At 36.7% G+C, this 144,179-nt stretch overlaps 1 protein-coding gene and 1 pseudogene across 2 annotated transcripts; one reads left to right on the top strand and one right to left on the bottom strand.

Annotated features, from left to right (window-relative positions):
* Positions 1-33,994: 33,994 nt before the first annotated feature.
* Positions 33,995-37,633, top strand: LOC149532168 (UDP-glycosyltransferase 86A1 pseudogene; annotated as a pseudogene).
* An 8,591-nt stretch (positions 37,634-46,224) lies between these two features.
* LOC149532167 (uncharacterized) lies at positions 46,225-143,918 on the bottom strand. Of its 2 annotated transcripts, none has more exons than XM_089808983.1 (16): positions 143,554-143,918; positions 143,368-143,459; positions 142,892-142,997; positions 142,648-142,743; positions 129,384-129,434; positions 86,712-86,749; positions 76,955-77,035; positions 76,782-76,852; positions 47,875-47,978; positions 47,671-47,735; positions 47,547-47,592; positions 47,386-47,451; positions 47,234-47,276; positions 47,069-47,124; positions 46,855-46,912; positions 46,225-46,752 (listed from the first exon to the last, which is right to left on the bottom strand). In XM_089808983.1, the coding sequence occupies exons 1-16, from the start codon at positions 143,827-143,829 to the stop codon at positions 46,682-46,684; spliced, it is 1,320 nt and encodes a 439-aa protein (XP_089665109.1). In that variant the 5' UTR covers positions 143,830-143,918; the 3' UTR covers positions 46,225-46,681. The 2 variants fall into 2 exon arrangements, with proteins under 2 accessions (XP_089665109.1, XP_089665108.1); XM_089808982.1 differs by having other exon boundaries at positions 86,712-86,833; positions 143,554-143,917.
* Between the last annotated feature and the right edge of the window lie 261 nt (positions 143,919-144,179).

Here is a 144,179-nt window from a genome sequence, read left to right as displayed (position 1 = left end):
GATAGGATGTTATATCTAATAGTGGGTACTCTATTAATCTTATAGACAAAATGCCTCTCAATTTTGTTAAGTGACATATGAAAAGTCACCCTTGACCTTCATGGAATCTATACCATTGAAGGATTTGAACTAGTTTTAGGGTCTTCCTTAGCTTTAAATGGAAGCCTCAATCTAGTATCAATGGGCGATATCACTATGAACATGATCATAAAACTCAAGGGACCTCCTTCCTAGGTTTCCTTTGATGAGCCCATTTATGGTAAACATCTTAGGGATGTCCTTAACGCCCATTTCTTAGTTGTTAGATCAATGTTTAGAATTCTAGGGAAGAAGTTCACCAACATAGATTGGTTTTGAGTGAATAGCTACATCACTTCAATGTAGTGGCTATGACCTTCTTGGTGGAACTAGAGAAGGATAGTGTTAATACATTATAAAACTCAAACTATTCAAACCAGAGTATTTAGGGAACTTGGAGAAGGTATTGGCCAATATCAAAGAAGGCCTTTTGATTTGCAAACCTTGTCACTATGATTTATCTCAGCATGGAAGATAACTAGTGTAGTTATACCCTATCATCTCAACCTTTGACCTAGCTCATATTTTGGAATGTCTCCATGTTATCCATAGAAATCCTAGTTTCCTCTTGTTTTAATGCATGTTCGACTATCTTGGGATAGAAATTGGTTAGATTGATATTTACCTGAGGACAAAAAGATGCATGGGAGAATGAGGTTGAGGTTATCCTAGAATGCCTCAACATCACGAAGGTGGATAATGAGGGGATTTCAAAGGAGAGGCAACGTCAATCCCCCTCCTTCATGTATGTAGATTGGCATGCTCATCTTGGCTATGCACTTTGTGTTGATGGATTTATATTTGCATATCTCTTCACCATGTATTTTGTGATGAAGGATTAATATACACTTGTCTCCTTTCACCTGCTTCAAAGAAACTCTCTAATTCTTTTGATCTTCATTTGAAATGTGTGTTATTACAAATGGACCACTAATCAGTTAGAATATTAATGTTTAGCATCTATGATCTCTTCATTTCCTTAAATTCTACTAAAGGATACATGTTAGCAAGATGTGAATGTCGATTTTTTATCTCTTACTAACTCCCTTTCTAGTAGCACAAAGTCTTTTGGTAGCATTGACTATGTTGTTTCAAGTTGGATTGGAAGTAGGGTAGCTAGGAGACCAGTAGCTCAGTGGATGAGAACTAAAGGATGGACTCTAAAATTCTAATTGTGAAATTTTGATTATGGGTTGTATTTTTTTGTGGCAACACTAAAGGAATTCCACCCAACTTTGTCCTCTTAGTGCCCCTTGAGTTGGGTTGTATATTTTCTCATTTGGTATTATCTATGGCTTTGGCCTCTTGCTTATCAAAAACTAAAATTATATCTATATGTTTTTTTAAAAATTAAAGAACCTAGATTTTACTAAAATGAATAATTAAGGTATAAAATAATTTAACTTTACAAGTTGAAAACAATTATCAACTAAAAAACATACATTATATTATCTTTATGCAAATTCTATTTGAATGGACATTAAAATATAAAAGACATAGGACTTGTTACATACCACTATTTTCAATCTTCCATAACATTTTATTAGATCTTTAATACTCATCAAATCATGCTATTGTTCCAAGATACTCTACTATTGAAACTATTAAAATAAATTTAAAATTCAATCCAACCAAAAATACAAGAAAGAAGTGTTCCAAACAAGAAATTTGTTATGGGTGCCAATTTGGGTTGATTATTTTCTTTTTATGCAAAGTGGCTAACAAACAAAAAGAAACAAAACAAAATATAATGGCTCTAAGATGAAAGGAACAATCAATATTGACATCACACAAAAATTTTCAAAAATATAAATTGTTAGGCAGGAAAGAATCACAACAAAACTATTGGTTCATAGAAAGTTAAAAAATGAATTTTTACACTTAAGCATTTGATCATTCAAAATAGAAAAGTAATTGTTGTTTTTGCCCTACACACAATTCCTTTTGTCACCACTCAGATTATAGTTAATCGCTTTTTCACATTTGTTGACAATGTTTCATTCTCTCCAACATCTAACAATCCTACAATTCAACATTTAAATTTCAATGTTTGATGCTTATTCCAGCAACAATCCTACCAGGAATAAACCTATCAGCTAAAAAATCATAAGACTTGTTTTGAAATTTATGTTCTAAATATTAAAAAATAACTCTTAACTTTTACAATCCCCTCACCATAAAATGCCAACTATTTACTATGCAACACAAATCACAAATGATTTCACTAACTGTATTGGATAACTACAAACTAATGGTTCAAATTTTTTTGAGAGCTATAAACTAGCACTTGCACCAAAAGTAGGTGCAATGGTTATGCCGATAGTGAGATATACTTTGTGTTGGAGGCTAAAAGAATTTGAACAAATGAAATTGTCGTTGTTTTGAGCTTTTTTCACACCATGAGTTAGGTGATTTTAACTTAAAAAATTAATGGAGATGAATGTGTATATTTTAATCATAATATTTTTGTATCCTGGAATATTTTTATACAATAAGAAAATCATTGATAAGTAGGAGACATTTTCGACAACAAGTCAATTTGTGATATTGCTATCAAGATTTAACTATGTAGTTTTTTGAGTCAAAGATAACAATTATTGTGAGAGATCTAATATATTGGATACTTACACCACTATTTATTAGGGTATATTTCCTATAATTGTCATAGTTTAAAAAGACAAATATTTTCACTATAACAAAATATTTTAAATGTCCAAATAGATTTTGAACTCATTTCAAAGTTTACATGTTTCTAGTAAAGGAAGAAAATAAGGACATAACATTATGTAGTGCGATAATTTTGTATATGAAACAACCAACGATAAAACAATAGAATACTAACACTTATTTAATAAATAACATAATAGAAGAAAATGGAAATGACTCAACGATGCATAGATTCACAAAAATTGTTAGAAAAGCCAAAAAAAATTATTAACAACTTTAAAATTCTAGTGATTGTGACAACAAACTTTTATCATATTTAACTTTTTACAAATTCTTACACTACAAATATTTTTATAATATTCACATCTTGATCTCAAAGAATTATATATTTAAAAAAGTGATGTAGGAGCATCCTAGGTGTAAGAGCAATCTTGCATCACCCAAAAATATTTCATTTTCAGTCTTTTCTATTTTAATAAGAACCAGTAGGCAGGGTGGTTGCTATTTTTGCGAACTTTCTATTTTTAGTAAGTTTGTCATATAAGCTCAAAATGTTCTCATTTTCTATAAGATGGTTCATTTTAGAGTTAGAAGTCTACCATAAAAATCCCATTGCTCTAGCTTAAGTATCAGAGAAGTTATTACATATTTTTGATGGAAAAATTTGCAGAAAAATCTTCGGGCTCACCCTTGGAGGCCTTAGAGTGCCTGGATGAGGTTCAAAAACTTGGCAAATGGGCACTTGCTAATGTTTCTAAAAAGTGGTTATAATAGCCAATCGAAGCAATGGTTCAAGAGTTATGGCTTTTCAAAGTTGGGCTACCCAAAATATCCAAAATAATTGTCAAAGATGTATTTGGCCAACTCTATATGTATTGTTAGGGTATGTCGACTGTAGATATTAAGTTTCATTGTCTAGAACCTTCCCGGATGGCATAAAATTGCCTATTTAAGAAAGGCCCAAACATTGTCTAGGATAGCTTTGGGTGATAGTTTATAACTTGTTTTGCAGAAAACTACGATGAAGGCACCCATGTGGGTTAGCATATTGTACTTGTGAATTATGTAATTCTGCATTTGCAGCGCAAATAAGAATCCATATTGTGTTCTCACATTTGTTTTTATTTCTTTTTTTTTTATGAGTTTATGGTTTTAAGGGGAGCACCCTTCATTAAGTGATATCAAAGCCAAGTTTCTTGAGTGTGTGGATAGATCGCTAACTATGAGGTAGTTTGCACTAGAACTGGTTTGGGTTGAGTGTGTAGACAAATCTTCGATTATGCAGTAGTTTGCACTAGGTTTTCAGCAAAAGCGTGAAAATGCCTCTATGAAGAGAGCATGGAAAAAAAGTTGTAGGTGTTACACCTGAGGGTTTCTTAGCCCTCTAATGACAAATGCAAGCATTGGATGAACAAATGAATAAAGAAATAAATCTTCCTATCAGAGATGAAAGTGAGGATGAGGATGAAGTAGAAGAAAATGTCACAGCAGAGGCAATTCTAAACCCAAAAGGAGAGAAGCTTTTTAGGGCCATCTCCAAGATTGGAAAAAGACCTAAGTTTGAGGTTCCCACATTTTTAGGAAATCTTAACCCAAAGGAGCTAATTAATTATACTAATGAACTAGAGGAGTGATGATCCTGATAGGGTCAAGTTTGTGAAGGCAAAACTAAAGGGACATACAAAGATCTAGTGGTAGGAGATTTCGTTGGAGCAAAATAGAAATGGAAAGGATAAAATCACCAGATGGGAATGGATGGTAGCTAAACTCAAGCAAAAATTCATTCTTGTGGATTATGAGTTTGATCTGTTGAAGAAAATGCAAGGGTTGAAGAAAGTGAGAAAATCTGTTCAAGAGTATATCGAAGAGTTCTACCAAGTTCTCATTAGAATTGGCCATGCAAAAGCTGATAAGGAGAAAGTGGCTCGTTATCTTTATGGGTTAAGGCCAAGCATTCAAGATGAGTTGAGTCTGGTTCGAATGAATAGTATTGAGGAGGCATACCAATTTGCCCTAAAAGTTAAGGAGAAATTGAGCAAGAAGTTTGACAACAAGAATCATGGAAGAGGTCACAGTTGAAGATCTGGTGGATAATCTTATGGAGGTTGTGATGATGATGAGAAGAACAAGGATGAGGTTGGAAGTAGCAATTAGAACCTAAGGGGAAAAAATTCCAATTTTTTCTATGATCAGAACAATAGAGATCAAAGAGGAAGAGGCAGAGGACAAGGATTTGGAAGAGGAGGCTTCCATGGAAAATGTTTTCACTGCGAAGAAGAAGGGCATAGAGCATTTGAATGTACCCAGCACCAAGGAAGGATAGATCAAAGAATAGAAGGTCAAGCCAGAGTTGCACATGTTGATGGAGATGCCAGATCCTCACATTCTGAAGATGTTGAAAGAGGAGAAGTCCTAGTTAGCAGAAGAGTATTGCTGAGTGGTGAGAATGAACCTACATAAAGCAAGAGTTTGTTTCACACAAGGTGCAAACGTGAAGATAAGTGTTGTGATGTGATCATTGATGGTGGAAGTACTAAAAATCTAGTGTCAAAAACAATGGTCACCAAGTTAAAGTTGAAGAGATAGAAACACCCGCGTCCATACTGTATTGCTTGGGTGCAAGATGACCACAAGGTCATGGTCAATGAGTAGTGCTCTGTGAAGTTCAAGATTGAAAGCTACCAGGATGAGGTACTATGTCATACCATACCTATGGACATATGTCATATGTTGCTAGGTAGGTTGTGGCAATTTCACAGGCATGTTGTACATGATGGGCGAGAAAATACCTACACTCTAACTAAGGATGGAGTGAAACATAAGTTGAAGCCATTGAAAGAGATAGAAGAAAAGGTATGTAGTTTTGTCAAATAAGTTTTGTTGATGGAAAAGAGTTTCTCAAAGGTATGAAGTGTGAGCATATGTGTTTTCCTATAATTCCAAAAGATAGTAAAGAAGAAGTAGAGGAGGTGCCTGCCAAAGTTGCAAATATGTTGGGAGAGTTTTCTAATATTGTATCAGATAATGTAATTGATGGATTTCCTCCAATGAGGAAGATCAATCACCAGATGGATTTGGTTCTAAAAGCCAGTTTACCAAACAAGGTAGGGCACAAAATGACACTAGCAGAAAGTGAAGAGTTGAACCAACAAATTCATGAGTTGTTGCAGAAGGAGTTGATTCAAGAGAGTCTAAGTCAATCATACCAGTAGTATTAGCACTAAAGAAGAATGGAGAATGGAGGATGTGGACAAATTCTCGTGCTATCAACAAGATCACAATCAAGTACACATTTCCATTTTCAGGGATGGACGATATTATGGATTGTTTGAGTGGAGCTGAGTATTTCACAAAGATAATTTTGAAGAGTGGGTACCATCATATTTGTATTAGAGAAGGTGATGAGTGGAAGATTGCTTTCAATATGAGGGAAGGATCGTATGAGTAGTTAGTCATGCCTTTTGGGCTAACCAATGCACTAAGAACTTTCATGAGGCTCATGAATGAGGTACTGAAAGAGTTTCTAGGTAAGTTTTTCATTGTTTACCTAGATGATATATTGATCTTTAGTAAGACATTAAAGATGCACTTGATTCATATTTGCAAGGTTTTTGATAGGTTGAGGGAAGAAAAGTTGGTGATAAACCTAAAGAAGTGTAGTTTTGTAAAGGAGTTGGTGTACCTGAGATTTGTAGTCTCAATAGAAGGTCTAAAAATGGACCCAAAGAAAGTGAAGGCTACCCTTGAATGGCCTACTCCAAGGAGTGTGACAGAGGTAAGATCTTTTCATGGACTAGCTAGTTTTTACAAAAAGTTCATAAGAGGTTTTAGTAGTATTTTTGGACCCTTGGCTAAAACAACGAGAGGGGATAGGAAAGAATTTAAGTGGACTATAGGAGCAGATAAGATTTTTAATCTATTGAAATAGAAAGTTACTGAGCAGCCTGTTTTAGCACTTCCTGATTTTAACAAGGTGTTTCGAGTAGATTGTGATGCTAGTGGTACTGCAATAGGAGATGTTATGAGCTGAAAAGGTAGACCTATTTCTTATTTTAGTGAGAAGTTGAATGATGCAAAAAGAAAATATTTTGTTTATGATCAGGAATTTTATGCTATAGTTTAAGCATTGAAGAAGCAGAGACATTATCTTCTTCCTAAGGAATTTGTTTTGTATACTGATCATCAAGATTTATAATATTTGAATAGTCAAGGAAAAATGAACCAAAGGCATTTGAAGTGGGTTGATTTTTTGCAGAGTTATACATTTGTTTTGAAACATAGGAGTGGGAAGTCTAACAAAGTTACAGATGCTCTTAGTAGAAGACAACTTTTGAAGACAAAAATGCAGATAGAGGTGGTTGGGTTCAAGGAACTCAATACTTTGTATCTAGATGATCCTGATTTTGGTGAAGCATGGAAGGCATGTACAGAACCTATTACACTTCATCGGAAAAAGTGGTTGGATTTCATGATCCAAGATAATATGTTGTTCAAAGGGAAGCTAGTTGTACATTCCTAGAAGTTTGATGAGAGAGAATCTCATCAAGGAAAAGCATAGTGGAGGATTGGCTGGACATTTTGGTAGAGATAAAACCATAGCTTTGGTTGCTAAGAATTATTATTGGCCATAGTTGTAGCAAGGTGTGAATAAGTTTGTACAAAGTTGCAGAGTATGTTAGATGGTGAAAGGAGTGAAGAAGAATACAGGGTTATATTAGCCATCACCTATACCAGAGAAGCTGTGGGAGGATGTCAACATGGATTTTGTTCTTGGATTACTGAGGACATAGTGCATGCATGATTTTATTTTTGTGGTGGTTGACAAGTTTTCAAATATGGCACATTTCATTCCTTGCAAGAAGACTAGTGATGTTGTTCATGTGGCAGAGTTGTTTCTTAGAGAAGTGGTGAGACTACATGGTCTGCCAAAGAGTATAGTTTCAGATCGAGATACCAAATTTATTGGGTATTTATGGTGTACATTGTGGAAGAATATGAAGATAGATTTGAAGTTCAGTTCATCACATCATCCATAGATTGATGGATAGATAGAAGCTGTGAATCGTAGTTTGGGGAACTTGCTGAGATGTTTGTTTGGAGATAAACCAAAAGGATGGGGTATGATTTTACCATAGGTAGAATTTTTATATAATAATTCTATCAACAAGAGTATTATTAAATCACCATTCTAGATTATATGTGGGAGTAGTCACAGAAATGCTTCTGAATTGAAGCAGTTGGATAAAGGAGAGATAAGTAGTGTTGAAGTAGAAGATTTTGTTGAACTTTTGAAGAACATCCATGAGGAGGTGAGGAAGCATGTCATAAAGATGAATGCATAGTAGGCTAAGGAAGATGTGAAAAGGAGGTGTATTGCATAAAAATGTAATAAAGGAATAACACTAAGCAACTACTGCATACTCCTACATGATTATGCAAACCTCAACATAATGCAAGATAAACATGTAAAAAGCATAACATGAAATCAAACTAGCACTATGAAAACCTCACAAATCACCATGTGGTTGATGATTTCATTGCTAATGGGATGTGGTTGCTCACAAATCTAGCAGCATAACAATGGGGTAGATAGTGCTTGTGGAAAATGAGGAGAGGGCTCTCCTTTTATAGGAAAAGAGATGAAACAAACGGCTAAGATTGAATGTAAGATGAAGGGCTAGGATCTCTCAGGATCAATGAGGTGTCCATGAGGCAGAGGCCAAATAGACTCCAAGTGGATTAGGGTTTTGAACATTCAAAGGGGGCCATATGCTCACACATGTGTGAGCAACCTTTGATGGTGACATAATCAATGAGGTGTGAGAAGCATGGCTTCTCACACATGTGTGAGACAACTTGATTCTCAATGCAAGAGGACAAGTGTGCAAGAGGTGTGAAAGCATGGCTTCTCACACATGTGTGAGACACCTTGACTCTCATGCAAGAGGACAAGTGTGCAAGAGGCATGCAAGACATGAGGGATGATGAAAGTGTGAACATCTCTCACACATGTGTGAGGATTCCTCACACGTGTGTGAGAACACACTTAGGATTAAGAGGTGATTAGCTAGGATGATTAGGAAAAGAAAGCATGATTAGGAAGTGGGTAGGTTTAGAAAGGTGGGTTAGTTAAGATAGTGAGGTTAGGTGAGGCTTAAAAGTAGGAGCCATGTGCTAAAATAGGATTAAATGCAATATTTAATTCCAAGGGGGATTTAGCAAAGGATTAACTAAGTAAAAAAAGTACTTAATTAAAGTGAATGGGTTAGGATTTAAATAAACCTTAGTTTATTTAAATCAAGGAATGGCTAGGATTTAAGTAAACCTTAGTTTATTTAAATCAAGGTAAGGAAAATGTAATTAAATAAATGAAAATTTATTTAATTAAAGGTAGGGTAATTAAATAAACAATAAATATTTATTTAATTGGTCATGAAATGGGTTTTGGACAATTTTAGGTGTATACATTTTGCCCCTCTTTGATATAGCATTAGTAATGTTATATCAAAGAAGAATAAAATATAGTAGTTAGGATGATAAGACTAGTAGCATGATGCCCGAGTCATGGAAGGATGAGGAAGGATGACGAGGGTGGAAGGGTATGCCCCCTCGAGAGGACATGCAGGTTAGGAGAACACAGATGTTCTCTCGAAATAGATAGGAAGATGGAAGGGAGTGGAAAAGTTATGCTGCAATGGTGTGAACAACTTAAGTTTGATATTGTACTTAACACTATGCACTAAGGTATGAGGAACCAAGATGACAATGTGTCTAGTACGTGATAAAAAGGGTCTAATACAACCATATGCCTTATGAAACCATGATATGGAAGACCATGATTCCTGGGGTCAATAAGATGCAAAGACCATGATAAATGCAAAAAATACTAATGCATACAATTAATAAGCAATCATGCACAAAAAACTAAAAGCAAACCAACATTTTGCCCCTAGTCAAGCTGAAAACCCATTAATGGATTGATTGATAATGATTTATTAAGGATGGCAAAGCTAATGCTAAGTGTAATGCACATCCAAGGATTGGGAAGGATTCATCCCATGATAATGATGTTTGAATATGGTTAATGGATTATCAGCTGATTGCATCAAAGTGATGAATTGATTAAAGATTGATGTACAAGATTGCAAGACTAGATTGATTGAATTAGTATTGATTGCATAGTTGATATGTTTTTTGATTTTTTGATTTTATGGTGGAGTTGGAGGAATAGATGAAATTGAAATGAACATGGATGAGATTGGAAGAATGATGTTGATAGGATGAAGAATGATTAGAGTAAAATTGATTTGATGTGAAAAAATTAGAAGAAGGGAAAATTGATTGAATGAGAGGATGAATGAAGTTGATTGAAGTGAGTTGGAAGAATTTGATTGAATGTGATATGAATAAATAGAATGGATAGAAATGAATTGATTAGATGAATGTGTGAGAGAATGGATAAAATGAATGGATTGAATGAATGTGAGATAGAATGAATAGAATGGAACCAATGACAAGGGAGGGTCAAGGTATGGTAAATGGAGGAAAAGCAACATGATGTTGGTGGATGCAAGGAATAGTGAAAGGATATGAGGGGCCAAATGATATGGTAGCAAAAAAATGCGGGGCCAAGGATCATGTTTCGAAGGAGTCCAAATGCCCCATACCAAGGATAGGAAAATGGAAGACAATATGGTTGGAAAGGATGCATGAAAATGGAAAGAGGGTGTGAAGGCTAGCATATAGAGGAAGAGAAGGCATGTCTTCTTCCAAAGCATGTATGAACATTTATGGTATTTTGCCTCTAATAGTGATCACGAGCATGGGGATGAAAGCGAATGAATAAGGGATATGGGAGGGAGAGTGTTAAAAAGGGATAATGATATGAAGGGTATGGAGGAAATGTGTGATATGAAGTGGATGAAATGGAAGGAATAACCAAGATCAAGGACATATGAAATGGGGATGTAAGCATGTAGGAGTATGGATGGAAAATGGATGAACATGACAAGGACTATGGGATGCAAGAGAGGGATAGTGTGTCAAGATCAAATATATGAAAGAAGTGTAGAAGTACATAGGAAATGTGTGGATAATGCACAAGGGATATGAAAAGCGTATATGGATGGATGAAAGGAAAGTGAAAGTCAAGATCAAAGATGGTATGACTGGAGCTTGCCCCCAGTGTAGAGTGCAAGTGAAAGAAGGAAAAGTAAATGGATGGATAAGTGGAATTGGAAGACAATGGATACATGATAGGAAAATGAAGGGAGGACTCAAGAATCTATTTTCATGGATGGTATCCCTTGATATTTTTTTCCTTTCTTTTATATTTTCAAGGAACGTTTACTATTTTCTCATAAATGTTGATAGGGTAGTGAATGGAGGAAAATGGCTTATGAAAAAGTTTGGCTTAAGGGGGTGGAGGGAGAGGGAGGAAGACATGGTTGATGGATGCTAGGTCGGAAGACTTTGTGAGTGAGTGGATGAAGGATGCAAAAATACAATCATTGGCACACACCTTGAAGGGTGATGGAAAGGAGGAAATTGTGGAGGATATGTGGGAGAAATTTTGAATTTGGGGATATAGGGACCCAAAATGGATGAAGGAGACGATGGATTTAGGATGGTGGATTTTGGGGCATAAGGACCCAAAATTGATTTAGAAAATGGAAGCGTGGATGATTTATGCATGAGGGAAGCCGTTGGATTAGCAAAATTGGATGTTATTTGGAATCTTTCTTTGAGATTCATTGCTACATTAAGTAGCTTTGGTATCCACAAAATTTTTGCATTTTTTATTTTCAGCCTTTGTGGCCTTTTGAGTTTTCTTTGGATCAGATTTTTCTTTTCTTGAACATGTCTTTTAGAAGGGACATGTTGATCCTTTGGATTTTGTGGATTTTTGGCTTTCTTCTCTTTTTCTTTGGCATCCAAATTGCTTCCATTGGCCATGGTATGGGTGCATGAAGGTAAATGGGATGGAGAGCGAATAGATGGTGAAAATTTTAAGGAATTCAAGGATGTGTGCCTTTGTTGATCTTTACTAGGACCATGAGGGGATGAAGGGGAAAACATGGATATGGTGGATGGGTGTATGTAAGGACCCAAAATGGAAGGAATGGATGAAGGGTTTGGATGTGGAACATAGGGACCTAGAATGAATGGAAGTGAGGAAGGAATGGGAATATGGATATAAGGTCCTAAAATGGATTTGGAAGAGGAATGATGAGAAGCTTTAGGTTTGGAAGGAGGAATTGTGGATTTGGAAGAAGTGGAAGGCATACCAACATCTTGAGACATTATCTTATCATTTTCAACACAAGATGTGAGTCCAGGTAGATGGGGTTCATGAGTGAATGGGATGGGTGTGATAGGGTCATGTGGAGGATTAGGATCGCATGAGGGATTATGAGGGATAATAGGATTGTTAGATGGAGTGGGATCATGAAAGGAAAAGGAAAGGGTGCTTTGATCTTGACTTAGAAGAGGATCATGGAGTAGAATGAGTGGATCATTAGATGGAATAGGATCATGAGATGGAGTGGAGAGGATGGAATCATGAGATGGCATGATTTGATCTTGACATGGAGGAATATTAGTGGATGGAGTGGAAGGTATTTCTTCATGAAGTAGAGGATCTATGGAGGCTAACTCTTGAGATGGAATGGAAGTGGTAAGGTGTGTGGTACATGGAATGTCTTGATCTTGATTAGGAAGGGGATCGTGAGCTGGACTAAGAGGGATAAATGGATGTTGAGGGATAAGGGAATGATGGGATGGAGAAATGCTCAGATCTAGAGGAAAAGAGGCATCTATAATGTCATGCTTTAGAGGAGGGTCTTGAGATGTAACTAGGGGTATGACTTTGGATGATTGGCTCACTTCATTTTGTATTTTACACTTAGCCAAGAATGATGAAAAATACCCCTTACGAGGTGGGGAGGATGTGGATTTTGGAGGATTAGGATCGTGTGAAGGTGAAACTATGGGTAGGGGATTGCATGGAGGGTTGGGGTTGGATGGGACATGAGGACTAGGATCTTCGAAACATGGAGCGAGAGGACACATGGCATGGAAGGTGGACTCTTTTTGTTGACTTGCTAAGAGATAATTCTTTAATTGTTCCATTTCCATGGAAAGGGCATTTGTGTTTGAGGAAGTGTGTGGGCTAGGAATGGAATCATATATAGTAGAAGGGTAATGAGGTGGATTTCCGTTGTCAAAGGTAGAAGAATAATGTACATGAGATGGATTAGATTTGGATATGAAGTGTTGGGGATGGATTTGATATGTAGTTTGAACAGGAGGTATAACTCCATATTGTCTTTGAAGATTGTCAACCATTTGATTAAGCAAATTCAAATCCATAGATGTTAGAAGAAGAAAGATGGATGATGAAGGAAATATGAACTTAGGACTAGGAGCAAGTTTGGACTTTGTGTTGACTTGATTTGAATTGGATAGGACTTGATATTGATTGGATTTGATTTGATTTGATATGATATGATATTGATTGGATGAGGGTTTGATTTGATTTGATAAAAACCATATAAGATTGCAAATGAGTGAATGTGAAATTTGAATGAAAGTCCAATGTTTATGAAAATGCTCCTATGACCAAAGTAGAATATTTGATGAAAATTTGAATTAGAGGAAGATGAATGAAATTAGGAAGATGTATTATGGAGGAATATGTAAATAGATCAAATTAGAAATTGATTAGAAATGAATGAATTTGACAAGGGGTTGAATTAGAAGAATGATGATGTGGAGGATTGAATTAAGAATGCATTATGAGATTGGTAGAGGAAATTGGATCTAGATGATGATGAAGCATGACTAGGATGAAGATTACGAAGTAGATTGATTGATTAGGAGGACAAAGAAATGATGTGGAAAAAGAGTGATGATCAAGGAATGGTTTGAATGATGAAGACAAGAGATGTGTGAGTGTGATGAATGTGATGGAAAGAAGAAGTGATGTGGACAACTTGACTAAGAGGTCTTAAACCAAGACTTGTTTTTGTTGTTTTTGAAATTTTTTTTGAAATTTTTTTGGATTTTTGAAGTTTTATGATTCTTTTTGGTTTTTTATGTTTTACAATATTTTTGGGTTTTTCAAATTTGAGATGCAAAATATACAATGAAATATGTACAAGGCAAGTGTGTTTCAAACACTCAAGAACATCAAATACACCAACAATTCTATAAGGTTTTGACTAAGATAGATAAGGATCAACTAGAGGGCATCCTCGATATATGCAAGGTACGTGAGGCCCATATCTGTAAATGAAAAAAAATACTGCCACACAGCCGAGGGGAGACGGTAACCCAAATCTCCTCCTTCACTTCCCAAAGGTATAAATTTCTTTGGGGCTTAGCCAAGAGTGACAATATCTTACTTCCAAGAGAGGTGTCTTTCGATTCACCTCCTGATTTTTATACTCCGCCAAAACACTGGAGTTGAGGTCGTCCCAAGGAGTGATGAAATCTCCAAGCAAGCCTCCTAAAAAAGAAAAACAAGACCACTTATTTCTTGTGCACCCAAGATCACCCGAAGGCGCGAGGGGAGAAAATACGTAAGTTGCCTTGGGGTTCAAAAAGACACGCGTTCGTTCCCAATGAAACTTTAGGTTATGTAATCTACGTTGAAGACACACATGATTAAAACATGCAATGTTCTTTCCAACTTGAAATCGTGTTCAACGTAAATGAAAAGCGCGGATTCATCAACAAGAAAGTAAATCGAGCATGTGCATAAACAAAATACTGAAAATGAGATTAATTTTTCTTAAGGCATTCAAGATTGTGTGAGTTTGTTTTACGCACCAATTTGAAATGTTTGCTAGCCTAAGCATACATGTCCATTCCCTTAAGGCATTCAAGATTGAATTTGATTATTTTAGCATTTAACCATACATTCAAAGACGAGTGTTTAAGCATACAAGTTCATTCCCAAAAAAAAAAATTTAAAGCAAAAATCTACAAGAAATATAGCTAGTGACAAAATATTCCTGCAAAAACACAAGTTAGTGCCTTGAAAACCCTGCAATGAAAGCGTTAGCACAAAGTTTCATCTTTGACAAAAATATTAGAGATATAAATTGCATCAAAATCTAATGAAACTAGTACCCTGATGACGGCCTCGGAATCAGCTTTTCGACAATATTTTGTTTTGCAAAAACGGAGTTTGTATGCTCAAGTTATGAGCAAAAAACCAAAGGCTGCTCCTTATGGCCTAAAAGGGCATGTGGACTACTGATGCAGTGCTTACATTAGTGACTTGCGAGCAAAAATTTGATAGTTAGGTGCATGTCAAGAAAAAAAAAATTGTTTTTGAACATTTTTGCATTAAAAAAAAAAAAGTAAAAAAAAAAGATTAAAGCTAGATGGTTCATTGAAAAAAAAAGTTAATTCACTTTTTTTTTTTTTAAAGCTAAAAAAGCAATCAGTTTAGTTATGATTATAATGGAAATATCAAAAAAGGAATTTAAAAAATGGGTGGGTGGAGGTAATAGGTAGCGGAGGGGAGGTGGAGTTGCACATGAGTGGTGGAGCCGGGTTTTAGGGTGTGGCGGGTTTGAGCAGAGAAGAGGTGGGGCATTCAGCCAAGATGGAGGGCGTGGTGTTGGTTAAGCAGTCGGTGGCCGCGCGAAGGAGTGTGGGATGCGAAGTTACAGAGTGAACAGGGAGCTGCAGGCTGCGAGGTGGCATTGGAGAGTTAGCCGCAGAGTAGGGGAATGGTGGACGGGGTATTTTTCATGGGTGAGATAGTGGCAGGAGGAACGTGTGGCCTGCGCAGAGAGGTTGAAGTGTAGAGGGTGAAATAATGATAGTGGCGTCAGGGAAGACTGTGGGCAGCGGTGAGCGACGAGTGGGAGAGTTGGGAAGGGGAGTGATGCTAGAGCATGGTCGTGGGAGGATCACGCTGGGGAGAAGTGGGAGCCACAACCGCGAGGGCGGGTGGAGGGTTTGGTGGAAGTTGGGTGCAAAGGCGGAGGATCACGCGAGTAGCCGTTGCAAAGGGGGAGCCGCTGAGAGAGAGGAGGTGGTAGCGGTGGGAGACACGGCTACGGTGAAGCGGGAGGTGCTAAGGGTTTTCAAACGGTGGCGACGCCTAGCCGTGGGCAACAGAGTTATAGTGGGAGCCACGGGGAGACAGGCGATGATGCCAAGGGAGAAGAGGGAGCCGTTGGGGAGTGGCCGCGGGGGCAGCGCTCGCGAGCGCTGCTAGCCTGCAAAAAATGATTTTAATTAAATTTTATTTATTTATTTTGATTTTTTAAACTCTTTATCATATACAAAAGCATAAATGAAAGAATTTATAAAGAAAACAACCACTTTTTTTTCTTTTTTTAAATAAAAATAGAAATGATTTTTTAAAAAAATATGCATAAATAAGATAAAACAAAATAAAGCCCCCCTTCTTTTTTTCTTTTTTTGTTTTTTTTTCTAAACAATTTATCTATCAACAAAAGAGGAGTATTTTTTTTTTCTTTTAAAATTTTTTCTAATAACGAATATTTAATGCATATGTACCCTAGAACTTGAAAATAAATCCATAAGAAAAATATAAAGTGTTTTATGTCAAAAAATTTCCCTTAGGTCCTCCAAATGCAATGATGGGCTTTATGGCTTGATTAGACACTCCTCATGAAACTTGACCTCCAAATGCAAGTCTTCAACCTACAAGCTTGAACACTCACAAAACACTCAAAAACACATTAGATGGTTAGTTTGAACCTGTGAAGTGGGTCCCACCAGGTGTGCCAAAATGTATTGCATAAAAATGTAATAAAAGAATAACACTAAGCAACTAATGCATACTCCTACATGATTATGCAAACCTAAACATAATGCAAGATAAACATGTAAAAAGCATAACATGAAATCAAAATAGCACTATGCAAACCTCACAAATCACCATGTGGTTGATGATTTCATTGCTAATGGGATGTGGATGCTCACAAATCTAGCAGCATAACAATGGGGTAGATAGTGCTTGTGAAAAATGAGGAGAGGGCTCTCCTTTTATAGGAAAAGAGATGAAACAAACGGCTAAAATTGAATGTAAGATGAAGGGCTGGGATCTCTCAGGATTGATGAGGTGTCCATGAGGTGGAGGCCAAGTAGACTCCAAGTGGATTAGGGTTTTAACCATTCAAAAGGGGCCATATGCTCACACATGTGTGAGCAACCTTTGATGGTGACATGATCAATGAGGTGTGAGAATCATGGCTTCTCAAACATGTTTGAGACAACTTGATTCTCAATGCAAGAGGACAAGTGTGCAAGAGGTGTGAAAGCATGGCTTCTCACACATGTGTGAGACACCTTGACTCTCATGCAAGAGGACAAGTGTGCAAGAGGCATGCAAGACATGAGGGATGAGGAAAGTGTGAACGTCTCTCACACATGTGTGAGGATTCCTCACACGTGTGAGAACACACTTAGGATTAAGAGGTGATTAGCTAGAATGATTAGGAAAAAAAAGCATGATTAGGAAGTGGGTAGGTTTAGAAGGGTGGGTTACTTAAGATAGTGAGGTTAGGTGAGGGTTAAAATTAGGAGTTGTTGGATACAATTGTTAATTGTGTATTGTCTTTGATGTTACACAAATGTCATATTAGCCATCAGACAGAGTCTACCGAGCTCAAACGGTCAGCAAAGCAATTTATAGTGACTACCAAGCATTCTTGAACATTACATAGAAAGTTAGCTCTTACCAAGCTCACTCGGGCATCAAAAGATTTTGTAGTAGAAAGTTAATGTTAACTAAGCTCCCAAGGTTAACAAAGGGAAAGTCAATAACTACTGAGTTCACTCGGTCATCGAAGATAAAGTTAGCTTTTACCGAGCTCACTCAGTAAGTGAAGGAAGGTCGGTGTTTACCGAGTTAACTCGGTCTCCGAAGGAAGTTGCAAGGTTTGCAATGTTTACCGAGCCTCACTTGGTTAACACTGGGGAAACTATTTTGGAGCAGTGGTCACCGAGCTGGGTCGGGCAGCAAAGAACTTTATGGTTCTAAAGAATCAAGTTTAATTGCTTTATGCAATGTTTGCAGCCGACTGATTTAATCTTTTTCAGTTGTTGTAACTTTTAATTGAGCTGACTTGACAATCTGTAAGGTATATATGAAAGCTCAAGTTGTGAATTCATAAGAAGGAAGAGTTTAGATGCATAAGAGTGCGAATATATGGATATGGAATGAGTGAATATTGAATATATGAACAAATGTTGAAGAAAGATTAGATATGCTTATGGAGCTGCAAAGTTATATTCGATCAGTGAGGATCTAGTGAAGTAGAACATAGATCTGTATTCAGCAAAGATAAGTTGCATATATTTCAGATCACTTCATTTTTTCTTTCTAATCATTGTAACAGTGATTCAAAATCTCTTAACAGAGTTGGTTTAACAGCCATTTTATAAATCCTCTAACAAAGTGACAATTCAGTTGAATTGTTCTAAAGACCTCTGACAAGGCCACTTCTAATAGGGTGATTAAATCCTCTAACAGGGTCACACCTAACAGTGTGTTTTATAACCTTTAACAAGCTTGGCTCCTAACAGTGCTCACTTCAGAAGAGTGAAAATTGGTAACTAGTTACTTGGTGGTGTTTCCCAAATTGGGTTTCCACATTAAATCCGGTGTCTCTTGTGTTCATGTTATTTCTTTATGCATGCATGTTAATCACTTTAAATGCTTAACAAGTTAAATAGAACATCTATCAAGTTTTAGCATTTATTTGTGTGGTTACCGAGTATCAACAGCAACTATATTTTAAGACATCTAAGGACCTGTGGATTTTTTTTGTGGCAACTAATTTACCCCTCCCCTCTCAGTTACTCCATCTCTATTTCCAACAATTGGTATCAGAGCTCTTGGTGATTGTAGGATAAGATTTCAAGGATCTAAGCTAAAGATCAGGATGTCTTATAAGAGGAAAATTCCAAGACTTAACAGGGACAACTTCTCAGCATGGCAAGGGTTGATGAGACTTCATCTTGCTTCTATTGGAGATACAGGACTAAAATACCTTGATGAAAAATATACAGAACTAGCTGGTACACTATCTGTCAATTATATTGCTGAAAAGAAGACCCACAACATTATGATGATAGATATAGCATTTGCTCTGAGTTATGAAGAATTTGATGATATCAAGGACTACAAATCAGCTTTTGAAATGTGGGAAAAGCTGAAAGAGATCTATGGAGGAGATAATAATGTTAGAAGAGCCAAAGCAGAAAGTCTGAGAGGACAATTTGATCAAATGAGGATGAGAGAGGATAAAAACATTGCAAAATATGTTGAAAGAGTCAAAGCATGTGTCAGTGCAATCAAAGCATCTGGAGGAGATATCAAGGAAGAGACAGTTATAAGTAAAGTTCTTAGAACTCTACTTCCATTTATGCAATCAGAGTTTCTGCAATTCAAGAAAGAAGATGTGAAGCAAATCATAAGATAAATCTAGAGGCTATAGTTGAAAGATTGACTGCATTTGAACTAGACAACTTTGATAACTATGTTCCAACTTCCAAGAACATTGAATCAACATTTGAAGCCAAACTTTCACTCAAGGAGAAAGTCAATAAGAAATCTTAGTCAGAAAGTGAAGATGAATCAAACCAAAGTTTAGGCAGTGATCTTGAAGTAATTGAAGCCCTTCTAGCAAAGAAATATTCTAGAGGCAGAGGAAAATACAAAGGTAAAGTACCCCTAATCTGTTTTTCACGTGAAGAAGTTGGTCATATTGCTGCTAGGTGTCCAAACAAGTAGAATAAAGATGAGAAGAAAGATCACAAATGGAATGGCAAGAAAATTTTCAAATCATTCAAGGATAAAGGTAAAAAAACATGTTTTATGGCTAAAAATTTTAATGATTCTAATGATGAAGAAGAAGATGAAATCGTCTACATTGTTGTGAAAGATGAATTTGATAATGATGAAGAAATGGCACTCATTTCTTATATGAGCAAAAATGATACATGGATCATAGATAGTGGTTGTTCTCATCACATGACTGGCGACAAAACTAAGTTTGAATACTTTGAAGACTACGATGGTGGCAGTGTAAGATTTGGTAACAATGAACCTTGTTGTATAAAAGGAAGAGGAAGAATCTCTCTAACCAAGGAACTTATATGTGATAATACCTATTGGGTAGAAGGACAAAAGCATAATTTGTTAAGTGTGGCACAGCTACTCAATAATGGATTCAAAGTAGAATTCATGCATGGTAAAGCAAGACTACTGGATGGCAAAGGAAAGCTGATTGGATCAGGTACTCAAACTAAAGGTAACTTATTCTATCTTGAACTAGGCGAATGTTCATGTTTCATTGCTCAAGTAGAAGAAAGTTGGTTATGGCATAAAAGGTTGTGTCATGTGAACTTTGATAATCTAGTAAAGATAAGAAAATTCAAAAAAGTAAGAGGTATTCCTAACATAAAGAAACCTGAGGTCGGTCTATGCAAAAATTGTCAGATTGAAAAAATGGGAAAGACTAGTTTTAAAAGTAAAAACTATCAGTCTCAAGATATATTAGAAATTGTGCATACTTATTTATGTGGACCCATTGAAATTGAAAGCTATACTGGAGAAAAGTTCTTCATTTTTTTTGTTGATGATTACTCAAGAATGATGACAGTCATGTATCTAAGAAAAAAATTAGAAGCATTTGAAAAGTTCAAATGGTATTTGGCCAGAGTAGAAAATGAAACAGGGAAAAGATTAAAATGCTTGAGGTCAGACAGAGGTGGAGAATTCATTTCACGTGAGTTTAATAACTTTTGTATTGAAAGAGGAATCAAAAGACAGGTATCAGCCCCTGGAACACCCCAACAAAATGGAATAGTTGAAAGAAGGAATAGATCCATCATGGATTGTGCAAGAACTTTAATGATTGAAAAGAGCATTGCTATCAAATACTGGAAGGAAACTATCAGCACTGTAGTTTATACCCTAAACTGAGTACAGCTGAAGAAAGACTCATTCAAAACCCCCTATGAGTTATGGTATGGCTATAAACCTAATGTAAGTTACCTTAAAGTATTTGGAAGTAAATGTTACATTTTGAAAGAATCTAGAAAAGGAAATTTTGATGTGAAAGGTGATGAAGGTATATTCTTTGGATACTCATGCAAAAGTAAGGCATATGGATGTTTGAACTTGTCTACTCACAAAGTCATAGAAAATGCACATGTGAAACTTGATGAGTTTGCAGAAAGGACTGAAGAAGAAAGCAAAAGGGAATCAGAAGATTATAGAAGGTTTGTCTTCATTGAACCTGATACAGTACCAGTTACATCAGAGAATCAAGAATCTTCTACTCCCGAGTCATCTGTAACCGAGTTACAGGAAGTTCAAACCGAGCCACAGCAAACCGATTTAAATTCAGTGTCTACCGAGCAAGTGTCTGTCGAGTCTGAAGGACCCAAGCTAGCATCTACCAAGAAAATATCTACTGAGCTAGAATAGACAGAACCTAAAGTTGAAATGCAAGAGGATAATAATGAAATCCATTCAAAAGGAAAAGAACCTGTATTAGCTAAATATGTCAGGAGACATCATTCAGCAGATCAAATCATTGGAGACAAATCTGAAGGAACCATGACAAGAAGCAAGTTGAAAGGTACTTGTTTACTTGTTGATTTTGAACCTAGAAATATCAAAGATGCTTTAAAAAATGATAGTTGGATTGAGGCTATGAATGAAGAAATAGAACAAATAAAGAAAAACAAGACATGGACTCTTGTACCTAGGCCTAAAGATAAAAATGTGATTGGAATCAATTGGGTATTTAGAAACAAGTTGGATGAAGATGGTAAGGTATCAAGAAACAAAGCTAGACTAGTATGCAAAGGATATGCTCAAGAAGAAGGAATAGACTATGATGAAACTTTTGCTCCTGTTGCAAGATTGGAAGGAGTTAGAACCTTACTAGCATATGCTGCTCACAAAGGATTCAAAGTTTATCAGATGGATGTCAAGTCAACATTCCTCAATGGTATCCTAGATGAAGAGGTTTACATTGAACAACCTGAAGGTTTTGTTGATCCAAATAAGAAGAACATGGTCTGCAAATTACACAAGGCATTGTACGGTCTGAAATAAGCTCCTAGAGCATGGTATGAAAGATTGCATAACTATCTTATTCAGATTGGTTTTCAAAAAACTAATGATAATAGTAGCTTGTATATTAAGGAAGGACCAGATAATAAGATTGTCTTGGCAGAAATATTTGTAGATGATATTGTTTTCACAGGGAATGATGATCTGTGCAAAGAATTCTCAAAATAAATGAATAAGGAATTTGAAATGTCTATGTTTGGTGAGATCAAATTCTTTGTTGGTCTTCAAATTCAACAGAATAAAAATGGTATCTACATCACTCAATCAAAATACATTAAGGAGATATTGAAAAAGTTTGGAATGAAAGATTGTAAACAAGTTGGGATTCCTATGTGTACCGGATTAAAACTTACCAAGGAAGATGAATCAAAAAAAGTAGATCATACATTGTATAGATCTATGATTGGAAAATTGCAGTATGTAGTTCATACTAGGCCAGATATTGCCCTTGCAGTTGGTATTGTAGCAAGATTTTCAGCAAAACCAAGAGAAAATCACATTATGGCAATCAAAAGAATAATAAGATATTTGAAAGGAACTGAATAGTATGGTTTATGGTATAAGTTTGGAGGTAATTTGGATTTGAAAGTGTTTACTGATGTTGATTGGGCAGGAAACCTTGATGACAGAAAAAGTACAAGTGGAGGTGCATTCTTTCTTGGAAAGAGATTGGTTTCTTGGGCAAGCAAAAAGCAAAATTGTACATCTCAATCTACAGTAGAGGCAGAGTATGTTGCTGCAGCAGTAAACTATTCTAATATTGTTTGGTTTAAACAGTTGTTGGAAGGCATGAAGATGGAAATCAAAGAACCATTTGCTATGTTCTGTGATAATACAAGTGCAATCAACATATCTAAGAATCCAGTGATGCATTCCAAAACCAAGCACATTGCAATAAAATATCATTTTGTCAGAGAATTGGTGCAAGCTAAGGAGATCATATTGGAATATGTTCATACAAAGGAACAAATTGCTGACATATTCACAAAATCATTACCTAAGGATGCATTCCTGTATCTAAGAGGATAATTAGGGATCACTCCCCTATCTGAAGTTCACTAAAATAAAGTTTTAGTGATGCATCAACTCATACCAGGTTGAAGATCTATTAGTTGATACAACATAACCAGAAAATATTGCATATGAATCAGTACTAAAGGTACACTGAAATTCATTTGAGTTGAGTTGTCTTTGGCATGTGTTGTCAAAGAGGGAGAGTTGTACTGTCATATCTCTCTGAAATTTGTTTAAAATAAAGAGTTTGCCATGTAATTCCTTCACAGAAGGAGATTACTATAAGAGGGAGATTTTTCTATCTTAGAGGGAGAATTTTTTTAGATTAAGGTAAAAGAAGGTTTTGAAGGGGCCCCGAAACCCATTACATCAAAGAGAAAGATAAACCATTAAGCACAACCAAGTTTTAAAAGGACCTGAAACTAGCCAAACAACTAAACCAAGTTTTGCAGGGACCTGAAACCAGCAGACATGACCAGTAAAATTAACCAAAAACTCTGAATCTGAAAGGACAAATAGACTGGAGCAAAGCAGCCAGGAAGGCTATCCAAACCATATACCAGAAAACCAGAGATAAGACCATAACACCAACCCAGACGAACTAGTCAGCATAAGGGAACAAAAGATTATCCTTTTAAAATGAGGTTACCCTTACGCGACCGAAGGGTCATATCTAAAGGGGGAGCAGAAGGCTTAGCCTTCTTCCCTTTAACTGCAATCCAACCGTCCTCAAACTTTGCTGCCTCGATCACCCAATTCTCAGAGGACAAAGACCTGTGGAACCCAGGGGACGCAGAGGCCTCAGCAACCCTATGAGAGACAAACAACAACTGACCCTTAGGAGGGTCAATCGAAGCAGGGGGAGAGACCAAATCTTTTACCACTAGCATGGACACGCTGCCCACGGCCACTGAATCCACAGGATGAGATGCCAAAGCAACCTTCGCAACCACCAGCATGAAAGGAACACTAGCCTCAACCTCTGAAACCGCAGGAGCAACTGAGGATTGTTTCACCGTATAATGCTCAGAGGAGGCCCCAGTCCACTAAGAGGGGGAACACCTAGGTTTGGATTTCCCAGCTACACAATGAGCAGCAACGTGACCCGTCAAGTGGCATTTCCTGCAACGAAAAGGGATTCCCTCGAAATCCAACATTTGAGACCAAGACCCCCTCGGGGAATCCAAACAAACCGCCTCAAAAAGACCTTTAGAAACATCCAAGTCGACAAGGAAGCGAGCACAGGTCGAGTGGAAAATATCCGAAGTGTCAGCATCCACATATAAGAAATCCCCAATAGCATTCCCAATAGATTCAAAAACTGAACCCTGCCAAAGATGAATCAGAAGATTAGGGAACCAAACCCAGATAGGGTACTTATTAAAGGATTCTGAGAGAGGATCAAAATCCATATGCCACGGTTTGGCCATAAGTGGAAATCTTCCCTGCCAAGAGAAATTATTGTGACATAAAATAATCTTCCTATCATTAGAATCTTGAAACTTAGCTATAAAAAAACCTTTAGCACACGGAAATATGTGAACATTATAATCAATTAGTGGCAACCAGTTCTTGGAGATCCAGCCATGTAGATCAGCAAGGGAGGGCCAATAGCCATGGAAGCAAAAAATTGCAGCAAAAGAAGAAAGGTCATCTACTGTTTGGAAAATGTCTTCAACTGAATCTGGATCTAAAGGGACCCTAATAGGCTTTAAAGCACTTACAGGCAAAACCAGAGAGGGGCCAAATGAGTTAACATGAGGGAAAGCACCGTGAAGCCCAACCTCAAAGGCGGCAACATCAGCGAAAGTTCTTCCCCCGAAACCAAAAGAGCCTGAACCAGGAGCAGGAGAACCAGAAGCCGACAGAGGGGCAAACGGGACCCTACCCCCATCCGCAGAAGAGGCCAGGCGAGATGCAAAAAGAACCTTAGCCCCACCCGCAGAAGAAGCCCCACCCGCAGAGGAGCGGGAGTGACTCCAGCAGCCACACTGGAATAGGACGGAGACAGGGGAGTCGCAGGAAATCATCCAGTTTGAAAAAGCGCCTGGGCGGGAGAGCGGGGAGAGAGGGGAGAGCAGCCCATTGAAACATGAAACTCTTATGAGAAATTGTTATGAGAAAGACTTGTTTTCAAATTTCATTCTGCTATGACATGTTGTGTTGCCATCAATGCCAAAGAGGGAGATTGTTGGATATAATTGTTAATTGTGTATTGTCTTTGATGTTACACAAATTTCATATTAGCCATCAGACAGAGTTTACCGAGCTCAAACGGTCAGCAAAGCAATTTATAGTGACTACCGAGCGTTCTTGAACATTACATAGAAAGTTAGCTCTTACCGAGCTCACTTGGGCATCAAAGGATTTTGTAGCAGAAAGTTAATGTTAACCGAGCTCCCAAGGTTAACAAAGGGAAAGTCAATAACTACCGAGTTCACTCGGTCATCAAAGAGAAAGTTAGCTTTTACCGAGCTCACTCGGTAAGTGAAGGAAGGTCAGTGTTTACCGAGTTAACTCGGTCTCCAAAGGAAGTTGCAAGGTTTGCAGTGTTTACCGAGCCTCACTTGGTTAACACTGGGGAAACTATTCTGGAGCAGTGGTCACCGAGCTGGGTCGGGCAACGAAGAACTTTATGGTTCTAAAGAATCAAGTTAAATTGTTTTATGCAATGTTTGCAGCTGACTGATTTAATGTTTTTCAGTTGTTGTAACTTGTAATTGATCCAACTTGACAATCTATAAGGTATATATGAAAGCTCAAGTTGTGAATTCATAAGAAGGAAGAGTTTGGATGCATAAGAGTGAGAATATATGGATATGGAATGAGCGAATATTGAATATATGGGCGAATGTTGAAGAAGGATTAGATATGCTTATGGAGCTGCAAAGTTGTATTCGATCAATGAGGATCTAATGAAGCAGAACAAAGATCTATATTCAGCAAAGATAAGTTGCATATATTTCATATCACTTCATTTCTGCTTTCTAATCATTGTAATAGTGATTCAAAATCTCTTAACAGAGTTGGTTTAACAGCCATTTTGTAAATCCTCTAACAAGGTGACAATTCAGTTGAATTGTTTTAAAGACCTCTGACAAGGCCACTTCTAATAGGGTGATTAAATCCTCTAATAGGGTCACACCTAACAGTGTGTTTTGTAACCTTTAACAGGGTTGGCTCCTAACAGGGCACACTTCAGAAGAGTGAAAATTGGTAACTAGTTACTTGGTGATTTTTCCCAAATTGGGTTTCCACTTTAAATCTAGTGTCTCTTGTGTTCATGTTATTTCTTTATGCATGCATGTTAATCACTTTAAATGCTTAATAAGTTAAATAGAACATCTATCAAGTTTTAGCATTTATTTGTGTGGTTACCGAATATCAGCAGCAACTATATTTTAAGACATCTAAGGACCTGTGGATTTTTTTTGTGGTAATTGATTCACCCCTCCCCTCTTAGTTACTCCATCTCTATTTCTAACAGGAGCCATGTGCTCAAATAGGATTAAATGCAATATTTAATTCCAAGGGGGATTTAGCAAAGGATTAATTAAGTAAACAAATTACTTAATTAAAGTGAATGGGTTAGGATTTAAATGAACCTTAGTTTATTTAAATCAAGGAATGGCTAGGATTTAAGTAAACCTTAGATTATTTAAATCAAGGTAAGGAAAATGTAATTAAATAAATAAAAATTTATTTAATTAAAGGTAGGGGAATTAAATAAACAATAAATATTTATTTAATTGGTCATGAAATGGGTTTTGGACAATTTTAGGTGTCTACAGGAGGTATAAGGAATTTCAGATTGGAGATGAAGTCATGGTTCATTTGAGAAAGGAACATTTTTCAGTGGGTACAAATCATAAGCTGAAGATGAAGAAGTTTGGACCTTGCAAGATAGTGAAAAGGCATGATTTTGAAAATGTGTATGAAGTGGAGTTGCCTGTTGAATTGAATATTTCACCAGTATTTAACATTTCAGATTTGATAGAGTATTATGAAGGAGGTGATGGAGATGAAGTTGCAAAATCACAATAGAGTATTCCAACAGCTAGTTCAACTACAAAGGAGATTGAGGAGACACTGGACAGTCATGTTGGTAAAAGTACCAAGAACAAAATTTATGAGGAATATCTGGTCAATGGAAAGGGAGGCCAGTAGAGGATTCATCATGGCTAGCAATGGAGGAGGTTAACCATCTTGGTTTTCCTCTAAACACCTGAGACATGAGAGGTTCACTTCTCAAATTACCCTGGGTGCTTGATGTAGGAGCATCTTGGGTGTAAGAGCAATCTTGCATCACCCAAAAATATGTTATTTTCAGTCTTTTCTATTTTAATAAGGACTAGAAGACAAGATGGTTACTATTTATGAGAACTTGCTATTTTTAGTAAGTTTTTCATATGAGCTCGAAATGTTCTCTTTTTCTACAGGAAGGTTCATTTTGGAGTTATAAGCCTGCCATAAAAATCTCATTGCTCCAGCTTAAGTATCGGAGAAGTTATTGTGGATTTTCGGTGGAAAATTTTGTAGAAAAAATCTTTAGGCTCACCATTGGAGGCCTTAGAGTGCCTAGATGAGGTCTGAAAACATGATGGAAGGGTGCTTGCATTGTTACAAACCTGTAGATCAGGAGCTAGCATTTTCAAAAAAGTGGTTATAATAGCTAATCGGAGCAACGGTTCAAGAGTTATGCCCTTCCGGAGTTGGGCTACCCGAAATATCTAAAATAATTGTTAGGGTTTGTTGGCCCTAGGTATTAAGTTGCATTGTCTAAAACCTTCTTGGGCGGCATAAAATTGCCCATTTAAGAAAGGCCCGAGCATTCTCTAAGATAGCTCTGGGTGATAGTTCGCAACTTGTCTTGCAAATTACTGTGATGAAGGTGCCCATTTGGGTTAGCATATTGTACTTGTGAATTCTGTAATTCTGTATTTGCAGCACAAATAAGAAGTCCATATTGTGTCGTTGCATTTTTTGTTGTTTCTTTGTTTATGTTATGAGTTTATGGTTTTAAGGGGAGCACCCTTCATCAAAAAGAGACAACATTCGCAAATACAAAAGGTTAAAGGTAAAAAAATACAAACGTTCCCAACAGTTCTCTAATCATCTTCTTAGATCTCATTCTTTTGGGAGTAGGGGGTCTTAATTGGTTTTTTTTGAGTTTTATTCAATGGCAGATGTGTAATGGTAGATGTGTACTATGCTATCTGTGAGGCCACCCTGGTCACCTTTTTTTGGTTGGTGACCTATTTCACTCTTGGTCTGTTGTATCTTTTGTTCGGGCTCCATTGAAAATCTTTTGTTGTGAAAAGGGTTTCAGGCACCCTTCAAAGCCTATTTTCCTTGATCAAAAACATTCGCAAATGTTACTTAACCAATCTTATACTAATCACATCATAATTTTTCAGAAAATGGTCGACTCTACAGTTGGAAAAGTGGGGCTAAGTGGATAATGTCTTTGCCCCAAAAGAATTAAAATATGTCAACCACTATTACTATTTGAATATATACATATGTATTATATATTACCAAGAAGACAATGCTTTTAGCTAGCCTAAGGTCGAGAACATGTCAATTAATAAAGAAAAGCAGATAAATAAAATAAAATTGGTGTGAAGTAGGCAAGAGCCTACAACACAACGGTAAATTGTGAGCATCTTATCTAGGAGGTCTTGGGTTTAATAATAATTCATTAATCACAACAAATAGTGATAATTAACCTTAGCTTCCACCTCTTACCCATCCAAAAAAAAGTTGTTGTAAAGTAATATTAATAAGTAAAAGCTAATGGGAAGAAGTTATTGTAAACATATATTAATTATTCATTGGTACTTTATATTAAATTTGTGCAATTGAATAGCTAAATCAAAACTAAAGCTTTTGAACTTTATTAGTTTCTGTCATATTCAGTGCATAATATATTACAAAATAATTTATTTTGTTTTTTATTAAGTAAAATGGGTTTTTTACAAAGGTTCCTGAAACCCACCAGTTAACAACATAATACTACTAATAGACCAGAGCTAACAACAATGTAGCAAAAAACAACAGGCCATACCTGGCCACCAGCGCAAGACAATAAAAACAGCCAAAAGCTAGGGAACAAACAAAAAACCAGGAGCAACAATGAAGGCACCATTTCTTTGACCAGCTTCGCATTCTTGAGCTCTAGCTCTCCTGTGGTAGCTGGCTTGTCAGTCTTCAAAGGACTATCATCCTTAGAAAACTCCTCTTCCCTCTTCCTCTTATCTGATCTCCTTCTTTTGCTCGGGCTCTCAACGTATAAGAAGTCATCTTCATCAACGGCCCCAGTTTCCTCTTTGTCTTTTTCCTCTTTCCCCATATTATTTTCCTCCATCATCGAGTGCAATTAAATGATATTGTCATTTAATCCTTTGATTATGTTGAGGCTCTGATTAGCCGAGCTATGGAGTGAGCTCTCCATCCTTTCGACTCTTTTTTCAATCTCAATAACCCTTGCATCCAGCTTGCTAATTCTGACATTCCCATCCCCCCCTTCTGTCCTTTCCTGCCCCTGCATCCTGAACTTAATCTCTTCTATTCCATGGAAAATCCATTTAATGGACCAGAAAGTGTCCACCATACTGTTGCAGGAATTGTTAATTGACCGAAAATAATTTATTTTGTTAATTATCTCGTATTATTTATTTAATAGTATTATTTAGACTACATGTGAAACAATAACACTTCAAGTCTATTTGAAATTTTCAAATAAGATTGTTCAAAGATGGTATAGAATTACTAACATTTTTTAACTTAGAATTTGTAATTCTATGATGAATTTCAAATTGGATTGAAAATAACTCAAAAAATAACAAATTGAAGAAAAAATTGGAATCAACTTTTTTACTTAAAATTATTTATTTTTTCCTTTTACAAAATATAATTTGGAATTCTACTATATTGATACATACATTGAAATATTAATTTTTGAATACTAAGTCAATATTTCCTCATTGAACTAAGTGATAAAAAAAATCTTTACCAACGATAATTTTTTTAATTCTTGTAAAAAATATTATATTTATTTTCAAGATAAATATGTATTTTTATGGAGTTGAGTGTATAAATATTAATTATTGTAACTAATCACAAAACATGAAGGAAAGATGCAACCAACTAATCATAACACAAAAAAGATGGCCTCTATACAATTAACTACTATAGTCCACAAGTATAATATTCTTTAATATTTTTAACAATATGAATAAATGTTACCATTAACATTTTAAATTTCAAACATATTTTTAGTGATAAATTTAATAAATTGACAAGATTAAAAATATGTTACTATTGTAATAATTATATATTAATTTTTATTATTATTTTTTTTTATCATTTATAATGTAATATATATGTAATTTTAGATAAATTAAAAATTAAGGAAATTCTCTTTGTACATATATAGAGATAATTATTATGAATAATTTGACTATTGTAGAATCTAAGGAAGAAATTCATGTTATTTTATAATAATAAATAAATTGTTTTGAAAGTGTTATGGGATCAAATTACAAAGCTAAGAATGAAGTTAACATGGGAAGTTATGTTTTATTCTTGTGCTAGCCTGAGTACACAACAACCTAGACTCGAAGAATAGACTATAATAAGAAAAATCAACATAACAATATTAAATGCAACTACCTACTCCTTAAAGCACAACCTAAAGTCAATGTAGTAGTTGGAGAGCTTGAAACCCAATCCCACTAAGTTGCATAATAGGAGCTTGGCAATTTGCAATAGCTAGCCTGAAATAACCAAGGTTTAAAACCTTCTCTTGGAAAAGTTCCATCAACAAAATATGCTACAATATTTTTCATATACTAAAATATGCCACAATATTTTTCATATACTGCATAGTTAACATTGGACAAACAATTTTCCAAGCAATTCAACTAAAACCAATGTATTGGTCAAGACTTTGAGAAACTCCCAAGAAACTTCACCATCATGGTCAATATTATTATATGTTTAATTGAAATGATGTAAAAGAATACAAATAAAGAGTCAACAAAAAGCTACTACTAAATAGGGCAATCTAACCAATAGCCTTCAAAGTCGTTATACTACAACTAACCAAATACATGACAATTACATGTCTTTATAGGATAACTTACAAAATAGCAAAACATAAAGCTATAAAGTGCAAGATAACAAGAGTTATAAAATAAGACGACAATGTTTTTACATAAATTACATCTCAAGTAAACATGAAGTTGAACTAGCATCCTTGATCGTGCCATCCACCCCATTCCAAGTAGTAGTAATTGGTATAAGAAGTGCATATCATCATGAATATTGAAGTAAAGGGTTTAAACCATGTGCCATGACCTCTTTCATTTCCTTTTATTGAGTAGAAGCCTAACCTCTAGATTGACATGTTGAATCTAGAAATCAATCTGTAAATATTCTCAACCTCAACCTAAAGTTGAAAAAAAATGAAGCAAAGACAATAAAAATGATTGAGGAAAGCCTGAGAAATGTAAATTCCTAGTGAGCATCATTAAAATTATTAAAAGTAGTTTAACACTTATATCTCCATATGCAAGACAAAATGACATCTCTCACTCCAACCATGATATTAGCATGTATCCACACTCCAAGAAAAGCTTCTTTCCAATTTAGATTATGTTGAAAAATAGTTGATAATTAGTTAAAAATTAAAAACCATTGTTTCTTGACAAATTAGAATCCCCGAAAAATATATCTTATGTTTTTTAACCTTTACCAATATGGCCAATTAAGTGGTTGGCCTATCATACATCTCAGCCTAACCACTATAGGCAATTTGCAATATAAAATCTTCTAAACCAATAACTTTCATTTGTGTTGGCTTTCAATTTCTATATTTGAGCATATAGATTTGACCAAAGATACAAAAAAGGTGCCTTATGTTAACCTTGAACAAAATGCTCAATTAAGTGGTTGGACTATCATACATTTCAGCCTAATTGCTATATGCAATTCACAATATAAAATCTTCTAAGCCATTTTTTTTTTTAAAGAGGGGTAAACGCTTTGACCTGGAGCTATGAACCAATGAGGCCACAAACGAGGGACCTCATCCCCATTAGAGTTGAACCCTGATGGCAAGGATAACAACACAACAACTTAACCATCACAACGTGCCACTATTGGCACAAAAGGGTTTGTGGTAAACCTAGTGTGACTCGAACATGTAGCTTTGACCAAAGATTAGTTTTAACCAAACCAAAAGCCATTTATAAACAGGTGGTCAACAAAAAGTTTAAGACAAACAATTTTGTCAAGTATGCTAAGAGGTTTTATAATTTTTAACAGATTTTGTCAATTATTTTTACTATCAGAAAATCTAATTCATATTCTTAACATTTAAATTGATTCTTCAACATCTCTAATGTTATAAATATTAAAACTATTTTTTAACAAATTTATTTTTGCAACACTCTTGATTAATAAAACTTCTATTATTTCTAGAGTTATATATGAAGATGAATGTCGTTAACTCTTAGAAAATAATAAAATAGTGTTATATGTATTTTCTTTTGCATTTTCATTAGAAATGTATGCTATTATCCTAATAAAATAGCCTCATCCATGTGTTTTCCCCCTTCCGTTACAATTTTGAATTTGATTAAAATTGGTTGGTAATGTTTTATAAGTTACTCATGCATGTACTACTTAGATGAAAGTCATTAAAGTTAAAGGGGAATAATATATTTGATCATGGTGAACAAGATCATATATTATCTTAGTATGTAGATTCATTTCATTGCGCCTACTAGATATAGAAGTTGACCTTTTCTCGCTAAAAAATATTAGAAAAAAAATTATACTTTCTAAATGTTTGTAGATAAGAGCAAATGATTTATACATGTTTTAAATCTCTCTTTAAAAGTGTTTTGATAGTTTTCTTAGTCATTTATTATTTCAAATTCAATAATAGTAATCATGGTGATGTTACTGTTGGATTACCATTTTTTCCTTTTATATTAGTTGCGTATTTTTAAAAACGTATTTCACATAAAAATTTTAAAATATTTCTTAGTTATTTAAAATTTTAAAATCGATTATAGTTAGGACTAATTTCTTTGAAAATGATATCTCTCAACGTATTTTACATTGAGTTTCCAAAAAAGAAATGTACTAGTTATGAAATTGATTCTTCGCCATTTCTAATATTATAAGTATTATTTAACAAATTTAATATTAGAACTACTAGATTTTCACAATCCATCAATAATATTGAATTTTTTTAACTTGTTTTCTAAATCCAATTTTGTAAACATTTTTATCAACTTAATATTACAACATTCTTGACTAATATAGCTTCTGTTATTTCTAATATATGAAAAAGAATATCTTATAATTACATATATAAATGAATCCCATTAACTCTTGAAACATAAATTTATTTGTCCATGACCATCTTTATATTGTCAATCCATATCTTTGGTGGCTGAAGTGAAAATTAACTCCTAATATGATACTAATATGACTTAAATGGGAGAGCATGTTAGAGTGCCACATGAGTTTCGATATGTTTTTCCCCACTCCCTTTAAAATCCCACATAAACAATTTGGGAGCAATATTGTTAAGACGTTGGCTAATCTCCAAACAAATTCTACTAAAGATTAAAAAAAGTCAAAACATATTAATAGCAAAGGTAAATGTTTATTAAATCGCAGCCCTCATTTTTATATGGTTTGAACAAATATTAAATAATATTGTGTGCCTCATGCATAGCATAGTTGATATAGTTTAAGTAAATATCGGCACAGCCTTGTGCAGAGTGTGTTGTTAACAAAAAAGAAAAAAAGATGGATGACCTCCCGGAAGACCTAGGAGCATCACCTAGATCCAATGAGTGCTAAGTGTTCCATTTATTCTCATGAGAGATGGATTCATGTTGAATCACTACTCGGTTAATGATTTTGACTCAAAAATCACACAGTTAAATCATGATAGCAATATCACAATTTGACTTGTTGTAGAAATTATCTCCTACTTATCAGAAGAAGGGATGTTTAAAAAATGTGAAGATGGTAAAGAAGAAATGTGTGAACCAATGGTGAGAAGTGAAGATGAGTAGTGGGCATGCAGCCGTGTTTATGTATCCATTATAGGGCCACATCATCCCAACCTATAAGCTTGCCAAGAGTCTGGCAGCCAAGGGTCTCCTTGTGACGTTGGTCTACACTCATGATTATCACTCGTATCATCAAAGCCAACAATGGCCGAGACCCTTTCGCCAACGCGAACATCCGTTCAGCACTTGTTTCCGACGGATTGCCTCAACATTTTTACAAATCTCTCAATTTCCATGAATTCAACAATGCCCTCTTGAATAAAATGGAGTCCCACGTCGAGGAATTGATGGAGGATCTTTGACAAAAAGGCCCTCCAATCTCCTGCATCATCACTGATACAATTTTCGTCTGGGCAGACCGCATTGCCAAGAAATTTGGGATTCCACACGTTTCCTTCTGGACGAAACTGGTCATGGTGTTCTCCATTTATTATCACTGGGAACTCCTTGTCAAAAATAGTCATCATCTCTTTACAACCAATAGTAACATTGTTTCGTTTTTCTTTTATATATAAAGAATTTGCATACAAATCACAGCGCCATAACAAATCTTGAAGGATTTACCATTTTAGAAAAACAACGAAATAATGGTGGATTTTGTGTTGCAGAGGATGAGCTGATAAACCACATTCCTGGGGCTCCAGCTTTGAAATTAACAGATCTTCCTTCATATCTGCAAGAGCAGGATGTATCACACTCAAGCACAAAAGTTTATACCAAGCTTTTCAGTTTGCCCGTGGCGCAAATTGGATTATTTCCAACAGTGGATGAGCTTGAGAGGCAAACAGTCGAAGAGCTGCAAGTGTAGTCAGGAATCCCATTTTGCTTAGTTGGTCCCTTGTTTCCAAAACACCATGTGGGGACAAGCATGTGAGTTGAATCAGACTGCGGGGACTAGCTTGACAGCAAGCCCAAACATTATGTTCTGTACGTCTCCTTTGGAAGCTACACCCATGTTTCTAAGGAACAAGTTCATGAAATGGCCATGGGTTTGCTGCACAGCAAGCAACCTTTCCTTTGGGTTCTCTGTCCTGACATTGTTTCCTCTGACGTGCAAGACGTACTTGTTGGTCATTTTTGCCTTCCCGCCAAAATCACCACATTTGAATTCAACATAGTAATGTTCACAGGTTTTAAATATCCAAATATTCAAAAGGGACACAAAATACTTTATGATAACCTTACGATATTTCTTCCTTGTGCATTTTAATGTTTTTGCAGGCTCGCAAGCCCCATCGTTGGATTGAGGAAAATCAACGGTTGGCACTATCTCGCTATAGGAAGTTGCGCGTTGTTTTACCATAGTGACATAGCACCTTTTGGCCACGTGGCCGGTGGGTCCTCCTTTTCCCTGATTGTTTTTTCGATGCCGGGTTTTGCTAGATCCACGGTGGGCGCTATGGCGTTATCGAAAAATTCGTGTTCCTCGTCGTTAGCGACATACCGGCCAGATGGAAAGTGATACTGCGGCAACATCAGAAGGAAGGTGGGTCCCAAGTATGCCCCGTCGAATATCAGTATGAAATTTGGCACACATTGGCAGTTGATCAATCTTTTCATTGGCTAAGGTATGACTGTGTAGAATGTGGGTTCTGCTTCACTTGGCGGACCACAAACGAGGACTTGTCAGACAGGTTGGCACGTGGCCAGTTCTTATTGGTTGGTATACTAATAGGTCGAATCCGTCTTATTCACCACCAGATCTCGAAAAATCAACGGTGGGCGCTATCTCGCTATAGAAAATTGCTCAGAGGTTACCCATAGCGACATAGCGCCTCGGCGGCACGTGGATCAGTGGGGCCAAATCTCGGCAAGATGAGGATGCCAGGTTGTGCCAGGTGGTTAACAAGTGTTTCGCGGGCCCAGAGGTTTTAAGGAGAGAGCGCAATAATACAACGAGTCTTCACGATCGTCAGATCAATCTGGATCCACGGTGGGCACTATCGCACTATGGAAAATTGCTCAAAAGATACGTATAGCGACATAGCGCCTAGGTGACACGTGTCCCAGTGGGTCTGGTGGAGGTAGTAATGATTAGATGCGCTGGTAGTTAATGTGACCGTCGCAGTTGGAGTTTGAGGAATTGATGCAGTTAGTAAAGAAAGATTGGTCAACCTTGGGAAGACCTTGTGGGGTGGCAAAGTGAAAAGAGGTTGTTGGTCCACGTGGCTCATTCTGGTGCCAGGGTTATGTTGACTTGTTGACCCTGCTGATTCAGGTGCTCAAGAATGAAGAAATCGAGGTTTTACACGCATCTGATCTTATGATCAATTCCAACCACCAGAAGTGAATGTGAAGCATGCAGAGACACTCTACCACCCCAATCTAATCTATCTATTTGGTCAGAGCACAGTTATAGCACTGCCTCTGTCTTTTCGAGGCCCTATTTTAGTTAAAAATCAAATTTCATGGTACCAAAAAGCTATATTTAGATCAGATTTTCTCCATGATTGTTCTCTGCAGGACTTAATGGCAGGTTGTTGCGAAGTGATTACAGTTGGAGGACACCCCAATTATGCCTGAGCTATAAAGGCAAAATTTTATAAATTTTGTAGGGTCAACCTTTATCTGTTTTCTCTGTTACTGCTCTGTAGATTCTCAGTGTAAATCCCCCTGTGCCTCTGAACTACATGATTTTTCTATCTTATCTCTTTTAGCCATTGGTATGAAAGTGTAAGAACTCTTTGCCTCTTATTAGTGTTTTGTAGAGATCTATGATCTACATGACTGTATCTCCTTGGCCTATGAATGATAATATAAGCGAATCTCTCTTTCCTTGTGTCATTCATCTTGGTCTTGTGATCTGCATATGATTATTAGATTAAAGCAAGTCTGAATGTGTATATCCTTAGTTTCATTCTGGTTCAATAGTGCATATATGGGCAGAGATTGGTCTGAACAGTCTATTTTGGTGCATCACCTCTTTAGATTAGATTAGGTAGATTTGCTTGCATCTCCTTCTCCCTTTTCCTCTCCAAGAGTAGTTAGGTGCACCCTGATAGTAAGAGGAAGTCGGCTTTCTCCAGAGACTCAACCTCACAGTTCAAGTCCCACAGCTTGGAGGTTGTTTCCCTGTTTCACTAAGTTGTCCTCATGCATAGGCTTTGGACAAGGGTGCAAACCTAAGTGACAACAGTACTTCCAGAAGGGTTTATGGAAAATAGCAAAGAGCAGGGTTTGGTTTTTGAGTGGGTTTCTCAGGTGGATGTCTTGTCTCATTCTTCTGTGGGTGGGTTTCTGACCCACTGTGGGTGGAATTCTATCATGGAGAGCCTCTGGTTGGGAGTTCCCATGCTCACTTGTCCTCTGGTCATAGACCAATATATGAACCGCAGGCTCATTGTTGATGAATGGTGGGTGGCCATGAATCTGGGTCAAATTTTTAGAAGTTGTAAGAACATGCGATCTACACTGGTGACCTGCCAGGAAACTGCAGTGACTGTAGCAGAATTTATGGACATATAAGGGCAAGAAGGGCAAGAAACTGAGGCATAATGTTGGAAGTATTAGAGAAATTATGAAGAAAGCAGTGATGAATGAAGGTTCGTCTCAAAAAAAATTGGGAGGCTTCATAGACTATTTGAAAGGGAGGGAGCAGAGTCGCACTCCTTCACAGCTTGAGTCCCACACATGACATCAATTGACAGGGGAAGCAGAGTGAAAGTTTGGAGAAGAAGATCTAATATCATTTTAGGTGTGAAACGGGTTGATGATATTTAATGATATTTAAGGAAGACTGAGAGGAGAGAATATTGTGCAACATGAAAGTGATAGAGACAGAGAGACATTTTATCATTAAGTGCCAGCATACAATGACAATTTGTTCTCTCTATAAGAATATTTTAGAAGTGGCAATTTCAGTCCTTTTTTTAAGAAACAAAGACAAGATAGCAAATGGAGTTATCAAAATTCATTGTCCAAGAGCAGATTTTAAAAATAAGCTCCAAATTACCTACAGTTTTCGCACCCTTTTCTGGAGTGTGTGTTGGTAAAGGGTCTTCTAGACCCGACCTTATTAAACTCTTTCATTTCATTTCATTATATGTTGAGTGAATCTAGTTATCACTACTTATATTTGAATGTTGACTTCCTTTTTATATATATTTTGAATAAAAAAAAGTCATTATGTGAAGTATTTTCTTTCAAAAACTTTATTTATGCTATTTACATGCAAAATGTTTTCACATTGAGTATGAATATTTTGATATGTTCATATTTTCTCATGAAATATAATTCAGTAAATTTACTGCAAATTTATTCTTTCAAAATCTACTAAGGACCATCCATCTGTCTCACATTATGAGACCCAATAAACCCAGTCCTCAACTAAACAAATCAAACTTTGACCTTAGTTTTGTAATGTCCCCTTTTTGGGACATTAGAAGTATTAAAGGCATATTATGCATAATATTGAAATTGACTTGGGGAGTGTGGACTCGAAATATAAAAAGTCAATTTAATGTTATAAGTGGGCAAAAAGACAAGGAGAGATGAGAGGAAAGGACAGGAGGGAAGTCGAAGAGTCACTATTGTGAGGTTAAAAGGAGATGGGACTCTTTCATTTGGGCATGCTTCATTTATTATTTCAGAATTTCAGTTCTCTCTTGCAAGAGTATTTGAAAGCTTCAAGCTTTCAGCTAGTATGAGGACATAGCCCCTCGTGCTGGCAGACAATGGATGCAAACCCATTTTGTCCAGGGAGACATCAATTCAAGTGTTTCATATGCACTTACAGGTTTGCATTCTAGTATTCTAATCTGACTGTTAATCTATATTTAAGATTGGACTTTTTAGTGTTGGTTATTGTATTGTTGTTGTATAATGCAATAACATGTTTAAGAAGTTATTAAGAGTTTGTTGGTTTTTATCTTACTGGTTTGTATCGCATTGTTATATGCTCGAATCTCAAATGTTATTTTAAAAAAGAACGGGTTTATATTTATTGGAGAATCTGTTGGTTTCTATTATTGTTCATAATACATCTACAAATGTTTAGTTATGAATATATATCAAAAGGGAAAAACGAGTAAATATCCGGTTAGGGATATTTCAGTGATATCAGAGCTATGCATCTTGCCAGCCTGTGAAACTTTTTATCAGGGAAGTTTAATGAGTGCCAAACCTACCACCCTGTTGGGTTTGTTTTGCATTTGTGAACAAGTCAGAAATCGCATAGTTTCTAGGAGTATATTATTGTTGTTATTGTAAAGGTTTTTTGGCAAAGTTATGGACGGCATTCAAGTGAGTCATTCATAATAGCTAGTGATTTTGTAGTTAATGGTGGTAGCAAGGACACTCGATTGGATTCAGTTGGCAGCCAATCTATCATTCAGCAGAGCAGCTGTTAGTACTGAAAGTTACAGATAATACTGACCTCCTAATATGGTTTGTGGAAGGAGGTAGCACTGGAATATCTTTACCACAGAAAGGCAGTAGTGAAGAGGCCGACTAGCTCATAGGGAAAGCCATGGGTGGACTACAAATAACTAAAAAGGTATGACAGGCTCGTGTGAATACTAGCACGCATCGGGGTATTGGGAGTGTTAATACAAGCCACAGAAAGTCTTAAGTAAGCTGAAGACAACGACTCCATCCAGGTCATGATTCGAGTGAGGAAATAGACCATTCATGGTAACCAAACCTGACTGCACTATTTACCATCATAGGGGCAATCGATAGTCTAAATCTCAGGCTGCCAAGAGCACGAGCTGGCTGGACAGAATCACGAGGAGGCCAATATCAACGACACCAAACTTAGTTATGAGGAGATTTTATTTCCTTGGCTCTCGGGACAATCCCAAACATCTCCATTTAGGCTTCAACGCATTCTCTTTTGAAGAAATTGGGGAAACTACATACAGGTTCGACACCCAAAAGACTGTAACTGACAAACTGCAAAGAAAAAATAATAATAATAATAATACATCAGGTGGGATAAATTCCAAATTAGCAAGATTTATCGATGTAAGTGTGTGAAGAAGAAATTTTGAGTGAAACTTTTGAAGTTGTTGATTTGCTGAAAGGAGTTGATTATGTCATGGGCAGGTGAGATGTCACTGATATGCATGTTGAGCATGAGAGACCAGAACTAAATAAACTTTTCTTTGGCAAGCACAACAGGCAACTAAACTAATTTGGACCAGGCTTGTAAGTTTCGTATTCCTGTCAACAACAGAACAATCAAAACTGCCTTGACTAGTGTAGATTGATGCCTTCTAGAGTGGGTGTCTCTGGGAGGGGTCATCCGCAGATATATAATGGCGAAGTTGGAGTGTAACTGATATAGTAGACTCTTCCTCTGGCAGCGACAAGTGATAAAATTATAATAGACTTGTTGAGCAGAATCTGGGTAACGATGAGAAGCCTGGCGAACACAAAATTCTATATTATTATGTGTGCTAAGGAAGTCATGACATAATTGGATATAGACAAGAATCCAGTAACCACCGCCTGGGGCCTCAATGCATTCGAGCTGATCACCTCGAGGTTGCAGAGAATTTTTCCTCTAGTACCAACATTCCCGTTGGGATAATTTCGGCCAAGGCACTTCGGAATATAATGACAACAATAGATATTGAATTGAGGTCGGGAATAGTAGTATTAAATCAATTTCCGCCAAGTTTATCGGCATCATATGCTTCATGTAATTTGTTGATATTTGGAGGATTTGTCAGAAATCACGAACTGGGAAATAATTTGGAAGTTTTTCTATTCATTAACACCTGTCGAGTTTTGGTGTACATGAAGGTATAATGTAACGTCCTTGGCAGAAGTAACGCATTCGCAAGGTACCAGTAGCAGTCACGCAATTGTTATTGGAAAGGCAAGAATCTAGTCAAGGTGAGACGCCAAGTGGGAGGCTGCCCAAACAGAATTGTTGTGTCATATTTGCATCCACGTGGAATCACAAGGGTGTAAGGAATCAGCTGAGTAACGGCATCCAATTAATTGAAATTATTCCACTGTCAAAGTCTGGCATCGCCAAGTAATTAATTGGGGGTTATAGACAAGTTTGGCATTGTATATTACTAAGCAAGGAGGTTGCTTGAAGCGATCAAATCTTATTGAGTCCCATGCTTTCGAAAGGAAGGCATATTCATTTTTCATTACAACGAAGTTACAAAGATTATGTAGCTTTCAAAGCTAAGCGTTGAGGTTATCAAGTCAAACATATAGTCGGGGCATTTTAGTGATATATACCATAGTCGGATTTTTTCAAACTGCTTGTGTAAAATGTGGATGACAACAGCACTAGGCAATGTAGTGCTCTGAATACTTCGGTGCCCAATTCAAAAGTGATACATTTCATTGATAGAAATCAAAGCCTCAGCTAATGCAATTTCCAAAATATAGGGTATATACTCCTTGCGTGAAGTTGAGTTAATGAGTACTAAGTTCGGTTGGTGTTTTCCGAGGAATTGGAGTAGCTTTGAATTGTAGAATTTGAGCAGAATATCTCCAATTGAAGATTCTACAAGATATTGGATATCTTTGTTTCGTTATTAATTAAAATTGTGAATTCTCCTTCCAAATGTACTGTTCCAAAACAAGGTTGCATAATCACCAGTTGAAGTAGTTTTAAATTTGTGAGCAACTTATTTCTGAGAAGGTTTTCCGTCAATTCCAAAAAAGGGACCCAGTGGAATTGGAACTATAGCATTTTGAACTGTTATCATCAAAAAAAAATTGTGAGGGAATTTGGCAAATAGTATTTCAGGGCAATAAATAAACATGTTTTGGCAGTTAACTAAATTTATCACCAAGGCCAAGGAACAAATTCTTGAGGGAAACCTTTACGATACAGAAAGGAAACTTGCAAGTTTGCCTCAATCAAAGCATAGAGTACTCTTTGATTTGGACGCAATTGAGAACTGTTTATCCACTATAGAATAGCTAGGCCCTAAAAGCAAATTGGCAAACATCCTTATAGTTGTGATTCCTTTGGTCAAACCAACATTATTGAGACATTCTGATAGAGAGGTAAAGCTTGTTCATGTTATTAGGATAACAATGCCACATGATCCATATAATAGGAAGGTGATGAAAGAGGTTTTTCAATGGATTGTAGAAAGCTTTCAAGGATCAGGTGATATCCATAATTCATCATTTGGCAAGGTAGCCCAAATCTTAGAATCTACTGCAGAAATTAGAGCTTGTTTCATTACGAAAGATCTTGGTTGTGCTGTGAGGACTTAATTCTTGATATGTTCCATCAATTTTTGATTGCCATCAAAAGGAACCACAAGCAAAATATTTTTATCTTCCATGTTGTCCATTATGTCTGTGATCATTGAAGAGAGTGATGATGATTCCCAAAACTTATTATCTACCATATTGGCTGATTTAAAACAAACATGTGTTACCTCTTTTGATGCTTGTAGTTTGGTTAACAACCTCATCAAGCAATATGAACAAAAACTGAAATCATTCTTAGCAAAGGGCAAGATTGTAGAAGGAAGGAAAGCAGATTTGTTCCAGCCAATAGAGAGGGATGAAAAGAAAGATAAAACTCAGTCAAATGGGCAGCTCAACAGGGATGAAACTGAGGGAATTGTGGATCAGCTACTAGGAAATTCAATGGAGTCTTTTCCCAATATGACAACATGCTCTTTGGGTGATGACTATAGGATTGATGAGGTATCTTTTGGATCAACCTTTTGAGTAGTAGCAACTAAGGATAGTTATTCTTATAATGACAATACTTTCAGCTCATATAATATTGAGTGGATCAAGCATAGCAACTCACTCTTTGAGGCGGATAGTGATTGGATTTTAGAAAATCCACTATTTGAGCTTGATGATGAAACATCTCTTGATATTGAACAAGAGTCACAGATTGATAATGATTACAGCCATGAGGTGACTGATTTATCACATCTGACAAGAGGGCAAAATGCTGATTGTAAATCACCGTTGGATAGTAAGTTGGCTAACAACATGACCGAGGAGCATATAAGGAGAAAGGACGGTATTGAGGGGTATTCATTGGTTGATTATTTTCCTTATTTGTCTAGTGCCTACGATTACTGTGTTGTCACAAATGTCAAGCATAATGTTGACACTAGGTTTGCTACACTCCCCTTCAAGAAGGATGCCTTATCTTGCTTGTCCCTTCAAAACAGTTACAGTTCCAGCATAACTATTAGAGGAATTGTGTTGTGGCAGTTTGATATTTTTGGTATTCTAATATTTCCTAATACGGAAGAACATGATATTTTAGACAACTGGGAAGGTGGAGGGACTTCTTGTTTGTGGGATTCAGGAGGATCAACAACATGGCCAATGTTGTTTCAAGTAGCAAGTTGGCATGATGTCAAGTTCCCATCTCTATTTAACTCTAGCAGTGCTTGTGATCTTAGTTGAGGTGGGGTTCTCAATTGGATTAAGAATTTTCTCACGTACGATAGCACATGGATTGTAACTATATTTTCAATTTTGGCTCAACTTTTGGAAGATGGGGAGTTGTAGTATGACTTCCTCTTGAGGCACATACCCCATGAGATGGTTTGTAGCAATAGTGTGTGGGGGTCTTATGAGTTGGACTTCCTACATATGGGGGATGTTTTTGGTTTTGGTTGGGTAATCTATTTGTTCAGTTGGTCAATCAAGGATAATAGGTTGATGGACATCGATTACGCTTTCTAGAATCGTGTTGATAGGAGGGTTTGGGATCTAGGTGTTGATCACATGTACCTATGGCTTGTTGAGGATTTGGTTATAGTTCTCAGTTTGAGATTGGATACGGAGATAATCAGAGTTGTACAAACTACAGGTGTAATGATATCTCATACATTCATATGGGACCCAAGAATCCGATTGATGGATGAGTTGCAGAGTGACACCTTGCTTCGCAATATGGCGGGATTTGTTTTCAATTTGGGCTACAGAGCTATTTGCAGATTCGTATGGGATCCTACTACTGATTGCTTGAGGACAAGCAATTTTAAGGAGGGGAGATTTGTAATGTCCCCTTTTTGGGACATTAGAAATATTAAAGGCATATTATGCATAATAGGGAAATTGACTTGGAGAGTGTAGACTCGAAATATAAAAAGTCAATTTAATGTTATAAGTGGGCAAAAGGACAAGGAGAGATAAGATGAAAGGATAGGAGGGAAGTCGAAGAGTCACTACTATGAGGTTAAAAAAAGATTAGACTCTTTCATTTGGGCATGCTTGATTTATTATTTCAGCTTTTTAGTTCTCTCTTGCGAGAGTACTTGGAAAGTTTCAGCTTTCAGCTAGTATGAGGATGTAGCCCCTCATGCCAGCAGACTGTGGACAAAAACCCATTGTCTAGGGAGACATCAATTCAGGTGTTTCATATGCACTTACAGGTTTTTATTCTAGTATTCCAATCTGACTATTAATCTATATTTAAGATTAGATTTTTTAATGTTGGTTATTGTATTGTTATTGTATAATGCAATAACGTGTTTAAGAAATTATAAGAGTTTGCTGGTTTTTATCTTACTAGTTTGTATCGCATTGTTATATGCCTGAATCTTGAATGTTATTTTGGAAAAGAACAGGTTTATATTTATTGGAGAATCTACTAGTTTCTATTGTTGTTCGTAATACATCTGCAAATGTTTAGTTCTAAATATATATCAAAATGGGAAAACGAGTAAATATCCGGTTAGGGATATTTGAAATTTCCTCTGATTATAGCAATTGAATAAACTTCTACGTCATATATTCACATCAGATTGAAATCTTCTAATATGCTTTCTAATATAATACTTAAAATGGAACTCGCTTTGATTGGTTTGAATGCAGTGCCTATAAAGATCATGTTTAATATATAGAAGTAAATTGAATAGAATAGGCATAATGAAAAATGACTTTATTTAACAGCGCTGTGAAAAGTCCCATTATAGAATATGCTATGATGCTTAAATTGAATAAATGAATGAATGAGTGATTTTAATAATGTATACGAGGTCAAAGGAGCCTATGGGACCACCTAAGTAGCACACACCCTAAGAATAGGGTGCCATGGTCTTGAGCACTTTGTGACCTCTTCTTTAGATCTCTTCTTCAACAATGTATTTTGATCACAAGGTTTGCTGTTCTGTCTAATTGTGCTTCAAATTGGATACATTAATTTTTGCTTCTGAGATTCATTATAGTTACCAGAAAATTAGGTGGAAGGGAAGTTCAGTGGACTCCCACCAAACAGTTATGATCAAATTTATTGAAATCCAGTCCCACTAACCAAGTTGTCTCCATTATTGCTGTTGCCATTCACCCCATTCACCACAAAAAATATTGCAGATATTTCACAGCACTTCTTGTCACATTATTTTCCCATTATTTTATAATATGGTAAAAAACAGATGGTATGCACACATTTTCAGAGAAGAGAAACAGCTCAAACTATTTGAGAAAAGAACAAAGAAACAAAACAAATCACAATATTGCAGTACAATTGATTCGAAGCAAATCAATTCAATCATCCATCAATTAGCACAGGAAGATACATGTCAACAACTCCTCCCCTGACCTTCCCTAATAAGTCATGTGTTTATGAAAGTGCTTCAACATTCCACTATAAACTAGTGCGAATGATTATTGCCGATATTTACATTATATTACTACCACATTAATCCACATTTTCAACATGCAACACTTTAAGCATGTGACTTAGAAATGCATTACTGACAAAGCTTATGTCCCACAATAAACCCTTTCAAAAAGGCAATATCTTGTTGGTTGTACATCATAATTAGAATTCAGCTTTTGTTGAAACATCAATATTTTTTTAACGTTCAGCAAATTAACATAGCGGGTAGAAAAATTAGCCCAAAAAACTTGCAGAATACAAGCTATGACTTTCCCATGACTCCAACTATATGTATAGGACAAAATTCAATAACCTTCTTATTTCTGTTGCATATTCATTAGCATGAGACCTTGGTTTTTTTTCCAACAGACTTGTCAAAATCTTAAATTGAAGGAAGAATTCTACAAGAAGAAAACTGCAGGCAGCTTCATATAATAAGCATCAAAGGAATCATTCTCCAAACAATGCAGTCAGATTCTAGAAATCTTTGAGGGCATTTAGATATAGAGAGTGTAACTTGTGTTTCACCTGTTTCTTCATCTATAATAGAGGCTGGTTTCTGCCTTCAGGTAGATTCAGTCTTTACTACTTTGTTTCATAAAAGATAATATACTAAGCTCGAACCAGCTATTCAAGGCAAGTATATTGTTAGAAAGAACTTTGAAGCTACCAACAAATACTGTGGGCTTATCCATCAATTTAATTTAATTATTTGTGTATTGAACCACACTAAATGTGTTCAAAGAATTATTCTTGCGCAAGTTCAACATGACAAACAAAGATGGATAAGCATTAACCACATATGCAGTCATTTTTATCCAGCATTGCATTCTTGTGTTCCGTTTTAAGTTGTATCTATAATTTATACCACCCCCAAAATGGAAACCCTATAGGTGATTTAAATGACCAACAGATGATAGTTAGGTTGTTCCATATACAGAATGCATTATTAATAATAAAGGAAAAATGAAAATCTTTAGGAAATGCAGACATAAGCCCTGTAAAGTTTTCAAAGATACTACTGAATTAAGGAAAAGCCTACTGCATATAACCTTATTATGCCCAAAGACATTGCCACCAGTTCCTATTGTTTTGCAAGTAAATGATCTGCTGTTATCAGCTGGTTGCATCCAAGGGTGGTCTCAAACCTCTTATAAGTACAATTGGTGTCTGCTCGTCATCATTTCCTGTCCAACAAGTGGAAAAACTTAGCAAAAACATCAAATCATGGCAAGATGTAAATAATATTTAGAGAAGATTCAGAAAACATTGAAGTTTAATTGGCTTGCCAGCAGGATTATCTATGAGAGCCAGCTCAAGATATTTACGATCCACACCAAATGATGCCTACAGTCATCATAAAATCACCCATTCTACTATCAGTATAGCCCACAGTACATAATATCTGATTTTACCAAAATAGCTTGATATCGAAAACTGCTTGTGAAAACTTAACAAGTCACAGGATGGAAAGCAATAATTATGGTTATATCAAGTACTCACGGCCAAGATCTGCACCCGTTTTAAATCATTGACATCCACAATAGCCACGTCATGCCCTACACCATGAGAAAACAGAATTATATCCATACAAAACTGTAATGAAAAGACATGGAAATTGTTTTCACAGCACCATCATGCTAAAGAAGAAAAGTTCAAGCATAGAACCTGTTTTTGACTTCAGATTATCAGCTGTTTCCTGACAACATACCTATCCACACAAATCAAAAAGGAAAAACACTAAGCAAATCTTCTGTGTGAAATTTGAAAATAAAATAATGCAATTTAAAATGTGAATGATACAAGAGACAACTACTTACAGGACCAAGAGTGATAAACTGATCGTATGGAGGCAAATTTCCACTAGCATCATCTATGAGCCTTGCCTGTCATATCAAACATAGATTCTACTTGTAGCAATGCCAATACATGGCTCCTCAATTTCATTTGACCATATCTACAGCAAGTGTATGAAGAATACCTGCTCACCTGCTAATCGATAAAACATCCCTCGAATTCCCAAAACTCTGCAAAGAGTAATTTTTCTCTATTAAAATCTGCTGTGGAATTGAAAACAAACAAAACGTGAGGATGAGACATCACACCTGGCTATGATAGCAATTAAAGAAGCAAACACAATCCTTAAGATTCCAGAAATATCGATGAGTGTCTGCAAATCACAAAATTCACATAGCTGTCATACACTACATGCAAAACAAAGGTAAATATTAACATAGCATTCCATAAATATTGTGTTAGTTATACTGATAGCAATGAAATATGGGCAGTCCCTGTGCCTGGTATCATACCTGCATGCCACATGCAGTTGCTAGAGATGATGTTGGATGAAACAGTCGGCAAACGAGATGAGCTATTACACCTGGATGTATACCATGTGGATGACGAAAACGCCCTGCAGAAAACAGCCAAAATACAAATCAAATCAAACCATAGTCAAAGAAATTAAGTTCATTATAAGCAATTCAAACATGTTTCACCACAATTCCTTAAAATCAAGCCAAGTATATGTATCTACAATGTTATGAAGATGCTAATAAATTCTTTATGTTCAGATCACCACCAAATTTTATGAATGAGACATTCCATGATATGACATTTTAAGGATGATTTGCATCTTGTCACGTACTGTATGTAGTTTCTTTGCTGCCCAAGGTTTTCGAGATGAATATGGCAGGAGGCCCATGTAAAGTTAAACACCTTTAAACCAGGCCTAGAAAAATTATCAACACATGGTCATTTTCCACTGAAATTGTATTTTTCCAATTTCAGAAATGTAATAATATTTTAATGTGTTTTGCAAAGCCACTTCCCATATGCAACTGATTTGCTTTTATTTAGATTGTAACACTTGAAAACAAGAAACTAATAGCTTACAGTTCCTTTACTTTATAGAATTAGTTTTCTGAAGTTCTGACAGTGCATCAAAATTTGCAAATGCAAACAAGAATGACCCATTAGTTGGTCATCAAATGGAAATTGTACAGATGCATTTTTCTCTCCAAACTTAAGTATATAAGTCATTAAATTGCTACCAATAATTCTTATAGAATAAGCATCCTGTAAAACAAGAATTGCCAATCACTCTTATAAGTCTCATGCAAAGTTATGTTTTCGTTTACACGATAATTGCATAAAATATAAATTTAGCCCTTTGCTTTAAATGCTTCCATTTACTACACCACTTACCTGCTATGCCTGAATGGAATAGCAATAAGCATTATGCTGTTTAGTTGGTAATTGCCCTTTTTGCGAAATTGAATGTAATGTACCAATCATAATTAGGTACTTAAAATGTAATGATAGCTGGACTCACGCTTCCCGGAACCTGATCCGCACTTTACTATCACAATCATACATCACTTAGTCAGCACTCTACAAGGCAATCGACAATGTACCCATACAGCAAGACACACTAGCACTTGGCAACACTAGGCATTTGGCATTCCACACTCGGCAACACTTGACACTCAGCACTCAACAACACTCAGCAGCATTCAGCAGTTGGCAACACTTGATACTCGGCACTCAGAAAATATGAGAAACTCCACACTTTATATTATATGAATTATTTAGCCTTGATCTTTTTTGATGTATTTACAGACTTGGAAAATCTTATTTTTTCTAATACATATTAATTGAGACACCCTTAGATCTTAGCTTTTGATAAATCCTCAATATAGATCTGCAGTATTATGCGATGGCTACACAACTGGCAATAACATAATGTGCACACAGATCTAGTAAACAGATCTTATTATAATTTTATTAATAGATCTTCAACAAAGTAGATATCTTTATGTTATGTCCCCTGTTGGGACTTTACTTAATTTATCCTAAATTTACTTGCTTAGGGTTTGGATTATAATGTCCAAGATAGGAACAGTCATGCATTTATTTAGATTTAAGTTGTCTTTAACCCTCACATCCAACCTTGTTACTAATTCAGCTCAAAGACAAAAGGAGTCAATGTTATCCAAGTTGCCTAGCACCACAATTAATGGATTACCCCAACGTTTACTGGTCCAAGTCAATATCTCGAAGGCTCACAGAATGCTGACTCCCACCCTATCTTGGGACAAAGATACAAGCCCCTCCTTGGAAACATTTTAGCTCCTCTCTTTTCGGGCCAAGATAGTAATAAGTTCTAAACATATGTAAAACATACACACACACACACACACACACACACACATACATACATACATACATACATATATATATATATATAGACATAATCTCTCTTATGATATAGATAATAATATATGTGTGTCGGATTATATATATATATATATATATGATGGCTCTTTATCCCCATATATGCTGGCCATGTATTCCCAATGGAATTAGATATAATATGGACTGTAGATATAGATTACTATTAACTCATAAATAAGCTACAGCATGCTAATTTGCTGTCACCAGATATTTGCTAGCAATAAATATTTTTTAGTCCATATATCTGCATATTCCTTTCTGAGTTCTTTCTCCAATATATTATAAACTATCCATTCAATTATGTATTCTTTCTCATTATTATCATTACTTTTTGATGATGCCCGACTGTATATTAGACATAGCCTTGCAGAAGCGTACTGTCCTGTGTCTCTTTTTATATATATTATATCACAGATCCATTTATCATTATTAATATTCATCTTTATGTAAGCATTTGATATATTCAGATCTAATCATTAATATAACCTTGTGCATTATCCATTTGGCAGCAATTAGATTATATGTTGTTAGGTATCCAGATTACACATCTCATTTCCTCAAGAGATTGAATCATGAACTGTCATATATATATATATTGATTGCAGGTCTTCTTATTCCTTTTCCATGCCCCCCATATAATGAATTTGATGCTAATTATAAATCTTATAAACTGAAAGGATACACCCCTTGTGTCCAATGATAAACATCACCCCTTTTCATTAAGAGGACCTTGCTAATCAGTAATCACATAGTGCCTTTACGATTAATTTATTTATGTAATTTCCATCTTCCATTGATGCATTTAGTTCCTCAGACCAGTCGCTGTTATGCTTGTCATAATTACCATTGGTATTATTTACTAATGTTTTTTTGCTTCATATCAATTAAAATTTGTCTGGTCATAGCACCATTATTGACTTTCATTAATGACGCTTTTTACATTTATCACTTAGTTCATCTCAAGGCATATGCACTTAGTCGATGGCAAACCTTTCTTAGTCGCTGATTATTTCCATGTATAAGCCCCGACACATAATACATATGCTCAGCTGGTTATTAATAATGATTATAATTCTATAGTAGTGATGTATCATAGTTATGTTCTTTAGAAATTAATATTATATTATTTGTCTATTAACTATTTTTGATAGTATTATTAAATCTTTCTTTTGTGGCAAAAGCCTACAACACAACGGTAATTTGTGCGCCTCTTATCGAAGAGGGCTTGGGTTCGAATCTACTTGCGCTCACTCTTAATAAATAATAATAACAATCAATCACAACACATAATAATTAATCTTGGCTTTGGCCTCTTACAGATCAAAAAAAAAAAACTTTTTTTTTTGTAATTTTTATTTATTTAATAAATCTTATTATTTATAAATTAGTTATTATTAAAGTTCTATATCAAGATAGGGACATCACACTTTATTTTTGAGATGGTCTCTAATTGAGACTTTACAAACTTGCATGAACAGGCAGACTTGAGCTGAATTAGAATGCCAAGACCGATACCTACAGACAATACATTATCACAACATGGAGTGACCCTATAGGGGGCTCCGCCCTAGGATAGATTTCTGTGCTAAGCACTACATGGATATCCAGGACGGGGTTATTGTATGCCCCTCCTACCTCATTTGTCGTTGGACTCATGCCCTCCACATCTCCTTGGGATCCTTTAGAGTGGGCTCCCATCGGTTACAAATACAGAACAAGTTCCATATTGACAGCAACGACACTATTTTCTACCTTTGTCCCCTTGGGGAGGCAAAGAAGGAAACCCATTTTTCTTTCCGTTGTCCATCTACTATGAGATCAAGGGGAGGTTTTTATTGTTTGTTCAAAGAATGCAAGTCCCCTTCTTCATTCTTCAAGCACAACAATCAACGGTGTCATGCCCTCTATCTCCAGGAGGTCATGCGGCTTCATGATCACACCTTACAACTTCGGTTCCCGTCGGGACAGACTTCAGACCAGCTCATCACCTCCTCCTTCACTCCTAGTCTCTTGCTCGGGGGATGAAGCAGTTGCTTGGCCTTTCTTCAAGTCACACCAAATCTGTGATGCCTCGCAAAGGATACACTTGACAACATCATACGGTTTGGGGCTCACCCTTGCCCTTAACCATATCCTTGGGTTCTAAACTACTTCTCTCCTGTGAGGACTATCTACTCTTTTCTTCATCTATTCTTTTGCTTTATTGTTTGTTCTTTCCACGGACACCATTCAAAGCTCCCCTTTTGGTTGTGGCCTTGTTGTATGTTTTTCAAACCCTTGTGGTCTCTTGTTGGACATTCATAAATTTATCTTATCTTATGTACTTCAAATTAACTATTTGCAAAATGGTCTTCTTGCGTTGTTGGTAGAGAATGAACAAGGGGATGATAAACATGGGTGACCAAACTAATAAAGGCTCTAAACACTTATACAATTTTGTCGCATAGCGCAACACCCAATTCTTTATTGTGGGTGGCGATTGCCTATGCCAAAATTACTTCCTCTTTCCTCGAATAAAATCGTTTTAATAACAGCATATGTGTAAAAGAACTCGAGTTCTTTTGAAAGTCCTTATGACAAAATAAGCCACCCACTAATGCATTTCCATTAAAGATAACATGTCGAGGCCAGCAATTGTTCAAGGCCATACTTGAAAGGAGATCTTCTTAACATTGTCAGTTGCTAGGTAAACAAAAGTTGGATACAACTATAAAAGGTCCATGGCATTCAAGAGGAAGCAAGAAGCAACCTGTGATGGATACAACAGCCATAGAGAAAATGTTTGGAGGATATCTTCACCAACTACAACCTTAATGCCCTTTTTCACACATCCATATTCCATGCAGAAAAACCTCTTCGACACTTCATTTGTCATCAGTCCATATTCAAATTTAGGAATTGGAATTACTACTCTCTTGTGTAGCAGAGATATTTCCATGATTGCAAGAGGGAGCTCTTGCATAGAAGGATTGAGAGATATATAAAACTAGAGAATATGCAAATGAAATATAAAGAGGCTCACAAGTCACACATGAGACTTAGTGTCAAATGATTGTCGTAATTGACCGCAAGGCATCGAAAGAACAAAAACCATACTCAAGCTTCCAACAAAACATAAATTCATGCATGGAAAAGTCATCATCAGTTGGAGATGAGTGCTTTCTCATGGGGAATAAAATGAGCTGAGATGATGATTTTGACTTGTTTAAAAAGCAAAAATATAAATCATGCCTGAAATAATTGCTTCCCGTGTGATGTGACCCGAGAAATAAAATCCTGCACTTGAAACAAAACAAACAGTAGTAAATGAAAGGTAGATCAAATGGTCCACAATGGGTGCTTCAAGTATTATTTGATAATTGCCAACTGAGCTATTATCATTTAGCATTGAATCTTCGCAGCTATCACATGCACAGTGATGGGACTCCAAATTTTGGCACAATTTAAGACCTCCATCTATGAAATAATGTTGGAGACTTGATAAAAAATTGAAAGCAATGTTGGTTTGCTGAAGAAAAGAAAATTTAAAGATGCAGCAATGATGATTCTTACTATGCTGTTTGCATTGTTCAATATAAGTCTACAAAACATGGATCAGTGTTTAACGTGATGTGTGGCATAGAGATATTGATGCACAAAGCATCTAATATGCAGCTAGAGAGGATAGTCACGGTAGTAGGAACAATCAAAGCACATGAACATCTTCTGCCTCCGCAATTATTAATGACATCTTTGACACATGGCTAGGATCACAAAATGTTTTGTCAATTTCATTTGGCCTCCTATTTTGCCATAGAAATACCCACCTCCAAATAAATTGCCAGACTTGCAGTCACATATTATATGCATAGGACATCTCGCATATGAAGCTTCTACCTAAAATTTTTTATAATATGCACATATGTCAATGAACTAAAAACTGAATGTACCACACTAGCATGAAGATTTCCTTGAATACATTTATCTGCCAATATGGGTCCAGTTACATGAAGTGTTTTAAAGATTAAATAATTCCAGATAATCTGCATGGAGCTGCTCAGCACTAGATTTTCTTGGTTGAGGATTATGAAAGTGATCACATCTATTATTTAAAACTGTTTATTTTGTCAAAAGGATGGCAAGAGCTGGCCAACAAAAGCTCACATTTAAAGTACCTATATTCAAGCCTTGTCCTTCACACTATTACATACAGGAAATCTCAGACAGCTGGTTGCAAGCAAATGTCCTTAATATTGTCTCCTCTCAGCAATTGATTTTACCAGAGTTACATACTCCACATGCTAAACTTCTTGAAGCCCCTTGGCAACCATAACTATGAGGAAATATACAACTTTTCACATTTCAATCTAATTGAAGCTCAGGCATTTCATATCATATACCACACAGACAAGACTGTCCTTCTCCAAATAGGAGAATGATATCTACAGAACTGATGATGCTTCACCTTTTCAACACTCAACCAGACATGAAGTTTATTGCACCAATGAAGGCCTGACTGTTTGCCCGTGTTGATGTAATATTGTCATTGAAAGAACAATCAGATATTCATTGAACTCACACCCAACGCCCATACCCAACACAGTTCAGAAATACATATGAATAACGATGCAAACTAGGTCTTAATTCAGGTATCAAATACTCCAGACAGAGTGGGCTTGTGGAAGTATGGAGCGCACGATGATGATGTCTTCACACCTTATCGATTGCAATTTGAAGCCATAGGTGCAGGGAAACACGCTAAAAACAATCTCTAGCCGTCAGTTGTATATTGCCTTCACTGAGAGGAACGACGGAAGCTTCAAACAGTGGCATTTCCAGCATACACAGATATTAATCGGAATGCATATGGAGACGCTGTGTACCCACGTCAAACTTGTCAATGCCACCAAATATGCACAAAGCAAATAATGGTATGGGAAGAGTATACGGATGGAATAAGTCTCCAATCATAGCACTATACAGGAAGGAATCGATCTCTTCAGGCCCGTGTAGGAGGATGAACAGAGCTGCAGAAATATTAAATTCCTCATACTATAGAAGATGGGGTTATATTAAAATAACATGATAAAAATTCGATTATGTTTAGAGATCATTGTATAATTTATTTAAAAAGGAGCCCCACAAACATGAAATAGAGGAGCTTATGGGAGAATGAAATATTATCACCAAATATATTCAAAGGACCAAGACAGAGACTTACAGCAATCAAATATAAAAATGATATTCATTGATAATGTTTCAGAGTAAAGTGATTACGATGAATAAAATTATCACTTGATAAAATACATTATTAACTGTTGTAAATGATATATGATATGATTAATTAATCAAGAGTTGTAATATCTATTTAAAAGAAATATGAATCAAAAGACATATAGAGGATATAAATAAGGTTAGAAGTTGGAGAGGAAGACAGAGAAAAGATATTCGAAAAACAATCATTCTCAAGAAGAAATATTTATATTATTTTGTATGGAGGGATAAGGGCTATATTATGATTTTGTAATATAAATTCCATTATTTTATTTTTATAATAAAATAAAATGTTTTTTGCTTATTATTAAAGGCGTGGAGATTTAAACTGCAGGCAAAGCATTCTTTGTAATTATTTTTGGAATTTTGTATACAATTTAAATATCGGATAAGTAGACATGGTCATTTAGCATTTTAAAATTTGATCATCTCAGATATCATCAAATATTAAATCATTTCCATATCTGTGTCCAGTTTGTCTCCCTACCAGAGGAGTTAAAGTTCAATCTGGACTAATTTAAGATTGTACATATATTTGATCTGTCGCATCTTGATTATTTAATTGTTAGCAGTAAAGTGTGTAAAACATTATGAAGTTGTATGTGAAAATTCACTGAAGTTGACCCTATTGCCCGGATGAGCAAAGGCACTAGTCTTTTTATTATTGAAGTCAAAAAATCTATAACTTCCTTCCTACAAGTATCAAATTAATTATTATTCAATTACACAAAACGTTCAACCATTATCCAGCATCCAGTTTTCATTTTAATTGAGTTCGGGGACCTTGCCAGCCGGAGAACCCCAGAAGTTTAAATTTGCTTTAGAAAAGCTCTGAACCAAGTGATCAGGTTCAAGGAGAAGGTTTACCCGCCTAGGTGTAGCGGACCCTAAAGTGCAGGGGAATCAAGAAGTATTCCTGTTTGTTGGCCAGAAACTGATTGAGAAGTCCTATTAGAGAAGTGGCAGGCTTTTGGATTTCCAATCTGCGGTTTTGGAAACCAACAGATTGGCGACTCTACTAGGGAGAGCTGCTCACACTACACATTGCAAAGCTACCCAGAATTTCTAAGTTCATAAATCAGTATTAGAAGTTGTATTAGTTTGATTGGAAGTGTACTCTACTGAAAGTAAGAACCCGAAAGATCAATACATTCCTCGAAAAAGGTGGTGACTCTATTCAATAAAATTTCAGCTGGTAACTCTACTGAGGGAGAGGACTTAGAAGGAGATGATTTGATTACCTAACATGGAGAAAGAATACATACATCGTTTAGATGAATTTTTAAATTTAGAAAGATTTGAAGGTGAGACATCAGCACATTTGTTTATAAGGATGGTGAATATTTTTCAGGAGGTACCTTCAGACATCATGCCTCTGTGCAAGGAATTGATAAGAAAGTTTCGTGAGTAGGGAATCTTGCCAAAAGATCCTGATTTGATGCTTCTCTTCCAAATATTGGATGAAAGTCCGAGTTATATATCTCCTTTGGATGCATATTTGAATTTAGAAAAGCAAGAAGATGAATCTACAACACAATTCTTCATAAGTATGTTTAATGCTTATCAAGAAATACCGTTGGAATATAGACCTCCATCATCTGGTCTTCTCTATAGGATGCGGGAATTAGGCATCTTATATGATCATCAGTTTCTTAACTTTCTCAAACTTATGGATAATGAACTAGTTCCAGAGGGGAATGAATTCAAGACTGAAATAACATATAAGTCTAAAGAAGTTTCAGATTCAAATGGAGATGAAAATTTTGAACATTCTAAAGGAGAATCAGCCTATGAGAAAACTTATATGCCTACAGGTGACAATGAATGTGAAAATGAGGAAGAGGATTCTCTAAGTGTAGAGGAAATTTCAGCCTTGTTAGATCTAGAATATCAGAAGCATGTTGAGAAAAATGGCTAAAAATTTTTCTCAATCCACCAAGGTGCGCAAGTTAATGGATCGGTGCACATTCAGGAGGTATTGGACGGGGAAATAATCATTCTGAAGAATCAGATAGTGAAGATGAAATAGGATTGCATTCAATGTATGAACCTGAGGAAGTTCCAAGAGATAATGAAGATATTAGTCTTGCTGATGAAACATTTGATGATTTGGATGAAAGCTCTCATAAAGGCATGCCTGAATTCTCCATGTACCTAAACCCATTGTTTGAAGAAGTAATAGAAGACAGATCTGAATTCACTATATTCTCAAATCCATTGTTTGAGGAGGATTTTCTTTGCAATCAAGTCCATCAGCATCATGATGAAGATAACAGGGCTGATTTTGAAGTTGATGAAACTCATGATATGCATATAGAAGATGAGATACTTTTCAGCTCATCCCATCAGCAGGAAGTACATCAGACATGTGAAGGTGAGATAAAATCAGACTTATACAAAGAAAAGAATGTGATGAAGAACAGTGCTGAAAGTTTTCCAAATGTACTATCTGATCAGATCCTTGATGAAAGTGAAATAGCATTTCATAAAATTAAGCCTTTTTGTGAGGAAACACAATTTCTTGAGCACGGTGATGGGGCAGATTGTGTGGAGAAGGATGTCCCAGAAAATGCTTGTACAACTGCTCAAAGGTATTACTCAAAGGAGCTTCCATTCAGCAAAGACCACGTTGATGAAACAAAGCTAGCATGTATTGTCTATAAAGATGATTCACCTAATGCAGATTTGAAAGATGGACAACAAACCAAGGAAATGAAAGAAAGGCATATATCAAATGATGGTTGTTTTCTAACATTTGCTAATGGATCAGATTCTACTAAGGAACAGTATGACATCATGATCAGCAGGTTCAAAGTGTTACACAAACAGAATTATGTGTTTGATAAAAGGAAGGAACTATGTTCATTTTTGGGGGCCCTGAGGCCACTCAATTCACCCATGCATCATGTTAAGCATGGATGCTCAATCTGCTAATCTCGCTATGTCCACAAGGAGCATACATCCCCAGAAAGAGCCACTGATGGGACTACAAATTTTGGCAAAATTTAAGACCTCCATTTATGAAATAATGTTGGAGACTTGATAAAAAATTGAAAGCAATGTTGGTTTGCTGAAGACTAAGAAAATTTAAAGATGCAGCAGTGATGATTCTTACTATGCTGTTTGCATCATTCAATATAAGTCTACAAAACATGGATCAGTGTTTAACGTGATGTGTGGCATAGCAATAAATATCCACAAAGCATCTACTATGCAGCTAGAGAGGATAGTCATGGTAGTAGGAACAATCAAAGCACATGAACATCTTCTGCCTCAGCAATTATTAATGACATCTTTGACACATGGCTAGGATCACAAAATGTTTTGTCAATTTCATTTGGCCTCCTGTTTTGCCATAGAAATACCCACCAAATAAATTGCCAGACTTGCAGTCACATATTTTATGCATTAGGACATCTTGCATATGAAGCTTCTACCCAAAATTTTTCATAATATGCACATATCTCAATGAACTAAAAACTGTATGTACCACACTAGCATGAAGATTTCCTTGAATCCATTTATCTGCCAATATGGGTCCGGTCACATGAAGTGTTTTAAAGATTAAATAATTCCAGATAATCTGCATGGAGCTGCTCAGCACTAGATTTTCTTGGTTGCGGATTATGAAAGTGATCACATCTATTATTTAAAACTGTTTATTTTGTCAAAAGGATGGCAAGAGCTGGGCAACAAAAGCTCACATTTAAAGTACCTATATTCAAGCCTTGTCCTTCACACTATTACATACGGGGAATCTCAGCCAGCTGGTTGCAAGCAAATGTCTTTACTATTGTCTCCTCTCAGCAATTGATTTTACCAAAGTTACATACTCCACATACTAAACTTCTTGAAGCCCCATGGCAACCATAACTATAAGGAAATATACAACTTCTCACATTTCAATCTAATTGAAGCTCAGGCATTTCATATCATATACCACACAGATAAGACTGTCCTTCTCCAAATAGGAGAATGATATCTACCGAATTGATGATGCTTCACCTTTTCAACACTCAACCAAACATGAAGGTTATTGCACCAATGAAGACCTGACTGTTTGCCCATGTTGATGTAATATTGTCATCGAAAGAACAATCAAATATTCATTGAACTCACACCCAACGCCCATACCCAACATAGTTCAGAAATACATATGAATAACAATGCAAACTAGGTCTGAATTTGGGTATCAAATACTCCAGACAAAGCAGGCTTGTGGAAGTATGAAGTGCATGATGATGATGTCTTCACACCTTATCGATTGCAATTTGAAGCCATAGGTGCGAGGAAACACACTAAAAACAATCTCTGGCTGTCGGTTGTATTTTGCCGTCACTAAGAGGAAAGATAGAAGCTTCAAACAGTGGCATTTCCAGCATACACAGATATTAATCAGAATGCATATGGAGACACCATATACCCACGTCAAACTTGTAAACGCCACCAAATATGCACAAAGCGAATAATGGTATGGGAAGAGCATACGGATGGAATAAGTCTCCAATCATAGCACTATAAAGGAAGGAATCGATCTCTTCAGGCCCATGTAGGAGGATGAACAGAGCTGCAGAAATATTAAATTCCTCATACTGTAGAAGATGGGCTATATTAAAATAACATGATAAAAATTCGATTGTGTTTAGAGATCATTGTATAATTTATTTGAAAAGGAGCCCCACAAACATGAAATAGAGGAGCTTACTGGAGAATGAAATATTATCAGCAAATATATTCAAAGGACCAAGATAGAGACTTACGGCAATCAAATATTAAAATGATATTCATCGATAATGTTTCGGAGTAAAGTGATTACGATGAATAAAATTATCACTTGATAAAATACATTATTAACTGTTGTAAATGATATACGATATGATTAATTAATCAGGAGGTGTAATATCTATTTAAAAGAAATATGACTTTTCATTTGAAAAGTTACATCCAAAGACATATAGAGGATATAAATAAGGCTAGAAGTTGGAGAGGAAGACAGAAAAAAGTTATTCGAAAAACAATCATTCTCAAGAAGAAATATTTATATTATTTTGTATGGAGGGATAAGGGCTATATTATGATTTTGTAATATAAATTCCATTATTTTATTTTTATAATAAAATGAAATGTTTTTTTCTTATTATTAAAGGCGTGGAGAATTAAACTGCAAGCGATTCATCATTTTTAATTATTTTTGGAATTCTGTATACAATTTAAATATCAAATAAGTAGACATGGTCATTTAGCATTTTAAAATTTGATCATCGCAGATATCGTGAAATATTAAATCATTTCCGTATCTGTCAAGTTTGTCTCCCTACCAGATGTTTACCGTATGGGGTAAATAGTTTAATGCATACAGACAATAAACAAGAACATGTAACACCATAGTACTCCCTTTTTTTATTCACATATATGCCAAAGAGATTACATAGTGCTTCCAATGATGATTCCAACAATGATCCAAAGTCCATTCAGGACGGTGTACATATACCATTCCGAAGGGGTGACTCAACTGTCACGCGTCCTTTCGGATGCTAATCCACCCGTCGGCTATTTTATAACTTTACAAACTACACCATACCCCTCAAAAAAGTAAAGTCGTCTCCGGACGACAATGTAACAAAACTCAAAATTGAAAATTGCACAAATAATTACATCAATACACTGATACTAGGTAGGGAGATGGGTCCCTGGTGTGGTAGATGTTCGTGCTCTCAATTCACTTAGCTCAGCTTGTAGCCTGTAGACTTGCTCCTTTCGAACTTTCAATTCGGCTTCTGCTTCCATCTAAAGCTCTAGAGCTGACTACATCATCCCAGCAATCTCTCCCAATTCCTTTTCTTTCTCATCTGCTAGCTTCTCTTTCTCTGTTGCCAATTGCTGTAGCTGACTCTGTTTTTCTAGCAAGGTTGCCCTCTCAGATTTCCAGGCCACCCTTTCTGCAACTACCCTAGCAACAGACTCCTCCCGAGCCCTCTCAACTGCTGCCCGATCTGCCTAGCTCCTCCAAAGGGTGTAATATGCCTCTGTGTATATCTACACAATCTCCTCAGTCAATGTCTCTATCTGGCTCTCCAAGCCCGGACTCCTCTTGGTGGCCCAATCTTGACGCATTTGTGTAGTTTCCACGCTTGGCCAACCCCAATCCTCAAAGCAAACTATAAAGGCAGTCAAGCATCCTGATCTCATAAAAGATACAACTCCCTCCAGCTCCTTCATCACTGTGTCTACAGCCTGCGCCTTTGCAAATACCACCACTGTCAAGCCCGAGTCGCTAGAACAGTTATATCGGCAAAGAATGTTTCCACTGCTTCTGATGCCACTAGGTGTTCCTGCTATACCCCCATAGCCTTTTTCTACTACTTCCATCATATGCTCCACAACACTATGTGACAGTCCCACATCCTGTACTAGCTCTGCTTCCTGTGCTTGCAGAGTGTTTTCCTCCAGAATTTCGTCCCGCGTATGTGTCTACATGTGGGCCACCCGAGGTACTGTAGTACGATGAAATCGCATACTTAAGTAGGTACTCAGCATCTAAGTTCGACTCTCCCTATCCCGCTCAGGTGATGCTAAGAGTGTTCAATCCACTGTAACTACTGCATCTAAACCCACTACCTCCAAGTGCACACCAGGCGTATCTTGGCTCTCTACTATCTCCGATACTGGTAGTTCGGGTACCTCCATCGTAGTCTCCTCTCTCTCCTCCGGTACACTTTGTTGTAGGTGCCACTGTTTCTGCTACTAGTTGTGCTTCGGCAAGAGCTGGCATACTCTCTCGGCTGACGGGTTCTGCCACCCGTGTAAATCCCATGACAAACCCAACTGCTAGTCCGATCGATCGAACTAGGAGAGGTCTTACCCCGTGCTGCTAGGGTGCAGCTATTGTAACCACCTGCTGTGCTACTGCAGTCATCACTATCGGCTGTCGTCTCTGTCCAAACCCTGGTATATGTGTCATGTACACACCTACTAGGACTAGGCAGGAAGTGGCGGACAGTGTAGGGCATGGAAATAACAAGGGGGTGGTTGTGACAATCTCAACCTCTTCTTCATCGCCTTCCCCTTCCTCCTCTCCCACGCTATTCTCCTCGGAAGATGTCTCTTTCCGTCCGCTGTCCGTATATCACCTCTTGTATCTAGCCGAGGTCTCTTCTGCCCTACAGTGCCCTTTTTCCCACTGGCTGCATCTAAGTGTTTCCACTGCATGATAGGAGGTTCCCCGAGGACTAATGGTCCAGGTCTCGCCTCCAACCTATCTTCTGGAATCATCCACATTGTAGCATTGAGAAAGAGGCCTATGGCATAATGCAGCATATAAAATGTCTTATGTTGGAGTGTCATAAATTCATGCATGCATTCAGCCAGCACAAATGTCTAATCATACACCTTCCCATTCATTATGTCGTTCGTCATGGATACTTGTGGAAAGGAGATATCAAATGCCCTACTTGATCCAGTAAGTTTGCTCTTGACTAAATCCATCAAGCATCGCCACGGTCCCTCCTAGATATCAATTTTCTTTAGTCCCCTACCTTTTGATGTTTCAGCCAATACTTCTTGTTCTGCTTCAACCATGTCTCGGCGTACCAGCTTGATCAAAAACATTTTTACCTCTTTGGTAATCTTCTTGGGTTGTACCTTTTTTCCTTGCGGCCCTAGTATGCCAAACACACGCATGAAATCTGTTGCTTTGAATGAGACTACCAAGTCTCTTCCCAGGTATGGGAATGAGCTTTTCCAAGAGGCCCTGCCATAAGTCTCGATCATGGTGCACAGGAAACCCTCATAGTCCTAGATTGAAAAAATAGGCATCTGAATCGCCCATTCCACTTGTGCCCTTCTAATGCTAGCTTTTATTGGATGACTATCAGGAATCTCCTATCACCACTCCCTACATTCCATACCGCTCAGTCCTTTGAATGCTATATTCTGTGGTATGATTTCAGCAGTTGCAGGTGCATGTGCCTACGCCTTACACTTCTGCTTGCTGCTACTACTGGTGCCTTCACTCTGGTAACCTATGGGCGACATTTTCATACCAACTGAAGATTCTTCTATTTGTTTCTTCCACTTTCTTTTGCCTATAGACTCCATTAATAGGAGTGGTACAAATGTCACATTTTTTTTTCCTTTTTATAAACCCTTATCTTTTTTGACCACATGGAAGATGTCTGCAAAACCCCCAGCCAAAATCGACCTCTGCCTCATGCCTGTACATCAGCAATGTAGATGTGGTATGGTAAAATAAATCATAAACTTCCCCTTTCTTCTGTACCCTACGGTGTTTGAAGCAGTACGAAATTGTATAAACTCCTCTCTATTCTACATCGTACGACGTGCATTGATTCCTGTACAATGTCTTATGAGTCCATACGGTAGCAGTGTATATCATCCCTTGTGTTTTGTGTGACCGTACGGTTGAGATCTCCAGCTATCTGACGCCCGTACGATATAAATTCTCTACGCTCTTCTTAGAATTCCGTACGCTATCTTATTACTCCTGGCCTTTCAAATGCTTCATACGATTTGCCTCAATGGTGACTGTGTCCTATCGTATGGTGCTTAGAAGGGACCATACAAAGAGTACTTAAAGAGCCATACAATGTTCCCACAAAAGAGTATGTAAAATTGCTATACGGTGATGGAGGCACTAAAAGCACTGTACAGTGGCTGAAGATGCATACAGTGTTTTTCGTACGGTGTCTTAGAACATGGTGAAGATGCCGTGCAATTTTGGGAAGAACCGTACGGTGTCTTGGAATGCACTGGGATTCCATACGGTGCTTTTATAACTCTTTTTTTTCAACTTTTTTTCTTTTTTCTTTTTTTTTTTAACATTTTGTTGAATTTTACTGCTCCTCGATATTCGTCAATGACGGAACAGTTCGTGCATGATATATTTTTTTACTTGGAACCGTTCACCGTTTCTGAAATTTCTTGCCCGTCCAATGTCCATAGCTTTATTGCTCTGTTATCACCTACTTTCTAGATTTGGCATGGCCCAACCCATTTGACTTTAAACTTCCCCGATTTGATTTCGTTCCGTCCGCCATACTTCAACACCAGCTGTCTTGCTTGGAACTTGTTCAGTTTTAGGTGCTTATCTGTAATGTCCCCTTTTTAGCATTCATAGCATGATGTTGTCATTAGCCTATTTCCCCACAGTCCCGTTGGCTAACCAGGACATTAAAGGGGCCTAGAGGCCATTTGGCCTAGATAGTTTCAGTTGCAGGTCTTTCTGAGGGGTTTTGAGGCAACTTTGGGCATACTTACTATTTATAGTAAGTCATCTTAGACATGGGCGGACATCCAATGGCAATGGTATGTCGATCGTAATTGTTTAAAATCGACAAAAAGACTTGTTCATCATTGATAAGATTTGTTATGCATTGATAAAGCTATTTTATAAAGTTAAATTTAAATATTTAACTTTATTAATGCATAGACTATAGTTTGTGGGAAATATTTAAATTAAAAGAGTCCCCTTTATTTTATAACACATTGGAGACATAAGTTACATAAAGGGAGTTATGTTTTATCCCACAATGAGAAAACGAAGGATTGAGCTCTTGTGAAAACACTATAAAAGAAAGGGAAGAGCTTCTTTTTAGTATGCTTGGAAATATCAAAGAAATTGAAAAATTTTTTGGAGATTATGTCTCAATAGTTTGGAGGACGAAATCCCTTCAAGCTGGAAATCTTGATGCCATTGAAAGATATGGTCTTGAGATTCAACAAAGTAGCAGTCTGAAAAAAGTAGATACGAAAAAGCAGCCCGAAAAAAGTGGAACCGAAAAAGCAGTCCGAAAAAGCAGAACCGAAAAAGCAGGCCGAAAAAGCAGTCCAAAAAAGCAGTTCAAAAAAGCAAATCGAAAAGGCAAAACAGAAGGGGCAGCATAGAAGGATATTATTTCAGCCATCTAAAACCAGGTTCTTTGTTAGTATTGTTTTTTAGGGTGTTATAAGCTTTCAGCTGTAAGTGTGCATTATACCAGCATTATCATTTTGTAATCCATGTAAATGCCAAAGTCTTGGCCATTTTTTATGAGCATTGTAATTTTCATTGCAATTAAGAAGATAATAGTTGCTGGTGTCATTTAAGCAATTTAATATCATTATTTATCAGCTAGTTAGTTTGCACACCAACTGTTTGTTAAAATGCCAGTTGGCTGTAGGTGTTCATTTCTTATGCTTAGATCATATATATGCACTTAATATTGTCAAAATTAGTAGCACACTCATGTTGGGTCATTGTGTAGTCCATTGTAGTCTTCTAGCACAAGATTTTCATTGATGCAAATTGAAAAAAAGTCATTTGAATCTAGCTGAAATACTTTATCAGTCATACGTCCCTTGCATGTGAATTGTTTGATGAAATTCCTTGAGCTTTCATCAGCATTTTTTTGAGGGCAGATTTGAGGAGGGTTATTACAATGGTATCAGAGCTTGCTTGCAAAGTGTTTGACGAAATGTCAAACAACTGAAGTATAAAGATTTTTGGTGTTTGAAGGAGTTATAACCTGTTGGGGTTATTACATTATCATGCTACGCTTTGTGCCTGTTCAGTGTCACCTCCGTGGCCCATTGTACCAATAGCTGCTTCTCCTCGAGTTTGTCAAATTATGCAACCTTTCCCTCAGGCTTTCCATGTCGCCTAACTTATTCTCTAGCGCGATCCTTAGAATCGGTTTCATAAACTCTGTTGGTACCACCGCCTCTTGTCCAAACATCAGTTGGAACGATGTGTGTCTCGTCGTCAGCTTGTATGTCTTGTATGTCGTGCGGTATGCCTAGAGGGCGGACGGTAGTTTTTCCTCTCAGTCTTCGCCTTCAACCACACAGGACTTGTAAATGATTGCTACCAAGATCTTGTTCGTAGCCTCGGCCTATCCGTTTGCTCTTGGGTGGTACGGGCTTGATAGAGGGTGATATATTTTGAAGTTCATGGTTAACAATTTAATGACGTGATTGACAAAATGCTCTACACGATCACCTGTTATTTGAAGTGGAATCCTATACCGAGTGATTATTTGTTCATATATGAATTTTGTTGTACTAATTGCTGAGTTATCTAGTAGGGCCCGTGCTTCTACCGACTTTGTTTACTCCGTGGCTACCACTATGTATCGACATCGGTGCATTCGACTTACTCTCAGGGGTCCCACGAAATCCAATCCCCATCGTTCGAATAATTCTTGTGCATGTGAGGGGTTAAGCAGCATGAAGTCTCTCTTTAGCGACTTTTCCGCCCTTTGACAAGTGTCACACTAGACGACCTATTCCCATGCATCATTGTACACTATCGACCACCACAGTCATGCCAGCAATATTTTTCTCACCATGGAATCAGGTCCCATATGTCCTCCTGCTGGACCCTCATATGCTTCCTTCAACACTCGGCATTTCCTCTAACACATCGTCGCAAGATGTGATCAGGCCCCATTTTGTACAGTAATCCATTAATCACTTGAAATGTGTGGCTCTTTATTACTAATTTCTACCTTTCATTTTGTGGTATCTCCTTCAGTGGCTGTCCCAAGGAACGGTACTCCCCAATACTCGTGTACCATTTTGGCAGTACTGCAATTTGAAATAACTGTGCATCAAGAAAATCATCATTCACTCCGTCAACCGATTCACCTGTTTTAATTCGCGACAGATGGTCTACGCTAACATGATTCTTCCTAGGTCGTACAATGATCTTTAAGGTGAATTCCTGCAACAAAAGTAGCCACTGGCTGATTCTTCCTTGGATGATAGGTTTATTCACCAAGTACAACAGAGCCTAATGGTCTACATAAAATATGAATGGTGTCGCCAGCAAGTAATGTCAGAACTTCTGCACTGTGTAGACCATTCCTAAGGCTTCCCGTTCTGTTGTACTGTAATTTTGTTCTGCTTTTGACAGTAGTCGGCTGGCAAAATATACCGGGTGATCTAACCCGTGGTTACCTATCTGTGCCAAAGTTGCTCCTATTGCATAATTGGATGCGTCTACGTGAACATGAAATTCCTTGTTCCAATCTAGGTACGCCAATATAGGTGTCGTGGCCAATCGTACCTTCAACCCTTCAAATGACTCATCCTATTCTTTCTCCCATTTGAACGGTTCCCCTTTGCATGTCAATTTGTCCAGCGAGTATGATACTTTGGCGAAGTTTTCGATGAATCTTCTATAATATCCTATGTGTCCCAGGAATGACTTCACCTCCATTACATTTGTAGATGGTTGCATTTCCATTATTACTCTGACTTTGTCTGGATCTGTTTTCAATCCCTCCTTACATACTATACGTCCTAGTAATTTTCCTATGGAACCATGAATCTGCATTTCTTTGGATTTAAGGCGAGTCGCGCCCTTCGACATCTTTCCATGCATTCACCCAACACCGCCAGATGTTTGTCTTCAATGCTGAATACGGACCAGTCATCTAGGAATGCTTCGAAATTTTCGACAAACATTTTGTCGAATATGTGCAATATGATTCTTTGGAACGTAACTAGCGCATTGTACAGGCCGAATGGCATTTGGTTGTATGCGTATACTTTACCTTCTACCACAAATATCGTTTTAAGTTTGTCTTCTTCTGCTATCCAAATTTGATTATATCCTGAGAACCCGTCCATTAATCTCATGTCCAGCTACCTCCTCCAATATACTATCTGTGAATGGCATCGAGAAGGGGTCCTTGATTGTTACTGCATTGAGACATCTGAAGTCAACACATATCCTGATTTGGGTGGTATCCTTCTTCAAGGATATTACTATAGGTGACACCCATTCACTTGTTTGAACCTTAAAAATAATACCGGCCTCCAGCATTCGATTTATTTCTTCTGTAACCTGTGCCGCGTAATTTTTATTCATCGTGTAAAGTCACTTCCGTACAAGCACTGCACCTTCGACCAATGGAATGCAGTGAACACGCAGCTCCGACAATACTCTTTTCAAATCCTTGTATATCCAAACAAATACATCTTTGTATTCTGAAAATATTTTAATTGTCGTTGCTTTTAGTACTGGACTCCAATTATCCCCCACCAATATGTTTTTTGGTTCGGCCTCATCTCCTAAATTCACGGTTTGTACTGTGGCTTTGTCATATTTTATCGGCTTTCCCTCACCGAATACATGTGTAGGTGTTTCATCCAGCGGTGTGTCCCCTTCTTTTATTTCTCTGAATTCTTTTAGAAATCCATCTTCGTTGTGCCCTTCCTCTATCGTTAGTATGTTGCAGCTCTAGAATAGCTCATAATCCTCCATCTGCCAGTGAAACAATCCGTTCACCGAATCCAAGTCATCATCCATTGATCCACCTTCCAACCGCAGGACTCCTTCCTCATTCGGTTTCATTCACTGCTTTCCTTCATCCTCTTCTTCGAAATCAGATTATAGAGCTTCTTCGCCCACCATTTGTGTATAAATCAATAATGAATTTTTGCCCTTTGCTTTCCATTAATAGTGTATTCTTCTTCCAATCATGCTTAACCTTTTCTTGTACGTGCCATCCTCGACCCAGAATGGCGTCATATCCTCTCCTCTTCAATGGGATGACGACGAAATTGAGTAAGAATGGTTGTGTTCCAATAGTCACTGGTTGTACCATCAGGACCCTGAGAGGTTTAATGTCGTGTTAGTCCACCGTTAGTAATTGGAACGTAGGTGGCCACAACGTCGGCTGTCCCAACTTCTTCCAAGCATCTTCTGATAAGATGTTTACCCGTAAACCTCCATCCACAATTGTATCTAAAAGGACCATTCCTAATATACCCATCTCTATGACTGTCGAATGTCGTCTGGATGTGAGTGCTAGCAGCATTGGGTCCGTTGCACTTTCTCCGCTTTCCTTTTCCCTTCCATGTTCTCCTGGTAGTTTAGTAGTCGGGGCTATGTTCGTGAGTGTTGTCCATAGTTGAGGCATTCTAAGGATCAAATCATTTAACTTGACTAGTATTTCAGTTTGTAATATTTGCCTTATGATGTTTTGTTCTATGCAGTTCCTCGTTGAGGTACCAGTAGTGTCCTTCAATTGTGATTTCTCTGCCTGCGTTGCTTTCTCAATTTTCGCCTGCGCTTCTTCCAATCTCCTCTTTTCTTCCGTCAGGTCAAGGTACAATTTTGCTTGTTTACGATTGATTGCCAAGACTTCTTCGTCCGCACTGATGCTGATCAAATTCACTCCTGATTTCGAGCACTTGGCATCTTCATGATCTCCAGGACCGCACCATCTGCATAACAACTTTGTTGCGTTTGTTTATGTACAGTTCCATGCAAAGTGGCCCCACAAATTGCATGCTCGGCATTGAACCATCGGGCAGTCGTTCGCATCGTACTGAATTCGGCTGCGGCCATCATTATTATTGTTGGTATTGTTGTTTTGCCCTCTTCTATTATTTTTGTACCCACCCGAAGTGACACCGTCATTGTTGGTGTTTCTGCTACCTCCCGACATGGAAGTCTCCTGTGTCAGGAGCACTTGTTGATGCCCTCCTTTTTTCATATTGAAGGGGCATTCTTTTGTGGAATGTCCCATAATCTGACAGATATCACAGAATTAGTTTTTCGAACAAGGCCCCTTCGTGTGACCTTATGTCTTGCATTCTGTGCACCATAGCTCATTTCCCTTCGTCTCTTTCTGCATATTCTTAAATTCCTTCATCATTCTGATCATATCCTTCCCTTCTTACTGTCCTTTTCATCACCACTGCTTCTCCTTCCGAAGACGAGTCATCTAAGTCGGATGAGCTACTTTTCTTCTTTTTCGTTTTCTGTTCACTCTCTATGTCCATTGCCCGATTGTACGCTTCGATGTATGATGATGGCAGTACAATCTTCATTTTGTTCCTTAACTCCAAGCGTAGTCCTTCAATGAACCATTGCTTTTTTAGCCCATTTGTCGGCTTACTTTCCATTTTATTTATTAATTCTTTTAGTTTTCTGGGATATACACGGACTATTTCATTTTTGCCTTGCTTTATGGTGTATATTTCTGCTATGATCTCATTGTCGTCTTGCAGCAATTGAAACTCGATGATAAACTCCTTTTTAACCGTTGCCCAAGAAGTTAATTTTTGGGGATTGGCATCAATAAACTAATCAATTGCTACACCCCTTAGGGTTGCTAGAAATTGTTGGACCCATTCATCTATGTCGATTATGCCTGTTGGTTCCCAAAACTGCAAATTGGAATCTTACGAGCCTTGCCTGCTCGATGTTGGGATATCCAACCGGTTAAGGCCAACTTGACAGAACTGAACAACACAGTCCGAGTTCCCTGCACTTTCGGCTCTGCAAAACCGAGGCGGATGTACCTGGCCCTGGACGAAACACTTAGATCCAAGACACATAAAACAGATCAACTAGAACGCGAATGCAATGAAAGCTTTCAAAACAACAAGAATTATAAAAGGATTTACAAATTACGAAAAAATAAAAGTAAATAATTGTACGAATGTTTTTAAATAAAAGTGATTATTATAGATGATTGCAACGAATGAATATATTAATTCTTCAATGGAAAGAAATGAAACAATTGCCAGCATATAGATTATGAATCAGGAGTAAAAGACCAGTGCCTAATTAAATGGGCAATCAGAGTCAACATTATTAGTTGAAATGTACAACTTTATAAAGTTCAATATATTAAACTATAAATAAATTTAATAATTCAGACGCGATGGATCAATTATATGAACGCAATTTAGATTAGTCTAAAATGCACTTTAACTCTTGCAGAGACAAATTAGACATAAATACGGAAACAATAAAGTATTTCACAATATTTAAGTTTATCTAATTTAAAATGCAATAACGACCCAGTCCACTTATCCAAATATTAAAATATTTATAGAAAATAATAAAAAACGTTTATAAAGGACACAACTAAATAAAAAATTAAAACTCTAATGCAAATAAATTAAATAAGTACTTCTTACAGTCTGTGCCAGAAATAAAAATTATACGTAGAGACACTCCTCACGGATGATCAATCTACTGCAAATTTCAATCTTGGACTCGGATATAAATTTGCTCGATAATTCAAAACCCAAAAGCTTTGTTCAATTGCTCATTTCTCCGCCAAATAAATAATATAACATATCATTGTGCATAGGATAGATTAAAAAAAAAAATTAAATAAGAATGAATATGAATGTCTCGTCTCCCTATTTCACATCATATATCATATATTTATAGAGTAATAAGAGGCATCGGTTATGTTTTCAAACATTGCACCTCTTCGCTAAAACTAATACACATTTAAATTTTTTATACGAATCAAATTGTAACTGGTGGTTATGTCTTTCCTGTGGCTCACAATAATTGATTGAATTTCCATCCATCTAACAATGATTCATGCCCAATAATCTACAATATCCACCTCATCATCTGTGCAGATCTCTCCAACTTCTAGTGATTCCTCTATCTATCGGGTGTCAAACCTCCCACGACTTCTGCATCTTCCTTTCCAGATTCTCTAGCACGTGATGGCTCCCACGTCTAAGCGCAACCTGCCAAAACATACACAAAGCACTGTAAGAAAGTATAAACACTTCATGGGAAATACTTACCAAAAGATCCTGTTGACACAGCTTATTTCCTCTTTCCGTGAATACCTCCTTATTTGCCGCTAATAACCAAGATGCGAAGGTTTGTGAGTTCCGTTAGGGGTAGCAATCGCTATAGTTGAGATGTGGCACGTAACACATACCTTTTATTATATATAATTTCCCCGCTAAAGAATTCACTCAACATATTTCATCATATGCATTTATCGGTGGAGACTCTTGCTAATCATGCCTTCTATTGACGAGTTTTATTACATCTTCCTCAGGTCTATTATCTAAATTTCCATTGAACAACGCAAGAGCACTTTTGCATGTTACTTTGGAGTGACAATGAGAAAAATCATGAATAAACTGAATATATCTTCTGATGGCAAGACGGGTTATGGTCTTGGCAGATTGATCAATAAACAACTTACAATCAAAAGGTAGCAGGTTGCTGCACATAAAAGCGTGGTACATTTTTATTCAACACTGATGATGATACATTTCCGGGTTTATTCATGAAGAAGCTCTTGATCTTGAGAGGAAGTGCAAGTGCTGGTAGCTCACAAGTGGCCATAAATATCAATGTTGCATCAGCAGACAATGAATCCACTTGCTGAACCAGAATACCCCGTGCCTGAGATGTCAAATCTACACCTGAGTCATCTGCTGCCTTTACATTAATGATGCTTTAAGTCACTGTCTCATGAAATTCCCACTATTTTTGAATATCAAATTAAAACTTCTCAAACATCCGAAACCTACAGCCAGTAATATGTATATATGATCCTTGTTACCAAATCAATAACCCCTGATGGTGTACTGCTTTTGAATCTAATATATCCTGCATAGTACTTCCCAAATACATCATTGCTTGCCTTATAGGCCTGTATCTTCTAAATCCAAACAGAGATTACTGTTATCCGTGACTGAGGATAAACTATTGGGTATGTTACACATACTGTGATAACATACTTCTTGTTGATAATTTGCTCATCAGATCTACACACCCCTTCACTAGTAGTCCTTTGTTAAGGAGGATGCTGTAGGTGATGAGATCAAGTGTATGGCCTCTGACTGATGTTTGCTCTGAAAAATCTCCAGCTTCTGCTACTTCATTCTAATTTTTCTTATTAGGAGCAAGGCTTGAAAACACGCTATCATAGCAGCAGCCCTATCTATCTTGCCACCCCTATAAACATTTGCTTGAATCTATGTTACTGTTTTAGATTTTTGAATTTGAACACTTGCAAATGTGACTATCACTTGTTTAAAAGCTGCCTTTGATCTATATGAGCATAGTGTTGTTATCTGATCTGTTTGTTCATCCTGCTCTTATTGTACCACAGGTAATGCCAAAAGGTATATGCTCACTTGAGCAAACATAAAAAGAGAGGGTTTTCAATGCCCTTGCTGTTTGGATTGTTTACCATGTATATATTTTTCATCTTTGCCTTTGACATCTATGATTATTACTTCATAAATGGAAGCCACAATTTTGGGGTCCATCAACGCCATTCGCTGTCCAAATTGTTTCACATGTCTTACAGTGTCTAATTGGATCGGTCGTTCCATCACTATCAAACTTTGGCAATTTTTCCTTTGGTCCAGCCATTACTATTCGAGTTGGACATACTTGTCGTGTGCCTGCACTGTTTTGCACTCCCACGTTGTTTTGCACACTCGTGCTATTCTGCACACCTGCGCTGTTTCGGACAATCGTCTTATTTCCAATAGCCACGTTACTTGGTGAAAAAGGGTCTTTGTTAAGCGAAGTTGTTCGTTTCGAAAGTGTATCGCAGACGAAGAGTTCACTCCACACTCGTGCTCCCTTGGCACTCCAAGTCGTGCGAGTTAATTCCCTTCCATCTGGATTCTCTTCCCTTGGCGTATACAGGTTAAGAAATTCCTCCCTTGTTTCTTCCACCAAATCGAACTGCTATCAAGTCTCTTCTAACAATTCCTTGGTGCTTCGGTGTCTGTCGGCAATCTACTGAAACCTCCGTCTTTTCGGCCTGTTGTGCCAAAATTAAATTCCCTTATGCGGTGCGTATTTCATCTTTTTCCTTTAGCTTATTCTTATTTTTGTTAATCTGATTTGGCATTAGTCTTCATTCTTCTGCCTTCATTCCAGGTCCATGGGGCAATAGCACCAAATGTTTACCGTATGGGGTAAATAGTTTAATGCATACAAACAATAGACAAGAACATGTAACACCGCAGTACTTTTTTTATTCGCATATATGCTGAAGAGATTACATAGTGCTTCCAATGATGATCCCAACAATGATCCAAAGTCCATTCCAGACAGTGTACATATACCATTCCGAAGGGGTGACTCAACCGTCATGCGTCCTTTCGGATGCTAATCCACCCATCGGCTATTTTATAACTTTACCGACAACATGCTAATCTACTTGTTGGCTATTTTATAACTTTACCAACTACACCAGAGGAGTTAAAAGTTCAATCTGGACTAATTTAAGATTGTGTATATATTTGATCTGTCGCATCTTGATTATTTAATTGCTAGCAGTAAAGTGTGTAAAAAATTATGAAGTTATATGTGAAAATTCACTAAAGTTGACTCTATTGCCCGGATAAGCAGAGGCACTAGTCTTTTTATTATTGAAGTCAAAAAAATCTATAAATTCCTTCCTACAAGCATCAAATTAATTATTATTCAATTATACAAAACGTTCAACCATTATCCAACATCCAATTTTCATTTTTATTGAGTTCGAGGACCTTGCCAGTCGGAGAACTCCAGAAGCTTAAATTCGCTTTAGAAAAGCTCTGAACCAAGTGATCAGGTTCAAGGAGAAGGTCTACCCGCCTAGGTGTAGCGGAGCCTAAAGTGCAGGGGAATCGAGAAGTATTTTCGTTCGTTGGCTAGAAACTGATTGAGAAGTCCTATCAGAGAACTAGCAGGCTCTTGGATTTCCAATCTGTGGTTTTGGGAACCAACACACAATTCGTTAGAGCATCTGCCAAATGATTAATTTAGTGTCAATTGATCCTTGTGATCACCAATAAGGCATTGAAAGAACAAAAACCATGCTTAAGGTTCCACCAAAACACAAATTCATGCACAAAAAAGACATCATCGGTTGGAGATGAGCACTTGCTCATGGGGAATAGCATGAATTGAGATGATGGATTTGACTTGTTTGAAAATCACAAATATAAATCATGCCTAAAATAATTGCTTCCCTTCTGTGATGTGACCAAAATAAAAATCCTGCACGCAAAACAAAACAACATTAGTAAAAGAAAGATGGTTCAAGTGGACCGCAACAACTGCTTCATGTATTGTTTGAGCTGTTGTCAATTGGCAATGAATCTTTGTCGCTATCATATACAAGGTTTGCTAGAGCATCCACCAAATGATTAACTTCAATGATCGATTTGGAAGGTGACAAAACTTTGTAAACAATCTCAAGCCTGCAAAAGGATATATGGAAATCAGTCAGCTAGAAGTTGATAGCCTCTTGAAAGAAATGAATATAATCTGAGAGTCTCCTTCAATCCAAATATTTTGGATTCCCAAACTTTTTGCAAGTGTTTATCCAGCAAGCAGGGGTTGAACTTCTGTAATGTTGTTTGTGCTTCTGTAATGTTGTTTGTGCCATCTAATAATTTGAGGGCTAAAGCCATTTGTATGAACCTGCTCCTGATTTTCCTTGACTACCTTTCGAGGACTAATCAAAGTCCAGTTCTGCTTTTACCTTTATCAACTGTCAATTTTTTTAATATGCTTGAATCCCATGAAGTAAAAGATTTATTTTGAAAATTGTCTTTCGGAATGTTTTCCATAACTGTGTCTAACATGGAGATCTCAATTTTGTGGGTGACCTCTGCAATAGAAAGGAATTCCTTACAGAAAATACAGATGTTTCTTTCCCACTAAAAGTCCTAGATGGCAAGAAAAAGGGCAGAAATGCATATGGAAGAGAGCAAAGAATCCTTATGCAATCTGTACAAGTAATGAATTGATTTGCAATACATTTGTTTCTGCTGTAACAGTTTTGGGAACTAATATGCTTTCAAGTAGAATTACTACAATACGGAAAACAATGCATTGCAACTGAAATACATCTTAAATATCTTGAGATAGTGTTAGCAAACTGTTTGCAGGTCCACTTTAGCAAAGTGAAGGGAGATACAGCCATCAGCGATCTACCAAACCATCTTGCCCTAATCAACAAGACAACTATAGCTGTAGCAGTAGGCTTAGAAGCCTGTCTTTTTCTACTTAGAACAAGGATGAAGATTATCTAATGCAAGTCTAATACTAAACCAATATGAGCTCCTGCAGGTCACAGTGCATGAATAACTCACCCAGCACTCCTATGTAAAGATACTTGCCTCTCGTTGTGTCAAACAGCTCAGACTTGAAGTTGATAGGATGCAAATAAGATGATTGTTAACTATACTCAATCCAACTATCCTAGCTCTCCAAAGAATTATTGCTTCTTACAAAAAGGAAAATCTCCTCTGTTAGCTTACAAATTGTGATGCTATAATATAATACATATATAAACACATCCATGGTACAGGGCCTTGGAAAGTAGCCCTATCCATATTTGCATCTATATCTGTGTCCTGCCTTGATATAATATTTCTAATACATATTCAAGTCATGTAATAAAATATTAAAATAATTATTTATTCCAAAAAGAAATGCACTCAGGATTCCCATGTGTTTCTTCTACTTTTAACCATTATACTTGTTTCCATTTCCTAAGCAATCGTCACCAACTAGTGGAAATTAGTATTAAGTCACACTAATAAATATTCATTGAAATGTATGTAATCTAATCAATCTGATTCTGTATAAGAATATTTGCAAATTATTTCTGCTTAATTGAAAATAAATTTTCCAGCCACAGATTCTAGTATAACCTAAAGAATATAAACATGTAAGCTCTATATTTTGATCATCGTTGTGGACTCTTCATCCAAATTGTAAAAAATAAAAGCAATGCAGAGACTCTTACACCATAATTTAAACCGACCAGTGGAACTGGAAACTTAAAAATAATGTAATACTAACTCAGAACATTTATTTATAAATAAATAAATAAGATGGCCATTTGATATTTATATCTAAACAATTTGTAGATAAACAGTGTAACAAAAAGCTAGCAACTGTTAAAGCTACCCATTAATTTACCTTGCATGATTGCCAGTGGTGTTTCACTAATGGCGATGATATCACCTGCTTTTGCATGAGGTAAAACATAACTGCAAGCAGCATTTTTGTTGAGTCTAAGATGTTTAACATTTTTTACCAATATGAAACAACAATTATTAAGCATATATAGAACATGTAGGGTTCATAAGTACCTCTTGATAACCTCCACTGGATCATCCAAATGGCAAAGCAGGTGTGTTGGTACAGGAAGAACACTGCAGATTCCTCCCACCCTGCAAAAATTTGAACATGTGCTGTTGGTTTGTAAGACCAAATCGAGAGGTAGAAAGGTAAAGATAATCAAAACAGTACATGTGGTCAAGAATTCCAAGGCTCATCTTAATTTTAGTTATCTAAATATAGTCTTGTGTAATGTCCCCAAATTAATGGAGTGAATTCATTAAATTAATCAATTAGGTGGTTCCAAAATTTAAATAATATCATAAAGGACCTCTTTAATTAATTATTTTAATTATTATATGAAAAGGGGCCAAATAATAAAATAATAAATAAAGTTATGTCAGCACATTGTAACTTTCCAGAAACTTCTCCATGATTCTCCTAACAGCCTAGCAGAATCACTAGCTCTGATACCACTGCAATGTTCTCGACGGCTGCTTCAACAATAACCTCCTCCACCATACAGTTCACACCACCAAACAACTCCACAGTTCAACACTAACTTGTACCTCTCATATGTTTAATCTCCTAACCCCTTCACTCGTACAATCTGTACAGTCCCAACAACTCCTCTGTACGCTCAGCACAGACTTCCAACACCTCCAGTTTACAAACCTCCACAGTATTAGTACACAGATGGCACTCTTTTATATGGTCAACTCTCTGTGCAACCAACACTACTTTGATTTGTAATATTCCTATCACCAACCAATAGTTTCTTTCTCCACCTATACGCTATTTTCTCTCTCCACTTGTACTGTAGTTTCTCTCTCCACCCGAATAATGTCTAGATCAACTCCTTTCAGCACACGGTGATCATAGAAATTATGAAATTGTTGATAAAACACAATTCAGATTTAATAATATATTGCAGATTCATTTGTCACAGAACAATGAATCACTAATGATTATGAGACTTGAATTCTCTGATTATATCAATATTCAAAAAAGTTTACAATGAAAAACACATGAAATATATTTCCAATGGCAAACTAGAGTGCGGAATGACTCTCACTGAAATTGCAACTACAGACTAGGGAGGATCTTCCACCTCTAAAACTCCATACAACCAAATACCCAATTCCAACTAGAATTGCAAATATTTAATATAATGGAAATATAAACTCCACGATTGATTACCAATAGTGTCAGCTAATAACTTATAAAGGCCTCCAAGAAGTTTTTGGAAAGTTAGAATAGGCCAACATAACTTCATTTATTATTTTGGGCCCTTTTTCTATTATAATTAAATTAATTGATTAAAGAAGTCATTTATAAAATTATTTAAAATTTGAGATCACCAAATTAATCAATTTAATTAATTCACTCCATTAATTTGGGGACATTACAATCCTTCCCGCCCAAAGATTGCTAGCCCTCAAGCAATATGTTATCAAACTATTTGCCAACTGGGAAGCTACAGGATCCCAAACCAAGCACAAGTGCTAATAGCTGTATCCGTTGAAAGCTTGATGTCACACCCTATTTGCGAGCACCACCTGCAAATTCCTAACAAGCTTCTATTTCTCCACCATGATATAAACATTGCCTTGCTTGGAGTTGAGGAGAAACTCGTCAAAGGTCAACCCGTTTTCTCCATATAGATGCCACTCACAAGGAGAAATGGCAATCATGTACGACTCATGCCCAATAAATGGGAAAACTTCATACTCAACTAACTGAAGAGCTTGCTTCATCAAAGGGTCATTGGTAGAGTTTGCATCTCTATAAAGTTGATCAACTACTGTTAGCTTAACAAAATTCATACAAACATCTTCTTCATCCTTGTGGTTGCCTTGAAGATTTGGATGTTCTTTATTTGAAGGGACAATTTTTTGAATCTTTCTTATCCAAATCTTCCTATGTCTGAAGAGAAGTTGTGAGCATGCCTTCATGGTGTTGTGTAGTTCATTGCCCATCTTCCATCTCAAGTTGTTGTTGTAGATTCTATTAGCCTCAAAGGATGGATACCTCATTCTCATATCTAAAATTGTTAAAAACAGGATAATAGTTATATTAACATTGAACTCTCAAATAGAGTTCACAAACACTAATTACAGCATAGTCTAAAAATAGACTAAATTAAGAAAACGAAAAAAGAAAGTCTAAATGACAATTAACTATGGTTCTAGAAGAACAAGCTAAATATAGTGAGATACTGAAAATATTAAATTTATATTCTAATATCCACCCCAGCCCCCTCACCCCCCTACCCCCCCTAATAGTCACTACACCAAGTTGCCCCCTAAACTTGTCAAACTTTTCTAGACTGAGAGACTTGGTGAGAATGTCTGCAAGGTTGTCCTTAGTGCGTACATACTACAACATCATGGTTCCATCTTTGACAAGCTGGCGGATGCAGTGACAATAAAGGTTTACATGCTTTGTTTTGTCATGGAAGACTGCATTCTTGGCTAACTTCAGAACTCCTTCATTGTCACAGAATAGGGGAGTAGGGCCTACTTGAGGCATATGCAAGTCAGCAAGCATCTGGCAAAGTCAAACTACCTCACAAGCTTCCTTGATTGTTCCTCTATATTCAGCTTTAGTAGATGAGAGTGATATTGTCTGTTGCTGTGTGTTTGTCCATGTGATGGCACTTGTACCAAAACTGAAAACATACTTAGAAGTAGATTGCCAATCATCAATAAAACCTCCCCAATCTGAGTTTGTATAACCAATAAGGTGAGGATCTTGACTTCTGCCATACAGAGTGCCAAAATCAGGAGTGCCCTTCACATATCGCAGCACACGCTTCACGGCAACCTAACATTTAGACTTGTGGGCAGGCTGTGAAGCGAGAATGGTAACTAATAGCATAGCTGGTGTCAAGTCTAGTGGTGGTGAGATAGATAAGGCTGCCCACTAGTTGTTTGAATGTTGACTCATTCTCCTCTAGTGAATTTGATTTACCTAAAAAATTTAGCCCTTTCTCCATAGGTGTAGAGATGGGATTGCAATCTTGCATCTGAAGTTCGTCCAACAAACTTTTGGCATGCTTTGACTAAGATATGCAAATGGAAGTATTTGTACGCCAAGACAATAATGGAGAAGTCTCAAATCTATCATGTCAAATGTTTGGAACAAATGTTGTTTGGTCTCCTCGACCAAATGTGTTGTGCTACTACTAATGATCAAATCATCAACATAAATGAGAAGAATAAGAATTTCACCACTAGTATGCTTGTCATACAAATTAGAATTAGGACTGCGTTGAAACCATGAATCAATCAAATACTTATTAATCATGATGTGCCATGCAAGGGGTGCTTGTTTGGGGCCATAGAGAGTTTTTACCAATTGGCAAACCTGATGCTCTTTACTTGAAACTTGAACACCTGGAGGTTGTGTCACGAAGACCTCTTCTTGCAAATCACTAATTAGAAGAGCACTCTTGACATCCATCCGATGAATGCACCAACCAAATTGAGATGAAAGGTCTAGGACAAGACAAATGGTACTCATTTTCACAGTGGGAGCAAATTTCTCCTCAAAGCCAATGTCCTCCCTCTGTGAAAACACTTTAGCTAATAATTGTGCCTTGTACTTATCGGGTGTACCATCAGCCTTATACTTGACCTTATAGACCCATTTGCAGCCAATGGATTTCTTCCCTAGTGGAAGATAGGACAACACCCAAGTGTTGTTTTCCATGAGACTCTAATGCTCAACTGTCATTGCTTGTTCCCACTTTGGTATACCCTTAGCCTCTGAATATGCGTGGGGCTCAAAAATATTGTGAATATTGGCCATAAGAGCAAAATTAATTGTGGGATGTTGTTTGCTCATATGTCGGGAAGATCTACCCTCAAGTAACTCATCATCATGAAGATCACCAATGGTCTTGGCCCACGACTTAGGATGCAAAGTAGAAGAACCAACATCTGTTGCAATAGGAACAATAGGGCCTAGAATCATGAAATGTGGAGCCTGAATATCCTGGTGGCACAATGTCAACTGGATACTTCCCACCAGGAGAACCAAATGGAAAACAAATATCCATCTTTGGGGGTTGTGACAGTTGATCCTCAGGGCTAGAAATTGGGGAGGTTGAAATGGACTGTGGTCTTCATTAACCACCACATCTCAACTAAATATGAGATGATCAGTATGACATCAATTAGCCAAGAAGTCTTATGTCTATAACTGTATCCTATGAACATCAATCTCTAAGCCTTGGAATCCAATTTAGTGTGCTTGGCATTTGGAATACAAACATATATCGTGAGCCCAAAACCTTCAAATGACTGATTTTGGGCTTCAATCCAGACTAAGCTTCCTCTGGAGTCAACTTCTTAATGGCCTGTATAGGAGACCAATTCAAAAGATAAACAACTAAAAAATTGCCTCTGTGTAAAACTTCTTTGGAACATTGCAATGTTCCAACATAGATCGAGCCATCTCAATGATTGTATGATTCCTGTGCTTAACAACACCATTTTGTTGTGGGGTCATAAGGTCTCGTAAGTTGATGCTTAATCCCATGTGATGGACAGAAGTTAAATAAAAAGAGCAAAATTCTCCACTATTTTCAATCTAAGAGTGAATCTAACAATCAAACTCTTTTTTCACTAGGGCCTTGAGCTTTTGAAACATGAGCACCTTTGATTTATTCTAAAGAAAATACACCCAAATCTTCCTGCTAAAATCATCAACAGGTAGTAGAAAATACCTACAACTTGTGACTAATGGAGTATTCATAGGCCTCCAAACATCTACATGCACCAACTATAAAGACTTGGATGCTCTCTGAGCATCGCCCTCTGAAAATAGAGTCCAATGTTGTTTCTCAACCTGATGCGCTCCGCAAACTCCATGATTTTTTGTTAAAATCACAAGTAAGCCAACAACTAGACTATCTCTTGTCAATGGAGAGATAATGGATATCCAAATGCCCATACCATTGATGCCAAAGATTGTTGATGGAAGTATTTTTGGCTATCACGGTTTGCTCTAGAAAATCACCTATATCAATGAGTCTATATAAACCATGATCCTCTTGGCCAACTGCAATTATAAATTGAGATTCTCTGACAACATTAGTACACCAACGTGCACTGAATACAACATCTAACTGAGGATAATTGCACAATCTGATTGACTGATAGCAGATTGAGCTTCATGCATGGAACGAAGTACAAATTGAGAAATCTCAAATGTCTCCCACAAAGTGAAATCCTCAACAACAACTATATACTCCTCTCCTCCAAAAAACAACTGAACCAGAGAAAGGCGTGAACTCTATGAACCAATCCCGACGATGATTGAAATGTTGAGAGGCGCCAAAGTCAACATATGCTAAGGATGTGTCATGATCTAAGGGGCATGTGGCTATGAATGCATCGGGGGTAGGCTCCTGATCAGAATGCAAAGCATATTAGGCCTTTTGCTAAGACCCTTCCTTTGAAGATTGTGTGGAAGCCAATCACTTCTTGCAATCTATCTTTAGGTGACCATACTAATGATAGTTTGATTGCATTAAACACTCTTCTTCTTAGAAGAAATTGGAGGTTTATCTGACCCTTTTGGATAGGTAGACTGATGTTTACCTTTATTCTTGTCTGAAGCTTTAGATATGAAGGTCGCCTATTCGGAAGAGGGAGAACTGATATGACTTTCAAGCTGTTGCTCCCATCTATCCTATTGCAGAGATCAGATGATGCCAAGGCAACACTACTAGAAGTGATATTGAGCATCTCTATGAAGTGCTCACAGGATCGGGCTAGGCTTTTCAGCGTAATCAGTGTCACTACGATATCTTCTTTCTCCATCTCATGGCTAATAGCCTCTAACTGGTCACATAGATCCTTGATTTTCAGCAAATATGCTTAGAAGGTTGCCTTCTCATCCATCACGATAGAAAACAAAAATTCTTCAAAAAGAAAGCATAACTCTTGTCAGACATCTCATAAAGATCCTTCAAGATGTCCCAGATTTCTTTAGTTGTACTAGCAAAAGGCACTTGAGGGAGTTGATCATCTGTAATTGAAAACTTTGAGCAACATGTTAACTTCCTAATTATGTTCGGCCCAGTTATCCTAAGGTGTTTGAACTTGAGTAATGCGTGCCTCTATACCCAAAATGATCTTATCAAAACAAAGATATTGAAATATCGTCATCATGTGTTGCTTCCAAGTGTTGTAGTTGCGAGCCATTAAACCATTGATTCCCTTCCAACATAATGTTAGTCAAAGATGTCATCACTGAAACAGAGGAAATTGGTCAACCTTGTGAAGACACTGAAATCAAGGAAAACTGAAAGATTGAAACCGGATAATAAAACGAAGTGTATGAACCTACAAACAAAATTGTCAGGAAAAAAAGTTCTTTTTAAATAAAAGCAAAATCCAAACCACAAACGCAAAAATATTTAGGGTTATGATTTTAATGGAAAAGATTTACAAAAAAACTTTCCAAAAGTAGACTCAGAAAAGAAATTGCGAATTCCTCTATAAAAGCTCCAAATTGCTATCTACCAAAAGAATCTCTGGTCATAGGTGAAAAAATGCAAAGGAAATCACGAGTAGAGGAGACAGGTGGACTCAGGGATGTTGTGGAAAAAAAGACAATAATGAATGTGTTTTAATTGCACTTAGGTGGAAGTGTGCACGAGCGTGGGTCCAAAAAATGCAAGGGGATAATAAAATCGCGGGTGCCACCGAAAAAAATCAAGGACTTGTGGCATGGAAAAAAATCAGGGACTTGTGGCATAGAAAACAATGGATGTGGGTTGGAGGATGTCAAGCCAAAAGACCTCAGCCAAAGTCTCTGTAAACATAAAACTGGATAAACATGCAATGAAGAAAAATAAAGCTCACTTGGCAAAAACTAGGCACAAGTGACTTTATTTGCAAAAATGCCAAAAATTAATGACGCAAAACTCATGGACTAGATAGGAAAAATTCTAGCTAGACAATTCAAAGGTTTGGTTTGATTATTTTTGACCGAACAAAAAATGACCCTTTCAGATATGCAAAAAACCCTAATCACGTTTTCAATCAGACTATAAAAAACCAATGTTACCCGGGGATGCATCCCCAATATATTTTCAATCATCCCCGTCCCAGAAACATCTCAGAGACTTGGGGACACCCAAGGGACTTTGAGTTTGACTTCTAGAACAAATTAGACTTTGACTCTCAAAGTAACACAAATTTGGCTATTGAATTTTGTTGATTCTTATATTTCAAGGTTCTATTATGTATAAGTACATGCTTTATCCATGTTTTAGCATAAATATTTTAGATTTCTCTATATATTTTAACTTTCTCTATTGTTATATAGCCGTCCCCATTTTCCATTCCCCCCAGTCCCCAAAATCAGCAAAAAAATTGCTGACCCACAGTACTCTACCATCCCCATCAAGGAAACTCGAGGGAACATAGTAAAAAACTAACCACTTTGATAGAAAAAATTATAATTTATTTTTCCTTATGCATTTTTTAAAATTTTTAAACACAAATTATAAAGAAAAAAACTCCTAGAAAAATTTGCTCTAATATTATGCAATTGTTAAAAATGGGATAATAGTTGTATTAACAATCAACACTAAATAGAGTTTACAAATGCTAAATATATCGTAGTCTGGAAATAGACTAAATTGAGAAAACTGGAAAAAAGCTTAAATAACCATTGACTATGGATCTAGAAGAACAAGCTAACTATAGCAAGATACTAAAAATATTAAAATATTCTAATAAGATCTATAATCCTTGAGGCATATATCCATCTACCATCCATCATCAGCCCAATCATGCTTGAATTGCTTTTGTGACTCAACCAAAGAAGATGTATGCATTTCTTGTTGGTCATTCTTGGGAAGGAAGGTTGCAATTATCGGCCTTGTGCTTAAGTGTTGTGAATCTCCCTTCACCCTTACTTTTGTCAACTGATTGAGCATCTCCGCCATCTACTAGTATCCTTTTGTGAGAATCTTACTAAGTAGTTGTTGACTTCTTATTAACTACCTCAACAAGGTTGTTTTATGGGCATTTTCCATTCCATCACTAGATGTCATAATTCTTACAATAGGTTGGCAAAATCACTAGCTCTAATACCTTTGTAATGTTCCCAACAACTCCTTCAACCAATCACCTCCTCCATCATATGGTTCACACTATCGAACACCTCCATAGTACGCCACTAACTTCTACCTCCCATATGTGTAATCCCCTCACCTATTCACTCCTACAGTTAGCACACTCCCAACACCTCCACGATACAGACTTTGTAATGTCCCCTTTATGGAACATTGGGAAATTAAGAACATATTCATGTACTATTAAAATTGACTAATGAGTGAATAATGTAACTTAATTAAAGGGGCCAATTTAATATGATAAAGTGAGCAAAAGTGACGAAGGAAGAATAAGACAAAAAGGCAAGAGAAGGCAGTTGAAGAGTCACTATTTGAGCATTAAAGGAGGAAATCCCATTCATTTCAGCCATGGTTGGATTTTTGGAGTCATTTCAGATTTCTCTTGGAAAAAGAGGAAGCTTTGGCTTTCAATTTCCGCAACCTAAGGATGGAAACCTCTAGGGCCTTCTTGCCAGATCACACGCCAACCCGGTTCAGCATTGGTCGTAAATTCACATTGGAGTTGCAGGTTCTTCTCTTCGTATTTCCAATCTGAGTGTTACTATTGTATGTAAGATTGGATCTCTATGCATGTTATTGTATTGCTGTTTTATAATGCACTAACGAATTCTGAGGTATTTTATGAGTATTTTACTGGATCTTTGCTGGTTTTAGATTGCATAAATCATCTATTGCATTCTGAAATTTGTCCTTTGAGAAAAATTGGTAAAATATCCATTTGGGATATTATAGACTTCCATTGTATAGTCCACACAAACTTCCAACAACTCCAACATACAAACCTCCATCATACAGTAAACAGATGACACTCTTCTGTACAGTCAACTCCCTGTGTCAACTCCCTGTGCAACCAACACTACTTTGATTTGTAATGTTCTCGTCGCCAACCAATAATTTATCTCCACCTGTGTGCTATTTTCTCTCTCCACTTGTATGGTAATTTCTCTCTTCACCCGAACGGCTAGAGCAACTCCCTTCAGCACAGTTATGATGGAAATTATGAAACCACTGATAAAACACAATGCGGACTTGATATAATATTGCAGATGATTCACCACAGAATATTGAATCACTAATTATTATGAGACATGGATTCTCTAATTATATCAATATTCACAAATTTGAACAATAAAGCACAGGTCAAATTTCTTTAATGATATTCCCAATGGCAAACTACAGTGAGGAATGACTCCCCCCGAAACTGCAAATACAAACTAGGGAGGATCTTCCACCTTTGAAACTACAAACAACCAAATACTCATTCCCGCTGGAATTGCAAAATATATATATATATATATATATGAACTCCATGATTGATTACCTACAGTGTCAACCAATGCCTTATAAAAGGCCTCCAAGAAGTTTCTAGATAGTTACAATGGGTTGACATAACTTCATTTATTTTTGTGTTTTTTTGTCCCGTTTTCATAATATTATTAAAATAATTAATTAAAGAAGTCCTTTATAATATTATTTACATTTTTGGGACCACCTAGTTAATTAACTTAATTAATTCACTCCATCAATTTGGAGACATTACATCTTGAAAGAAAAACTACAATGTTATATTCACACTCTACTAGATTCATCTTCCCAATTTATAAATTGTGCAAGGGTAATGAAGGCCTCACTTTTTCCAAGAGAGGGTTTGATTGTAGCTCTGAGTGTACTGTAGTGGCAATATAACATGTTGAAGGTGAGTAGAATATCCGTGAGGACCATATGAAACATATTCTACTTCCACCAATATTGCCTACATTATCAAATAAATAACACATAAAGATAGAGCTATTATCTCCATGCTCAAATAAGAGAAACCCTTATGTACTGTTTAAGGAGCATGTTTGCGTTGCTGCCAAAAAGGAAGTTTATAAAAGTAAACAACTACAAATCTCCACAGACAAAAAGAAAGCAGTTCTTGTAAAATTTGGATTTCCTTTTCAAGGGCATTGTAAACATTCATTCCTAAACCCTTCATCATATAGAAAAACACAATTGAAAAATCTCTTAAACAATGAAAACTATAAGACAAGCAGTATGTTTGATGATCCGCAAGTTCATCTGTTCAATTTTATCCACAATGAATAAAAGCATCTAAAAAGTATTAGAATGGATCATAAACATTTTTTGCCAGCCTGCAAAGCTATATATATATATATATATTTTTTTTTTTTTTTTTTGTTTCTTAAGATTCATCCAGAGACCAACCCACCAACTAGGAAGCAATTATCACTAAATTGCTACAAAGGTTTCAGTGACCTGTTCCTGGAAAAGGCTGAGTTTTGCAGATGTTTTAGGGCCATCAATGTTTCTTAAACATATTGATATAACGGAGTATCCAGTAACATCAAACATAAGACAAGTATACATTTCTGAAGAAATCCAAATAGAATCAGTCATCTAAATCCACTCAATCTTTTCCTATGACTACTGATAATGTCCCATATTAACATCATGGATAGGATTTGTAAGATTCTTCTTATAGGCTTGTAGAAGGTATGTTCCCCCCTGGAATTGTAAATTTCCCAGCCCTAAGTACCGCATGACACAATAAATCTGATAAAGAGACCCTATTTCAAACTATATACTATCTCTAGAAAATCTACAAGATAGGTGTCATTTACATGCAAATAGTAATGAGAGTTGATGTCAGACTTATGCTGCTAAAAATTGTCATTCAAGTTCAAACTCAAATTAGATTGTTTAAAGTGTTTTTTTCTAAAGATTGTGAAGTTGAAGCTTGCTTATCCTACAAAGAAATTCATACTAGTCATATTCCAAGTGTTGGATTCTATCAATGTAGAATTTAATTAAAAAGTTCAATGTATGAAGCCCTAAAAGAGTCAAACAATGTAATTGAAAATTAGAAAGCACAACGTGAAGAAACTAAACGAGATTGGGATGAGATGATGAGGAACTTGAATGCTAAAGAAGTAGACTATGCTAAGTTAGAGGAGGAAGTCACCATGTTGAAAAGTGATGTAGAGAAAACCACTGTCAAATTGACTACTACTCTTAAGTTTGAAAAAAAGTTCTGAAATTCTGAAGGATATAATTGATAGTCAAAGACCATCCACAAGCAAGACAGGAGTAGGATATGAAAGAGGTTCAAAGCATCATGATTGTACACTCAAAGGCTTCATCAAAGAAGGAAATAGTCAGATTCATCTAATAAAGAGGAAGAACTTGAAAGATATGTTGAAGTTTTGATCAACCCTACCAGAGACGGAGATAGCAAGAAGGATCAAGTTCAACAAAAACGAAGCACAACATCAAAAGAAAAGAAGGATAGAATAATAACAGCTTTTCCTCCTCGAGCATAAATCCGAACTTGGACATGACTTTTTTGGATATTGTTACTCATGCAACTATTTTGGTCACAAAGCAAGAGAATGCAGAACTCGAAATGAAAGCTTTCATGGATGGAGAAGGAGAAATCAGTGTGGGCACCTGTCGCAGCATTACAGATATGGATTCGTGGAATCGCATAAAGAATTTAAAAGAAGGAACAAAAAAAAGGACCTATTTTTGTATGGAGGAAGAAACTGCATGAAGGCAATGAAAGTAATGAAACCTCATGGACTTCAAGGCCGAATAATCACAAGGGAAGAACTATAAAAGTTTGGAGGAAGATAATTAAAGGAGAAGTAATATTTGAAAGTGCAATCCATATACCTCCTAGGTTAAAAGAGGAGATGCATGAACTCAGGGGGAGATACATATGAGAATAATTCACTAGACCCTTGAAGAAATAAATGAGATGGGTGCATTGATGTCAAAGCTTGAATGAAGATACTTGAAAGGAAAGATGTATTAAAGGCAACACAAAAACTTGTAGGATTGTTAGTGAATCCTTCTTAGCAGGTGTACCAGAGAACTTTCATGGGGGAAGCATTCGATGACAACTTTTGATGATGGTCCCTTTGCCATTGATGTCAAAGGGGGAGAGAGATTGAAAGGATGAAATTCAGAAGATTTGGTGTTGCCATCAATGACAAAGGGGGAGATTGATGGAAACATTGTCATTGATATCAAAAGGCTTCACAGGAATGGACAAGTTTGTTAGTATCCATCATCAATGTCAAAGGTTGAAATATAGTATTGGCTGAAAGTGATATAACTTACAATGACAAATGGAAAAAGGAAATCATATAAATGAACAAGTGTTATGTTTTACCAACTCACATAATAGAAAGGAAGAATGACCTCTTGGGTCTCATTAATATGATTTAGGACTGTGCATCAGTAATATGAAAAGAAATGTCAAATACATAAACAGTATGAATATTAAGCACCTATGTTAGCAAGACATAATCAAGCAAGAAGATAATAATAATCAGCGAAAGTCAAAGAATGAATAACATATAAGCTCACACTGAAGGTGGTCATCATATAGAAAGTAGCAAAACATGACAATGAATAACACGAGTATGTATCAAGTCAGTGAAACACTGAAGATTTGTAGAACTCAGTCAGACATGTGAAACAACAGAGATTCAGCATATACGAGTCATCTGAAGTATGTAAGACAAACAAAGAAAAAATGAAACATATCTCAGCGTGGATAGTTTTGATAAACATCAAAACCTCAGAAGTGGATAAGGTTGGGAAGAATCAAATACAAAGCACGGGTGATAGATATTTATGAGAAGTACTAATATTAAATTCACGTCAGACATCCACAGTCAAGAAACAAACAAATAGAAGGTGTCGGGAGCAGCTTGCGTATACATTGAACTGGAGATATGTAATGGAAAAATATACATTATGAACACGTCTCTATGCAGGTTAACAATAATTATTATGCAGCGATATACGATGAATATATTTCTATTGTTACCCACCGGCAGCCATGTTTTACAAGGAACAATAACATAGCAGCATCATTCCTAATTTCCTCTGAATATATATTTAATAATCAATGGTCAAAGTATATGAATCGTCTTCATGAAGCAAACAAGTATATCTGCTCATGTGTCTGCTGAAGTCATCAAATTACATTATTACAATGAACGAACACATCATTTAAGACAGAAACATCAAATTTCAAAGGCGGAAACAACAATGAAAGAAGTGGCAATGAGTTGCAAGTAGAAGTGGCTATGAGTTGCAAGTAACATATCAAACTCCATGTTGAAGATACTGGATGCCACCAAAGATGCAGCGTAGAAATATGAGGGCAAACTCCTGTCAAAGACGTTAAACATGCAGAAATTCTGTCGGAAATCTTTAAATGATTGAAAGCCAATATGAGCAACTATGTAGCAGATGTTTCCAGAAGCAATATTGATACATGTGGTGCGGTAATCATATGCATTCAAGACAGAAACAATAAACCTACAGAGGAAGTTGATCTGCTTGGAGTATGCGACTGAGGAATGCTATTATACAAGAATAGGAGATAATGTTTAAAAGCCAATGAAACTCATTTATGGATCAACTATGTTTGAAGTTAACAATATACACAGCATTCAAAACAAAGATCATGAACAAGAAGTGACAGGAGCGATAATATACAGAGAATATGACAGGGCAGTAACATAGTATGGCTTCGTGTGTTTGCTGTAGGCAACAAGGTATCGTCTATTTTGGAAAATAAGAATTGCTTGCGATTAATAGTCATACACAACACTGAATTAACTAAGGAGCAATGACAACTTGAAGTAGCTGACTAAACGAGCAATATTACACTTTATAAACAAAGAAATAAAAATGGATTAATATGAACACAAAAGCAGCTATATGAAAATTGGTACTTACAGCGATTTGTTTGAGGAGCATATATTAACAATGTCACATATAAAACAAGATAGAAAGTGAAGGAAGATGAAATAAAAAGATATGAAGATTATATAAATTGATAAAATAACTATTAGTTATGAAAAGACATAAACTACAAAAGACACGATATTTTCATAAAGAGCTACATATGATGTGTATATAAGATGATTCAAAAATCATATTCAAAAAGCAAGTAGTTAGTTAAGTTCGTAACAGTGATAATCTACTGGTCTGAGAGTGCAGACCGCACCTAACCTTCTCCTCCTTAATATCATTTTAAGGCATTAAATATATTACAAACACCTCTTGTGATAGGCGGCAACTTCTAAGATTGTTTAATACTAATGTTAACTTAACATTGTGTTAGTTACTGATTATCGTTAACCATCCTTGCTAAGTCGCCGATTTCTGGGAGAGGGGTTTGAGCCGACTTAGGAAGGGTCATGTCCCTTTGAGGGACATGCACTTTAGTCATGATATTTAGTGAGGGTGTTATTGTAGTTTGAGGACACACAAGTACAAGAAGTCTGCTCCCTCAAGCAATAACATCCAGTCGAACTTATTGCTGAGATAAATAACTTTCAGTTCAAGATAAAAGCAAACAACTCCTTCATACTTCAGTTTATTAAGAAGTTCATTTTCAGCAACCAAGGATAGATTACAAGTCTGATTTAAAAGGTTCAGAATTTGCAGAAACTTTACATGGTATCAAAGCTCTGGTAGTCGAACCTAGGCTCTACAAAATTCAGTAATCAGACTTTATATATATCTAGCATCTATCTCCTATCTTCAATGGCATACACAATCAAACCTGTAATGTCCCTTTTTTAGCATTCATAGCATGATGTTGTCGTTAGCCTATTTCCCCACGGTCCCGTAGGTCAACCAGGACATTAAAAGGACTTAGAAGCCATTTGGCCTAGATAGTTTCAGTTGCAGGTATTTCTGAGGGGTTTTGAGGCAACTTTGGGCATACTTACTATTTATAGTAAGTCATCTTGGACATGGTCGGACATCCAGTGGCAGCAATATGTCGATGGTATTTGTTTAAAATCGACAAGAAGACTTGTTTATCATTGATAAGATTTGTTATGCATTAATAAAGCTATTTTATAAAGTTAAATTTAAATATTTAACTTTATTAATGCATAGACTATAGTTTGTGAGAAATATTTAAATTAAAAGAGTCCCCTTTATTTTATAACACATTGGAGACATAAGTTACATAAAGGGAGTTATGTTTTATCCCACATTGAGAAAACGAAGGATTAAGCTCTTGTGAAAACATTATAAAAGAAATGGAAGAGCTTCTTTTTAGTATGCTTGAATGAAGATTAATGTTATGTTGCCGGATATCTGATTATCGGGCTTGGAGGATGGAATCCCTCTTTGCTAGCATTCTCTTCATTGTTGAAAGACACAGTCAGGAAGATTAACGGTGTTTCCAAACACACTGGGTTTCATTTAGTGTTTTGCTACAGTACAGACGAATAGTGTTTTGCTACAATGCGTGTGAATAGTGGTTGCTACAGTGCGCATGAATAGTGAATTTGCTACAGTGCGAGAATGGTATTTGCAACAAGTTTATTGTTTATTTTCGCTGATTTGGGGGTTTGGAAGGCTGCCAACTACATCTGCAAAAATACTACAGCAACTAATTCCAAGTTTCTTCTGTCAAATTTTTATACTTTTGCATTGTAGTTGTTGAATACGAGACTGATATTTGTCGTAGCATGTTAAACAATTGTATAAGCACATTTACATGGCAAAAATCAATATTTAATTAGCAAATAAGAAGTTTCAGATTTTCCTATATATTGTAGTATGTGTGCCAAGTATTTGACAAAAATGCTATGTTGAGTTATTAAGCAAATTAATTGATATCATAAAATAGCTTGCAAGTTTCTTTATTTGGGAAAAATAGGAGAGGATACTACAAAACCCGAGGACAAGTTTGATAGGAAAGAACATTTTGATGCTTAGAAATTCAGAATCATGATGATTCTTGAAGAAAATGATGTAAAACAATTTGTTGATAGAGCATCCAAACAAACTAGTATTGAACATCATAAAACTATATGGAGTAAAGGAAATAGAAAAGCCATTCAAATCATATTAGATGGAGTAAAGAATGATATTGTACCTATGCTAACAAAACATCAGACAACATTTATTATGATGAATGCATTACTAAATATGAGGTCAACAATGCAACTAGGGTTCTCACATTGAAAAGGCAACTAAATCACATACAAATAAAGAAAGGAGAATCAATGAATTCTTACTTCCTAAGGGTTGCCAGCAGAAGAGATGAATTATCAAGTATAGGAACCACTATTAGTGACACGGAACTAACACTAATGGCTATAGATGGATTTCCAGAGTCGTGGGAAACTTTTGCATAAGGAATAAGTGTCAGAGATAAACTTCCTGACTTCAATAGAGTTAAGGGGGATTGTCTTCAAGAAGAATCCAGAAAATTAAAGAAAGGAGGGAAACTAAAAACAGAAGATGAAGAACTTCATGTTGTTAATACAAACTCCTATAAGGCCAAGAAGAAGCATTTCAAGAAGAAAAAGGGAAATCAAAACAATGGAAAACCCAAGAAAGATCTATCCAAGATAAAATGTTTCAGATGTGAAAAATTTGGACACTACAAATCTAATTGTCCTGAGAATTCTAAACAACAAGTGAACTGTGCAAATGTTACTAGGGAAGAAGATAGCTATGATCTTGAGAATCATGTTTATATTCGTCACTATCAAATGAAATCTCAAGTAAAATATGGGTAATTGATAGTGGATCTTCTAAACATATAACAGGATGCAAAAAAGCACTAGACTCTATTTCAGAAAAGGCTAATGGTGAAGTTACCAGTGGTGATAATTCAGCACATTTCATCTAAGGAATTGGAAACTGCACCTTGAAACTAAAATCAGGATATTCTCTTCTCCTCAAAGGAGTACTCTACGTACCAGGAATAAAAAGAAATCTAATCTCAATTACAACACTTGAAGATGATGGGCCTAATGTTGCATTCATGGACGGTAAGGTAATAACTTGGGCAAAGAACTCCTCTATTAAGAAAGCGAAGTTGATTGGTCAGAGAAAAGGATATCTGTATGAATTAAATTCAAAATCTAGTCAACCTATTCAAGCCTTAATTCATGAAGCTGCAAACATAAATGAAATATGGCATAGAAAATTAGGGCATCTAAATTTCAAAACCTTATCAACTATAGAGAAGATGGTTACTCGTTTACCTAAACTAAATAGAGACCGCTCAAGCATATGCAAAGGATGCGCTCTGGGTGAGAACTCCAAAAGTCCATTTCATGATAGCACTAGAAAAACAAATAATGTTTTGGAATTAATTCATTCAGATTTATGTGGACCTATGTCTGTTCCTTCTCTTAGATGATTCTGGTATTATATTTTGTTCATAAATGACTTCTCTAAGAAAACATGGATTTACTTCTTATAGGGCAAAGAATCAAAAGAAATCCTAAAGAGATTTAAAGAATTTAGAACATTAACTGAAAACTTATCAGGAAATAAAATTAAAACTCTTAGAACTGATAATGGAGGAGAATACACCTCGGATTTGTTTAAAAAGTTTTGTAAAGAAAATAAATTAAGAGGGAGTACAGCGTTCCTTATAGTCCAAAACAAAACAGGGTAGTAGAAAGAAAGAATAGAACAATTATATAAGCTACTAGAGCTATGATATTTGACCAAAATCCAAAATATTATTTTTGAGCAGAAGCCTCTTATACTGTTGTCTATATTCAAAATAGAAGCCCTCACTCTTACCTTAGAGATAACACTCCTGAAAAAGTATTTACTAAGGTTAAGCCCAATATAAGTCATCTTAGGATTTTTGGGTGCCCCATATATATCCATGTTCCAAAAGAAAAGAGAACCAAGTTAGAACCCTCTGAGAGGAAAGGTATTTTTGTAAGGTATAGTGAAACATCTAAGGCATATAGGATTTTCATACCTGGACAGAAAAGTATTGAACTTAGTAGGAATGTAATTTTTGAAGAAGATCTAGCATTCAAAAGAGCTCTAAGTTCTGAAGAACCTTATCCTTTACCTAGTTCTGAAAGAAATACTGAGTCTGAGTCTCAGAGAGAGAACATAGAAGAAATTGAAGATGAAATCCAAAATCTAAATCTTGGAGAAAATCAAAATTCAAAGGAAAGACCACTTTGGGCCATTAAAACAGTCGATGAAGCACAAGACTTTAATGCACCTTCTGGAACAGTCAGAGAAAGCAAAAAAGACCTAAAAGATTTTCTAGTTATACAGCAAATATGAATGATGTGTCCACAACAAAACCAAACTAATCATTCAGATGCTATTAAACATACAGCCTAGAATGAAGCTATGACAGAAGAATACCAATCTATTATGAAGAATGATGTTTGGAAAATTGTTCCAAAACCTAAAGGAAAATCTGTTGTTTCTTCCAAGTGGATATTTAAAATAAAGCATGTTGCTGACGGTAGCATTGAGAAGTATAAAGTTATATTTGTAGCCAGAGGATTCTCTTAGAAAGAAGGGATTGATTATGAAGAAACCTTTGCTCCTGTAGCCAGATATACCTCTGTAAGAGCAGTCCTAGCAATTGCAGCATCGAAGGGATGGAAACTACACCAAATGGATGTAAAAACAACATTCCTAAATGGAAATATTACAGAAGATGTACATCTGGAGCAACCTGAAGGATTTGAAACTCATGATCCTAACATTTTTGTTTGCAGGCTCAAGAAAGCTATCTATGGGCTAAACATGCTCCAAGGGCTTGGTATGAATGAATTGATAAGTATCTCACCAACTTAGGATTTTCCAAGAATGAAGCTGATCCAAATTTATATTATAAAAGAGATAAAAAAGATATGGTGATACTATATGTTGATGATTTACTAATAACAGGTGATGATCATCTTATAGATCAATGCAAGAAAGTTCCAATTCGAGATGAAAGTTCCAAGAATGAAGCTGATCCAAATTTATATTATAAAAGAGATAAAGAAGATATGGTAATTCTTATACTATATGTTGATGATTTACTAATAACAGGTGATGATCATCTTATAGATCAATGCAAGAAAGATCTAAGTAGAGAATTCAAGATGAAAGACCTGGGACTCCTTCATTACTTCCTAGGATTGGAAGTACGACAAATTTTGACAGTATCATACTTAATCAAGGGAAGTATACATCAGATATTTTGAAGAGATTTGGAATGTGGAATTGCAAGACTATGTCTTCTCCTGTGGAGACCAATCTACATAAAGAAGCTGTAGCAAAATCACCTTCCATAGATTCTACTATCTACAGACAGATGATTGAGTCCCTTATGTACTTAGTAAATATAAGACCTAATATTTGTTGTGTTGTTAATGCCTTAAGCCAATTTATGTGTAAGCCAAAGGAGATTCACCTTGTTGCAATTAAACACATTATGATATACTTACAAAGCACTCTTAATTTTGGACTCAAATATGAGAAAGTTGATTTAGATTTGCATGGATTCACCGACTCAAATTGGGGTGGAAGTGTTAAAGACAAAAAAAGTACTTTAGGATGTTTCAATTTAGAATCGGCAATGATATCATGGATATGCAAAAAGCAGTCTTCAGTAGCTCAAAGCTCTACAAAAGCCGAATACATTGCAGTAGCGATGGCCTCTCGAGAAGCAGTTTGGCTAAGGAAGTTACTTGTGGGATTATTTGGGCAAGCTATGAATCCTACGATTATTCATTGTGATAATCAAAGTTCCATCAAGCTTTCAATGAATCCAGTTGTTCATGACAAATCCAAGCATATTGAAATTTCTTACCATTATGTAAGAGATATGATAGATAGGAATACTGTAAAGTTAGAATACATTTGCACTGCAAATCAGACAGCAAACATACTCACCAAACCTCTATCTAAAGATAGATCACTTTAGGAGAAGACTCAGTATGGCTGAATTGTAATCCATTTGTATTCTTTAAATTATTAATAAAATAATTTTATATGTCATGCTATCGACTGTACTCATTATTTAAGAGGTGACGATCTCTGAGATAATGAATACTTGTAAAAAAAAATATATGAGAGATGACAATCCCTTAGATAATGTATTGAATAGTACAGAACTACTGTTAGATCTAGGTGAGTTCAAGATCATTTGTGAAATAAGCATTTCTATGCCTATTTATCACAACTTGGATAAAGGAAGAATTCATTCTTCAATCTTTATCCTGTATTCTAGTAGATCTTAACTCAAGATCAAGTTGTGATATAGGATTACTAGTTCCTATGAGTCACAACCTGGATAAATGAAGAATTTAATCATTCTTTGGATATTATCCTCTGTGTGTTGCATTATGTGCAATACTAACATCACTAGTACAAGTAGTGAGTCATATCACAAGATAGTTATATGATTCTATATCATGTATTCCATGATGTCATTACTTGAGAAGATTCAGATAGATATAGATTATCAATCTATGCTTATTCATCATAATTGATGATTCTAGATATGTTATCTCTCAGTATGATTATCAAGTTAAGAGGGAGTGTTAAGTTTGTAACAGTGTTAATCTACTGGTCTGAGAGTGCAGACCGCACCTAATCTTCTCCTCCTTACTATCATTTGAAGGCATTAAATATATTACAAACACCTCTTGTGATAGGCGGTGACTTCTAAGATTGTTTAATATTAATGTTAACTTAACATTGTGTTAGTTACTGATTATTGTTAACCATCCTTGCTAAGTCGCCAATTTCTGGGAGAGGAGTTTGAGCCGACTTAGGAAGGGTCATGTCCCTTTGAGGGACATGCACTTTAGTCATGATATTTAGTGAGGGTGTTATTGTAGTTTGAGGACACACAAGTACAAGAAGTCTGCTCCCTCGAGCAATAATATCCAGTCGAACTTATTGCTGAGATAAATAACTTTCAGTTCAAGATAAAAGCAAACAACTCCTTCATACTTCAGTTTATTAAGAAGTTCATTTTCAGCAACCAAGGATAGATTACAAGTCTGATTTAAAAGGTACAGAATTTGCAGAAACTTTACATAGTTGTGAATAAAGTACAAGAAAGAATAAAAGAGGTGAGAATATGCGAGTGAAGGAAGTGAGTATATGTGAAAAGAAAAGAAAGAAAGAAAAAGAAGTCAGCAGTGGAGTAAATGAAGAGAAGCGGGAAGTAATGAAAATATATAAATAGATTTTTAATCTAATTTTATATATATGTATAGAAGTGAAGTAAGAGAACTTGTGGAATAAGAATGAAGTGTATGAAGAGATTGGTATTAAAATAAATAAATTAAGAAGAGTGTAAAAAGTATAAGAAGAAAAGTCAGAAATTTGGAAGTGGAGAATAATAAAATATATATAATCAGAATTTTAATCAGATTTATATATTCATATCAGGACTATAGAAAAAGTATGAGCGGTGCAAAAAGGAGGAAAATAGATAAGTACTTAAGATTGACATCAAATTGGGAAAGAATATATTCAAAGTTTTAAAAAAGAATAATAAGTGTGGTGAGCAGTGCATGAAGGACAATCAAACTAAACACCCAATTAAGAAGATATATTATCAAAGATCATTACAAAACCATGGAAAGAATGTTTAAAAAGTGTATCCATCATCAGTTGAGTAAGCAACATCGTCAAGGTGGAAAAGAAGCTTGTTGTGCGGTGGGTTGGTGCTCATGAAGACAATCAGTGGGGGTTGGTGCTTCCAGTAGATTGGTGTCTGCGAAGTGTGGGAGTCCAAGCTTCCAATGAGTCGATGCTCATAAACATAGTGGTTGGAGCCTCTAGTAGGTTGTAGCCTACAAAACTTTGTAAAAGAATAGTTCATATAAGAAAGCATTTATTTGCCATGGTTTTCTCCCACATTGGGTTTCCATGTAAATCTTCTGTTATTTCTCATGTGCATAATTGTTGATTTCAGCATTAAAAGTTATTAAAGCAAGTCTCTGGATAAAAAGTTACAAATTGGAAAAGTTGTGAATATACTGATTCACCCCACCCCCCTCAGTATAATCGTGTGCTCTTTAGCCACTTCAAAACTTGGTTATAACTTGTTGATATTTTGTAGCTTCAGTTAGATAACTACTATGAGTCAAAACTAGTGAAGATATGTATATATATTTAGTATATATGAGATGTGTATATATACTTAACTTATACAATAGATATATACAAAGAGAGATTATTATGTAAATTTTACAAATTAATATCATAATAACTCAAGAGATATTATGTATGTATGTAGATATATACACATACATAATTATAATTGTCATTATATTAACCACATAATAATGAATAGAAATGTCCCAAGGGACATGTCTCTCCTTGGCTAATCCTCAATATAAATACAAGAGAGATTGCTGCCTTTGGAAAACACAAAAAAATACAGGCAATGCTGTTACATTTGTAGCAATCATAAACTCATCATGGTATCTAAGCAGGTTCCTTCAAATTAGTATTACAAACTAGAAGGTAGATCTGAAGAGCAAAGTTTAGGAGTAAATGACAGAACATTCTATGGAGGATTGAATATATGTGAAAATGGGAATTTCAGTCCATTGGAGATCAATACAAGAGGAAACATATTGCAAAAAACCTATATCATCAATAGATATTAAAGAGAGACACAGAGATATGTCTATGAAATATATTAACTGGGAGATAAGGTGGAAAAAACCCAAGGGAAGACATGGAAAGAACATGGGAAATAACGCAGGTAATGAAGGACAAACAATATGCCGAACAAGGATTCACCAATGAAGGACAAACATTCTACCTGAAAATCCTACCACATACAAAGCAAAAATATAAAAGGTAAGCACAGGCGTCGAAAAGAACATGTCATTAATTATTATATTATATATCACCTGCAACATGAATGGACAGACCACTCATACACTCGAAAAGCATAGTGAAGTCAGCCAATAGAGTATATAAGGAGCCTTACAATTATAATCATATATTTTATAATCGAGTAAACACTAAAATATAGAAGGAAAGATGAGTGAACTGTAAGCCCAAGCACTGGAAAATATAATAAAGCAGAATCTCAAAAATGATTTAAGAGGGGTGAATACCAAACCTGCAGCCTACATGGATACCACCTTTGCGACCTTGGCATAAGCAAATGGAACATTTATACCCTTATCGCATATGATCAAGTCGATATTGTGACGTTACTTCAAAAGTAGGGGATATTACAATAAAACACATCTTGCAAAGATAAAAGAAAAGGATCCAGCAAATATAGAAGAAATAATTATGGCATGTCTTTGAATCATTAAGAATACAAAGCAAAAAGAATATTCAGATTGAAAAGATAATTTCTATTGCTTTGTCATTATGGTACTATAAGGGAAGAAGTGGATATTTGTGAATCGTGTATTATTACTATTCAAACTCTTTTAATTATAAGGCTGGAGGAAGAAGTCTCTTTGAATTTCAAAGAAACCAGTGTCAATCCCATAGGAGCCGACAGAGGGACATTACAGTGGTGCAAAGAACTCGGTGATAAATGGCATATTATTATTTCTAATAATGTTGACTTGGTCATATGGGTCTATCTCACATGCGCAAACTCTCATGAGCAAGGAAATAATAATTGAACTTAGATGCTCTGCATCATTGAGAAATGAACTGGTCATTTCGTAAGGGTCTTCACTTCCATAAGATAATGAGTGTTGATGTACAAATAAGTATTTATTATCCCTAAGTATTACATTTTTTTACTCACTATTGTCTCTCTTATTTCTATACATACTATAAGAGCTATTTGCCTTGATCTTTTTCCTTTCTCTCTAGGGTTGTTCTTGCAGGAAAAGAAGAATGGTATATTAGGCATGCTACCAAACATTGTGCAGGACTCAATCTTACGATAGTACCTCCAAAGAAGTTTGATCTAAGACTCATTAATCATTTGATGATCATGTTAGATAAAGTGAGGCTCTTGAAGCAATTATCTTTGATGATTGAGATTATGAGTATCCTTCTATATCAAGAGGGAGCCTAACATTTAATTAGAGGCAAACTTGGAAAGTGAAGGAAGCAGACAGAGGATATGCTTCAATCAACTTTTGATGATCTTAGTCGTATTGATTCAAAGGGAGTAGACCATGTCAAGATGGATTCTCTAGTGATCAAGAAATTGTAGCAGTCAAAGAACTATGATTCATAAGATGAAGTTTCGTCATTGTGCCGAACTGAAGTTTATACATTATTGAAGACAAGTTTGGAGTTATTAACCAAATCCCTGATTGAGAGGGAGACTCAACATTAGTGACTACCTGAAATGTACTATAATGCATCCTTCTCTATGAGAGAAGTTTGAGGTGAAAGCCTTTGTTCCACCATGTAGAAATGTTCATGGTGGATGTCATGCGAGTTTCTACATGACTTTGTAGAAACATCGTGGAAGATGACAATCTCATATTGATGTTTGTGTTGAACAACACAGATCGTTTCTGCAAATGTAATTATATTGTCATTGTTATAGATATGTTCCAAATGCAGATTTGGATCTCATATAAATATGAGAGGAGACATGTCTCTTGAAGAGACATGTCTTTAATCATCATTTAATTAATACATATATTTCATAATAATAATTAGTATAATATATATATGTATATATGTATTGGTGCAGGAGCACCTAGGGGTAAGGTGAAACCCTAATTCAAATTTTGGTTTGTAAATGGTCTAATCAACCATTTAGAGAATAAGGACTACATTTAAAGTCACAAGATAGGTTTAGGAGGTGTGGTTAGGTAAGTGTGCAGTATGAGTCAAGTTTTGACCAACTAGGTCCTACAAGCCTAAAAATTGCTCAAGGTAGCTCTATGAGGCAAAAATTGAAAAATGCCTAAAATGGGGCAAGAAATGTTCAAAAGAGGTCATAAGAGGTCCTAGGTTTATTTTATGAGGTTTGAAAATAAATTGGTCAAGTTTGAAGGCTTAGTTTGCAAAATTGCATAAGTTAATTTTTGCACAATTTGGAAGAAAGAGCAGCATGGGTAGTTATGGCTCGAACCAAAGGACAAGGTGGTTAGGAGAGCCTATAAGAACACCTTCCAACTCATTTCCAGGGGTTGGTCATACATATGTACGGACAGCATATACATGAAGGAGTGTTTTGTTTAACTAAAAAACAGAGTTTAGAGGATTGCGCAAAGGAACTAGATTGAATAGTTTACTATTTTGAATGGAGTAGTTTCTTAAGTTCATGTGTTAACTCTGTGTATAGTTGTTTTGGTCTTGAGCATTCATTTTATAAGGTTAGCAAAATTAGTTAAGATTTGTGATCCTATTGTCCAGTTTTGAATAACCAACACTAAAATGGCTATAGCTTGAACTTCCATGGTCAAAACACCATGGTCTCTGGAAATCAAGCAATAGCCCCTGTACACTATGTATATAGTGATTTTGGGGTTTGTGGAAGGCAGTTAGCTAAATTCACAAGCGAGCCCTCGGCAAGCAAGAAAGGCTTGGCAAGATGCAATGAAAGCTTGTAATGGAGTTTTGGTGAGAACAAAGGATTGACACATGCCAATCTTGCTTAGGCAATGATGGAGTAGGATAGCAGGGGTCCACAACTCAGAGAAGGACATTGGATGTGGAGTTTGGAGCAATTAGAGAAAGTTTCATTGTCATTGCCTTTGAAACTCATAAAACAAGGGTTTTCTGGAGTTGCACTGTACGGAAACCATGGGGGCCTAAGACCTAAAAAATCTTCAAGACTAGGTCAATAGAAAACAAAGTCTTGAAGACATCAACAAGTCTTGTTAAGAGTTTTTGTGAGTTATTGCATGTTCCTTGTTTTTAGGAGGGCTAATAAGGGCTCCTAGGGCTACGAGGGCAAATAGGGCAATTTGGAGTTGTGGGTATGGTAGACCTACCCAAACGATGCAGAATGGAGTGAAGAGCATCAAGAACCATAGAGAGATGGTTTAAACTTGATTTTGGCCCTTTGGATGCACTTGATGGAGTTTTGGCTTACTAGGTCAAAAGATGCACAGTTGGTGATTTGGAGTCAAAGGATGGAAATTTGAATTGATTGGAGAGTTTCTTGGTGAAAGGGGATTGGAAAAAAGTCCTCTAGGTTGGGGTTTGGAATAGCAACCCTAGGTAGGCTAGGAGTAGCCTTGGCAAAGCAAGAAAGCTCTAGAGTGAAGAAGCTCCCCATCAAAGTGGTATCAAATCCATATGATTGTGGCTTGTGGTTGTATGTTGTATTCCACTGAATCAAGTGGATCTTCAAAGATGGCTAAGGAGGTAGATGAACAGAAGAAGCTCATGGAGGAGAAAACCAAGCTTCTTGATGAGGCCATAGAAACAATGAAAGATAAGCTAAAAGAGATGGAAAATGCAACCCAGGCAAAGAAAGATGAAGACTTCAACAAGCGTAAAGAGAAGGTGAGCTTGGAGGATGAAATACAACATGGATATCACAAGTTGTAGGAGGTGGCTCATAATATTGAAAGTGCAATTATTGTCAAAGTAACAAAGGAAAACCTATCAATAGTTCATATTCCCGGGTGAAGCTTTATTTTATGGGCTCTGCGACAAAGGATTTGGAATGTGCAAAGGAAAAATGGTACTGGGATGACTAATGTAGAAATAGTTTCATTTGTAAAAGAACAAGAAGCTTTTGATGCATTGGTTAATAGATCAAAAAAAGCCACTATCAAGGTCCATCCTCAAAGAGCAAGATGCATGCACCCACTAAACCAATTGTATCCTCCCAACACCCATTCTTGCAAGTACCTGTGCCAGGAGAGGATGAGAAAGAAGTAGCAATTTTAACCCGCAAAAGAGGCCAATTGTACACCATTTAAAATGGAGGCAAGAGACCGTGTCGATGAAGCTATTGCACGTTGCCTCTATGTGAATGGGCTTCCTTTCAACTTGGTGAGATCACCATATTGGAAGGAAATGGTAGCAGCAATCAAAGAATCACTAACTGATTACACAAGCCCAGGGTATGAAAAGGTGCATACAACTCTATTGCAACAAGAGAAGACACATATAGAGAAAGACCTTCAACCAATCAAAAAATCTTGGAAAACTTTGGGTCTAACTATTGTGCCAAATGGTTGGAAGGATACAAGAAACCGGCCACTGATTAATGTGATTGCAATGTCCCTCAAAGGGTCAATGTTTTTGAAGGTTGTTGATTGTGAGGGGCAAGTGAAGGATTCCAAATTCACTTCTAGAATTCTCATCGAGCCCATCAAGATGGTGGGTAGTGAGAATGTGGTACAAGTGGTCACAGATAATGCAAAAAATTGCAGGGGTGCAAGTGCTTTGGTTGAGAGTTGGTATGACCATATTTTTGGAACCCATGATTATGCAGAAGATTGGCACTCAAATAGATTGGGTGAAGAAAATATACCAAGAGGGGGAGGACATAAAAATGTTTGTGACAAACCACCACATGTCACAATCCATGTTTAGAACATACTCCAAATTGGAGTTGCTGAAGGTAAATTAATTTTTTTAAATTACTAAGTTTCATGGATTTGTAATTTAGTTAAAAATTAAAATTTATAATTTTATTGTCAATTGACATATTGTTAACTTGCTTAGGTTTTTGAGACCTGTTTTGCATCTCATACAATTGTTATGAGACAGCTCCTCAAGGTAAACGATGCATTGAGCCAAATGGTCATCGGTAATCAATGGGGCATATGGAAGGCCTTAAATTCATAAAGAGCATAAAGGGTCAGGGATTCTATCTTGAATGAGAGTTGGTGGGCTTGTGTGGCATATGTATTGGATTTCACCAAGCCATCATGACAATGCTCCGCTTTTTTGATACAGATACACCTTGCTTGGGGGACATGTATGATGGCATGGACACCATGGTTGAGAAGGTAAAACATTCTATACAAGCACATGAGAGTGACCCCACACAAAGCAAAGCCTTATGTAATCAAGTGGAAGCAATCATCCACCATCGCTGGAATAAGATACTACCCCATTGCACCTCCTTGCATATGCCTTATCTCCTAGGTACTATAGTGAGGAGGTACTTGTATGTCGAGTAGAGTTGCACCATTTGCGGATGAGGAGGTTGCTGAGGGGTGCCACAAAGCTCTTATAAGACTCTTCCCATTGGAAGAAACGCATGAAAAAGTGGGTAGAATTTGGTTGTTTGCTTCGAGATTAAAGCATTCTCCATCTGCGCTAAAGGACCAAAATAGAATGGGAGCTATCACACGGTGGTACATGTATGGTCAACCTTTCAAGCATCTTCAACCTCTTGCAATCAAGGTCCTATCACAAGTAAGTTTTCAATTTCTTTTTGTTTTATGATTACCACTTGCCTTCTAGAATTTAGTGTTTCACACATTCTTTAAAATTAATTTTCTTTTCGTTTGTATGTTTTCTGACCACTATCTAGGTTGTTCTTTTGTTGGTAAAAGGAATTGGAGTACATACTCTTTTATCTATTCAGTGAAGCGCAACCGGTTGGGCTCCAAGAAAGCTGAAGACTTGGTCTTTGTCCACACCAACTTGCGTCTTTTGCCACGTAAGATTGATCATTACAAGGAAGGGGCAACAAAGATTTGGGATGTAGCCCCTGAGTGTGCGAATTTGGATGCAAAACTTCATGATCTTACTATAGTCAAAGATAGTGATGATGATAGCGTGGCACGTGGTGCATCTAGCACAAGTGGAACTATGTTCGATTCAAATGATCTTTCAGCAATTAGAGATGATGATGAGAATGTGGTTTTCTTGTGAATCCTTATGATTCAAACTCTAATGCATATTAGTTGATTGAATCTTCAATCATGAACTAAGTTCATATTTTGTTGGAATCTTGAGCATGACCTATTGGAACTTATTGTCTAAGACTAAACTCTAATGTTGGACAAGCACATATTGATATATAATATCAATTTTGAAATATCTTGAATTTTGATAAAGGGTGAAGTATCATAGTCATACTACAAAATGATTTATTTTTGTATATTTCTTGCATTTTTTTGCATATATATATATATATATATATATATATATATATATATATATATATATATATATATATATATATCTAATCATTTAAATATATATATATATATAAGTTTCCTCCCCCATCGGCATCCAAAAAAAAAATTCCTACATCCTGTATCTACTTCCAGAATCTACATCCAAATCGGTAACTTAGCTAAATAAGGGCAGTCAAAAAGTTTCATATGAGTGGGATAGATTGCACCCTGTGAAGCAACCTCTAGGATTTTAGAAGCCGGTCTTCATGAATGGGTGTTGAAGGAAAGGGGGAAAAGAACCTCGCATGAGCTAACTAAGCTAAGGAAGGCAATTCATCAAAATAAAGCTTTTATGGGATATTTAGGAATGTGTTAGATGAGATTAGTGGTAATCTTATCCTTCCTGGTTAGAGACTCAAATCTTTAAGAACTAGACACAATTTACCACAAACCCTTCATTGCTCACTAAGAGAGAACAAGACACATAAAGTCCACATGACATAGATGGGACCTCCGCAGTTAAGCGCGCTCAAGCTGGAGTAGTACTGGGATGGGTGAGCTCCTGGGAAGTCCTAGTGCTTCACATCTGTGAGCATTACTTAGATCCAATGAGTGATAAGCTTTCCATTTATTCTCATGAGAGATGGATTCATGTTTACATTACTATTCATGATACATGGGTCAATGAGTTTGACTCAAAAACTACATAGTTAAATCTTGATAGCAATATCATAATTTGACTTGCTGTGGAAAATATCTCCTACTTATCAATTGATAAGCTTAAGGGGCTCTCTAATGAATGGTTCATAAGGCTCAACACTTGGTGAAGGTTTTGCAAATGGGGTTGCAAGCACAGTGGGTTTAACCATGGAGGGAACTCCATAGTTAAGCGCACTCAAACTGGAGTAGTACTGGGATGGGTGACCTCTTGGGAAGTCTCGGTGCTTCACCTCTGTGAGCATCACCTAGATCCAATGAGTGCTAAGTTTTCCATTTATTCTCATGAGAGATAAATTCATGTTTGAATTACTACTCATGATACATGGGTCAATGAGTTTGACTCAAAAATTACAAATTTAATTCCTAATAGCAATATCACAATTTAACTTGCTCTAGAAAATATCTCCTACTTATCAATTGATGAGCTTAAGGGGCTTTCTAATGAATGGTTCATAAGGCACAGCACTTGGTGAAGGTTTTGGAAATGGGGTTGCAAGTAAAGTGAGTTTAACAATGGAGGGAACTCCATAGTTAAGCACACTCAAGCTGGAGTAGTACGGGAAGTCCCGGTGCTTCACCTTCGTGAGCATCACCTAGATCAAATGAGTGCTAAGTTTTCCATTTATTCTCATGAGAGATGGATTCATGCTTGAATTACTACTCATGATACATGGGTCAATGAGTTTGACTCAAAAATTACACAGTTAAATCCTAATAGCAATATCACAATTTGACTTGCTGTAAAAAATATCTCCTACTTATCAATTGATGAGCTTAAGGGGCTTTCTAATGTATGGTTCATAAGGCACAACACTTGGTGAAGGTTTGCAAATGGTGTTGCAAGTAGAGTGGGTTTAACCATGGAGGGATTCCGCAGTTAAGCGCGCTCAAGTTGGAGTAGCACTGGGATGGGTAACCTCTCGGGAAGTCTAGGTGCTTCACCTCTGTGAGCATCACCTAGATCCAATGAGTGCTAAGCTTTCCATTTATTCTCATGAGAGATGGATTCATGTTTGAATTACATTCATGATACATGGGTTAATAAGTTTGACTAAAAAACAACACAGTTAAATACTGATAGCAATATCACAATCACAAAAACCATCCTCATTCTGGAGATTGGTTGTAAGCACTTATAACTGAATAGTTGCAACTTAAACAATCATAACCAAACACTGATTTTCATATCAACTAGATGGTCACACTCACTGGACAATTGATATATTAACAGATAATTACAGAGGAAGCATCAGTGGAGGCAGGATGAGTTCTTGTAAGGCACAATGCTATTATGTACTCCAAGAAACGTAGCCCGACAAATGACTATGCATCCAGATTCCAATATACACAATCCAGAATAGTTCAGTGTAGTCCACCTCCCCATTTGATCTAGGCATTCGATCCATTAAGACAGAGCAAACTAAAAAAAGGAAGACTCCAATACTAATGACAGCAACACTGCTACTAACACAAGAACCCGAACTCAGCCACATTCATTAATCTCCATCTTTTCAAGGTGGTGTCACCAAAATTACATCAAAGATTTGTTTGTTGCTTGCCAAGAATTAAATAAGGATTTTTCCATCGAATGCAGTAAAGTCTTTATCACACTCTTGTGCTTATAAGTGTTTTGGTACTAACTTCTATTGCAGCAGTGCAGTCGATAAAAGATCCAGTTTTTACTAATTTCCTCAATTGTTATTGAGTATACCCACGATCAAGACGCTATATATCCCTTATTACTTGCATCTTCAAGAATTTCAAATGAAGAAATGATTCTAACATTTGTATACCCTGACAATATTTATCACTTAATAAATTAACATCTTTGACTTGGTTGATGTAATTTCTAGGATCATGTCAACAACAAATACATATCAGTGATGTCTTTGTGTTCTTCATCACTTGTTCTTTATCCTTGTAGACTGATTTTCCTTTCTTTTGATGTCCAATATGCAAAACTAAGGCTTCATACATCATCTTCACATTTCATTTATCCTTGTAGATTTTCTAAATTGCCACAAATGTATTTGCACTGCCTATTCAATATGTATGATCTCTCTCTTAGTTATATTGTGGATGAGACATGGAAAGACATGTCCCTTCATTAACATGTTTATTCATTATTATTTAATTAACATAACAATTGATTATTTAACTATATATATATATATATATAGACACACACACACACATATCACATATATATCTTTAGTTTAGTCTCACGAGTTTATCCAACTGAAGCTACCAAACATCAACATTCCCTCTTAGCTAGGGAAGATAAACACAAGATACTACCTCAATGTAAAATCAGGAATGACAAGTTTTAAGAATATCTTTGATCAAAATGTATCCACCATTTAGATATCATCTCATGATATCAAGACTAATGGCCTCCTGAATGTCGAGTTGCAAGATATTCACCAAGTACTCTTGAGCAATGGCTTCCTGAACATCAAGTCGCATGATATTCACCAAGTACTATTGAGCATTGGCCTTTTGAACATCAAGTTGCATGACATTCACCAAGTACTCAAAAAATGTTCATAAGGTATGTGCACACATATCCTCAATGATGCCTACAATAGGAACATTCATGGTTTGTTTAAGGAACTTAATCCACCATGCAAGATATAATCTATCTGATATATTTCAGCCATCATAAGATGTCTATCACAATAGAAGGTCATGATCTATTTAAGAAACTTAATCCACGATGTAAGATATAATCTATCATGATATATTTCAGCCATCATAAGATGTCTATTATAATAGAAGATTAAGTTATTGAAAGATTGCCACCTTCCAATAACTTTTACAAGTGATAATCATTTGGAAGTCATCACTTCCTCATGATATACACAAGGGGTAGGCCCGTTAGGATCATACAGTCACGCACATGGACTTTCGAACTCCCTCTGAATATCAATCATCTGGGCTCCTCATTCAATGATACTTCTGATGGAGAGTCGGACTCCCTCTGAGTCTAATAACAATCGTCCTTTTCCTGCAAGAGCATCCTCTGAAAAGATCAAGGTAAATAGCTCTTATAATACGTATAGATATACAAATAAGGAACAGACTTGTTAGTTCGGTTATTTTTCAGAGTTTCCTTGGAGTTTGGTTTTTTGATTTCATTTGGAACCTTTAGCTTTGACTCTCCCTCAATATTAAATTGCCTAAGTTCATACCTTGCAAAGTTATCCTTAAACCACTCCCATCCCTTAGCCTATGTCTGGACGAACAAAGCATTTAGCAGGTCTTGAACCTTTGAATCTTATGTACCCTTGAACCTTTTTGAACCTTCTGAACCACTTTGACCTAGTTCAAAACAGTTCAGAACGATTCCACATCACAAAGGCAATTGCTCCAAGGAAAGAGGTGGGACCTGAAACAAGCACGTGGTGGCGGCATATGAAGTTGAATATTGAACAAAGAGGTGGGTCTTGGCACGTCCTCCAATGACGTAAGCCCAAAAAAGGTAAAATGATGGTAAACAAAGTAATTATGGAATGTGCCTTGTGTGAAATCATTAAATCTTAAGCACCCATAAACAAGTACACAATATAAGGCTCAAAGGAGAATAACCACGTGTAAAATTAATGATGATGAGTAGGGAGCAAAAAGTGAAAAGACCTGCATTTATGGCAATTACCTTGATTAGTCTTGTCATACAATATTTCCAGGCGAGCAAATCTTTCCAAATCCAACCCTCAAAATTTACTCATGGGTTTTCGTATTTTAAAAAGAGATTTGTCTTCAAAAGCAGTAAGTTCATTCTCGCCTTAAGTATTAATTGTGGAAAGCACGGAGTGGGGGATTTTGGAGGTCCAGAAAAGCTTCTACTGTGAATTCAAGGTAACTCTTTGACAATTCATTTGTTCAAGTTTTCAGTTCTCAACCATTTCTCTTTGAGCTTAACCAAGGCTTGTGATTTTTCTTTAAGACTTGGAAAGTATGAAGTCTTCCCTTCATTTTTTGGGGATGGTGTTAGTATGAATAGCAAGGTCCCCTGCTGACTAATACAAACTTGAAGAGAATTTATGTAGATGCTATCAATGATAAAGTACAATCAAATGTAGAGGGTAAATTCATTGGTGAAATTATGGATAGTCGTCTAATACAAGCTATAACCTTTCCCCAAGCCGCAGTAAGCCCTGAACTAGTTCAAGAATGTGTCAACCATTATGACATCAGGTCTCAATGTATAAGGAAACATGACGAGAGTGTCTTTCTCTCAGTGACCAGAGATACAATAATTTCTATGTTCAAAACACACAATGAGACGTGTGCTGATTTCACCCCAACCCAATCCTATGCGAAGTTTAGTGAAAAACTTGACAAGAATCGCTCTATTATAGCCTGCTACTAGACCGAAAAGTTTTACAAGGGTGGTTCACAACTCCCAAAGGGTCTAAATAAAGATCATATGAAATCCTATACTCATGATTTGGTAGTTTTTTGCATTGAGTCAAGGGTTCACCAGAAGGATTTCTATTTGAGGATTGGATGTATCATTTCATTGACATCATACTAGACGGCAATCAGTATCTAGATTGGGCTGAAATCATAGCTGGTTCAATGAGGGAGCAATTGAAATTAACCCAAACTATTGAAACGGATTTATTTATGTCTTTGTACCTCATTTACTATTTGGCATGTACCCAAGATCTCACCCGTCTACCTCATGAACCTTGAGATAATGAATATCCTTATATACAATTATTGTCCTTCACTACAAAGAAGTCATGTTTTATCTGATTATAGAGGTAAACTATGTTTTGAACTAGTGGGCAAGGCAGAGGAAAGAGTCTCATTAGAGTCCCTACAATTGACACAAGTTTATGGTAGTTTGTTCATCCAATTTCCTATGTTCACATATCTTAGGATAGGTTGTTTTGATGAAGAGCCCTTAATATTACCTACTTTTGCCTTGGATTTCTTTATTTTGGCAGAAATTTGCCGCCAACTTGCTGTTGTAACAATGAGATTCTTGCTTGAAGAAAAATGGGATAGTTTATTCCCTGTGAAGATTGGCAAACTTTCATGCAAGAACCTAGAGGATGCCACTAACATTGGGAGTGACTTGTGTTCTTTTTATTTCAAATCTTATTACCATCTCAAGAAAGATTTCGACAATAAAGAATTTTCGAAGAATGTTTTGGAGGTTGGTGATCAATTCACACCCTTACCTCATTTGGAGGATTATTGGGAGGACTATTTGACTGAGAGTAAAATTCAAAGGAGAGATAACTCCAGGTTGTTATTGTCACAAATCTCTACTTTCCAGTTGAAAATGAATACCAAGGGAGTTCAAGAAGATGATTCAGTGCTTATTGAACCTGAGTACATGAAACAACGGGAACTTCCCCTGCCTCTTATCGATTGGTCACAACTAGAGAAGGATGACATAATACGGAGGGCTAGTAGTGTTATTGAACACACTAAAACTTGGCTTCAACATAAAAGGAAGGGGAACATGCCCCAGCCTCAACCTGAAGACACAGTTCAGGAACCTCCTTCCCCCAATGCTAACATTATCTTTTCCACTAGTCCTGGAGGTAATAAGTAGAGTTTGAAAGCGTTGATCGATGAACCAGTCCAAAATCAACTTGTTGTGTAAAGAACAAGGTCGAAAACCAGGTTCAAGAAACAGGACAAAATGGCATCTCAGGAACAGGCTCAAATAAACCTTTATACTAAAAAGGAGCAAGATGCAGGTTCAATGGACAACGAACAACAGGTTCAGGCGACCTTGGACAACATTTCACAGGTTCTAGATTCACTAAACACACCGATAAAGGAATCAACAAGAGCTGAACTATAATTTCCCCTTTTTTTGGGACATTATAATTTTGTGTGGCCAGCTCACTTCGCCTAGGTTCAGGGACAAAAAGGTTCTTTATGGGGTTCAGTTCGAGATTTGGCCTAGACATTTCTAGTTCCAGACCCACCAGAGCAGTTTTGGCAGGTTGTCCAGATGCTTACTATTTTTAGTAAGTAATTAGAGCACAGTATTTTTGGTACCTCAGTGTTGGTTTGGAAGCGTCTCACCGAGAGCTTTCCAACGAGCTATTGCATGAGATTATTGGAGTTCATTTGGTCAGCTATTTTAATGCCTGATGATTATATGGTTTCCTGATTAAGTGACTATTAAAGTCATTTAACTTGTCGCTTTATTTTAAAAAGTTACTATGTTCACTAAGTGACTAAAGGACAAAAAAGGTGCTTTGTCCCACATTGCCTAAAAGAGCGTGCATCACATTGGGAAAAGGCATAAAGGTACAACTGACTCCACATGGGAGGATATATGAAGATTATAATATTCAAAGCAAATATTAATCTGGGAACTGGAAACAGTTGCTGGTTATTTCTTCTAGGACGCAAACCCTTGAAGAAGCTTTTGGAGGTTGGACGCAAACCTAGCCTTCTTACAAGTTCAATTTATATTTCCATTTTGACTGTCTTTTCTGTTTAATAGATTGGATTATTGGGATTGTTGCATGTTATTGTATTGCTGTTGTATAATACAGTAACGTATTGGACAGTTATTTGTAGTAATCTGCTGGTTATGTATAAACTTCTGAATATTGGAGAAATAAAATAATCTTTTCTGAGTTTTCTCATATGCAAACGTGCTGGTTAGAAATTGGTTTAAATTCTGGAATTTATATTGGATATTTGTTTACTGTTCGAATTTAAATCTGCACTTTTATATCACAGATTTTGGGAAAATATCTGGAAAGGGATAGTGCAGTGGTATCAGAGCCGTGTATCCTGCCAGCTTGTAAAGTCAAGAAATTGAAGTGTTATACAGTCCTGAAATATTTTATCTGATCTGTTAGATATTACATTTTCTGGACATCTAGACCTAGGAAGACAGATCTGTGGCTTGTTCAAGAATTCAACAAAATTTAAAACTTATTCGTGTAAAAGTAACACTGCAAACCATTGTATTGGAAGAGGGATTTTTATGCTCTTGGAATAGTCTATGGAGTTTCTCATTGTTGTGTGTTAGCAAATTGATGGTATTGGATTCTTGGAAGACGCAGTTGCAGGGAATTAAAGATGCCTATCTGCATTGTCACAGCTGGAAACCACAACCAAGAAGATTCAGAAAGTTAACAATACTGGGATATGTTATATTCGTAGCCCCAGGAATATTTCAAGTAAAGGTCAATGTTCAAAATTAGTTCCAAAGAAAGGTGCAGGAAAACGTGATAGGAAGCTTTGTTCTGTTGAAGTGTCTCCATACAAAAGTTATTATACAGTGCAATACAGTGGGATTACACCATGGGTTATAGCTTGCAGAATACTCCCATGCGCATGCAATTTACCCACGCGGATATTGGGTACAGATGCGAGATGTAAGTTGTTGACTAGACTTTAACACTTCCCCTTAGAAGTCGATTTGAATGCTGCATTCTTGGTGACGGCGGACAGTGAGCAAAATCACCTTCTGGCTACGCACGACAGTCATATTATCTGTGGTAGGGTTTTTGGAAAGAAACGTGAGGAGTGGGCAGTAAATACTGGAGGTCGAAGCTCAACGGGAATCAATTCTCCAGACTTCATCCGTAGCCATACAAACTCAAGTCGAGTTGGAATACAATGGGATTACACCATGGGTTATAGCTTGCAGAATACTCCCAAGCACATGCAATTTACCCACATGGATACTGGGTACAGATGCGAGATGTAAGTTGTTGACCCAATTTTAACACTTCCGCTCAGACGTCGATTTGAATGCTGCATTCTTGGTGACGACGGACAGTGAGCAAAATCACCTTCTGGCTACACACGACAGTCATATTATCTGTGGTAAGGTTTTTGGAAAGAAACATGAGGAGTGGACAGTAAATACTGGAGGTCGCAACTCAACAGGAATCAGTTTTCCAGACTTCATACGCGGCCATACAAACTCAAGTCGAGTTGGACTCATTCAGTGACGGCGGGCGTCTGGTGTGCCACGAAAGTTGTTGGTAGCTCAGCCGAGCAAAGGTAGGGTCACGATAGAACACATGAAGCCACTGGCTTATATTCAGTCGAGATTCGCAGGTCTTCACGCAGTAACCAAGCTCGGAAGTTTCACTCGCCATATACAGGATTAAGCAGGCTTACACGCAAATACATCCTCACACGAGCAGCGATCTCCATCGTGGAAGCCGCGGTTACTTCAAAGTTCACGGGACCGCTAGTTGGACGCTATGTCACAAGGTTCGCCGCACTTCTGGCTTGAAGTTCGAAATTCAGCGAACATCTTAAAGCAGTAGAAAATTCGTCAAAAATGCGTATCAAATTCGCATGGCAATCGGGTCGCTTTTTCACCAAGTATTTTTCTAAAGCGTTTCCTTAGGTTTTTCAATCTGCTGGTTCAATGGAGGGTTAACCTACCAATAAAAAGAAGCTTGAAGCCGTAGCTTGTTCAGTCGCTGAAACTAGCAACTAGGGCAAAAAAAAATTGCAGCAATTGTTCTTTTTTCAACACGTTTTCCCATCTGCGTCGTGAAAGGAGCGAGTTCAAGCATCAAATTCATCAACCCGTTGGTAACGTTTCACGTCGCTTCATCCTGCATAGTAGCATCGATTCTGTTCAAGTCTTTAAGAGATTTAATCGAAGTCTATAAAAACTAAGTAATTTTAAGTTTTACGATAGGGAATTAAAAATCAATAAAAAACTTAGTAATTTTAAGTTTAACGATAGTGAATTAAAAATCAAATATTATTAATTTTTAGTTTTACGATAGTGAATTAAGAGTATATAAAATTTAAAAATATAAATATTTTATTAGTTTTTTTGACTTATAAAAGTTACGAATATTTTTAAGTTTATTACAAATCATTTATATTAAATAAATTATTTATAAAGTTTTAAGAGTTATGAATTGTGTTTCTTTATATAGAATGATTTCTTATGGTTTATATTTTATAAATGTTAATCTATTTGATATTTTTATAGATATATTATTTATATTTTTAAAATATTAAATTTATATAAGGCGAATTTAATGTCAAATTTTTTTCGAATTTTTGCCCTTGTCGAACTTCATCCGAATTTTATAGTTGACGAATTCGAACTCGAACTCGAACCTTGTGACTTAGGTTGGACGTGTATGCACAGTTATTTTCATGGTTTTTGTTAATGGCGGTCAGATATGAAATTATTCATTGATAGCTGAAACGTATTCGTATGTGACAAAAGAATTGATCTGCTGTGAGTTTTGTGTTAGGAGTTGTGACGAAGAAAGAGAGCTAAAATAGTGAAGTTCAGGACGAGACATCAATAGCTTCTGTCACCTATGGAACGGATCACTTTGTGCACTTTTGGAAAGAAGCCCAGTAAAAGACAGATTGTATTTTTCTATTTGGGCATTTATTCTGGGCATTGTATTTCTGATTCTCGGAGTAATTTATATCTCCATTGAGGAGGAGTTTACCTTAGCCCTACACCCCTATCGTTTTTTCTGTTGGGTGTCATTTTGCTGCAAGAAAATAAATGCTTTTGTTGTCTGAATTGGACGCCACATTTCCTGTGACTTGGGCGATTTTCTTCTCAATAAATCTGGATGCTAGTGCATTCCATCTGGACGTTGATTGCAGCTCAAACATCAGTTCTGGGCGGCCCTTATCTCTGCTGTTGACATTTGCATTAATCTGCAAACTGAGCACATGTTTTCCTGTTGTATGAATAGATTCACCCGTACAAGTCCAGACACCAGCATTAGTATATCTTATACTGCAGAGGGTGATGTATTTGGGGCTGGGTGTGGTTAATATCAGGTTGGCTTGATGTTCCCTTGGCTGCAGTTCGAACAGAGTTTGGTCTGCTTTAATTTGACCCTCTCCAAGTTCATTGTTGTTGCGATATGATTGTTGGAGTTCTGTATAAATCTGGGCAGTTAATACTCAGTCTAAAAGAAAACAACCCTTCGTTGGATGTATACGTGGTACACGAACTAGAGAACGGAAGGGAATTGCAGATGCAAGAATCTACATTACCTCAAAGAGGAACCCACTAAAGACTTAGTCCTAGACATATTTTCAGCTTTCTCATAGCAAAGCAAACCTCACAAGGACATTACAATCCCTATTTCTTCCTGTTCAAAAAGGGACATTATGGAATAATAGTGATGATACTGCTCTCAAATCAACTGAGGGTTATGATTTTATATCTGAATCCAGTGATGATGCTTATCATGAATTAAGTGCTTATGACTTGGGGAATAATTTATTCACAGGGGGTGATTGTAGATGTTGATACATACTGCAGAGACCTCTATTGCAAGTAGATTTACTTTCATTGGTCACCATCTGAAGCTAAGATTGAGTAGTTTGTGGGTTATTTCCTTCCTTTATCAATCCAATTCATTCCTGTGTTTGGGTTGTAGTTAACATCTGCTAAACAAATTCGCAAATGGGGAAAATATATGGTGACAAGAAAGTCAAGAAAGACATTGTTATGTCGCAACAGCAGTTAGCCCAAAATTTTCAATCTGATATGAGGACTGAAATAATGGGCATACATGATGATTACCACAAATTTCCTCCACAGATTCAGGAAGAATTACCTTTCATGGACTATGTTGACCTTCAGTTAGAGCTGCAAAACAAGCCGAATTCGATAAGAAACAAATACCTTGAATTGTCTCATGATCTCCTTGTAGAGGACAGTTACAAAAATTTGCATAAGGAAGACATTAATCAGTTTGATAGTAGTACTGAAAAAGACGAGCAATCTTTACATGATAATATACAAAACAATAATAATAGCACAAGTATACCACTGGGTAAGTGGGAGACAAAAGTATCTTATGGAGCTGTTTACACTAGTCCTGATGAGCATGTTGATGTCTCATGTAAAGGAGTTGACCGAACTGCCAACATTGGCAAATCCCCTTCTTATTCAAACATGGAAAACATCAGTATTCTATTTGGTGACATGGAAATTAACTTGGATAAATTTTATGGTGATACTAAGCTGGAAATTATGTCAAATCTTGAGGAGCAAAGGGACCGCAATGTGGACAGGATAGTTGATTTAGCACACATTGAGTTAGAAGATATATCTGAAATTGTTGTTCCCCAAGTGATGAGAACTTAGAAAATTCTATGGAGAACAGCACACTTGTGTTAGAAGGAGATGGTCAAAAACCATTATCTCTCCTAGACTTATTAGATATGCTTTTGGTCAAAGATGACAAACTTGTCCAAGCATTGACAAGGATGGATAAAGCTTCTAATTTGGTTGCGGATCTCATGTGGAAGATTGTGATAGAAGAGAGACATGGAAATGTATGTGATGTCACAAGTCCTTTTACATACTATCTTTGAAACATTGAAAATGATAAAATTTGAGTATTTGCAGCTATTAATGGACAGAGATCTAGCAATAAAATTTGGAAGGGACAAGAAGAGTGAGTTAGATGAGCTATGTCTTCAATTGAGTTTAACACATTATTCCATCCACGAAGCTGAAAATCAAACAAGTGGAGCAGCCACTTATGAAGAAGATGACAGTGGTTCAAGGACACAAGAAATCACGCAAATCATTAAAGGAATTCATAGAGTGGGTAGATGTGAAGGCAAGCAATGTGATTCAATCATGTATTTTCCGTTTGAGACTATCTATGGTGAGAAAAAATTTATGGATCAACAAGTTGATAAGACTAAAAATTCTGATTTTTATGACAGCAACTATACATTTTCACAGGAGGACATGGTTAGTGATACAAGAAGTGAGGATAATTCAAAGTTTTCAGCTAATGGTGAACCATCCTTTAATAAAGACTTTGACATAAGCGAGAGTACTTATGGTGGAATACAAAGTTCAAATTTATCCTTAGCATGCTCTGAGGGAATTTTCAGCTTGCCCAGAGTTTTATCACCTAGCTCTTATGAGATGGCCACAGCCTACTTGTTGATTGGTGATTTTTCTTGTTGGTATATTTTCCCTATCAACGATTTGTCTGTGTATGTTGGTAATATTTTCACTAATTTTATTTGGCCTTCCAGGGTCAATGAGTTAGTTGCAGGTGAGTGGGGAGATCACACATTACCCTATGTTTCACATTAGGTGTCTACATTTTTTATTTCAGCAAGGTATTGAAGACAGTGTTAGCACTCATTGTGTTGGTAATTCACCAACCACCCTTTCATTTACCCAGGATCATGTTGATTGGGTAGTCGAGAATCCAAGTGTTAATAGTATCTTACATTTGGTGGATTATGTTGTGTTGCTACACAGCCACATGATTATGATCTGTGTGTTCCAACCTTCTGACACATCAAAATTCCTGAGATTAGGATTACTTCTTTTCCACCAGAGTGATATGATGGTAGAGTTGGATTGGCCGGATCTATCATTGTCATTGATATAGTTATTGCAAGAGTGGTATAGTAGTACAGTGGTACAGATATCACAGGAGCTGGTTATTGGTATCTCAGTCAGCACACAGTTCTCATTTGGGATCTAGGGGGAGCATCCCTATGCACATTATCATCTTGGGGTGGATATTGGTATATTGCCGAGCTCCCATCATCAGTTGACAGTAGAGACTCGCAGGGGCACTCATGGAGTGAGGCATTCATCCTGACTGAGGGTAGTGGCACACGGGGCAATAGCACATGGCCGTTAGTGTCCCTTTTTGGTGAGACTTGGGGTCCTGGTATTCAGTTATCAGGCACATTGATTCCTATTGTACTATTTCACCATTTTGAGTTCGGGAAGATGCATGTTGAGGTACATCAGCTGAGGAGTAAAACCGCATTCTCGAGGTGAGTATGGGATCCTGGCATTTGGTTTCTATAGGGATGAGCGGATTGCTTGAGGGCAAGCAATCTTTGAGAGGGAAGGCTTTGTAATGTCCCTTTTTTCTGGGACATTAGAATTCTGTGTGGCCAGCTCAATTCACCTAGGTTCGAGGGTGGAATGGTTCTTTATGGGGTTCAATTCGAGATTTGGCCTAGACATTTCCAGTTCCAGACCCATCAGAACAGTTTTGGCAGGTTGTCCAGATGCTTACTATTTTTAGTAAGTAATCAGAGCACAGTATTTTCGTTACCTCAGCGTTAGTTTGGAAGCGTCTCGCCGAGAGCTTTCCAATGAGCTATTGCATGAGATTATCTGATTATATGGTTTCCTGACTAAGTGACTATTAAAGTCATTTAACTTGTCACTTTATTTTAAAAAGTTACTATGTTCACTTAAGTGACTAAAGGACAAAAAAGGTGCTCTATCTCACATTGCCTAAAAGAGCGTGCAGCACATTGGGAAAAGGCATAAAGGTACAACGGACTCCACATGGGAGGATATATGAAGATTATAATATTCAAAGCAAATATTAATCTAGGAACTAGAAACAGTTGCTGGTCTTTTCTAGGACGCAAACCCTTGAAGAAGCTTTTGGAGGTTGGACGCAAACCTAGCCTTCTTACAGGTTCAATTTATATTTCCAATTTGACTGTCTTTTCTGTTTATAAGATTGGATTATTGGGATTGTTGCATGTTATTGTATTGCTGTTGTATAATACAGTAACGTACTGGACAGTTATTTGTAGTAATCTGCTGGTTATGTATAAACTTCAAAATATTGGAGAAATAAAAGTTTTCTCGTATGCAAACGTGTTGGTTAGAAATCAGTTTAAATTCTGAAATTTATATTGGATACTGGTTTACTGTTCGGATTTAAATCTGCACTTTTATATCACGGGTTTTGGGAAAATATCCGAAAAGGGATAGTACATGAACCTCTCCATCGATACCAAATTGGCTCACAAATTCGGTGAGTAAGAAGAGAAGCCTTGTACCAGTCTCTGTTCTTGTGAAAGATATGGCAAGAAAGTACACTACTAAAATCCAGAATCCAAAAAGGATGAAGAATGTTGCTCGACTAGTTACGGATGCTAAAACAGGGGAGGTTATGGCAAAGGTTGCCTCATATAAGCTGAAAGATGCTTTTGTAGGTCTCAGTGTTGGGGACTTTGAGATTACAAAGGTGGGCCTTGGTGTTCTAAATAGAGAGACTAAAGAGCATTGGTTAGAGGAATCTGCTCAATATATGTTTGCTCAATCTCAAAAAGATTCAAAGGAGAAAACAGAGCTGAAACAAGTGATTAGCATAATGGTCAGATATATTGACTCCTTAGATGGTTGTGGTGTTCTACCTTTGGTTCAAACCCCCCAGAACTTTGATTCTACATCACTTGATAGAAAGAGGTTGTTGAACCAGATTCAACATGATAAAGCCATAGCAGTAGTCATGGATGAATGGGTAGATGACGTGATCAAGAAAGGAAAGGAATTCCTCCAACAATGTGCCATAGTTTTCAATGATGTTGATGCCTTGTTAAGTGAAGTTCAAACGCAACTACCCACTTGGGAAACAAAAGAAGGTAAATGATCAGGTGTAGTTATGCAAATCTCAGATGTGGAACAGTATGATGTAAAGAAGTTCCTAGCCAAGAATCCCCTCAAAATAGTGGATCCTTGCGTGTTGTATGTGATCAAGAAAAAAATGAATTAGAGGTGTTCAATTTACAAGTGGGACACACTAATGCATAGAGCATTGAAATAGAAATCATGTGCATGTACAATGGCTTCACCAAAGACATGCAGATCATAAGCCCCAATAGTGTAGCTCAGTTCGATGAGGGGAACATCGATATTGAACCATTGATTAAGTCTTTTGAAGGAGATTTCAAAGTGATCAAAGAGTTAACTAATCCAACCACTGCGGACCTTACAAAAGTAGCACAAATCAAAGCTATGGTGATCCTTTGCATGAAACACTTGTCGAAATACATGAAACAAATCACCATGATGAAGTGAGTTAGAGACATGTGGAAAATGCGACTACTAAGCTTGAGGAATGTGAGTTCCAATGCACTTCAAGAATTCTTTAGAGTCGTTAATTGATAAGACAGCACAAATCATCTTGTTATTGGCCTCTCATCTAAGAATGAGTTGTGTTGCCTTATGTGTTTTCGGGTTAAAAACATGTATGTATGTTTTAGTCTAGGGATTCATTGGACATCCTACGAGGGATTTGTACCTCGTTAAATTCAAAGGGAAGGTAGTTACTAAACTTGCCCAACTGTTATGAATCTTTGTGTCTTCAAAAATAAAGGTAATAGAGTTATTTAGAAAATATCAACATGAAGACAAATTTGTTCACTAACAAGACTAAAATGAGTAAATAAATGTAATACTCAAGATTAATAAGTACTTATCTGCACATCAATTTTACATTTAATAATGTCAAATTTATCAAATTTCATTATTAGATAAAATAATCATCCCTATATATATATATATATATATGGTATAACAAACTTATGTAATCTATTTTATAAGACTGTAAAAGAAAACTTAATTAATATACCATTACTTACCTTAAGGGGTTGGTATCCAAGTCCTTACTTAATATACCATTACATTCTTTGGTACAACCTATAATTAGATGTCGTCGGTTCAAGGTCTTTCCCACGTAATATTATTCATCCAAACTGTTACTGATGCAGGAGCATCTTGGGTGTAAGAGCAATCTTGCATCACCCAGAAATATTTTCTTTTCAGTGTTTTCGATTTTAATAAGGACTAGTAGACAGGGGGGTTGCTATTTCTGGGAACTTGTTATTTTTAGTTTCTCATACGACCTCAGAATGTTCTCATTTTCTACATGAAGGTTCATTTTAGAGTTACAAGTCTACCATAAAAATCTCATTGCTCCAGCTTAAGTATCAAAGAAGTTATTGCAGATTTTCGGTGGAAAAATTTGCAAAAAAATCTTCAGGCTCACCATTGGAGGCCTTAGAGTGCTTGGATAAGGTCCGAAAACTCGATGGAAGGGCACTTGCGTCGTTCCGAGTCTGTAGACCACAAGCTAGCATTTCTGAAAAGTGGTTACAATAGCCAATCGGAGCAACGGTTCGATAGTTATGGCCTTTCAAAGTTGGGTTACCCAAAATATCTAAAATAATTGTCAAAGATATATTTGGTCAACTCTATATATATTGTTAGAGTTTGTCGGCCCTAGGTATTAAGTTTCAAAGTCTAGAACCTTCCAAGGTGGCATAAAATTGCCTATTTAAGAAAGGCCCGAACATTGTCTAGAACAGCTCTGGGTGTTGTTTTACAGCTTAGTCTTGTAGATTACTGTAATGAAGGTGCCCATGCGGGTTAACATATTGTACTTGTGAATTTTGTAATTCCGCATTTGCAGCTCAAATAAGAAGTCCATATTTTGTTCTTGCATTTGTTGTTGTTTCTTTGTTTCAGTTATATGTTTATGGTATTAAGCGGAGCACCATTCATCAAGTGGTATCAGAGCTATAGTTCTTGAAAGTGTGGACAGATCGCCAACTGTGAAACAATTCGCACCAGGACCGTGGTTTGGGCTAAGCGTGTAGACAAATCACTGATTGTGAGGCAATTTGCACTAGGGTTTCAGCAAAAACGCGAAAATGCCTCCACGAAGAGAGCGTGGCGGAAGAGTTGTAGGTGTTACACTTGAGGGATTTAGAGCCCTCCAAAGACAAATGCAAGCATTGGAAGAACAAATGCGTAGAGGAATAAATCTTCCCGTAAGAGATGAAAGCGAGGATGAGGACGAAGTAAAAGAAAATGTCAAAGCAGAGGCAATTCTAAACCCAGAGGAAGAGAAGCTTTTTAGGGCCATCTCCAAGATTGGAAAAATACCTAAGTTTGAGGTTCCCACATTTTCAAGAAATCTTAACCCAAAGGAACTAATCAATTGGATCAATGAACTGGAGGAGTAATTTGAGTATGAAGATATTGATGATTCTGATAGGGTCAAGTTTGCAAAGGCGAAACTGAAGGGACATGCAAAGATCTGGTGGTAGGAGGTTCAATTGGGGCGAAATAGAAAGGGAAAGGACAAAATCATCAGATGGGATCGGATGATAGCTAAACTGAAGCGACAATTCATTCTCGTGGATTATGAGCTTGATTTGTTGAAGCAAATGCAAGGGTTGAAGCGGGAAAATCTGTTCAAGAGTATACTGAAGAGTTCTACCAAGTTCTCATTAGAACTAGCCATGCAGAAGTTGATAAGGAGAAAGTGGCCCATTATCTTAATGGGTTAAGGCCAGGTATTCAAGACGAGCTGAGTTTGGTTCGAATGAACAGTATTGAGGAGGCATACGAACTTACCCTAAGAGTTGAGGAGAAATTGAGCAAGAAGTTTGACAACAAGAATAGCAGAAGAGGTCACAGTGAAAGATCTAGCAAATGATATTATGGAGGCCGTAATGATGATTAGAAGAACAAGGATGAGGCTAGAAGTAGCAGTCACACCAATGGGGAAACAATTCCAATAGTTTCCATGATCAAAACAATAGAGATCAAAGAGGAAGAGGCAGAGGACAACGATTTGGAAGAGGAGGCTTCTGTGGGAAATGTTTTCACTATGGAGAAGAAGGGCATAGAGCATTTGAATGTAACCAGTGCCAAGGAAGGACAAATTGAAGAACAGAAGGCCAGGCCAGAGTTGCACATGTTGATGAAGATGTCAGATCCTCACATTCTAAAGATGTTAAAAGAGGAGAAGTCCTAGTTAACAGAAGAGTCCTACTGAGTGGTAAGAATGAACCTGATCAAAGAAGAAGCTTGTTTCGCACAAGGTGCAAATGTGAAGATAAGTGTGGTGATGTGATCATTGATGGTGCGAGTACTGACAATCTAATGTTAGAAATGATGGTCACCAAGTTGAAGCTGACGAGACAGAAACATCCACGTCCATACCGTATTGCTTGGGTGCAAGATGACCACAAGGTCATGGTCAATGAGCAGTGCTCAATGAAGTTCAAGATTGGAAGCTACTAGGATGAGGTACTTTGTGATATCATACCTATGGACATCTGTCATATGTCGCTAGGTAGGTCGTGGCAGTTTGATAGGCATGCTATATATGATGGGCGAGCAAATACCTACACTCTAACCAAGGATGGAGTGAAACATAAGTTGAAGTCATTCAGGGAGAAAGAAGAGGTATGTAGTGTTGCTAGAATATGTTTTGTTGATGAAAAAGAGTTTCTCAATGGTATGAAGCGTGAGCATATGTGTTTTGCTATAATTCCAAAAGATAGAAAAGAAGAAGTAGAGGTGGTACTTGCAGAAGTTACAGATATGTTGGGAGAATTTTATGATATTGTATCAAATAATGTACCTGATGGATTGCCCCCAATGAAGAAGATCAGTCACCAAATGGATTTGGTTCCAGGAGCTAGTTTGCCAAACAAGGCAGCACATAGAATGACACCAACAGAAAATGAAGAGTTGAACAGACAAGTTCATGAGTTGTTGCAGAAGGGGTTGATTCGAGAATCTAAGTCCATGTGTTGTACCAACAATATTAAAACCAAAGAAGAATGGATAATGGAGGATGTGGACAGATTCTCGTGCTATCAACAAGATCACAATCAAGTATAGATTTCCATTGCTAAGGATGGATGATATTATGGATTGTTTGAGTGGGGTTGAGTATTTCACAAAGATAGATCTAAAGAGTTGATACCATCAGATTCGTATCAGAGAAGGTGATGAGTGGAAGAGTGCTTTCAAGACCAAAGAAGGACTATACGAGTGGTTAGTCATGTGTTTTGGGCTAACCAATGTACTAAGCACTTTCATGCAGCTCATGAATGAGGTACATTGTTTACCTAGATAGTATATCGATCTTTAATAAGACATTGGAGGAGCATTTGATTCATATTCAAAAGGTGTTTGATAAGTTGAGAGAAGAAAAGTTGTTGATAAACCTGAAGAAGTGCAATTTTGTAAAGGAGTTGGTGTACCAGAGAAAGTGAAGGCTATCCTTAAATGGCCTACTCCAAGGAGTGCGATAGAGGTAAGATCTTTTCATGGACTGGCTAGTTTTTATAGAAAGTTTATAAGAGGTTTTAGCAGTATTTGTGGACCCCTAACTGAAACAATGTGAGGGGATAGAAAAGAATTTAAGTCGACTATAGGAGCATATAAGAGTTTTAATCTGTTGAAACAGAAAGTTACTGAGTAGTATGTTTTAGCACTTCCAAATTTTAACAAGGTGTTTCAAATAGACTGTGATGCTAGTGGTACTATAACAGGAGCTGTTATGAGCCAAGATGGTAGACCTATTGCTTATTTTAGTGAGAAATTGAATAATGCCAACAAAAAATTATTATTTATGATCAGGAATTTTATGCTATAGTTCAAGCATTAAAGAAGTGGAGACACTATCTTCTTCCTAAGGAGTTTGTTTTGTATACTGATCATCAAGCTTTGCAATATTTGAATAGTCAAAGAAAATTAAACCAAAGGCATTTGAAATGGGTTGAGTTTTTGCAGAGTTATACATTTGTTTTGAAACACAGGAGTGGAAAGTCTAACAGAGTTGCAAATGTTCTTATTAGAAGACAACTTTTGCTAATAGAAATGCAGATCGAGGTGGTTAAGTTCAAGGAACTCAGTACTTTGTATCTAGATGATCCTGATTTTGGTGAAGCGTGGAAGGTATGTACAAAACTTGTTACACTTGACAGGACAAAGTGTTGGATTTCATGATCCAAGATAGTATGTTGTTCAAAGGAAGCTAGTTGTGCATTCCCAGAAGTTCAATGAGAGAGAATCTCACCAAGGAGAAGCATAGTGGAGGATTGGCTGGACATTTTGGCAGTATAAAACCATAACTTTGGTTGCTAAGAATTATTATTGGCTACAGTTGCAACAAGATGTAAAGAAGTTTGTATAGAGTTGCAGAGCATGTCAAATAGCGAAAGGAGTGAAACAAAATACAGGATTGTATCAGTCATTACCTGTACTAGGGAAGCCATGGGAGGATGTCAACATGGATTTTGTTCTTGGATTATCAAGGACACAACGTAGGCATGATTCTATTTTTGTGGTAGTTGGCAGGTTTTCAAAGATGCCACATTTTATTCCTTGCAAAAAGACTAGTGATGTTGTTCATGTGGCAGAGTTGTTTTTCAGAAAAGTGGTAAGACTACATGGTCTGTCAAAGAGTATAGTTTCAGATCGAGATACCAAATTTGTTGGGTATTTTAGGCGTACATTGTGAACGAAGTTGAAGACAGATTTGAAGTTCAGTTCATCACATCATCCACAAACTGATGGACAGACAGAAGTTGTGAATCACAGTTTGGGAAACTTGCTGATATGCCAAAAAGATGGGATCTGATTTTACCACAGGCAGAATTTGCATATAATAATTTTGTCAACAAGAGTATTGGTAAATCGCCATTTTAGATTGTATATGGGAGTAGTCCTAGAAATGCTTCTGAATTGAGGCAATTGGATAAAGGAGAGATAAGTAGTGCTGAAGCAGAAGAATTTGCTGAACATTTGAAGAACATCCATGAGGAGGTGAGGAAACACATCATAAAGATAAATACATAGTACAAGGCTAAGGCAGATATGAAAAAGAGGTATAAGGAATTTTAGATTGGAGATGAAGTCATGGTTCATTTGAGAAAGGAGTGTTTTCCAGTGGGTACATATAATAAACTGAAGATGAAGAAGTTTGGACTGTGCAAGATAGTGAAAAGGCATAATTTCGGAAATGTTTATAAAGTAGAGTTGCCTGCTGAGTTGAATATTTCACCAGTATTTAACATTTCAGATTTGACAGAGTATTATGAAGGAGGTAATGGAGATGAAGTCGCAGAAGAGCAGTGGAGTATTCCAGCAGCTAGTTCGGATACAAAGGAGATTGAGGAGATACTAGATAGTCATGTTGGCAAAAGTACAAGGAACAGAACTTATGAGGAATACCTGGTCAAATGGAAAGGGAGGCCAGTAGAGCATTCATCATGGCTAGCAAGGGAGGAGGTTCACCGTCTTGGTTTTCCTCTGAACACCTGAGACGTGACGAAGTCACTTCTTAAATTACCTCGAGTGTCTAATGCAGGAGCATCTTAGGTGTAAAAGCAATCTTGCATCACCCAAAAATATTTTTTTCAGTCTTTTCTATTTTAATAAGGACTAGTAGACAGAGGGGTTGCTATTTCTGGGAACTTGCTATTTTTAGTAAGTTTCTCATACGAGCTCAAAATGTTCTCATTTTCTACATGAAGGTCCATTTTAGAGTTATAAGCCTACCATAAAAATCTCATTGCTCTAGCTTAAGTATTAGAGAAGTTATTGTGGACTTTCAGTGAAAAAATTTGCAAAAAAATCTTCAAGCTCACCGTTGGAGGCCTTAGAGAGCCCAGATGAGGTCAAAAAACTTGATGGAAAAGTGCTTTTGCAATTCAAAGCTTGTAGATCAGAAGCTAGCATTTCCGAAAAGTGGTTATAATAGCCAATCGGAGCAGCGGTTTAAGAGTTATGGTCTTTCAAAGTTAGGCTACCTGAAATATCCAAAATAATTGTCAAAGATGTATTTAGCCGACTCTATATGTATTGTTAGGGTCTATCGGCCCTAAGTATTAAGTTTCAAAGTCTAGAACCTTTCCGAGCAACATAAAATTGCCTATTTAAGAAAGGCCCGAACATTGTCTAAAACAACTCTGGATGTAGTTTTGCAACTTAGTCTTGCAGATTTCTGTAATGAAGGTGCCCATGTGAGTTAGCATATTGTACTTGCGAGTTCTATAATTCTGCATTTGCGGCTCAAATAAGAAGTCCATATTTTGTTCTCGCATTTGATGTTGTTTCTTTGTTTCAGTTATGTGTTTATGGTATTAAGGGGAGCACCCTTGATCAGTTATGTGTATATCATGCAAAAAGAACAATTAAGACTTCTTGTGTGCTTTCTTTTGTGACACATAGGATCTTACCTTGCTTTGCATGTTTAAACTAAGGTGACAGATATACTTTGTGCTTGTAACCCTTTCAGTGGTGTGAGATAACATCTTATAAACATTCCAAGTGTCTCCTTATGAGAATTGTATACCATTCATTTGTCCACATTTATATTTATTTAGTTGATTCTCTTATCATGTAGTATTCTACTTACATTTGCAACCTGTTTTGATACCATGTTGATTTTCCAGATCGCTGCAAACATATTTGCATTGCTTATTCGGTATGTATTTTCCAAGAGCAGCGATCTCTCTCTTGTTTATATTGTGGATGAGACATGGAAAGACATGTCCCTTCATAGGCCATGTCTATTTATTATTATTTAACTAATATAACAATTGATTATTTAACTCTATATATATATATATATATATCTTCAGTTTAGTCTCATGGGTTTATCCAATTGAAGCTACCAAACATCAACAATCATCATGCAAAAGCTAGGATACATATATCTGACAACAGCAGGTACTATGTACATTTATCTAGCTTTATTTGATCAAAAAGTATTCAAAATGTAGTGGAGTAATTATAGTTTGACTATTTTTGCTTTGGCAATCCGCAAGCATTATACATTAACATTAGTAAGATTTCTACACAATTAAAAACAACAAAAGCAGTTATCCATAAGTTCTGTAAAAATTATGTTTGGTTAGTATATTACTTTCAATGCCCTCTTCTCAACTTGAACTTTTGGAATTTGTGTTCTTATTATATCAAAAAAGCTTCAAAACCAACACGAAAAAGAGCACATTCCACAGAATTTTGTTGAAATAAAAACTAAACCATAACATGATATAATAGAGTCATATCATATATTTTACACGAAGATCCCTGAGTACGTTAGCCTTCTCTACAGTAAATATAAACTAATTATACAATCAAAATAATAAAACAAAACAATATGGCCCCTAGATTAAACTTTAAGTTCAAGAATAAACCTGTAGATCCTCAAGCAACTTCCCACCTTCTGCCTTGACCTGTATGACCACCTGCAATAAACAAAGTTATACTTCCTTAGCAAAACTCATTAACATCATGACCTAAACAGTAAACAAAGGTTGCCAAAATTTCCAATAAGCAATATCAAAACTACGGGTCAATATAATATTCAAAATCTTTGTGGATGCTGTGAAAGTACTGTATCATTAAAGTAGTTGGTCACAAGCTTTCTTGATTGCCTCACTCTAGTTGGTTTTACTTTCAGAGATGGGATATAAATAAAATGGAAGTATCTCAAAATGCCATATTCAGGGTCTACAAATTTCATCACAGCTAATATTATTCAATATTGTTTACCACAATCAAGTCTCTATGCATGTGCATTTTGTTTGATAGCTGAGCCAAGCACTAGATCATGACTACAACCTAAGGTGTTGCCATAAAAGGTTATGATGGCTTTTGCATCTTAGTTCAGATTGAAAATAAAGAAAAGGTGCATGAAAGAAAAGACAGAATGCCAGATCTGAGAACAGGCAATAAGCCTTGTTGAGAATCTGGTAACAAGATTGTTAGAAATTGGTGTACTTCATTAAGGCAAAATATTATACAAATACAAAGATGTTATACCAGTTCTAACCATTATGGAACAGCTATTGATAAATTCAATTATTGAGTTTTAACATGTTGGGAGTATTGGCACTTAATAAATTCACAACTGTTCTCCGGGAACAACTATAATGAAGTGTTGAGTTTGTACGTAAGTAACTTGTCAGAAACTTCTTTGTCACTATGTGGCTTGTTACAAAAATTTATTGTTGTCAACGTTGACAGGAATTGTTGCATGCTTCACATTATACCTCTCCAATTAGATAAGTGATGCAAGAGCATCTTGGGGTAGTTGTCAATCCTACGTGTTGGAGTGTTGTCAATCCTACGTGTTGGAGTGCTTGTGACCTTGGAGTTGGTAGACTCAGTTGAAAGATGGCGATGCTCGGTCACTATTGGGGAGTTCTTGGCTCTGCGAGAAAAGGAACTCAGTAATGCTTGTGCTACTCGGTTGATACTTTGGTCGATGGAACCTGCACTTGGTGATGCTTGTGGGAGCTCAATGGATGTGCTCACTCAGCAATGCTTGGCTTGCTTGGTTTTCGTTGCTGATGCTCGGTGGCTTGGCTCACTAAATGATGTTCTTGGGAAGTTTGATCAACCAACTTGGTGCATTTAATGTGCGTAGCATGTGATTGTGACGTGGATCAATCATGGGATTTGTGTGGACCTATTTAGGGCCTTGGTTATTTGTCCTATGTGCATTTCATGATTGTTGTAAGCCGACTAAAACATAATGGGTTTATTGGGTTCCAGATGTTTCAATTTGTAACACGCCGACTTGTCATTGTGTAAGTATATAAGGAGGGGTTGGGGTAGTGTTTAGTTGTCAATGGCAGAATGCAGGAGTAGCAGAGATTCAGTTAGGAATCTAGAGTTGCGAATTTATGAGCAGAGTTAGTAGCTAAGTGTGGACTTAGGAAACAAGGAGATTGCTTAGTGGCTTGCGAGCACAAGTTTAGATCTTTCTTGAGGTTACTACCAAATTGTTGTACTGTTACAAATCTGGGCTAGCTAGGGTTTTATTGGACCTTGCGAGGTCTTGCAAAACTATTACTTGCTTCGTATTTGGTCATAATAGGGAAGGCCTTATAGCCCAGCACATTGCATGTAATTAGTTGTTTTATGAATAAAGAGTTATTTTGGTATCAGTTCTTGTGTTGTTGTCTTTCTGCTATTTGGTTATTGTTGGGGACTAGATCACCTCCATTGGGGGTAGATCTGGTCTTGCACTAAATCAATAAGTGTTTCTCTATAATAGCTGGCTCCAAAGACAACTACAGCCACCTGAGGGACTAAAAATCGGTCCAGAAAATTTGTGTGTGTGTATACAATCACTATGTTATGACTTCTATGTAGAGGACGATCTAGTATGTTGGTTCTGAACAAGTGAGTAATTGATAGATCTAGTCTAATGCACTGAACTGTGCTTGTCTGGAACTAATTCTTCCAAATAAAGAAAAGGTTATGATGGCTTTTGCATCTTAGTTCAGATTGAAAATAAAGAAAAGGTGCATGAAAGAAAAGACAGAATGCCATCCTCATCCAAAATAAAAAATCATAGAATACACAATGCTCCACACTTGAGATTATTTTTATAAGACCTATAATACAGTCTTCAAAAAGTTGGAATCAAATAGGACCAACAATGCAAAATAGTGTGAGTGTTGATCTTGATATATGCCTTGTACCCCACCAATTAGGCATTAGAGGAGAGGACCCAGTACTTGAACGGGTTTCAATGGTTGTGATAGAAATTGTTTACTTTATACCTACACTTGCTGACTTAATGTCCAATTTTTTTGACAACATTGCACCAATACTTGTGACTTTAAAGTTGTTAGTACAATGATGATTACCAAAAAATGAATGAAAATGTACCCTTTGATCTAAAAAGTAACCAATGATGTGATGCCACATCAACTGTTCAACTACGGGTACCCTTTATGCACGACCATTGGTCTCACCTTTTTTTTTGGGCTGTTTTGGACAACTTGGCAAAAAGCATGCTGATGTGGCATCATAACGAGTGACGTGGACTTGAAACCTTAGTTATAAGTAGACGACTCGCCAAGTAAGCTGCTGTAAAAAATTGGGAGTGATTTGAAATCTTTACATAAGATTTTTGATAAGCGCAAAGTTAGGGTGTTCAAGTACCGGGTCCTCTCCCCTAGAGTTTCATGCATCAATCGCAAATGTTGCATTATTCCAATTAAAGCCTCGCTCTGTATATCCATAGCAATAGTTGGATTATTCCAATGGTTTCATGCATCCTACTCCATTTAAGTGAATGTTAATAGTACCGTTGCATAAAACCTCAGTGTGTCCTAGGCAGGAAACTAAAGCATAACTCAAATTAGCATGTGTTATGAACTTCTGATCCCTAAAAAGAGAGAGCAACATTCATAGAACGGAATTTTTTTAGAATTAGAAAACAATCATTAAAATTGCTGTAATATTTTATACTCTTGAAGGCTTCACAAAAAATATGCTCAGCAATCTAATTACCGCAGAACTCCTAAAAATAACGCAGACTTGTAGGAAAATGTACATTCCTCCATAATGTTTACCTTGTTACTAGAGTTCCTTTGGACCCACTACCCGAAGTAAGTATCAAAACATTGCAATGCCTCAATAGGGTATATTATATTTGTCACTCTGTGACAGTGTGGGTATAAACTATAAAGAACTAATCTTGAAATAATAGCCAGCTGCCACAACAATCCCAAGCTGGATTGAGCTCTTGCAACAGCTTTGCGCTCATAAGGTTCACCTAATTACCACAGAACTCTTAAAAATAAAACAAACTTGTAGGAAAATGCACATTCCTCCATGCAATTTACCTTGTTACTAGAGTTCCTTTGCACCCACTACCCAAAGCAAGTATCAAAACATTGCAATGCCTCAACAATAACCAGCTTGCACAACAATCCCAAGCTGGATTGAGCTCTTGAAACAGCTCTGCCTCCAAAGGTTTACCTAATTACTGCAGAACTCTTAAAACTAGCGCAAACTTGTAGGAAAATGTACATTCCTCCATAAGGTTTACCTTGTTACTAGAGTTCCTTTGCAAACACTACCCAAAGCAACCTCAATAGCATATATTATATTTGTCACATGTCTATGTCAGTGAGTGTATAAAGAACCAGTCTTAAAACAATAACTAGCTGCCACAACAATCCCAAGCTGGATTGAGCTGTTGCAACAGCTATGCCCCCTTAAGGTCCTTGGCAAGATCCCCTTGATTCCTCTACCAGGGAGCTGATCCATTGATACCATTGACACTAGATTGGCCATAGCTTTTGTCTTCCAATGACTCACTCATTAGGGTACAATTCAGCTAACAGACCATATGTCTTATTCCATCTTAATCCTTAAGAGGTAAGAATCCAACAAGCATCAAGAATGGGGATTAAATCTTTTACATGCTGGTCAAATAAAGAATAAGCTGGTATACACACATGAAGATAATTTGCATAAAGAGTAAGTGGTACTTTTTCAATACCCCAACTCATCATTAATCATAACATGGACCACATTAGTTGTCCTAAATCATTCAAATCATTATTCATCCGCACAGGGTTTTCCCCCTCTTGGTCATGCCACATTATTCATTTGATTCGTAAGTCGGCTCCGGCCTCTAATCCCAACAATTATAAAACTATTGTGGTTGGCCACACCTTTACCAAACTCTATGCGACAGTTCTTCGCAGCATTCTTTCCAAAGAGTTGGATCAGCGTTGCATCTATGCTAGAGGGTAGGCCAGTTTCAAGCCAAATTATCAAGATCACTGACCCCTATCTTACTCTTTGAGGTACAGTTAAGGAGGCTAAGCATAGCTCCACAAAGGTCCATTGCTTCTTTGTGGATTTATGCCAAGCATTTGATTCCATCCAAAGGATGGCCCTATTTCAAAGACTCCATGACATTGGTAAATTCGAGACTCTTATTAGAGCCATCATGAGACTTTATGAGGTTTTTTTGGGTACCTAAGTACCCCTAGTGGTCTTTCCGACTTCATGAGGAGCACCATTGGTGTTAAATGCCCCTTGTATCCCACTTTATTCGGTATCTATATGATTGGATGCAGGGGTTTCAGCATAAGCATTCTCGGGCTAAGGGCAACTGCCTACTTCACGAGGTTCTTATCTCTATTTTGCTTTTTGTCGATGATGTGGTTTTACTAGCCTCCTCTCCAAAGGGTTTGCAAAGACACCTTGGTGAGCTTGCAGCTTTTTGTGGTCTTCCTTGGTTGACCATTAATTTGGGGGAGACGAAATTGATGGTCTTCAATTGTCTCAAGACCTCCCTCAATTTTTTTATAGGGGGTGGAGGTGGAGATCTCCTCGTCTTACACCTACCTAGGGGTTAAATTCTATTAGCCCTCGTTTCAGTTTGAGATCGGCCCTCATGCCACACATCAACAAGAGTTATGATGATTTGGCCCTTCTTGGGAGACAATGCTTCTGGCAGCACTTATGGACACTTGGTTAGACCTATTGTTCTTTATGGCCCTGTGATTTGGCAACCTTCTCGTTTGGATTCTGATTGGGCTTCGAGAGAATGGGTTCAAGTTCTTCTTCTCCAACGGATTATTAGATGTAGGCAGTCTATTCCTCATTATATTATCTTGACTATGTTCGGGCCTCACCCCTTCAAGCTTGGAGACATTTTTGGCCCTTTTTGGTTCTTGGATCACCTACATGGTTTTTCTGATTCCAATCAGGAGCGTCACAAATACCCCTACCTCGCTTATTGTTCTACTGAGCTCACTGCAACTTCTACTCCTTCGGACGGGCCCGTTGTTGGTTTGTCGGGGTCTTGGGTCTCCTGGTTTCCATAGGGATCAAGATAGATCATCTCCCCCCTTTTATACTCCCTTGGCACTCCTCACTCTCTTCTCCCGTCTAGACAGGAGTTGAACAAGTGTATAAAGACCTATATTTACAAGCAATTCATCCACACTAATTGGGTTAAACCCACGATGGTCTTGGCCCAAAGATGGTGTTCTAGGCTGAGCACTAACTGAAGTTGAAGGATAGACTCATTACTCATCCTTCTTACTTATCTCACCACTGGGTGACATCCACACTAATTGGGTTAAACCCACGATGGTCTTGGCCCAAAGATGGTGTTCTAGGCTGAGCACTAACTGAAGTTGAAGGATAGACTCATTGCTCATCCTTCTTACTTATCTCACCACTGGGTGCATGTCCTCTAAATCCCTCTTGGTTCCTTGAAGGTGGGCTCACATTATCTTCGCATTGAGACTAACCATCAGTCAGCTGGGCAGCACAAGATTTGCCAATTATGCAACGTGGACAAGGCTAAGACTAAGAAGCATTTCATTTTCCGCTGCCCTATATATTATGAGATCAAAGGTAGATTTTATTTCCTATTTCAAGGATGTTCAAATTCAGATTCACTGATCAGAGGGGCTTCGCTCTTTACATTCAAGGGGCCTACTCCAGAACCACTCACTATAGCATCAACATCAACATCATCACCAACTTCATGCCACCACGCAGTCCTCTCGGTGTACCACCTACTTCTTCTCTGGAATTCACTCTGGCCATGGTTCAAAGCGTCAGCTAAACGCCCCTTCCAACTATTATTGGCCTCCGAACCCTGAATGAGGAGTCTATCCTTCAGCAGTCCTCCTCTCCTTACTCTTTCCTTACTAGGAAACGTAGGAAGCAGTTTGAGCTCCCCCTGTGTGCTACTCAGGTGGCGGTGCAGATTTTGTAGTGGGGATTTCAGTTCTCCCTATTGAATTCCCCTTCCCCCCATCTCTCCTTTTCTCTCTCCCTTCATTTTCGGTTTTTGTTCATTTGTTTCTACTGCTCTTTTTCAAGCACCATTTGGTGCCCCTACTTTGGGCTGGTCCCTAGTTTTGTTCTCTGCAGTCCCATAGACCCACTTTATGGTCTTTTGTTGGACATTCATATACTTATCGTTCTTCACTGATATTTTAAATGCCATTTGATTTGTTAAATCCCTGATTTCATTCAAATTTTTTACAAAAATACAAATGTCCTAAATTTACTCGACAACATTTTAAAATTTTGAATAAATGCATGAAAATGGCAGCTTCAAATATCTAGCTTAAACATCTCAGTTATCATTTCAGACAGCATAATTCATTAAGTCCACCTTGTTAATGTTGTAGCTCCAGTCGGATTAAATTCATCTAGAGCTAATCCCCTATGGTTAAAAATTATTGCATTCAATTAATCATCAATATTAGATATATACATATATAGATATATAGATACATACATACATACATACATATTAACTTACAATAATGAATATTGATTAACATAGACACGTGTCTCTTCTACTCCCATATATATATGCATTCGGATCTGCATTTGGAAAACATATACTGTAACATTAGGCAGTGTCATTACACTTGCAGCGATCCTGAAAACTTAACACACCAAGTATATCAATATGGCAGTTTGCATTGAAAGCATCAGATTTCCACATCATTTTTGTCTTTCTCTAATGAATAGTCACTGTTCAATATACAATCATTTCTTCTCCCCATCTTCATTTGCTAACTGCATGTTCTATGTGTTGTTCATTGTTTTACTTCTTAATGATTGGTGTACATACAATCATTTCTTCTCCCCATCTTCATTTGCTAACTGCATGTTCTATGTGTTGTTCATTGTTTTACTTCTTAATGATTGGTGTACATACAATCATTTCTTCTCCCCATCTTCATTTGCTAACTGCATGTTCTATGTGTTGTTCATTGTTTTACTTCTTAATGATTGGTGTTTATACATAGTTTTTTTGCTTATGTCTTCTTCATGACATGTTTGTCCCTTTGGCATTGACGATGCTTATTGTTTTGTTCATCCTTTGACATCAATGAAAATACTTCCATCAAATAAGTCAAACATTTGTGGTCTTGATGCCTTCATCAATCGTAATTCAATAAAGGAATTTTCTATGCTGATTGAGACACAAATTTGTTCAGTCGTCGTCCATGGAATGATTATGAAAGAGAGTCTGTAAGTAGCAAAGATATATAATTAAGAGATTCCACAGATTTGCATTTCAAGAACAGATTAATGATTACTAACATATAGAACAGTGACTCATATTGAGGATGCCTTTAAGGATGAACAAGCTAGTGTGGCCTTTGGGGTCTTTATCCAAGTAAGCAAGTAGTACGTAGCAGATACGAGGGTAAAGAATATCTTTATCCGCTCATGAACTAATTACAGAGGCGTACACTAGATGTGATTGGACAAGGATTACAATTCATCCGACTAGACCATGCTACCTTCCTTAGTGGTACACAACATATGTAGAGCCCAAATAGTTGCCAAGAGGAACACAACCATCAACCAACCAACACATATACTACCTAAGAGTGACAACTAACTTAATATGGACAATTGATACATTGTTAGAAAACCAATAGTATCAAACATATTACTAGAGGCCTTGTACACTGACTACATCATACACCCCAAAAGAAAAAAGTCATCTCCCAGACAACAAGTTTAGATTAGTACAATTTGGGAAGAATAATTGCAAGAGTGTAGAAAATGACTTGTACTATGCAAACATTGTACTTCAAAAATCGAATGGGGGTCCAATGGAAATGCTCCTAGCAGGGCCAAGGGGCACCACCCTTGCTGCCAAGACCAAATTAAACCCTTCAAAACCTTACAGAACTCTGGCGCACATCATTTTCATGATTTTTTAAGATGCCAAGAATAATGTTGAAGAAGTGAAAAAATAGAGATTTCATGTAAAAACTATGATGGAAATTGTAGAAACCATATAAGAATGAACTTATGATGCACCAAATGCAATGGCATGACCAAACTACACCCCTGCCAAGGTGTCAGCATGCTACTGCCAAGACCCCTTACCTATATGAACCACTTGATACAAAGCTACAAAATGAAATACTCGAACAAGAAGAATTTATGCTATTGTACAAAAGAATGACACCCAGGTGATCATGTGGTGTAACAGCAGAATTATTGCTAATGGATTAAAGGAAGACATGTATGACTTTAAAGGTGGCTTGTCCTATTTGCATGACGGTCTATACAACTGGCAGGATGGTGGCACATACAACTAGCAGGATGAAACGTACAACTAGTAAGACAACATGGATTGGACACAAAGTCGAATGGTTTGGATAGGTACAACTTGGAAGATGGATCAAACGGATGGGAAGAGGACATGTACAACTTGTATAGTCTATATGGTTGGAATAATTGACCATACTATGCACAACGATGACAAAAATGAACATTTGCATAGACATGTTGGCTAAAACTTTTGTAAATCACTAAGACTACAACTTACAAAATGGTAACTTTAGGCAACGGTGTAGTGAGATAAATCTCTCCTCTCATCAATAGGGGAGGCTCCCTACTTACTATAGGTGGCTACAATAGAAACATGACTAAAATTGACAAATGGGTTGTTCTATGAATCAATTCTTAATTTTTCAAGAATGATTTTATGGTAACAACTACTACTTGCAAATTAACAAAAGGAACCTACTGCTATGGTTATACTGGTGGCTTAGTAGTTGACGTAAGAACTTTTAAGACAGCAGTTATAACTAAATTTGATTGATTGATTAAAAGATACAAAGTCTCTTACGATCGATCCTTTTGAAGAATAAAGTGAATAGCTAACAAGGCGCAAAGTCTCTTGCCAACTATCCAGGTTGAAATAATATACTAGGCACAAAGCACAAAGTGTTTACACCCTAGTACTTGTAACCACTATTAAACTATAACAATTCTATTTCCAGAAGCTCAAAGTCTTCATGAAATAAAGTAGAATGCTCAAATGCTTCACATTGATAGATTATAAACTGAAACAAAGATAAATTAATCAATGCAACTTAGAAAGCAATAACCAACTTCAAGCCTCACAACACAAAGTTTGAGAAAATCTGCTTCTTTACTCAATGGGCCAAAGCCTAGATTATTTATTATTTATTTATTTATTTATATATTATTGCTTTTTGAAGCGATTAATTATTGTTGTGTCAAGCTTGAGTAAACTCAACCCAAGACCTCTCAGATGAGAGGCTCACAATTTATGGTTGTGTTGTTGTAGGCTCTTGCCTTAAATTTTAATTAATTCTACTTGTGTAATGATAAATTCATATTAAATAATGATTTATCATCTAATCGTAATCTATTTATGACAGGTCTCTTTATTGGCAAGGCATGATAGATGTCATAACTGTTTGTGGTGTGGGGTTTAAAGACCCTATTGATGCTGAGTTGAGTGGCTACCTCTTAGATGAAATGGTTGAAGATATGAAGCTTGAGCTAGAGGACCACCGAAAGGCATGGACCCAAAAGGGTTGCACCATCATCACTGATGGTTGGACGAATAGGAGGAATAGAAACCTCCTAAATTTTCTTATTTCCTATGGAGGTGATTGATCATTCTACTTTCCTACATGCATTGTGAATCGCGATTCAATAATTTTGATTTTGATTTGTTGATTGATGATGATCTATGTTAATTAATTATTTTGCTCTATTTAAAAATGCCACATACTTATGTGGGGTTATTGAGGAAGTAGTAGCAAAGGTGGGGGAAGAAAATGTAGTGCAAGTGGTGACAAATAATGCAAAAAGTTATGTTGCTGCATGTAAATTTTTAAGTTTTAACTTTTCAAGTTTTGAAAAATTGATGGAAAGACATGTAAATTTTTAAATAATTGAAAATTTGCAAGTAAACTTTTGATGGAGAGGCACCCCAAAATATTTTGGTCTCCTCCTATGGCCCATTCCCTTGACCTCATGTTGGAGGATATTGGTAAGCATGAGTGAGTCAAATCATGCATTGAAAGGACTAAGAATGTTTGCAAGTTTATCTACAATCATGCATTGGTCCTTAGCATAATAAAGAAATGCAATGGGGCAAAAGGAGTTAGCTCATCTTGGTATGATGAGGTTTGCCTCAAATTTCCTCACACTGCAATCCTTGTTGAAATCAAGGGAAGATTTGAGGCGCATGTTTGTTGGGGTGGAGTGGACTCCTCTTCCTTTGCTACAACCACTGCAAGGATAAATGTGGTACATTGCATCTTTGATGAGGTTGGTTTTTGGACACCTTCTAAAGAAATATTGGAGGTAAATTTATTACAATTTAACATTTAGTATTTACTTGTTTAATAATTTAGTTTTACTTTTAGTTTTATATTGAATTTGTAACTTTAATGTTGTTTTTTAACATTATATGCAAGCCACTAAGCCCCTCATAAATCTCCTACAAATTGTTGATGGGGAGAAGCCCTCTATGGGCTATATATATGAGGGCATTGATAGGGCCAAGGAGGCCATTAGATTCTAGTATGTAGGAGTGCAATAGAAGTATGGCCCCATTTGGGAGATCACTGATAAGAGATGGCAAAATCATCTTCACAGGTCCATCCATGCAGCAACTTATTACTTGAATCCAACATTTCGTTTCCGTCTTGACTTCAAGGCAGATGAGGAGGTTCTTACTGGCCTATACACAATGATGTAGAAGGGCCTCAGCTGCAACCATTGAGCTAGATAAATGTAATCACCATGAAGGGGCGATTTTCTCTAGCAAGATGTGCACAAATGTGTGGACATCATTACAACCAAGTCAAAATAATATATTCTTAAGTTTATGGCTTATAAAGTTAAAAGTTATGCAATTTTGTTTTTATTTTTAAATTTAGCCTTAAGATTGTACTTGTAAATGAGATTAATTGTTTTTCATTTCCCTTATTTTAGATAGATAGTGGCAAATGTTTGGGCCCTCAACCCCAAATCTTTAGAAAATTGTCATCTGTATTTTGAGTCAACCAGGCAACGCTTCTGGATGTGAGTGCAATTGGTCCATGTTCAAGCATATCCACAAAGGCGAAATAGGTTGTTTGTGCAGAGATTGAATGATTCTGTCTTTGTTCATTACAACCTCTGTCTTAGGACCAGATAGATTTTGGACCTTGACACCTCTCCGATTACTTTGGAGATTGGTTCCAAGTGTTTCACTGAAGCGACTGATCCAGTCTTCACTGAGGAGGACCTTGACTAGGTTGACTAGGTAGATATAGAGACTGAGGTTGTGGCTATGGAAAACAAGGAGGTTAGAGCACGTTCTAGTAGACACATGCACATGTACAACCACAGACACATGCCTTGTTGATGTTGTTCATGAGTCCACCTCACATGCAGGGGCTATGGCTACTCAAGCCTCTAGGACCTACCTTAGATGCCTTTGTAGCAGGCAGACGGGATACTCAGAGGTTAAGACTGATGTTGCGGCCGAGCTTGAGGATGATGATGAGGATGAGGCTTAGGCTTGAGCTTGAGCAGATAGACTTATTTTTTGTTTACAGTGTTGTCGTTTAATTATCATGGATCTTACATACATTTATAATTTGATGTCATTGGTTTTATGGATCTACATTTCTAATTTTACAACATTTATAATTCTATATATCTATGTCATATGATCCTATGGTTTCTATTTACTTAAGCTACGATTTACAATTTACGTATGTGATGGATTTATCATTTATGTCTTTTATTTTATGTATGTTAGCTTCTATTTGGTGATGTGATAGTGTTTTTAAGTTATATCCAATAAAGGGTGCATGAAATAAGTTTTAATCATTAAAATCTCTAAATTTCAAGGGTTTTTTCATTTTGTCATATCGTAGGCAAGTCTAAGTGGAGTCACGAGTCGCGTCGACTTTGCCGAGTCCAAGCTGAGTCCAAGTTTGGGAACTATGAAATAAATACAATTGCATGGACCCTCTTGAAGGAGCAACCGCCTTAAGAGAAAAAATTCTGATGCAAAATATCTCTTCCTAATAACACCAATACATATAAGCATCAAAAAATGTGACTTATGATGCACAACCCATGTGAGATAAATCCACATAATGCAATACTAATTAAATAATCAAACTATGGTTATTACAATGCGTGTTCTGACACTAAGGTTTTGACAGATTATCTTAGAAGATCTATATGTCTATTAATAAGTGCATAATGTGCTTTCTAAAAAACAACACCCTAAGCTAAGTACAAAACAGAAAACAAAGTGATGCAAAGCACGTCACAAGCATGGTTACGATTCACATTGACACAGTATAATTGATTATAGCCTATCCTATTCCACAACTGGATCAGGACTGGTGTTTACACATTTTTATTTCATACTGGTTTTATAAATTGGGGCCCAAATTTTTCTCAGAGCATCCTACAGATTGATTTCAATCGGCAATTTATAACAAAGAATGTAGCTGAAAGCGACTCTGTATCTTTAATTTACACAAAACATGTATTCTCGGGCAATATGTCAAACAGGAACTGTACAAGCCATCTCTTCTGACTAATCTTTGTCTTTCTTTTATTTGTGTCTCCAATATATAACAGGACTGGACTATGCAAGGCTACTGTTTATCCTAATTCAGTGTCGTTGAATACTGATATAAATTACCAAATCTATAATCTGCACAAGTTGATAGCATAGTATAGTTTAACTGCTGTGCAACCATCTCTGTCAGACAATGCAAAATTATTAATGTCATTTTAAGTGCAAAAACAACTGGACCACTTGTGTCCTTATAGTGAAAATCAAGAGTTCTAATGAGGAGACCAAACCTCTATACGCGTCTCATGTCCAGCTCGAATAATATACACAGGCCAGTAACCATCTTTACGTGGTGCCGGATTCCCTCCTGGATGCCGAGAAATTATCTGTACAAAATGTCACGAGTACTCAAAAGATCTCGCCCTGGAAAGCAAGCGCACAAGAACACGACGACATAAACATACAATGAAATGATTTTCCTAGATAAAATTCGTTACACAAAGGAAAAGGCAAAGGAAGGTAAAGGCAAAAGACCTGTATGGATGTGTCGAAACCGTTCAAGGATTCAGCGGAGAAGAGCCTTAATCGCCCTTCGACTTTCATGATAAAAATTTCATTCCTCTTAGCCACGTTATAAAATCTGTAAATAAAGCAAACAGTAAAACCTGATAAGCTGAGTTGTTGAGTAATTAAAGAACCAGATGAAGGAGTAGGGTAAAGAGATTAGGACGTCCATCATATATAAATGAAACAATAGTAAGATTGGTGACGGTGTGCACAACGGCTTGGCCTAGTAGTGGTTGGAATAATATTACAATAAACCCATAAATCAAAAAAATAAATACCATGACTAACTTTATTGTTCAGTAGGTTTGCCAAACAAGGGAAAACCTCACAATAAACAGAAATTCAGAAAAATAGACTGATATGCATTGCAAGAAACTTGAATATTCATATCGTCTAGAGTTTAGGGATTTCGGATTTTAGGGTTTAAGGCATTCAAATCTTACCTCATTGATCCAAAAAATTGATACAATGAGCTTTCATGTACGGCCCATTTCCAATTACCTCGCGTTAAAACAATCCCAATGCTCGGTTTTTTCTGTACCCAAATTCAAAAAATGTCGAAACCACTTACTCTGTAAACTCCAAGCTAACATATTTCGATTTAAAGTAAGAATTGAATTAAACTAAACCTGCATTGAGAGTAGGCGTTGGAGCTCCAGAGACAACCATTGGGAATTATCGTCAGCGTATGTACAGTCCACATCACTGTCTCTGTCTTTTGTCATTGATAAATTATTATCCTGGTTTTGTAAGGTGCATAACCTGTTATATCTATGTTTTTTACTCGGATCGACCTTCGAGAACTTTGGTTTATGCAACGCATTATGCTTAGACTTAGAATTATGCAGTGAATTGTAAACAAGAAATTTGCAGACGTGTGAACTTTGGCAACTAAGAGAAAACATGATTCAACGGGAAACGAAAGTAGTTCAATTATAACCGTTATCTCTATTGTTGGACCCCTTGTGGACTGTTTCGATCAGCTTGTGATATAATGAGTTTGATCGGCAACGGTAAAGTAGATTCGTATGTTGTTTTTTATATTTTGGATTTTTCGGGTTTCAATTTGACTAAATGGCTGGCCGTACGGCCGTATACTATTGTCCTCAAGGAATTATCATTAAAAATATAATGTCACAAGCTAGGGAAGACTTCATGTTAGAATTAAACGATAAATAGAAATAATAATTACATGCAAATATAACTTATATCAAAAAATAATAGATCATATAGAAAAGAAAACAAGACACGAAGA

The sequence above is a fragment of the Cupressus sempervirens genome, chromosome 11, assembly GCF_028749045.1.
Source record: "Cupressus sempervirens isolate cs-2001-9-10 chromosome 11, ASM2874904v1, whole genome shotgun sequence".
Classification (NCBI taxonomy): Eukaryota; Viridiplantae; Streptophyta; class Pinopsida; order Cupressales; family Cupressaceae; genus Cupressus; species Cupressus sempervirens.
This window is presented reverse-complemented; position numbering and strand designations above follow the sequence as displayed.

Excerpts from the sequence above, each read along its gene's own strand:
- LOC149532167 (XM_089808982.1), bottom strand. The coding sequence starts at position 143,829 with ATGTTTTCTCTTAGTTGCCAAAGTTCACACGTCTGCAAATTTCTTGTT. Across the intron at positions 142,744-142,891 it reads GTTTCGACACATCCATACAG|ATAATTTCTCGGCATCCAGG; the intron begins GTCTTTTGCCTT and ends CATTTTGTACAG. Across the intron at positions 46,753-46,854 it reads TCTCATAGATAATCCTGCTG|GAAATGATGACGAGCAGACA; the intron begins GCAAGCCAATTA and ends CTTGTTGGACAG.